This window comes from Misgurnus anguillicaudatus, chromosome 24, assembly GCF_027580225.2.
Source record: "Misgurnus anguillicaudatus chromosome 24, ASM2758022v2, whole genome shotgun sequence".
NCBI classification, from domain to species: Eukaryota; Metazoa; Chordata; class Actinopteri; order Cypriniformes; family Cobitidae; genus Misgurnus; species Misgurnus anguillicaudatus.
This window is the reverse complement of record NC_073360.2, coordinates 15,794,930-15,918,879: the sequence shown is the minus strand read 5'-3', so window position 1 is coordinate 15,918,879 and position 123,950 is coordinate 15,794,930. Positions and strand designations below refer to the sequence as shown.

Genomic DNA, 123,950 nt, shown 5'->3' with positions numbered 1-123,950 from the left:
ATAACAACAGAAGTGTGTGCGGGGCGGTGGTAGGGAAATAAGGAGACGTAAAAACGTATGCGTGGGATGGAGATGCTAGTGTTGATTTGGCAAAGGAAATGCAAAAATAGTGCTGACTGATGTCAGACTGATGCATCAAAAAAGTTTTGTGCCCTATGATGTTATCTGCTTGTAGCTTGGTGTCTACAGAGATTTTTGAACAGCACAATGATTTTTTGATGTCGTGTTGGGTTATATGTAAGGAATAATATATAGGCAGACGGTTGTTATTGCAGAAATAAGACAGTGCGATCAGGAGAGCGAAGCGGTGGACAAGACACTCAAATGTCACAAACATGCTATTTGGTTTAATCATTTGTAAATATAATGTCATATATGTTATTAGAAGACATATTCACATTTAATTATTGTGTAATATAAAATTGTACCTGTGAAAAGGATTTGCAGCATCCAGGTTACTGTGTTTCATGTGTTATGTTATGCTTTAGTCTTATGACATATAATGCTCCCATTGATGCTCAATATTAAGATTATGTATGTATTTATTTAATTAATAAAAAAAGAAATAACAATAAAAAACACCTGTAAACAAATAAACAAACAACCCTTCATCATTTTTAGGTTGAATACAAAGTTGTATTTGTTACCATTAGTAAATGCATTAGCTATTAACAGTAAGTAATAGTTTCTCAGTATTTATTCATCTTTGTATGCTAATGTTAGTGAATAGTTGTTCATGTTCACTGAAAAAAAAGATTGATTAAATTTGCTCAATGTTTTTATGGTAAGTGCATATCATGTGTTTTAAATCAACCTGGGAACATGATTTACTTAAATTGGGACTATATGAATAATTTGTGTTGTATTAAAGCAATATTTCCAGTTCCCAGCATGCTTTACATGAGACTGAATAATGCGAGTAAATCTTAAAATAATGAAGGGTTAATTTAATGCATTTTTAATTAAGATAAGAAAAGAACACACTGTATTGAACACAGACATATGAGATCTGCTATATCAAGAGCTGCAAGGTTATTTAAATATTTTGCAGGGCTGTTGTTCAAACAATGAGGGGACATTTAGGATTATTGTTAAACAGGCTGCCACTGGTGGGATAGGGAGTCTTCTACACATACTGTCAGGCAGATTAAACATTGAGAGGATTAGACAAAATGCAGAATTTTTCCGTTTGCAGGATATTAATGAGCATAGACAGCGAGTATTCAAAGGTTGTTGAAATAAAAGTTTTTTCTCATATTTATGACAAAAACTGCACTATTTTAGTATATTATATGTAACCCTGTTTGTGAAATAGTCTAGTTATAATTTAATTAGGAGCATCAAAGTTTGATTTCAATCATTGATTTCACGTTGATTTTTATCTTTAACATGACCTTACTCAGTCAATATTAAATATATTAAAGAGATAGGTGTAGGGTCACATAAGGATACGCAAGCCTGATATCTATAATGATATCTACATCGGATTCTCCAGAAATGTCTATTTGGGCCACACTAGCTCATTTCTGCTAAGGCTTACACAATTCAAACATGAGAGGATATACATTTTTAATAATGATATGGACAATGACAAAAGATTTTTATCCTTTTTTTTTTGTATTTTATTTTTGTATTTGCATATAGGTATGATTATAAAATGTAACATGCTGAAGAAACTTGTATTAGCTTTTTTATTTTTCAACCGTTTACAGCATTAATAAACTTAAAGACGATTTTAACCCAACTTGCTTGGTAAAAAATTGACAATTAAACCACACCTATATGTGACATGAGCACATGTTAGATGTGCTGTTTGTCCTGGTCAAATTGAAATCTAAAAATTGTGCAAGACTTGGAAAATCCTGCTGTATGTTTTAAGGAAAGCTCATGATAGCAACTCTTAGGGGCATTTTCCCAGACAGGGTTTAGATCAGTGTTTCCCAACCAGGGGGTTCGGGGCCCACAGGGGGGCCTCAAGATGACTTAAAATGATAAAAATTAGACAAAACAAGCATTAAAATAAGCTAAAACCAGCCAAAATCAAGATGTTTGGCCATTTTAGTAGCAAATATATAGTCATAAGTGAGTGGGGGGCCTTCAAATCTTCTTGTGGGCAACTAGGGGGCCTTGAAGAGAAAAGGGTTGGGAACCATGGTTTAGATGGATCCATAGGCCTTAGTTATAGGACAATTAAGCAGTTTTACAAACATCCCTCACAAAAAACAATACTGGTATGCATCTTGAGACAAAACAATGGTATGGATATTTTAGATTCAATGCAAGCTGTTTTCAATTAAGTGAGCTTTTAAGGGACTAGACTTAAGCCTGATCCAGAGGCCTCATTTATAAAGCGTGCGTATGCACAGATTTGATCGTAAAGTGTGCGTACGCAAAAATCTACGACAAAGTCCAAATTTATAAAAACTGTCTTTGGCGTAGAAAAGTGCTTAGCGGCACGTCAGGGTCTGAGCAGACGTACGCACTTTTGCTCGTCCAATTGCTGCAGGTTTTTGGAAAATAAGCCATTCTTGCTGCTCAAAAAGTGTTTAAACATTGTCAAGCGCTCTTTTTTATGTCTATGACATTAATTAGACATTGTTTAAAGGTGGAGGTTTGAAACTGCTCGGCTGCGCACAAGTTCAAGATCATTTGACATTTATAAATTTCACATCTGAAAGAGAGGGGTACGCGCGTTTTCGCGCCTAAGTTCGGTTATGAATCACACGTATGCATTTTTGATAAATGATCGTAAGATCAAATGTAGGATGGTTTCTACGCAGCATTTTATAAATGAGGCCCCTGGAAACACCCTTTATAGAGTAACTCTGCAGTGCATATTGTAACCACAAGGTGACAGTATAACATAATACAAAGATCTCACTTGTCCTGTGAGGTTAGTCACATTATAGTTTAACATGATGAGCATTTCATTAAAATGAAAGAATGTGGACAGAACCATGTTCACATTACATTTATTGTTTTTGGAGGTACATGCACCATAAACATGCTGACATTTGTGTAAATCATGTATAAAACTTCTCCCCGCATTGTCAATGGCATTTGGATTAGTGTGTTTATTAAATAACCCACAAAAGCTTTGCTTTGTCCTCTTAATCAGTTTAAAGATTCCTATGTTTATCCAATACACAGCAATACAGTACATTTATAGCAATGCTATACAAAGCACAATAACTGAACAGTCTCTGGTGCTCTAATGCTAAATGGTTAAATGTGACATGGCTTTAACAGGTCTGAATAAGTCGAACATAAAACTGGGTTAAAAAAACGGAGGTTTTATACCTTAAGTCAGAAAAGTCAGAACTTGTTTGATTTAAACGGTTTCATCAGGAAAATAAGGGGCTTATTCTTCACCTTAAAATTAAAATAAATAAACAAACAATAAAACATACAAATTAAAAAAATAAAAAAGACAACAACCTCCTAGCTTTGTCAATTGGTGTGTATGTTAGTGTATGAAAAATTAACGGAAGGAAAAGTAACTGCCCCATAACAACACAAAACACATACAATACACCGTAAAAGTACAAACATATTGCAAATTGTCACTCACTCTCGAAAAGTAGAAGAAAAGAGGTAATGTTAACTTTCACAGTGTACACAAACTAGATAAACTATGACAGAAAAGGACGGTATCATCCATGAAAGGTCAATTCAATTTCTCTGATGATGACAGATATTAACATTTACAGTATCAAGTGTAATTTGTGTTAATATCTTTAAAAGGTTTCACTATGCATATCGACTGTCATCGGAGATTTAAAAAATGGCTCAAAAGCATCGAACTGATCAGATATCCAGACAGTCTGTTAACAATAAATTATTATTGTTCATAACTCAATTTAACGTCAACCTAACAAATTTTGTCCAGATGATTAACAAAAATAAAACACATATATAGACTGTAAAAATTTATAGGCAAAGTAGTGCCAAAGAGTGATGAGCTCAGAAAACCTATGTAAAAATGTTGTCGCTGAATCAGTTTCTAAAGGGCACGTGAAACATTTTAAAGTAAAAAACTACTACTTAGCTATTCTAAGTTGACACCGATATTTACCCGTAAGGCAGTGCTACTGCCAGACAGCTCTACTGTAAAATGCTACTCTATAGCTTACATCTTCCTGAATGTTTGTTATAAATCATGGCAAGATTTGTAAAACAAACTGTTTTTTGTTAAATATATGTCCTACAACAAATTAAAATAGTGAAAGACTTTTAACCGACAAACTATTTGATTGTAATCTAAAGCTAAATCACCGTAGGAAGTGCTGACGTGTCACTCTAGTCTAGTGTATAAAAAGTATGACAGGTTAGATTTTATTCAATAAATGTGATGATACTACAAAGAAAATATAAAACATACTACAAAACAAAAAAACAATATTGCATGGTCTCTGACTTCCTGTCTCCTGCAGATGCACGCAAAGGCAAATGAGTTAAAAATAACAATGAATTGTGGAATATGGGAGCAGCAGTGCATGCAGATATTCTGGTCCTATAAAACATTAAGGCACCAGAGGTATCAAAAATCTGTTTTTGTTTCGTTTTCATTTGATGTTTTTCCAGTAAAAACAAAAGATCTTCCAAGTATTCTAAAGGCAGTTTCAGTGAGTGCATACAACAGATCACGGAGGAGATGGGACGAATTGCCTTCATGCTTGAGCACCTGTTAACTTCTGCAACAGAGGAACCTGTGAAGGCAGAAGATCTCATTTTAAAGGGTTTGTGGAGATAAACTGCATAGACAGCAGGAGACAATGAAAAGATGAAGTCTGATAATAGTACAGACACGTAAGTATGAAGAGCTGAGAGCTGTTTAGCTGGCGTATGTGTAAAAAATGCACTATTTTTTGGCATTAACCCAATTTTTTAATTGAAAGTTACCTCCTACAAAGCAGCATCTCATTAAACAGACTCTTACCTTTGACAGGTCCACACCCGTGAGAGCATTAACGGACACGGGAAGTTCGGCGAGCAGACGGTTCACCTCGCTGGTCACACGTCCGCCCTCCCCACTCAGAATAACAATCTCATTGGTCCTGGCCAGAGGAGCCGCCACCTTGCTAGCGATCTTGGGTGGACAAAGGGTAGAAATTGTATATGCGCTGACCCTGCAGTGAAAATATCTATCAGGATAAGCAAATGTTTAATCTCTACTAACAGTAACTAATCTAAGCGGTCTGTGTAACAAGTGTAACAAATCACCTTGGGCAGTGCTTCTAGGACAAGGGCCGTTTTGGCAGCTTCACCGTACTGCTGGTAGGCCTCGGCCTTCAGCCTCATTCTCTCTGCCTCTGCCTTTCCTATAGCTGAGATGGAAAAGGCCTCTGCCTCACCGATCTTCTTGATCTTCTCGGCCTCTGCCTGGGCAATCAGCACTTTCTTCAACCTGTTTAGTGTAACAAATATATTGCAGTTCAATTCACAAATCAGATGCATGGATAACTATTTAATCAGATACCATTTTTGTGATTAAACCAAAAACTGTACTGTATTGGGTGAAGTATCCTGAGACTAGTTTATATCGCATATATATTTTTATATAGATTAAAGGAATATTCCATTTTCTTAAAAGAAAAATCCAGATAATTTACTCACCACCATGTCATCCAAAAGGTTGATGTCTTTCTTTGTTCAGTCGAGAAAAAATTATGTTTTTGGAGGAAAACATTGCAGGATTTTTCTCATTTTAATGGACCTCAATAGAGCCCAACACATAATACCCAACTCAACACGCAACAGTTTCCTTCAACGGAGCCTCAAAGGACCAAAAACAATCCCAAACGAGGCACAAGGGTCCCACCCAGCAAAACGACCGTCACTCTTGACAAGAAAAACAAAAAATATGCTCTTTTAAAGCACAACTTTTTATCTAGATCCGGTCCAGCGGGACCTAACGCAAATGCGTAGTGACGTAGAGAGGTCACGTGTTACATATATAAAACGCACATTTGCGGACCATTGTAAACAATAAACTGACACAAAGACATTAATTAGTATCAGTTGACATACAACAATGTAACGGTCCTCTTTCAACACACTTGTAAACACTGGGGCGGAGTTTCGCGTTCGTCTTCTGTGACCTCTTGACGTCATGACGTATTGCGTGGGGTCACGCTGGCGCATCACGACCAGATCTAGACGATAAGTTGTGTTTTAAAAGTGTATATTTGTTATTTTTATTGTCAAAAATGTCAATCGTTTCGCTAGATAAGACCCTTATGCCTCGTTTGGGATCGTTTATAGTCCTTTGAAAAAAACTGTTACGTGATGAGTTAAGTGTTAATTGTTGGTGTCTATTAAAGTCCATTAAAATGAGAAAAATCCTGCAATGTTTTCCTCAAAAAACATAATTTCTTCTCGACTGAACAAAGAAAGACATCAACATTTTGGATGACATGGTGGTGAGTAAATTATCTGGATTTTTCTTTTAAGAAAATGGAATATTCCTTTAAGCGCACATGAATCCTTTCAATTCGCTTTACACTAATAGGTCTGGACATTTTTCTTCTGAGTAATAATAACAAAGACAACTAAGATGACCAAATATAATTCTTGCAAATGCAATCTTATCAGAGATCAATGCATGCACACTCACTTCTCTCCTTCAGCCAGCTGCTGCATCTTGTAAGCTTCTGCCTCAGCAGGACGCTTGACCGTAGCGGCCAACTCCATCTCGGTTCTCTCGATCTCTTTCTCCTCGATCGTAATCTGCTTTTTCCTTTGCACCACCTCGATTTCGATCTCTTCCAACCGAATCTTCTGCTGTTCTTTAGCTGCCTGCAGTTCATAGGCCAGCTGAGACTCTGCTTTCTGTGCGTGAGAGACACGTGCCACATGGCCACATTCATGAATCAGATTAGCAGGGTATGTGGTTTGTCAATGTTTCCGGACAATCAATAACATACATCATATACTTCTTTGTTTAAGGTCACGTTCAACCGGCTAAAAAAACTGCAGTGAAAAGATGATCATTTTTTACTGAATCAGACCTTCGTGTTCACTTCTTGATTGAAAGAGGCTTTTTGCAGTTCCAGCTCTCGCTTAGAGTCGGCCATTTTAGTGTCTGCCAAGAACTTCACATCCATCATTTCTTTCTTGCACTCTGATTCCTACCAAGGGAAATGGGAGAACATGCAAGTTAATGAATGACTAAGTGCATTAGCTTTATAAAAAAGCAAAGCTAAAAGTCTCTTACTCTAATCCCAGCATCTCTCTCCGCCTCGGCCACGCCGATGTCTGCGTCCCTTTGGACGGCTGCGGTTTGCGTCTTTCCAAGTGAGCTCAGGTAGTCCAGTTTATCATAGACGTCCTTTGAAGAAACACAAGGTTTTAAAAAAATGTTTTATTTTGTTTTTTGATTATTACAGATGGGACTGCAGATGGAAAGTAGCTTTTGCTAACTATGGTACAAAACATCTTTTTGTAAGATTAATGTATTTTGTACATCGTCCGTGACAATAAACTAAATAAATAAAACAAATGTCAGTGATTAAGTAATCATATTTAACAATATTAATATGTTTTCCTGTTGCTTCACAAAACTGTTTGTGTTCTTATCAAAAATCAATAAATCTACATTTACATTTATGCTTTTATCCAAAGTCACTTACAGTGAATTACAAGCCAAAAGTTTTATCAGTATGTGCCTTCCCTGGGGATCAAACCAACAATATTTTTGCTGCTAATGCAAAGCTCTGCCACTTTAGCAACATGAATACTAATATGAATGCATGACTACTTGATGGCTTTAATTACATTATAAAAAAACATTGCAATTGTCATTGAAAATATAAATAGCCTGTATATTTCCCAATGTAGCACTGTAGCAAGAAGGTCCCCGGTTCGACCTTTGGATTGGTCAAGAGGTCTTTCTGTGTGGACTTTGAATTTTCTCCTTGTGTCAGCGTGGTTTTACTCCAACAGTCAAGCAGGTTAAGTAAATTAGAGATGCCTCTCCTTCCCCCAACTTGTGTATAGATTAACTGGTTCTCGCCATGAATGTACCCTTAGATGCTGAAATGGCATTCAAAGATAAATAAGCAAACAAACATTACTCACTTTTATGGTGAAGCTGAGAATCTCGATGCCCATCCGACCCACATCAGGAGCTGCCACCTCCCGTACAAGCTGGGCAAACTGGTCTCTGTCCTGGTAAATCTGCTCCACGGTTAAGGTGCCTGTTATTGTGAAAACAACACAACATTAGCATTATACAGTCACGTGTGATCAAATGACATTTAAGGAGGTAATTATAATACTCAGTAATCTATTAACCTAAGATTGACCGTAAATGTCCCTCCAAGGTTTGGAGAACAACACCCTTGATTTCCATGACAGACTTTCCAAGAAATTGTTCACAGGCAACAGCCAGCAAGTCTTGGTCAGTCATAACCTTGATCTGACAAAACAAAGGAATCATGAATAATCAAAATTTCTTATATTTTAACATATTATTATTAGATATTAAAGGGCACCAATTATAAATCCCCCTATTATAAATCCGCTTTTACAAGGTGTTTGGAAATAATGTGTGTTGGCAGTGTGTGAACCACCCTACCATTAAAAAAATCCACCCGCTCCATTAAACCTAAGCAATCTCATTAGACATGCCGTTTTGATTCTTTTATCAAAGTGAGGTCATATTGATCAAGCCCCGCCCACTTACAGTTTTGCATTACTATAGTTTCCACCCTAAGCGAGATGTACTCTGTTCACTAGATACTATTGTCTCAGACTGTATTAATCAAATCTATTTTAACCAAGCGTGCCGCACAAGCCGTGAAAAGTAGGGGTGTGACGAGACACTTAATCCACGAGACGAGACGAAACACGAGATTGGGTTCACGAGAACGAGATGATATTTTTACACTTTTTTAAGAAACCCTCAATGATAAAATAAATTAATAAGAAACTGAAATCACATTATTTTTAAATGTTTTAACTAATCAAGGACTGGCCCTAACAATTATTTTGCTAACCGATAATGAAGTAATTTGTTATTTTGGGGTAATAAAAATAGACCCAAGTGAGCAGTAGCATTTAAAATTACATAATAACAAAGATGCAATAATAATTGGTTCAAATAAAGTATTAAAACCAAGTTTTTTAAGACAGCTTTGACACCAAATGGATATACGTGAAAATCAGATGACATGATTTCACAACTTTTCATTGGCCATTTAGGTATGTGACGCATACTGTATACGGAAATTAACCTGGACATTCAATCCGTCGAAAAATCTCAAAATCGGCAAAATGGACATACGTGGTTTTCATCGGACAGCGACGAAATGATCTGTGGGGTTTTTTAAGCTAAAACTTCACAGACACATTCTGGGCACACCAGAGACTTATTTTACATCTTGTAAAAAAGCCATAATAGGTGAACTTCAAAATATACTTTATAAACTCTAAACTTTCTACTGAGATCAAGCAGATTTAGCATGGATTGTTTTTCGACAATGTAATATCACGTGGTAATTTAAACAAGCTGTTATTGAAGGATGAGTGCAAACTATATTGTACTTAACGGGTAACCTGAAACCATAAGCAAGCATTATTACTTATTTCAGTCACAAAGAAATCAGCCAATCATTACAGAGCATTTATGTTGAGGTCTTAAATGTACAGATATAAATGACTTGCTTTATAGCTATGTCAGACAGAATATGAGGATATAAGAAATATGTTATGGAAAACTTTATGGTGTGTTTTTGGTGCAAAGAAATCTTAAAAAGTGAGTTAAAAATGTATATTTCCATGAGCGAAACCGGTCACCCTGACATATAAATGTGCATTTTTTATTTAAATCAAATGACAGAAATGCACATTTGATAACACAAAAATAATTGAGCTGAGGGTGGGCTGTGAATAACCGTCTACCTGAGCACATCCTGTGACTGTGATGGCGACTCCCTCCGCTGTCTCCACTTCTTCACACTTGGGCTGTAATGTCATAATTTCTAGTGTAATTCTGGACAGAAATACCAGAGGACAAACGTGACCTTCAAGCAAAAATAAACTATTGCTAAAGACTTTCAGGCATTGTACAGATCATACAATGTGGAAAACTGCCAAAAGCAACAGTTAAGATTACAGGAACTACTATGCAATGAGAAAGTTGTATAAAAGAAAATCTTAAAGCAAATGTTGAATAGAAAAACATGACCTTGACAGATCAGCTCACAGATTGGCCAAATCAAGTTATCTCTGAAGCTATGCACAACCAAACCGGTTCGACAAACACACCCGACAAGCTTGAAAACACGCATTGTTGTACTGAACTTTTGACAACTTTTACTGTAACACACAGTGAAATCTAACTCTGTGATCCACGGTTTCATTGGCTGACATTACCTTTGAGTGTCTGTTATACACCACCATGCCCACGCCCAGCCTCCCACCACATATTTCTTCTCATCTGATCCACAACAGGCACCTGGAAGACAAAGGTTTTGAAAACAATGTTTTAAAACTCCACAAAATTGTTAAGCTTGCAAGATTATGATCTGTGTAAATTCAGTTTGTTGGTGACTTCTTTCTTTCTTTTTAAATGAAGTCTTATTATATAAAGTAAGACTAGAAAAGATGTTAAAATAGTAGAACTATGTTTTTTTAATTAACTTGATTAAAACTTTTTCAAAGGTATCCAATGGTGACTTAAACACAGATGATGCTATATGCTTTGATGCTAGGTGTTCCTGTAACTCAAATGGTACTGTAACTTATAAACGGTTTCATCGGACGCACGTGCGCTAACGCGATACACGTCTGGATCCGAACTTCAGTTCCGGTTTCGTTTTTTTATGGTCTGACTAGTTGCTAAACCGATCTCTTGAACAAATGCCTTGTCAAAAATAACAAATGTTTTGGTTTCCTAAGTAATCTATGTGTTGTTTTTTGCTTGTTATATAAATAAACTTAGTTTAAAGAACTTTGTTGTTATTTATTCTTAGCGAAGTTTACTGGAAGTTACGTGCGGACCATAACAGCCGCTTGTTTATGTTGTTACTGCTGAAGCCGTCTATACCACAGGCCTGTTGAATGCTTTAATCTGATTGGCTAAGAAATATTGCACGGGTGTTGATTATTTTTCTGTAAACTGCACACTTAACTGTTAAATGTCTTCAAAATAGGCACCAGAGCAATGTTTGTGGTAATCGTGGTATAAGAGGAATAATTGACTCTGGTCCTTTGAATTATTTGAAAATAATGCACACATGCAGTGCATTACCACCTTGGGTGTGCATTATTTTCCAATAACTCAACGGCCCGTTGTCAATTACTCCTTACTTAATAGTCTTAATACTTAAAATGTCATGGGTTTGATCCTCAAGCAACACAATTACTGCAGACACAAATGTTTAGTTTGAATGCACTGTAACTCGTTTTGGATAAAAGTGTCTGCCAAAATGCATAAATACGTAAATAAATGTACTGTAAATTTTTCTTAAAAGTTGTGGTTTATTTTGATACTTTAATCATGGTAGACTGTAGTTCCAGGTACCTTAAAATGATCAAAGTAAGTGTCATTTTTCAAAAAGTGATTTTGAAAAATTCTGTAAAAAATTATCATAATTAGCATAAAAGAAAGTGTTTATTGAATGTATATGAGATTTGATAATAATTAGTAATCATAAATCTATTTCTGATTAATATTTAATAAATGCCATTAAATATTAAACCACAATACAGTGTAACGGGATGTACCCAGAGATTTATACAGGAAAAATCATAGATCTCATAATTTCATATTTTAACATGATAGAAGTAAATAAAAATATTAAAATATGCTTTAAAAAACCTACACAAATATTCCGAAATGTGAAAAATGGGTATGTTTGCGTCTCATGCGAAAGCGGAAGAGATGTGCTAACGTGACTAGCTAAAACACGACTGTTTGACATTTAACTTATACCACTTATTCTCAACACATTAAACGCAAACACTGATACACAAACTTTAATGTGAAATGAATGCAAAAACAAATGTTTTAAAATATAAAGGCCCTACTCATTTCTAGCTATAAGCAAACCCACAAGCATTTATCACGTTACCTGATACAACGAGCGCTTCATTCGGTCCAACAGTCAGGCAGCAACCCATATTTGCATTTAATACTGAATTTTAATCCTTTCTGATGTATTCCTATATCTTTAAGCACGCTGTAACAATGTATTTTTCGTTCTTTTTGCCTCGTAAATATAAAATGTCCCGCGCCCTAGTAAGAGAACGAATGTTAGTCAACACAAGCGACCCTGCCCACCACAGGAAGGGAGGGAGGGAGGAACGTGACACTATATGGGCGGTGTCTTAAAACCTACTGAACAGCTGCTTATTAGACAGCATTTGTGATGCGCTTATGCCCCCAACATGTTGTCTACGTAGGAAACGTACTATTTTTTTAGACACAGACAGTGTGTTGTCATGATTACGGTAAATACTGACTATAAATCCCATATTTATGTCTCACGTTATTTGCGAAATTCTGTATATTGCATAAATCACATCGTGTTTTATTAGCTCCCGAAATGTTTATTCATCGTGTTTTCGTTTCAAACGACAAGGCATTAATAGGAATGCCTGATTCTACGTTAATTTATATACTTTGAGTATTTCTATAATTTAAAAACATATATACATACATGCTTTTTCTAAAAACACTGTAGTATGTAGATTTTAATAACAGTATTGGTGAAATACTGGACAAGTGCCCCAAGTGGTGCTCGTGCTCTCGTCTCTGCCCTATGAAAATAGTCACGTGATACAGTAGGCTAATTTGCCAGCTAGTTATTTGCCTTTAAACGGGTAAATGACAGCTGGTTTTTCATCGAGGCATGTAAGGCAACTGCAACCAACAACAAAATTTTATTATTCTCAAAATGTGCATAATAAATGGATAATCAAATCTGTTTAGATAATATAAAGAGTCCATGCCATTTTAATTAATTCCAGAATAAATAGCATTATCATTAAAGTTTTAAGTCTTTTGAAACAAGAAGTTAGGGTGGGGCATATTGAATGGCCTCTCCTCTTTTCAAAAAGCCAATAGGGTTTAGTTTACCTCACAGCCTGGAATATTTATTCATGCTTAAAGAAGACATATCATTAAAATAAGACTTTTTCCATGTTTAAGTGTTATAACTGGGTCCCCAGTGCTTCTATCAAGCTAGAAAATGTAAAAAAAAAGAACAACCCAGTAACTTAATTTTGGTAAACCATTCTCTGCAAGCATGTGAAAAAATAGGTAATTGAAATTTGGCTCCCTTTGTGATGTCAGAAGGGGATAATATCGCCCCTTAATCTACGCTATCCAACCACGGCACTACCATTTAGTGCAGAGATCAGCTCATTTGCATTTAAAAGGACTTTAAGATATTTTTGCTCACACATAAGTAGCACTTTTAACACGCTATAATAAATTATCTATATGGTATTTTGAGCTAGAACATTACATATGTACTCTGTGGACAGCAAAGATTTATTTGACATCTTAAAAAATGTGAAATGTCCCCTTTAAACAAAACAATTCAACATACATAATGCCAGAAAAATGCATATATTCACATAGACATATATTTACACAAACACATTTAAGGCACATGACAGTTGAATTATTAGTCAATTATCTACAAAAAATCTCTCTCTTAACAGGTACTGTCTCAGAATAGTGAAAACTTGTAACTGGGTATAAGCACTTCTGGTGGTATTATTGCTTCTGTATGACAAATCGCTTTATTGTTTCCTAATCTTAGTTGCTTTGATAAAAAGCGTCTGCTAAATGCCTAAATGTAAATTATTCAAAACATTTGTTTATCGAGCATATGTACAGTTTTTATAGTATTTTCTATTAGTACTACTTCTATTTTCTCACATTCTTTAAAAACTACTAATCAAACTAGTATATTAACAAAAAGACATCTTTTTTTTTTTGAAAACTTACATTTATCAGTGTAAATATAAATTAAATATGCTTACTTTTTAAAATCCCATTAAAAGTAAAAAAAATAATGGAATCTGATCATTTTGTCAGTGTTTTGAAGAACAAGTAATTATATAAATATACTTACGACATAACGTAGCCATTTACATGAAAGCAAAAAATTAATTTGGATTTCTTTTAGAATTCAAAGAGGGACTAAATAATACTATGGTGCTCAGATTATAGTAGAGAAATTCTCGACGCAATGCATTTCCATTCCAGCAGGTAGCGCGTTCAACCCTAGTTCCCTTCGCGTATCCCCGACCTCAGCGAGGAAGACACGTGGGAAAACCTCAGTGCGCATGCGCGGTCAGGCTGCAGCAGTGGGCACTGGGCAGCAGCGGTGACTAGACAAGCGCTTTATCGACACAACAAGAGCACAGGTGCCGAATAACCCAGCAAAATGCTATTTTAAACAATCGCACGTCTCATCCCGAAGCCAGAGAGTAAGTTTCGCTTTTGACACCTCCAATCTGATCATTTTTACGTGATTTTAGGAAACTGGGAGCTTAACGCCGGGCAGTGGCTCGCACAAAGAAGACAGAGGCTATATGCTAGTGGCAGTAGCAAGTGTAGAGCAGTGATCTGAAGACAGGCTGAAATCTCACACCATTTACCCTTTACTTTAGCTTTAGCCTGTTGGCTAGTTAGCTATCAATCGGATAAACACAAGAATCTTCGATCAAGTAACCAACATCCTGTCTAACAGAGTAGATGTGTGTCCAGTGACCCATGTAATCTGTGTGTGTTAATCTGTTTAGAGATCATTTATATGCACGTAGCTTGTGGCTAAGCAAAGTTTGGTGGCTAACAGATTTATTTAGGGTGGCTGATACAGCAAAATAAATATCTTACAGTGTACTTTAAACTTAAAGTGGTTTAGTTTCATACTTGGATTGTTGTGTTGATGAAATTGTGTGTTTTTCACTGTGTAGTAGTTAAGTATGTTTTTAAGAAAGAAAGTAGATTTTAATGTGTATCATCTTAAATGTAAACCAAATATATTTCTCAGAGTTGCTAGCCATACAGCAATATTATGACTGTAAGAGCTGTAAACCTGTTTTTGTTTGATATTAGGCCCAGTTCAAAGGTTTGCTAAGAATCAGCACCTAAATAAATACCCCCTTCATTTATTGACACTTTTTGATGGTAATGTGATATAAGGAGATACTTGGCCCATCCCTCTGATTCTTTACAGATCCAAAGTGTCACAGTTTTAAAGGTATTGTGGGTCTTAGCTTCAGCTGATAACACCATCATCACTGAGATGAAAATGTAAACCAGCTCCTGGATGAAAATAGCTGGGGGTTGGATCATGGCAGGCTCTGTCACGACTGCACTTTTTGACACCTGCACATTTCAGCTGGGAGCGTGTGGCCTGTGGTCGCGTTGCCGCATCCCCTGCCGTGCCCCTGGGCACCTGCCAGGCAGACGAGAGCATGCGTTCGCATTGCACTCCTGACACTTAAACTGCAGGGTGTGCACCATGGGCCCTGACACCAGCTGTTTCAGAGAGCTATTTAAAAAGGTCATGGATGAATGCATGATATTTAAATAAATAGCTACAATAAGGCAATTACACAGATCTATTGCTCTGGCGTTTGATGGATGTTCAGGTAAATTAGCAAGGGTAGGGCCTTTGTATACTACGGTGAATGTCGTTTTTCTCGCTCCCGGCAATAAATCATGTCATTTGTGAGTAGTGCTTGCCTTGTTTGGATATTCATGGTGTGGTGATTTCCATTCTGCAGATGTGCTGGTGATTGCCTGATTTACAGTAGGAGCAGAAACGGCTTTAACCAGCCTAAGCAGCTTTCCTGGTCTTAGATGGTTCAAGGCAGTTTAGTAGGTTCCTAGCTAAACCCAGCTATGACCAGCTTCAGCTGGTTTTTGTTTTAGCTGGGGTTACTGCTAGAAATTTCCCGGTTATAATTTATTACCCTCATTAACTCCCATTGTAGCGTGTGTTCCATTACACCTACAGGTAAAATTAGATCTCTTTAATGTCCCTGCCAATGCTCTCTGAAGAGAAAATGGCTTATGTTTCTTTTCACACCATGTATTTTAAGAGATGGATGAGACCATTTTTGTTCCTGACGCGACTGTTTCTTTCGCAGTGTGATGAGGAGTACGAGTCCAATGTTACATTAGTCTCAGCGTGACATGCTGGCCTGTTTGCCGGTATCAGACCCCTCCCACCAGCTTCTCTCTCACACGCAGATGAACACTGGACTTCAGAAATGTAAGCACCCATTTACATTCAAGCGACCAAAATCAAGCTAACATGAGCCAACGTTGAACAATACTTCGACAGCATATTATGATACAAAAGTTAATACTGGTAGCATTACTTAATGCAAATTTACCTAGAATGAACAAATGCAGTGGTTCTCAAACGTTATCAGCGTGCGGCCCACCTTGTGTACGGCGCATCCCTTTACGCCCCCCCCAAAGAAAATTTATGACATATAACATTTCAAAACTTCAATTTTGAATTAAACATATACAATTTTAGAAATGTAGAATTTTGGATAAATGAATATATTGAATAACATGTCATTGTCATTAAACTTGGGGCCCTCCTGGCACCATCTTAGGGCCCTCAGTTTGAGAATCACTGAACAAATGTATTGACGTTAACTAACATGAACTAAAGTTCATAAATGTTGATAAACAATATTGCTTATTGTTGGTTCACAACATGTTTACTGTTGTATATGTAGGAGATTCAGTCCTAGATGTGTTATTACTAAGATATACATGATGTTGTTTCATAATCTAGTAAATTGAATATTTTACAAAAGACCGGTAGTATATTTCAGCTTTGATTTTATGTGATGGTGAAACACAGCTTCTTCATAATATAGTAGAATTACTACTTTTACCAACATTATTGGTTGAGCTATGTTCACTTAGAGGCTGTTTGCAATGTAAATGTACATGTAATTGCAATAAAAGTGACAGTTTTTATTGTATTACTAGCAGGGGCTCCAAAATCTTTTCATTCACTTAGATAGGTATAATCTATCTTTTATCTCTTCTCTTTTAGTAGATGCCCACAGTTATTCTGTTGTGTGTTAGATGGTGACCCTCTTTTGCCTCATGAACTATAACATAATCTCACCAGTTTTTGTAATACTCTTTTGATTCTCTTTCTCTTCCTCGCAGGGGACACTACACAGAGGATGAGATCAGCACACTATCCTACCCCAGCGGAATTGGATGCCTATGCTAAAAAAGTTGCCAACAACCCACTGACTATAAAAATCTTCCCGAATAGCGTTAAAGTACCTCAGAGGAAGCATATCCGCCGCACCGTGAACGGTCTCGACACCTCCAGCCAGCGCTACAGCCCCTACCCGCCTCAGGTCAACACACGGACGGGCCTCTTGGCCATCGTCAAAGTCCCCGTAAAAGGGATCCTCAAGGACATTGAAGGCGGCCGAGCCCGTTTTCTCCCCAAGCTCATCATGAACCCGCACGGTGGGCTTTACGCTAATCCCAGCACTTTAAACGTTCCTCACACTGTACCACACCTTCAGACTCTGCCTCAGTCGCAGGCGGCTTTAGGACAGAAGAACCTCGGTCACCCTCAGGCCTTGCAGGTCCACTCGCAGTCCCTGCAGCAGAAGACCAGTTTACAAACGCAGCAGAGCCTGGCTCATCAGGAGGTTCTGCATCAGAGCCAAGCTCACCACGCCCTCAACCACCAACAGACTCTTATGCAGCAGCAACAGCAGCTGCCAGGCCCACAGGGACTTAGACATCTGCCTGATATGGCCCAGTCCATAACCCTGCAGCACTCCCAGGGTTTCCCTCAATCCCAAACGATGCCGCAGGCCACTTGCGCAGGCCCCCCAGCACCTGGCGTTTTGCAGCCACCCCTGGCAGGCCTACAGATCCCACGCAAGCTGCCCGATGGAGACGCCCCTCCCAATGTGACTGTGTCTACCTCAACCATTCCGCTGTCCATGGCTGCAAGCCTGCACCAGAACCGCCCCAGTGACCTGAGCAGCATCGTCAATCAGATCAACCAGTTCTGCCAGGCTCGGGCCGGCATGGGCTCTACCTCCGTGTGCGAAGGACAAATCGCCAACCCAAGTCCCATTAGCCGCAACCAGCTCATCAACGCAAGCTCCCGGGTGTGCACCCATAACCCCGTAGTGGGCCCTTTGCCTTCGTGCATTCTCGGTAACTCCGACAATGCTGGTCCTACCCCTGCTTTACCACTGCCTGACATTGGTGCGTTAAATAGGATGCAGGTCTACCATACTGACATAAAGCAGCAGCCACAGTTACCACAGCAGCAACGCCAACAGGGCCCTTGGGGTCAGCATCAGCTGGCGCACCTTCAGAACCTTACAGAGGGAGGGCACCAGGCCAAGAACCTGACCAGAGAGGGCCTTGTAGGACCCGGGTTTATCACCAAGAGCATGAGTTACCCGCAGGACATTTGCATAGGTCAACCTTACAACTTGAAGCCTCCTACGGACAAGCCAACGCCATCTCCTCCGGTCAATGGAATGCCGGGGGCCTTGAGTTACAGCAACGGTCATTACATGCAGCCTCCTTGGAACAGCATCTTGCCCACGCCAAACAGTGACAGCTCAGGGTCTCAAGACCTGGCAGGGCCTTTTCACGGGGGCCTCTCAGGGGCCTCAATAGACTGCACCCCCGGAGCACAGTACAGGACCGGGGCGTCCACCTCCGGTCAGACGAACCTGATGCAGGGCATGGAGTACATGGGAGGAGATTTCCAGCCACCCTGTTTCCGACCGCAGAATCCAGGCACAATGGCAAAGATGCACAGAGCCTCAGTAAGCAGGGCCACAGATTCAGGTGATGGTAGAAACGTGCACATTCACCACCCAGGGTACAGATGAGCTGCGGCCAGTTCATGTTAGTCCTGAGTCAGTGTTAGTCAGATATGACACAGCCCCCTCCCATCTTTCCATCTCGTTTTATTCTCAGTCCTACAAGTGATCTACTGAATGTTTCCTGTACGATGATTACCACAAAGCTGAATCCGTATATCCATGTGCCACTTCGCATCCTTTTCTGTTTTCCTTTTTTTTAGTCTACTAGTTTAGATTTGTTAAATAACTAGCTGTTGGAAAATGTAGGCTTGTATTTATTTGATTTTTTCTTTTCAGAAAACAGCCATAATAGCATCGGCTTGTGAGATCGACACTGTTTATATCCAGTCCTGTCTGCTCTGTATAATATGAACGGAAAGATGTATCACGCGGCACGCGTTTTATTTAGCTCGCTTTTGGTTACGCATCTACAAAATATCTATCAAGCAGAGAAACCATTCTCGGCAAATGTCATCTGTGTGTAGTTTAGGCCTACTTGAGATTTGAAGTACTAACTCTTAACACGTTGACTTTATTTACTGAAGATGTTAAAGGGGTGCCATGATACTGAAATATTTCGTCTTTCTAACAGCTTACATGTACAATGTATAGAGGTTGATTTGATTATTTCCTTTCCTCTCAATGTTTACATAATGTGCATTTGTAACTAGTTCCGAGTCGATATGAAAGTGCAAACTGATACTGGGATATGCACATATGACAAGACTGTTTCTTTTTCAGACTGTTGAACACGAATCAGGTTAAAGTCTTATAGATTGAATCGTCACACTGTGGCGTCTCATGCCACATACTGTATAATGTCGATCCTCCCTCAGAGTGTCATCTAACGCTCCATCCTTCATTTTCGCTTATTTGTTTTTCAATATCCTATTAGGGTTCGGTTTAAACCGAAAAGGCTGTAGACTGAAATTGCTTCGGGACTTGCACTGCGCCCTAACTGCGTAGCTTAGAGTTTTATGTCCTCTCAATTTAATTGTTACTACTTGAATTTCATCGGAAGGTTTTTGTAAAGATGGTGCTGGCAGGTTTCTACTCACTACTCGTCTTACGGCGGACCAACGTTTAACGGATGACCCAAATCTTCATTTGTTTGTCATTAAAGGATGTCCTTGACCATAATTAGATGATGGAGGTGTTGGCGTAAGCGCAATATAAGCGAGCACCACGAGGGAGCCTGTGGCTTCACTGCTGTGCTACTGTAACTGAGAGGTGCGATTAGCCCGTGTGATTGGCTCCCTGCTTTTGCTCCATCATTAACACCATACTGCTCTTCCCTGGCGGGATCACTTCCATCTCTGTCACACGCTGTTGTCTGTCAACTGAACCCTGCCGATGCATTTTCCACCCACCGCAGGCTCTCCGTGTGTCATGTTCGTCCTTATATAAAATAGCTGAAATACACCGCCGATGACAGTGTAGGTCTCTTTAACAATGGGGAACTATACTAAACCAAGTGTTTTTTAAAGCAATAGTTCATTTAAATGGTCCTCATGTCGTTCCAAACCTATATGCTGCGTCGTTTGTGACTTTTTTTGAAGATGAATTCATGGTAAATGTTGTGCTTATAAGCTCGCGCCTAGACCAATTTTTGCATCCTAACTTTAAAAGTATCGTGTCACGATTAGTTACTGCATACGTAAAATAAAAACAGTGCTTATTTAGTGACTATGTTGTGCATAACTTAAACTGGAAGTGAAGATTAACACTAATGTTTCCTGCAAAAAAACTAATATGGATTTAGATGCTTTAGTTTTCCGCTCAAAAAATGACAGCATATGGATTCGGTACAACATGAGGGCAAGTAAATAATAACAGGATTTGTTTTTGTTTTCGTTTTACCCATCTTTAAGTTCGCATAAACATTTTGTAGTGTTTTCTTTGTTGTTTTACTCAAATTGATTTGTGCGTGCTCCATTGTTTACCTTCCATGAAGAGTATCTCTCTTTCTCAGGTCTACCTGTGCCTCTTTTACTCGAACCTTCACATACGTCTCTCTACCTTTATCAGGCAAAGCATGTGTACTGTCAGATTTGGTGTAGTGGGTGGAGCAACTGCAGAAGAGCAAAAGGGCGGAGCTGTGACGCCCGGTATCGTAACCTTCCTCTTTGCCCCTCAAAAGCCTTAAATATCTGTTCCTTGAACTGTCCTTGGCAGTAGGCATGGTTTAGAATATAAATTAATGATATTTAGCTACATTTGTTTTGTGAAACTGTAAATTGGGAGATCAAACTCTCGAAAGGAGGTTTTTTGTATTTAGCAATTTATTGTATGTGTAGTACTGGGCTGTAACAATAGTCGCATTCAGACCGCATCGCATTATATTCTCCAAATTTGCATCTCAGTTTACCTTTGCAGCAAAACATATTCCTAGTCCTAGATCTGTTTTGTTTCATGGGCTTTACGATAAGCAAAAATGCGAAATGTTTTGCGACTAGGCCGAACGGCACAGACTTACGTTTTTATGATACGAGTAGGCCGTCACTATAGTCGTGTCACTCTATTTTGCCCACGAAGCTGCTATTTTTATTCCAACTACAAAAAGTTATTTCTTATAAATGTTTGTGCGGATAGAGTTAAGATCTAATTTATATTATGCCTTTTTTGCAATGCAATATTGTTAATAGTTTGAGCATCTGCAGACGTAATAAGTTATTCCATTTGCCTGTCAACTGTGTCGTTGTAAAGCTTGAACTGTATTTCTTTCGTTCCTCATTTCATGCCTTGTTACAGCTCGAGAGTACAAAGTCAGGTTACTCATTTAATAGTTACTATCTCTATGTGAAGTGCCTCCTCTGGGCTGACGTGTATGTGACCATCACGATGGACAATGGACCTGCGCTAGTGCACGTTAGGTAGACGTAGTGCACTGCTCATGAACGAGGAACCGAGCTACTTTAAAACTACTGATAAAAAAAAACGAACACCGTTTGCTGCTCCAGGTGCGAGAAGTGTTGCTGCTGAATCACTAGTTTAGGTGGCGAGAGCTACGCTGCTTAACTCCTTAGTGTCCTTGAAACATTCGAAGGAATGCTCTCGAAAGTTCTTTTGTCTTTTGGAGCACATGCACTCCTACCCCCATCACCCCCGGCCCTCCCCTTTATGAAAACAACACAGGAGTGTGTGTTAGGAGGAGTTGAGTGCGTTTCATCTTGTTCCACCAAAGAACAAAATGTCACTTGAATGGTAGCAGTGTGCACCTGTTTTGTGTAACCGAAAACTGTCATTCCAGATACACATTTTTTCAGGAACGTGTTGCACAAACATTCCCCTCTAACCAAAATAAAGTTTGACTTGCATTTGCAAAGTGTGTTCGTGTCATCTGTTTCCTTGCACTGCTGGCATTTGATTTCGGATCTGGGAATAAATCAAAGCCTGTGACTCCATTTGCTTAATGAAAGTTCTTGGTTTTATTATTGGTTAACATTATTCATTAAACATAACACAATTTATTTATGTTAACAGTCAGATAGGTGCAAACACCTTCACATCTGTTTCTATTCTGGCATAGGAAATGCAAACACTTGACAAATCCTAATTGAGTTCTGCCCTAAATTGTTATTTGTTGAAAATTTCACTAAGAAATTACTAAAGTTGACTCTGTAGCTACACCAGCGTGATGCTTCCTGTTCCTGTAGGTTCAATAATAATCTTGTCACTGGATTTTAAAGGTGTCTACCGTCTGCAGGAAAACACTATTTTTACATGGATTACCACCCACAGATGTTTTTGACAGATCTGACACTTGAGTCTTAGCTGAGTTAACCCCAGGGCATTTATTTGACACAGCTCTAATTGGCTTTGTACAAGATGTGCCATCTTCAAAGGATAAAGAAGGAAATCGGGGACACTGATGAGATGTATAAAAGCCCTATTTTGGTGCATTCTGCTTTTGTTTGCTGTTAATGGTTAGACATAAAATCTTTGTTTTATTACTAGTGTTTTGCATATTGTTAAACTAATTTGGCCATCACAAAGCAAAAAGTTGGTTTGAAATCTATCTCAATTCAATTATGGCTGGTAAAATATGAGCTCTCTGGGTTTTCATGAATGATAAGAGTTGGCTAATTTCTATGAATTTGTACAAAGTGAAGTGATTATTACACTTTAATGTCTATTTTCTAGTCAATTGAACCTATTATTTAAAGTTTTTAATTAGTTGAATATGGAAGCCCATTTCCGCCACATGAGAAAAAGTCACGCTCTGATAAATCAAAATTATGAGAGAAGTCGTCAAAATTATGACTTTTAGGGGTGGTTTCCCGGACAGGGATTAGATTAAGACAGGACTAAACCTGAGTTTAATTGGGAAATCTAACTAGTTTTAACAAACATACCTTACTAAAAACATTACTTATGTGCATTTTGAGGCAAAACAAAGGGCACTGATGTATTTTAAAATATGTCAGTGCGAGTTATTTTCAGTTTGGACAGCACTTAATTTTTTTTGTCTAGGACTAGTCTAATCCCTGTGCGGAATACCGCCCCTTAAAGTTTAACTTTTTATCATATAATTTTGACAGTCAATTTTCAATTATGATTTACCAGATCAGGATTTTTTTCTTATGTGGCAGAAATGGGTTTCCATAGGAGTTGATATTATTTAACTTCATTTGTTAAGTTAAAGTAAAATACTTAATTTACTTTTTAATTACTTAAAAACTAAAATTTTTACAGTGTAGGAAAAACTAATGATGTTTAAATTATGTTTTTTTTTACAAAAACTTACGAATGTGGTCAAGTAAATATAAATTAGCCACCTCGTAAAATATGTAAAAATGTAAAATAAGAATTGCCATGCGATTGTGTTGGTATATTATGGGGCTGTTTCCCGTTCTCTGTCTCAAAATCCAATTATGAGATGAGGAGCATCAAAGTTTGTTTTCACTCTGATTTCAGAATAATTTCAATTTTGTCATGACCTTACTCAGTCAATTTTTAAAGATATTACGTTTTTTTTACAGAATGTTCTTTACATTATGTAGGATGATTTTATGTACAAAATAGTTAATCACAAACATGGGTATCGAAAGCAAAATACTAAATGTGAGAAAAAGTGAGTGGGACCAATATCATTGGTCATAAAAAGTGGGTGGGTCTTGACCTATCCACATATAATGGTTCCGACGCCCATATGACTTTATTTTACATTCAGGGTCACGACATCTAAATGAACAGTCCTGTGTTAAATATTAGCCCAATAATAACCAAAGAAATTAGGTGTACAGATTCTCTCATTTTTTGTTAGTCATTTATTGTTTCACAATTTGTAAACGAAAAGAAAATGCTTATTATAAAGTCTTACAGCACTTACTGGAATACTACTAATAAAAAAGAAAGAATTACATCAGTGTTGTGTTTGTGGAGTTTCTCTATTTCGTCACTACTAATCAGTTGTTATTGGAGACATAAGCATGTCCTGCTGTGATGGCTTTTCCAGTTTCTGTTTCTCTAATCTGATGTCTTTCCTAAGGAGATACAGGTAAGATGAAGGTAAGTACTCTTGCATTTTCATGTACTGACCATGTGACTTTTGTAAATAACCAGATTTACTCTTTATAATCTAATGCAGGGCTTCTCAAGCTTTTTTGAGGCTCACACGTAACACATGTTGTACTGTTGAACTATTTGTGCTGTACATATTTCAAACATAAAATACTTTCGACATGTTTCATAATGATACACAAGAACACATTTCAATTTGAATCATGTTAATACCACTTTATTTGTACTTTCAAACAGATGTCGATTTTGTTCAAATCGTATATAGACACAACAACGTGTATACTTCTCAAACGCTTTTAAAAATCAACAGTAGCAAGGCATAATTTTATTAAACCAAGTTTAAGTGCTCCAACCTCCGTCAATGTTCTCAATACAATATCTAAATATATGTATATAATATTATATGTGAGGAATAATTGACGATGGGCCATTGAATTATAAGAAAATAATGCACACCAAAGTGGTAATGCGGCACGACGCGAAGCGGAGTGCGGTTACACCGCAGGTGTGCATTATTTTCAAATAATTCAAAGGACCGGGTCAATTATTCCGCTTATACCACGGTTACCACAAACATTGCTCTGGTGCCTATTTTTAAGACATTTGAAAAGATAGGTGTGCGGTTTACAGAAAAATAATCAACACCCATAGAACATTTCTCAGCCAATCAGAATGCAGCATTCAACAGACCCGTGGTATAAATATAAATATGCTTTTAATAAAACATAGTTTTTATAATATTTATATATTATTTCATGGATCCCCTGGCTATGCATTGCAGACCACCAGGGGTCCCTAAACGTCAGTTTAAGAAGCCCTGATCTAATAAAAGTTTTTGTATACAGTTTAACAAAGTACCTGCTTACTGTCTCAAATTTCTTCTCCCTGTACAGTGTGCTCTGTTTTATTAAGTACAGTAGTATAATGTCGCAGATGGTCATGCCCTGGGGACAAATAATAAAAAATATCTATGCATATAAAAGCAATGGCAGTTAAGACGCAAGTGATAGTCAGTCATACTTACAGCACCCATTAAAGCAAGACCTGAGCCTATGTTGATAACAGTGGGAATGATATTGAACATTCCTGCCTGAAAAAGACAAGATTTAGAGGCAATGTGGTTCAAAAGTCTGAATCATGCTTGTAATTTAAATTTGAACTGGTTTCCATTAAAGGTGCAGTGTGTAATTTTTAGAAGGATCTCTTGACAGAAATGCAAAATAATATACAAAACTATATTATCAGGGGTGTATAAAGACCTTTCATAATGAACCGTTATGTGTTTATTACCTTAGAACGAGACCTTTTTATCTACATACAAAGATGGTCCCCTTACATGGAAGTTGCCATTTTGTGCCGCCATGTTTCTACAGAAGCCCTTAACGGACAATTTTTTTTACTAAGTTGTCTCCAACGATGACATGTTTGTCCGGTGGCAGCTACCGTAGCTTCTCTATGTTTCAAAAGCAAGGGGTGAGCAGTGGACTAAGTCGTTGATTGCAATTCGCAACCTCACCACTAGATGCTGCTAAAATTTACATACTGCACCTTTAACAATTTCTGGAATAACAACTTTTATTCCAGAACTACACTGTACATTTGACATAATATATACATATAGACAGACACTGCTTCATACCGTTCCATAAACAATGATGTCGATATGAATTCCATACACTTTATATAAAGTCCTGTGGACCTCTCCATCAGCATTTTTAAAATAGCGAGCATATCTGAATAAAGAAGTTATAGAGTTACAGTTTGTTTCATAGGAAAGAGTTGATTACAGAGCACTAAAATAATTATATTGTTTGGTTACCTGAAGTTATATCCGGCCGCGACTGAGCTGGTTGTTGTGCAGGTTTCCATACTTGTAAAGCTGTATTGTGGATGACATTTTGAATATCCTTTATCAAGATCACAGCGCCATTCAATAAGAATCCCAATTGAACCACCCTGGCATTATACGATGATACAGAGCAGTAATGTACAGTGAGATCATTTTTAAATAATACACCATGAATATTAAAAGATGACCAGTATCCTTACCAGCACAGCCATATCCTGAAAATTGTGTCCAGCTTTTTGTACAACATCACCCAACCGAAATATAGGACAGTATGGATGATGAATCTTGTCATACAAGCAGGTCTTTAGGTAGGTTTCATTATGTGTCTCTAAAACATTTGACCTTAGAGGAAAAATATTCAGACAATACTGTTAGAATGACATTTTAGTGATTACTCAAGAACTTGCATACATCAGTGCAGGTCTTACTTTGAGAAGTTAAACTTGGAAAATCTGATGAAGTTCTTTATGTACAAGGTGAAATTTTCAGCTTTAGTCAGCAATGGAACCCTAAAAAAGACATTTCAGATGTGAATCTGCTATATGTTTAAGCAGTATATGATACCCTGAACTATAATGTTATATATTGTATACACTGTAAAAAAAAATAGTAATTTTAATAGAAGAAAAAATGGTATGACCCATATAGACATACACAGTTAAAATCTGCAATAGGGTTAACAAAACATTAAATTTAATTTTAAGGTAAAATAAAGTTAACTGTGTTGTTTTTGAAAGTAAAAGGTATGAATTATATATTTTATGTAAAAAATCTCTATTTCTATTTATTTAAATGGATTATACATGCACTTTTACTGTAAAATATTGTTGAAATTATAAATACAAGATTATAAACATGAAGTAACAGTAATATGAGTAAAAACAGTAAAAGTATGTTCCCACAATTCCCTACACCACATTTGATATTTTATTTAAATAATTAAGTTTCCTCATATATTTTTACCAGTTACATACACTCACCTAAAGGATTATTAGGAACACCATACTAATACTGTGTTTAACCCCCTTTCGCCTTCAGAACTGCCTTAATTCTACGTGGTATTGATTCAACAATGTTGGCCCATATTGATAGGATAGCATCTTGCAGTTGATGGAGATTTGTGGGATGCACATCCAGGGCACGAAGCTCCCGTTTCACCACATCCCAAAGATGCACTATTGGGTTGAGATCTGGTGACTGTGGGGGCCATTTTAGTACAGTGAACTCATTGTCATGTTCAAGAAACCAATTTGAAATGATTCAAGCTTTGTGACATGGTGCATTATCCTGCTGGAAGTAGCTATCAGAGGATGGGTACATGGTGGTCATAAAGGAATGGACATGGTCAGAAACAATGCTCAGGTAGGCCGTGGCATTTAAACAATGCTCATTGGCACTAAGGGGCCTAAAGTGTGCCAAGAAAACATCCCCACACCATTACACCACCACCACCAGCCTGCACAGTGGTAACAAGGCATGATGGATCCATGTTCTCATTCTGTTTAAGCCAAATTCTGACTCTACCATCTGAATGTAAAAATAAAATTGCTTAAAACACCTTTTTTTCCCATTCTGACATTCAGTTTGGAGTTCAGGGGATTGTCTTGACCAGGACCACACCCCTAAATGCATTGCAGCAACTTCCTTGTGATTGGTTGATTAGATAATTGCATAAATGAGAAATTGAACAGGTGTTCCTAATAATCCTTAAGGTTAGTGTACAGTAGGGTGTTTTATGTTACTCTTATAGGTCAGTTTCCCGGACAGGGTTTAGATAAATCCAGGACATTTTTTACAAACATACCTTACAAAAAACAACACTGATATTTTAAGATTTGTGAGTGCAGGCTGTTTTTAGTTAAGACAGCTCAAACATGCATTTTAGGCTATGTCCACACGAAGCCGGTGCATTCCCTATCCGATAATTTTTTTCCCTTGCTCTAAAAAAATAATCCGTAAACCTGAAACCGACTGAAAGCGGTGTAGTATATATGCCGGACCAGTATGGGGCGCTGTAATTCTGCCACAGATATACACTATACACGGAGAAGAAGACTTTGAGCATGCGCATAACCAACGTATGGTGTTGTCCATTATCGCTTGTTGGTCACCACAATTGCGTAGAAGCAATAGATTTTTCTGTAATAAAGCTAGTAGGCTTTAGTAGCTTCTAGCACGAACACAATCACCTAGTTCGCCGTTATTGTTGTTGCTGTTACGTGTGACGCTTCCGACACGTGATGTGATGACGTTTTCGCTTCACAAAATATACGGATTGGCTGTACAGACGAAACCGCAAGGGTGTCGGTTTCAGATTTATCCACTTTAGTACCCGGTTTCAAAAAATAGCGGATTCAGTCTCCCAAAACGCCGGATCCGTGTGGATGAAACGCCAATACGATAACAAATTTACAGTATACAGTGATACGCGTCTCCGTGTGGACAGCCCCTTAGTCTGGGACTAGACTTAAGCCCTGTCTGGGCCTGCCCTTTAGGCGCCTTGTGATAAATTGTGATTCAGGATGTGTCCGTCCGCTTTACCACCTGTGTTATGGTGGTACGCTGTATGTTATTAAGTACAAAGCAGATTTATATTAACAGACACACATATCAGTTAATGAAATAAGAATTGTAAAGTTTACGAAACCTTACCATGAAAAATACACTTTGCTGTAATGAAACAAATGGCACCATATTTGTACAGTTGTTAAAGTTTTCTGGCAACCACAGCTGTCAGTTTTTTTACCGTAAAAACGATTTTTTTACAGTGTAGTTGACTCTCATTCATGGCTATTATTTAAATATTTTTCTTTCTAATATTCTTTACTGCCACCTAGGGGTGTGTTTTCAAACAAAACTTGTGGGAGTGATAGAAAAAGCTCTTTACTCAGGCCGTTGGCTGTTTTCAATGGGACACCAGCCATATATTTCACAAGTGCCAGTAGGATTTCTGCTGTTTTTCAAACATACGCCAGTCTGTATCCCTGAGGAGGATAATAAAAACTAATTAGGGGGTTTTAACCCAACAGCCAACATTCGTTTACACAGTCTGGTCAGTGAACTTTGTTCTCCTCTCATAAGATAAGGTGGCTATAATATTTGCTTTGCGTTTATGCAAGGCAGTGTTTATCCAAAGTGAAAACTACCTACAGACAACACAAACAGAGCTATCTAATAGAAGTTATCTGTGACATGCAAGGGGGGGCATAGAATTTGCATTTTTTTTTTATTTCAGATTATAAATTAACAAATTAAATTTTTTACATCTCACTAAAAATGTTTGAACAATGTAAAAAGTTTCAAGTTAAATTTATCCCATTGCCGATCTGAAAAGCCTCTCCCTCTGTGCAGTCTTCATTCTTAGTGCAAATAGCATCCAATACTTTGGAGCTCTAAAGAAAAACACAAACATAGAGTAAACGTTTCGAGCACACATTTTTGGCTTATATATTTGGGAAAAAAATAAGTAAGACTGACAAGTTTTATAAAAGTGACGTAAATATAAATCAACAGTTGTTGTACCTCAGAACAGGTGCCTAATTTTTGGTTTGGAGTCTCTATAAAATTGGTTGTTATGAAAAGGACACGCTCACCCTGAAAGCGAAATAAACCAATATACATCCAATATAACAAAGCTAATGATTATTAGAATGCTTAATATTATTATTAATTATCCAAAATATCCCAAAATGTAACAGAGACTTACCTGTTGTGGTATAACATAGTCCTCTGGTCCCCACAGGTGTACACCTGTACCTGTTGTGTTTGTGAGTGCAACCCCTTTAACTTTCGTAACTACAGAGCTATCAATCGTTTCATCTATAGCCTGATATCCTTTCTTTATCACAAACACCCACCTGTTTATAAAACGCATGATTAAAACATGAAAACAGAAGAGTCTGAAACTATATCCTTTCTGTAACAGCCTTGAAACTTTGTGTAAAAACATATCATGCCATTCAATTTGAAAATCATGTAAACATTAAACTTAACCTACTTCTAGATAAGATATTTTATATGGGTAAGATATCTTACTTACCCGATTAGATATCCAATGACAGTAAGCTGAAATATTCGATATAAAACTCCAACTTTCTTATTTTTGGCGACCATATATTTGACGGTGCTATAATTAAAGAGGGACTGTAGTGCCATTGCTGCTCGTATGCACATCTATAAAGCTATAAAGTGCTTTCACCTGCTATAAAGTGTGACAGGACTTGCAAATGTAACTACAGGTGAGAACTGTAAAAGCTTCACACTGAACCGAGAGGATCATGATAAGCATGTCAACTTGAAATCCAGACTAAAGTCTTATAATCTAAATATGAGATAAGTAGCATCAAAGTTTGATTTTAAATATTGATTTTATATTGATTTCAATCTTAAACATGACCTTAGTCAGTATTAAAGGTGCAGTGTGTAACTTTAAAAAGAATCTTAAGACAGAAATGCAATATAATATACATATCTATATTATCAGTGGTGTATAAAGACTGAACTGTTATGTGTTTATTACCTTAGAAAGAGACGTTTTTATCTTCATACATCGTGGGTCTCCTGACATGGAAGTCAGCATTTTGTGCCGCCGTGTTTCTACAGTAGCCCCAAATTGAACAAACAGCTCTACAGAGTGCGCTTTGTTACTACTGTATTTTGTCTAAGATGGCAACATGTTTGGCGGCTACTGTAGCTTCTCTTTGCTCGCTGAATTGTGGACTCATAGATATGTATAATAAAGGCTATAGATGTCTTACTGCGGAGTCTCTAACGTCATCACCTGGCGGCCATCTTACCTCAGACAGCTCGCTCATTCGTAGCAATTTTTACCGATTTTCAAATGGTTTGTTTTCATACAAACGTTATCAACGGGGCTATAATTCGACGGGATGCTTTAACATGTTTCATGAAAATTATTCAAAAATATGCAGTGTCATAGGTACATCTCTGATGTTTATAACAAACCAAATCGTTTGAAAATCAGTAGAAAACTGAGCAAGTTATGGTCCTTTAAAAGTACATGCAGCATTAAAGCACAATGCTACGAGTGAGCTAGCTGTCTGAGGTAAGATGGCCGCCAGGTGCGGACGTCGACCTCCAGCAATGCAGTGAGACATCTAGCCTTTATTATATCTCAGGATCCTGCCAGACACTTGATTGTATTTAGATCTAGTCAGCATGGCAGGGTTCTGACAGTACAACGTTTTATGTGGGAGATGCGTGGTTTTAGTATTGGTTTATTCTGACCACACATTCCCCGGGTCTCGTCACTTTTTCCCCGATCCCTTACACATGATTCTTTCAGATGTGTGTCATTAAGTTTTCACTTTTTACAGTCCTTGTGTTTGGTGTCTTGTACGGGTTCGTTTTGTGCTGTTTCCCTGTGAGTACTGAATCAAGTATATGTCAAGTAAAAGCCTAGTCTAGTGTTCTTTGTTTTGTGAAGTTAGTCTAGTTTTGTACAAGTGTTTACCTGTCATTACTTTATATCTTGTTTTGTCTTGTTTACCCCATCGTGGGTTTTTGTTTTTCTGTTATTTAATAAAGTCTTTAGTGTTATTGTATCCGTGTCTGCGCTGCGTTCATTCTCCTACCAAATCCTGACATTACATATCTATGGGTGGACTGAGTCGCTGGTTGCAATTCACAATCTCACTGCTAGATGCCACTAAAACCTACACACTGCACCTTTAAAGAGATCAAGGTGATATTTTTTACAGAATGTTCTTTACATTACATAGGATGATTTTACGTAGAAAACAGTAAAAAATGACTTCAGCTGGGTTTTCACAAACTCTTTATTTACGTACTTTATATAAAGTAGTCATACTCTTAAACATTATTTTTTTAGATTGACGTAAATACAATACAATACAGAACAATACATTCAAATATATGATTGTGAACTGCTGTGTCAAGTCTGATTTGATATGAAAAAAAATCCATTTTGAATTGTTTCATTGAATTTATCATGGAAAAACAGCTGATGGATATGTATGACATTATCTAGTATAAATGAAATGACATTATCTAATATATGACACATGTTTTTCTAGATTTTGATTTAATATAGGCATGTTCATTAGTTCTAAGTATAGTAAAATTGGCAATGTAAATATTTATAATCGAAATGATGTGGTGGTTTTATTTTTACTGGTTTTCATGTAAAGTACACAAAAGTAGTTTTTTGGACTAATGTTTATTGTTCTGACTATTTCAAAAGTACTTTACTAGGTACACATTGTAATTCCTTATACTTAGCATGCATACAGTCAACAGTTACATGCAGTTTTTTAAATAAATATTTAACCACTGTAATTATCATTAATAAATATGAACACGTTCAATGCTATCTCATGACAATTCATATGTATTTTGAGGTTGCAATTTGTACTAATTCTTACGACCAGACATTTTGTATGATTTGGCTTTACTCCTTTGACGTTGGGTCTAGGGGTGGAGTTTCACTATAATTTTTTTTCATGATAAAATTATATGTTTTTGCATGATTAACTTACAAATTCATATAAATTAGCCAACTTGTAAAATAGGTACAAATTCTCATGAGATCAGGCTGACACATGTTATACACTTTTCACTATGCTCTTGTCATTCCTATGAAGATAAACAATAATAAAGGGTTATTAATGCATTTTAAATACCGAAATTTGATAAAAAAATAATCCTTCACAAAAACAACAATTCAAGTACATGGGTAGCATGCATACTTCCGTACTTTTTCACGGTCTCAAATTTCAACACTCTATAAAGAGTGCGTTTCTTTATCATGTGCAGTAGTATTATGTCACAGATATAAGCACCCTGGAAAATAATATTTTTATCAGTTATTAACTTGTGATTATAAGATTTTGTTTTAGCATTTTTGATTTTAGAATTAGGAATTTAGGTAGACATTAATTTTGAAGTTTTATTTATTACAATGGCTTCGTTTGAAAACATTGTGTAGCTGCAGTCAGCTCTTAAGGTACTATTAATAGCATTATACAAACAAACAGAGATCAATAATACACTTGCACAGGGACACTTTTAATAATTCTCTAAATATAAACTATTCATACTCACAGCACCCATAAAAGCGAGACCTGAGCCTAAGTTGACAATGGTAGGAATAATACCAAACATTCCTGCCTGGAAAGAAAAATAATAAAAAAATTGAAATATTTTTTATTTTTCTTGTTACATCATTAGTATTTAGATAGCATACCATTCCGAAAACCATGACGTGAAAATGAATTCCAGACACACTATAATGTGTTCTGTATTTCCTTCCATGAGCATCTGTGAAATAGTGAACATATCTGAAAAGACAAATGTCTAAGAAAGTTAATAGCATAATAATAATAATAACTAGATAGTATAGTTTTAGGACAAACTTTATGGTGGCTTGAGTCCACAAGTTTAAAATTGTTTAAAAAGTTGTAACTCTGAAGAAAGCTAGCAAGATTAAACATGAAACAAGCCTAAAACTAGCATGATATAGAATAAAACTAACATGATTTAACATAAAGCTGGGCTGGCTAGTATGATTTAGCATGAAGTTTGCTTAATTTTACATAAAGCTAACAGGATTTAGCATGAAGCTAACATGATTTACCAAGAAGCTAGCATGATTAATCACAAATTAGCATGTTGCTATTCACTGCTAACATGCATAGCGTGTTGATATAGTGCTGTTTCTTGACATGAATTAAAAGAGCCCATGTCTCTTTGATGTTCTGATGCAGACATATAGGTCTTGTAAAACGGTTGCTAGGGTACTGTCTTTGGTTGCTAAGCAGTGGCTTGGTTGCTGCCAATGTACTCCAAACCCTGCTGAAAACACGAGCATGGACCAGCATGGGAATTATGCTGTTCTATGCTGGTTTAGCTGGTGGTCACAGCATACCAGCATCAAAACATAACATATGCTGGTATGACCAGCATGGGATGCTGGTGCTAATGCTGGTTTAGCTGGTGCTAATGCTGGTTTGTTGCTGGTTTAGCTGGTGCTAATGCTGGTCCTGATGCTGGTTTAATGCTGGTTTAGCTGGTGTTCACTTGCAAACCAGCACCAAAACACAACATATGCTGGTCTTGCTGGTATGCTGGTTTTTTTCAGCAGGGAAGGCAGCTTGCCAGATATAGACCAAACTCAATGTCTCTATGACATTCAGATTTGAATATATAACTGTTGGAGTTGTGGTTGCTTGGATGCTCAGCAGTGTTGAGGGTTGGAAGGTTGGGTAGGAAGTGGTGAAGGTGATTTGTGATTGTCTGTTTGGTGGCCGGAGACAAACAAGCCAACATTCTTGTCTCTGTACAATTCTATCCAAAGATTTCCCTTTAAAATAAAAGTCTATGAAACTTGTTTCTAGGGTGCTCTAAATGGTGGCTAGGGCGTGACTTGATAGATCCATGATGATCCTGAGAGACTGAAATGAGCCCACCCCCTTGTTTCAATGACATTGTGATGTTGTAATGTTCCATACAAAATCCCTAAGCATTTTACCATAGTGGGATAAACACATTGATTTATGGCGATGTTGGCTTTTTCAAGATAACAAATAATAATTTTAAGCTCTTTACACACATCAAAATTAATCTTAAAGTAACAGGTAAAAATAAATAAATAAAATAAAATTGTGAATTACTACGACAGAAAAGAAAATGAAAACGGGACATAAGTGCAGTTTAAATGTTGATTATTTACCTGAATTTAAATTCGTGTGTGGGCGAATTGCCCAGACGGGTAAAGCTGTACTGAGGATTGCAATCCCATTCTTTATCAAGATCACACTGCCATTCAACCATAATTGCAATTGAGCCACCCTGGCAACATTAAATTGAGATAAGCTTAACATCGGCTAGGACAAAACTGAGAAGCATGCGTAATTTATAAACACATAAGCAAAGTATATATCCCACTTACACTTACAACAGGTTCTTCACCGTGATGCCACAGAAGAATATTTTTGATCCCCCAAATAACCATGCAGTCAAGGATTTTTAAACAAATCATTTCTTTCTTTACCTTTTTATAGTCTAAAGAACGTTTTGTTAAAATAGAAAGGCTCTGCAGATGTTAAAGGTTCTTTATGGAACCACACAGATAAAAATGGTTCTTCTATGGCATCATGTAGCACCTATATTTGAGAGTTTATAGTGTATCCTTACATATACAGCCATCTCCTGAAAGCTGTACCCAGCTTTGTGTACAATATCTCCCAGACGAAATACAGGACATTGTGGTTCTTTGATTTCATCATAGAAGCATTTCTTTAACTGATCTTTGTCTTTAAAATTTGAACTGAGAAGAAAAACACTATTGTTATTTGAGACATACAGAATGGAAGGGTCATCTTAGAGTTTAGTAAAAGTGATATATTACTTTCATAAAGTTTACTCCGTAGTGGCCAAAACACTAATGGTGTAAAGGCTCCTGCAGACAATGTTAAAACTATGTACTACCCCACCTGTCACTGTGGGGCAGTACCCTTTAAAAAGTACAGCTTTGCACCTAAAGAGTTCATATTAGACTGAGGTACATATTGGTACCTAATGGTACATATTAGGACATTTTTAAAGGGTACTGCCCCAGTAACTGCCCGGAGCGAACCTGAATACGGTGTCATTTTTGGAGTCTTAATATAATAATAATAATAATAATAATAATAATAATAATAATAATAATAATAATAACAATTTTGTGCAACACAAGTCCTTCAACAGCTTTCATCAATGGTCAATAAATATAGGTCCAAATATTTTCAAGTAAGACAAAAGTTCCTAAAACCTGTGTTTTTAGCCATGTTATTTTAGCCACGTTTCTTTTCTTCTTGTTCAAAAGTTTTTAATTGAGATAAAAACTAATTCAAACCAGTCATAAGTGACACATTTGTAATTCAATTGAAGTCAAACAGGAACTGAATCTGTATGGGTCTGTTTTTGATTCAAGGCCCTGATATTTTTTTATATTAATTTGATGACCACCGAATGGCAAAAATTTGTGCCGGGCAAATGATTAATTGCACTTAACCGCATAGAAAATAAAACTATGTTTTTGCATAACATATGTGTTTGTACTGTGTGTAAGCATTATGCACACACACACACAAACACACACAAACACACACACGTGTATTTAAGAAATATTTACATGTGTATTATGTTTATTTATATTTTTATATAGTATATAAATAATATATATAAATATAAACAATATATATAATTTTTCTGAAAGGTGTGTGTTTAAATATATTTATATCTACACACAGTACACATATATTATGCAAAAACTAACTTATTTTGTATGTAATTAATCGCTTTCAATTGCCGTTTGGAAACTATATTTACTACTAGCTTTGCATACAAAGAGAATGTCTTACCTTGAGAAGTTAAACTTGGGAAATCTAATGACGTTCCTTATTTGCAAGATGAAGTTTTCAGCTTCACTCAGCATTGGCTTCCTGAAAAAGGATATATAGCTAATATAACAATATAGAAACAATAGCACACAGAGTAGAAAGAGGGCATGCCAAATGAAATAAGCTGGATAACTACTTATGAGATATTTGATTGTGCCTTTGAAATCCAGGCTAAAGTCGAATCTTATTTTGAGAATCTTATTAGAAGGTTTGCGTTTTACATTATGTAAACAGTAAATCATGATAAAATGACTTTAAATGTGTTTTCACCAGTGGCGGCTGGTGTCTTCCGAGGGGCGCAAATTCAAAATATGTTTTCGGAGTGTCAACGTTTGTTGCTGGTGTTTTCAAAATATGTGTTTGTTGCGTAATGTTAACCATGTGCATCACGTGTTTTGTCAAAATAAGTGCCTGCTGCACACGTGTCAAAAGTCACAAAATACTTGCAAGACACTCTCTTAACAGTAAACTCTGATTACGAATTAGATTATGTGAGTATCTGGCAAATGCAAGCGTCTCTTTTATCATAAACCCTTCAGACGCGTCTGCAGCAGGCACTTATTTTAACAAGACACGTGACGCGCCGAACACATATTTTGAAACTACATACATGTTGTGATGAGCTTCACATCATGCGCCCTCAAAAAAGAAGTCACCAGCCGCCACTGGTTTTCACAGATTTTGTCACCTGTGTGCATTTCAATAAAATGTAAAAAGTTAAAGAAAATATCCTTACTCTGACCGCTCTTTTGTTTTAGGTGGACACCAGCCATATATTTCACAAATGCCAATAGAATTATTGTATGTGATGTTCAAACATATGCCAGTTTTTATCCCTAAGGAGAAAAAAAAGAGTCAGATTTCAGGATAGCAATATTGATCAGAGAGATCAGATTGAGAGCCTGATCAAAACTTACATACACTGTGTTTTTAGTATTGAGTGAATGCGTCAGTGTTTAAGTTGGGTAAGATCGCCACCCAGTGGATAGCGGAAATATGAATTTGAGGTAGAAATTCCTCAGGGAGCGTTTTCTCTTTATTGACGAGATGACTCGACAATATATATTGACAGTTATCTGGATATCGGCATTAATTGTGCAATTGTAGACAAATTAAAAATAGGATCAAAGACTGTGGTGTTAATTTTCATAAATCTTGTTTAGAACGCGTTTCAACCAATCAGATGAATGAAGAACCAGAAATGCCCGTTTTATAATAACTCTATTATCACAGTAAAGTGACTTTTACTTGTAATACTTAAAGGCGCTCTAAGCGAATCTGTGTGACGTTACTTTTTGTTGATGTTTGAACTGTTTTCAAACAAACTGAGCGTAGCTAACTCCTCCCCCTCCCTTCCGTGCTGTCATGAACGTGCCTAACCCCCACCCCCAAATCCTTCGTGGCGTTTATTGGCTGGAACACGTTGTTATTGTTTCTGGTAGTAGGTTTGGCCACTTTGTTTTTATTGCAGTTTGTGGAGTCTGGGCTGTCTACAGAGATCACGTTTTTTACAATTTGATCAGCTGACAGGCAGAAAGCAGATAGTGAGGAGATGTTTGCTGTATGTAACAAAAAAATGTTTTATGATCTAAAACACGTGAATTCGCTTAGAGTGCCTTTAATAGTTGTGCTTATATTTTCATTGCCTCTCTTTGAACCAGTTTTTCCTCAAAATTCTGTTCCTGAAAATCACAGCCATCAGCCTTTAGATAACCATAATTTATTTTAACTTTTGTTTTCATATAGTAATATCATATTTAAACCTAAATTTTGCACAAAAAAATAACCATGTGTTTTCCTAGATCACATCACAAATATGTGATAATGATTGGTGAAACATTAATGCATTTAAGGGTTAAAGTAAAATGGGTTTATATTTTTCTTTTTATGTCAGAGCTCACTACAGAAAGGATTGTCACCATGCTCATTTTTGTGGTTCCATTAGCCAATCCGGGCCAATCACTGCCGTTTATTATGATTGTCATCATTTCCTGTGGCTATAGAGTGATTAATGACTTAAGTGATTGGCTAAAATCTTGAGTGCCTATTTATAGATTTACATCCCTTCCCCTCTCACAATAACCATTAAACGTCAAACTTACTGTATGTTACATCTCAGTTCAACAATTTTGTACAATGTGAGAAGTTCATATCATACCGTTTCCAGAATACTTGCTCTGTTTGCAGTCTGCATCTTCTGTGCAATTAAAACCACTTGCCAATGGACTCTAATAAAGACATACTGTTAGTAACAAGTGAACCTGTTTAACCTGTAAAAACTTACATTTTGTGTTGGGCACAACTCATTTTTCCAAAGGAGGTTATGTGTTTTGTTTTATAACCAAATGTCTGATATGAATAATTCTAAACATTTGTAATGAAATTGCATGTTTTCCACATTCAAACTGTTTTCCAATCACAAAGCCTATGAATGTCATTCAGTGTACATTATAAAAGGAAAGTAAAAGGCCTTTAATGTTTTATCATAAATGTATTGTACATTAGATGAAGCCAAGAAACCGCAATTGCTCCCACCCCCTAATGGTCTGCATTAAAGGCAAAAAATAGGTGCAGAATAATTGCTTGGTAATATGCATAGAAAAGGTAATAAACATTATTTATTCATAATAAGCAGTAATATGGCACGATTTAATCAAAGTAAATGTATTTGGGATAAAGTGTTGTTGAAAGTGCAGATGCTGATGTCACAAAAAGAGATCTTTCTTACCTCTGGACAGTAGCCTAGCGTTTGGTTCGGGGTATCTACAACATTGGTTGTTACAAAGAAAACATTGTCCCCCTGCAAATAGATTTAATCAAAAAGTCATCATTACACACTGTAAAAAAAAATTGCATCCTTAAATTTTAAGTTTTATTAAGTCATTTCAACTTATTATTTTAAAATTTGTCGATGACTTGCATTAACTTAACAAAAAGGTAAAATTGCTTAACTTATTCTGATGGGTTAACGTAACATAACAACATACTGTATATTAATTTGACTTTTTGATGACATCCTTTTTACACTGCAATAAAGAATTTAATTAAATATTTCGAACCCAAACTTTAAAATTTTGTTGCATTCTATTGAGACTCACCTGTTGTGGGATGACATAGTCCTCCGGCCCCCAGACCTCTTCCTTACCATCTGATGTTGTGATGGTCGCATATCCTTTAACTTTTGTTTTCACTGAGCTCTGAATGATTTCATCTGTTATTTGGTATTTTTTGTTTTTCAGGAACACCCACCTGTTTAAATATTGGATTTGCATAAGCAATACATCATGATGAGTCACACACTGTACTGCTGGTTGCCAGTAACTTACTGTAGAAGATAAAGACTGTTTCATGTTCATTTAACTTTGAACAAACTGTTGCCAGTAAATAACATAAATGTAAAATCTACAGTAATTTACTGGCAGCTAGTTGCCAGTAATACCCAGTAATATGGTAATTTATACAGAATTTTTTTACAGTGCATGATGTATTGTTCTTCTTAAATTTATTTAAACTAAATTAAGTAAATATTTTTCTTACCCAATTAGATATCCAAGGACAATGAGTTGAAACAGTCTGTATAAAATACCGATTTTTTTATTCTTTGCCACCACATATTTGGCTGTTTTATATGCAAATAAAGATCCCACTTTGTCCATTGCTGCTGATGTTGCTGATGTCGCTCCAACACCATGCACTCATATACGCCCTATACACAGCACACTCCTGAGGGTTACAGGCATCACATCATCTCTGTGTACACGTCACACAATCTACATCACTATTTTAATTCTGCTGCTTCTTTCTTAATGTTTACATATAGATGGTTTCAACAGTGCCTATATTGTAGATTATTTCTGATAAGAAGCTAATTAAATAATCAGTAAATTACCTTCAAATCATAGCTAAAGCATATTAACCATTACACTAAGCTAACGTTACTGTGTAAAATTAATGTACAATGTTAGCTGTAACTTACAGATCGAAAAATTCTTGCCTGGCAGCCAAATCCACACAGCAGTGATCCATGCTCACTGACTCCCTTGTCTTTCGGAAAACAAAACATTTTTATTTCCATTAGGTATTTGATTCAGAGGTCAGTTTAGTCGCTAGCCAGGCTGATAAACAAGCACAGACCGGAAGTTAACTTTGGGTCAGACGTGTAACCACGGCAATGCGTGTGAGCCGATGAAACCGCCTATATATAAAGCCATGTTTTCAATTTGAAAAATAATAATAATGGAATAAATAACCTACCAGGCTACCCCTTGAACTTTTATATATACTGTAAATGAAACTAAAAGTTTAAAGGGGCCATAAAATAAAAATCTGTATTTAGCTAGGCATAGATGAATAATAAGAGTTCTGTACGTGGTCATGACATATCGTTGGCCTCAAACGCATTTGTTTCCTCGTTTTTATGTAAACCTTGTACTAGAGGTCTTCATCGGGTCCACTTAGATCCGAAAACCCGAGGTCCGACTAAAAGTTTCACATGTGCCTCGGACACAGGTCGGATACAATAATAGCAGCATCGGCTCTCGGGTAATTTAAAATGAATGTGTTTTTGCAGAACGGACCTGATAAGACCCGAACTCTCTCGCGTGTGTGCGTCAGTGTTCTTTTCAAACCTCTCATCTGAGTTATTTATTTAAGCAGCTGTGAGACTTTTAGTTTGAAATTTCCTACTCTTGTTTTAGCGGAAGCACGGGCACTCTTGGTTCACACTTCGGCTTTGCTCTGCTGTCATTTGCACACATTTCACTCCCTACAGAACAGCAACAATTTCCTGTAGTGTGCATAAATTTCTCCCCTGATTTCCAGTAAATGCCAAATAAATAATGGCGAAATACGAGGAGGTTGCTGTCCATGGTTACGAGGAGTTTTCTAAAGCTGTGTCTGAACGGAAGGGTAAAGACATATTCGTTTACTTTTCAGGAAATAAAGATGAGCAGGGCAAGAGCTGGTGTCCAGACTGTGTAAAAGGTACAGGTTTTCTTTCAAATACTTAAACACTTTAGAATAATAGGGAATAAAGTATATGTTTATAAGCTGATTTGTTTGTTCCTCTTTATGATTTGCAGCAGAGCCTGTGGTCAGAGGAGAGATGTCTCATCTCCCAGAGGGATCTGTCTTTATTTACTGCCAAGTAGGAGAAAGACCCTAGTAAGTGCACAATTTTAGCTGGTTGTCAATCCATTGAACCAAATAATTTTCTCTAGGTGCTCACAGATTCATTATAATTACATTTAAGTGACTTACAGTCCATTCTAAAGACTAATTTGATCAGTATGTGTAAGGGATACTAAATCCCACAAGGTCTGTCTGTCCAGTAATATCATCAGAATATAAAATTACAGATTCACTACACATTTGCATTCACTATCATTTTGTTCTTGGCAGCTGGAAGGATCCTAACAATGACTTTAAGAAGAATCTAAAGCTGATTGGTGTACCCACACTACTGCGCTACGGCACGGTAAATATAAATACATTGATAAAGATCAATGGATAAATTATTACAGTATGCACGCTACTCATAATATTACTATACAGCAAAATCCAGAGTTATGTTTAGAGCAAAAAAAAAACATTTATCTTGATGTGTTGTTTTGTTTTTTAGCCCCAGAAGCTGGTTGAAGAAGAGTGTTTTAAAGCGGACCTGGTTCGAATGATGTTTACAGAGGATTAATCTCCTGAGATTGTGCTGTACACATGCAATACTAGCCAACACATTTCATGGGGCCTAACTTTCCTTTCCAATGATCAAAGTGATTTTTGGACTGTTTCAATTGCAATCTATGATCTTGAATGTTAAGCAAAACAAATTGAAGTCTGTTTTATGTTAACTGTACATGTTTAAAAGCATTTACATTTGCACATCATACTGCGTGAATAGAAGAAAGCTTTAAACATACTTTGAAGACATTTAAATAAATAAAGGAAATTTTGACACTAAGACTAATAAACCATGGAATGTAAAATCTCAGCACACATGCATAATAAAAACTGCTTTAATCCTAATCTGGGAGGCATTTATGACCGAAAACATGATTGTTCTTTAACGGTTTTCATTTTCTTTTGCCATTTTGCTTATTTTTGTGTAATCAGAACAAAATAATAAAGTGCATTTTAAAAAGTGTCTCTGCTTTGTTTTTTTAGTATGTACTGGTTTTTCTCACCTTTATCAAAAAGTTGTAGGCAATTGTGGCATCTATGTGTCTAAAGTAAAAAATGTTTATACGTGTGTTGATGTACTGTAATATGATACCATATTGTTTACTTTACAAGATCTGGTTTCAGTTTTGGACAATATAAAGTGATCTTTCACAGGACTGATCTGTTCAATTTCTTCTGCTTTTACTAGTAATTCAGGTGAACATGGTATGCATGAGATAATGCTGATGACATCATTGATCTACTAAGCTCACATGCAAGTTGACCAAAAGTGCATAAAGAATGCATGTATTGACATTAAAGTACTGCAATAAATTACATGATCAAATGTCTGATAAATATATTTTCCTAGATTTCAAAAGAAAAAAAATGTTTTATTAATATTCAATCAATTTTTATTTGGAAGATACACTACTGTTCAAAAGGTTAATCACTTGACTGAAATTTTTTTCAATCGTTTAATATGAAGAGATATATTGAAGACATCTAATGTTTAAAATTACATTATGTAGGAAAAAAATCAATGTCAACACAGCAATTTCTTTCATTACAAAAATTAAAATTAAAATTGCATTTAAAATAACGTTGATCAAAAAAATGAAAAAACTCTTTCCATGCAGGTTGATAAAATGGCAAATGTACATTTTTGCTCATTCAAGGCACTAAGATGCTAAACACAGATTAGTTTTTCACATTTAGTCACAACATAATCTTAAAGTTAAATTTGTGTTATAACAAAAATACGTTTGCTATTATTCTCAATTGTAATAAAAACATAAGAATCTAGTGGTACAAGCGCAATATATTTTTTGAAACCGTAATTATGGAAGTGTGTTGATATGCGATTGCAGCATTCTTCCGGTAGATGTCAGTAAAGTGTCGCGGCGCTGTTGCTAAGCGCCCGTTTATAACAGTAGCGCATTCCTCCACACCGCTCACAGTGGACACAAGCGACGGCCGCTGTCCTCATAACCCACGCGTGTACTTCAGGGCGGCCGAAACTAAGAGTCAGGGCCCGTGGATCTTCACAAAGCACCTCGGATTTCATTTCAAACAGTCAGAATAAGCGAACGAAATCAGAATCGCTCGGCTTCCAGAGCTCAGCAGCGATGTCGGAGTTTTTGGTGGATCTGCTCGGGGAGCGTCTCGTCAACGGCGAGAAAGCCGAGCTGGATGTTCACGCGCTGGGCAGCAGGCTGTCGCTGCTCGGGCTCTACTTCGGCTGCAGTTTGAACGGTCCGTGCAAGCAGTTCAACGCGAGTCTCAGCGAGTTTTACAGCAAGTTTAAGAAATCGTCCGAGCACAAGGACAAATTGGAAATCGTCTTCATCTCATCGGATCAGGACCAGAAACAGTGGCAGGACTTCTTGCAGGAAATGACATGGCCGGCGTTGCCGTTTAAAGATAGACATAAAAAGATGAGAGCTTATAGATGATACCGTATATAAACAAATGACAGTGGGCTGGAGATGTGATAAATTGTGTGTTTTTTCTTTATAATAAACGAATAGACAGTGTGTGCAGGTGTAAGGTACCAAATGAATGAAATTAGTGAAATCAGATTTACTGTTGTACATACACTACCTATATTAAATCATATGATAACTATATTAATAATAACTGCACTCTTAACAAAAGCAAGTGTAAGATTTTATATAATAGAGAGATGTTTGGGTATTATTATAGTTTTCTTATTGAGTATAAAAGTAAAAAGCTCAGAATCCAAACCAAAGCCACACTTTGACTGATTTGTATACAGACCTCCATCTAACAGTATTATGATACAGTTGTAATCCCCCAAATATTAAAGTGGGTGTCGTCTTATTTTTAGCCGGAGGCTGTATAAATCTAAGCTACTGAACCATGAGCAAGTTAAAACACATCCCTTAAAACCACTGTGAACCCCTGTTAACCATTACCACATCAGCTGTCTCAAAATCAGCTGGCTGTACATCAACAGCACTTTTTTCAACGGTGATCCCCCTCTAAATATTATCTAGTAGACAGCTCACTAGGTTTTGAGATGAGAACTAGTCACAATTATTTATAGAAGTACATGTCATCTAGAAATAATACATTTCCCTTTGTATGTTTTAACAATTTAATACTGACAGATCCAGGATTTACAATAACACAATTGTAATACTACATGATTTAAATAAAAAGAAATAATGCTTAAAAAAAATTAACAATGATTTTTAGCTGCACCTCGTTTAAGGTTTCATTATTGAAAGCACATTTGCGTTCAGATTTTTAGCAGGTCTGTTTTGTGTCATTTATTAAAACAAACCTGGAAATTATTACTGCATCTCAGGGCACTTTTAATTGAGCTATTCCTCTGTTTATAGAAATGAGATCTTGTGGTTGTAAATATTTCAGGTTTACAGCTCTGGCATGCCAGAAAGTTAAAGATAACCTTTGTTTAATATGCAATACCATCAATAATTCATCTTAGCATTGCATAAATTGCATTGTAATTACTGCTGCGAGTCGATTGTTTTGTTTCCACCGAATAAAATGTAATGTTGTCTCATTCGCGCAGTGTGTAATATCATTCGATTGATATTTCAATGCAGTATTGTTCTCGAGGTGTGCGTGTCTGTGTTTAAGTAGATAATATCATTTGGATCATATTCAGATTTGCCCTTTTATGCTGGTATCCATTTTGGTCCATTGCATCAGCCCCACCTCCTACCGCATGCTTTGGCACGTCTCGCTGAAGAGCAGGTGATGGACGTTTAATGGCTCGTACTGTTTTACAATGGAAGCAATATAAATGTTTAAGATAAAATCTACATCTGTCACCCTGCAAAGAGCCGCATGGATCACATCCAGTGTTGCTGGCAATACAGACAATGATTGAAAAATGATGTTTGTGTGTAATAGGAGCAGACTATTGGCAAGTGTTAACAGGCAGATTCAAGTGTATTTTATTTGGAATACTTTTTTTACCAGACATAATTCATGCTACTTAAAAAATAATAATTTTGGAGACAAGAACCTTTCTCAATCCCATTCAACGTTATAGGCCAAACCTACTTTTGTGTTTGTTGTTTCATGCGCCTATTTTGGGTCATGTAAGTAAAATTTGTATATTTTGGCATGTTAGGTATCGTATACTGTGTTTGTACTAACAGTTTCTCATGTTTAAGATTACAAATGTGCCCCTGAAAATGTTTATATATCCAGATAATCACCAACAGCATTCCAGCTGTTCATTAAACCAGTATTGTTTTTCCATTTATCCTCCTTAAAGGCATAGTCCCACGAAAATAAAATTCTGTCATCATCTACTCACCCTTGTGTTGATCCAAACCTGTATACATTTCTTAGTTTTGCTCCAAACAAATTAAGATATTTTGAAAAGTGTTTGCAACCAATCTGATCTAGGGCACCATTGACTTCCATAGTGTTATTTTTTCCTACCATAGAAGTCAATGGTGCCCCAGATCATTTTTCAAAATATCTTCACTTGTGTTTAGCAGAACAATGAAAATTAAACTGGTTTGGAACAACTTGAAGGTGTGTAAATGATGACAGAATTTTTATTTTTGGGCAAAGTATCCCTTTAACATTTTATAGGAATATATGAAGAGCTCAGATGCTAAAGCTGCTAAACACCACCTCTGTCAATAATAATTTAAGAGTTATATTAACCAAATGCTCTCGGCACGTATTATAGATTCATCGAATACTTAAAATCCAACTTTATAACAGCATTGGGCCATTCAGAAATACCATTTTGTTGGCACAATTCATTAAAAGTCTGATAAAAAATGCTCATTTACAAGAAAATGTCAAATGCACTTAGAGGGTTTTGCATCTGGGCTCCTCATATATTCTTTATTCATTAAAATAAATCACTAATATTTTTGTATCAAGTGATACATTTCAATTTTATGCAAAAATTAATATCACATATTATATCATATTTAATATTATAATAATATTTTAATTTTAATATTTGTTATATTTATACTTATTTTATAAAATATTTTATATATAATATTTGTGCTTCTGTATAGCTCAGTGGTGGAGCATTGCGTAAGCAGCGCAAAAGGTCTGTACCTTGTATACCTTGTAAAGCACTGTAGGTCGCTTTGGATAAAAGTGTCTGCCAAATTCATAAATATAAATAAATAAATAAATATATTTGTGCAAAAGTGTGTATGTTTGCACATATATCCATTTATTATACACTTTTGTCTCTTACAGCTAAAATTGTATTGCTGTCTCCACGGTTTTAGCAACACTTTTACATTGCAAAATGCTGTTGCCATTGGCAGGACAACATAAGCTGTAATGTAATATTACGCCATAAATAATCCTAGCCATTGTACGATTCTAGTATAAGGATGTCTTGGATATCTACTCGAGGCTTATTTAGTCTGATCTTCATGGGAGATTTAAATGACCCGAGCAGGCCCAGATAAGAGTGTTTGTCTTGAAATAATAACATCTTGGGTCCCACAGAGAGTTGATCTTTAAAGATTTGAGCCAGCCGATGTCATGTTTCTGTTTGCAATCACAGCGTGAGGATGAACCATCTTTCCTTTCTTCATGGGAGACCGAATGCAGTGAGACTTTTGTGTTTGCGTTCTTTGTAAGGCGTCAGTTGATGTGTGATGTTGGCCTGCTGCAAAGCCGAGCCAAGGCTGCGGTACTGCGGGGTATTAAGTGGCTCATTTCCCTCTCTTGTTGTGCATTGCTCTTTTCATGAGCTGAGAAGCATCCCAGTTTGAAAACAAAATTGACACAATTTACTTTATTAATACATTTACCCAACCTTGAGATTTTCGGCTGATGTAACCAATGCGGCATGGGCAGAAATATTTGTTTAACCCAGTAATATCATAGTCTGCTTAATACAATCCAATGAAATCATTTACTACATCTCCATGCTCCAGTTTGATCCTTTGACTCACAATGCCCTGGTTTTGGCTTCAATAGTGTTTGCACACCCATCATCATTATTTGTTAAGTCTGTATGCAGTGAAGCATATCATTTTTGTTTACCAAATTTATTTCTAGCTCTGCGGTCCAATAAACAGATAGGAGGACTAGTGATTTATATATTTGATCTATTCTAGTCATTTTCTCTCTCTTTCTTTCTCTCATGGTTGGTCTGCAGTGTATCAAGGGACAGTCTGTGCGTTGGCACTGCCTTACAAGGACACTTGCATCAGCCAGAGCGGAGCAAACCGCTCATAAATCAGTTACAGGCTCTGCCCGGTTACTGCCAAAGCAGTGTCGTAAAGTAAATATCTGCAAAGGCTGTCCAAGAGATAGATTTTTTTGGGTTGGCTCGAGGAGATCTGCTATGCCACCCATCTTCACAGATTCGGGCGGCAGCTGCTCTGAGCTTTTGAGATTGCTAAGGGGGTGTTGTCATCAGGGTGTCAGGGATCTGACGAAAACCTGGCGATCTTCGTTCATCATGCGGTCCAGAGCCGTGCCGCTCCGCACAGCTTTGATTTCAGTGCTGGAGGCTAGACAGAGATGGCCTTATCTGCAGGATATTATACAGGCGTCCCTATCATCGAACAGTACATTTGTCTCTGTGTGACGAACACAGATTTTCTGTCTGCTTTGTGCTGATAGTAAAGCAAACAGCTCGGTGGGAATCATTGAGTTCAGGGTAATTCGGAATTATCTCGGAATGACCAACCAAAATGTCCTTTTTTGGCATGGTTTAACAGACAATACAGTTAATCATATGTAAATGTGTGTAGTCTTTTTTAATGTGCTCATTGTGATGTCACAATCTTAACAATCTTTCTCGCAGTTTTCTATAAACTGGTCCGGGTGGTCCGTGTACATCAGTGTATCTTACTTCAAAAGACCAACGGAAATCCTGTTTTCCATGTCAGCCTAATCTATAGCTGCGGTTGCAAGCGAGGAGTCGACTGTGCCTCTGTTGTGGCTACATATGCTTGCAATTGTATGCAATGTGTGACAAGGCAGATTATGCGAGGAATGTGGGCATACATTTGCTAAAGAGATCCTATAGCCCCGTGTGCCTGCACTTGCACCTTTTTTAAGATCTATTGTGTGTCTTTCGATAGACATACTGTAATGTGAATAGTGACAATAGGAGTGCGGACGTGGTAAGTCCTAGCGGAGGACTGACTTGTAAGGTTTTAAGTTACGTGTTGAGATAAAAATGAGCCAGAAAAGACTTAATCTCGCTTTTTAGAGCAACTTGAGAGCACTCTGTTCCCAGAAGTCTGTAAAGGGAAAATAGCGCACAATAGCTGTCGGGCTGTGACCCTGAACAAATCCGTCGTCCAAGTACAAGTTTTATGTGATAGTGTACTGTAGCTTGACTGCGAAAGGTCTTTCCTTTTGTTTATTCAGGACTTTATCCCATTGTTAGGGCGATTTTGGACAGGAATAGGGAAGAACTTTGGAAAAAAGAGATTTTGATGTCATACTTTGACGTTTAGAAATCAGATTACCGTTTGTAATGATTTAATAGGCCATATTTATTACTATGTCTGCAGTCTTTTAATAACATTATCTCTACTTTAGTATGTTTATTGGTCTGACATTACTATGACAGCTACAATAAACGCTACAGTCAGATTATTTTAGGCAAGCGTGAAAGCCAAAGGCTAGGAAGATACTTTAAGGATGTATGCACAGATGTGAGTGCTCGGCCAATGGATTTTAAGTGTCTGCATATTTACTTACTGTGCCACTATTGTGGCAGAAACAAATTTCGGTGCTTAAGGAGATGATAGAGTTATCTTCAATGTCTGGGCCATTAAACCAGATGTGGTTTTGCGGTAGCTTGCTGTAAACATGTTGACAGTTTAACCCAGTTTAACTTCAAACTGTTGACGTGGAAGAGAAACCGACCACTGCAGAAAATAAAAAACAAATGTAAAAATAGATGTATTATTATGAAATGAGCATGTGTTCAATTTTAAAAAACAAAACAGAACAAAAAAACATTGGGGGTACTGTAGTTCAATTTGGTAGGTGCTATGTGTGGACTTGTTGGCTCATCTTTATTTTTTATTTAATAATGGCACTTTCCTTCCATATATTTGGCTTCTTTGAGGTTTTTTCAGCCTCTGAAAACTATAGGGTTGAACAGATTATATCAAAATATTGCAGTATGTATAGTCGTGGTTTGCTTTAACTTGATATGTTATTACTTGAGAATTACGTAAAGTCAAAATCTTCAGTTGATGCAGATAGTAGACAGTCTGGTACACAATGTGACCCTGGACCACAAAACCGGTATTTTTTTGAAATTTAAATGTATACATAATCTAAAAGATGAATAAATAAGCTTTCCTTTGATTTATGGTTTATGATATGACAATATTTGTCCAGAGATACGACTATTAAAAAAACTGGAACACTGAAAAAATTATTCATTCAATTTACTACATTTTTAAAGGTAAGTGGTTGCAATCAATTTATTTAAACTACATTTTAACAAAGTTTTTGTTTTGTTTTTCAAATTTTTTTTGTTTATATGTAGCTTAAATAAATTGATTGTGACCTCTTACCTTAAAAAATGTAGTAAATTGAATGAATAATTTTTTTCAGTAATGGTGCATTTACACCAACCGCGTTTCAGGCGTCAAAATCGGATCTACCGCGCCTAGTTTGCCGGTTGAACAGTTTGAATGCATTCGCGCGTGTAGAGCGGAGTAGACGCATGGAAAAAGCAAGCATTTGACGCGCGTCAGAGGCAAAATTCGCTTCTTGTGGGAGGGGCAAGTGCTATGCGGTTGTCTGTTTGCAAGAGGACTGATGTTGATTGTGCATTTATCGAGAGAGTTACCGGTTTGTATTTGGTAAGCTTTCTAAAGGGGGGAATTAAACGGCGCGGGTCGATAAACGTCACGTGACTCAAAAGTGAAATGTGTATTACAACTTACCAGGTTGCCCAATGTCCTCACTGACACTCTTCCAAGCGACGTCCCTTTTATTCCTGTCTCTATAGAAATAAGAACTTGTGTCGTAAAGCTCCGGGTGACAGCTTACGGACAATATCAAGCGTTCCTTCATGCTGAATGAGTGACTCCGGGCGGGGTTGCCTCCACAGCAGCAAGCAGGCTCCTGATTGGTTAACGCGGCGCCGAATTCCGCCAAAGTTCAAATTTTTCAACTCTGGCGTCAGCCGGCAATTCGCGTCAAACACAAAATGCACAAAAAACACCATTCGCGCGTACCGCACACAACGCTCAATTCGCGCCTTTTGTGCGAGCTATAGTTTAGATGGATTATACAAACCTAAAGCATTATTGTATCACATATTAAATATCACATTATTTAGAAAGTTATCGCGTATTGCATTTTCTTCAATTTTATGCTGAAAACCTTTCTTTATATGTATGTCAGTGGAGAAGATACTGTGGTTTTGCAGACAATTTCCTTTTTTATATGGAAGGAAATTATATTAAGTTAATCTGATACAAATGAACCAGAAACGTTGTCTAAATTAAAGGGCACATATGCAAAATCTACTTTTACAAGGTGTCTGGTCATAAATGTGGGTTGCCATTGGGTGAACACTAGTGTTGTAGTTCTTGAGACCGGTCTCAAGACCACTTTTTAAAGGTCTTGGTCTCGTCTTGGAATCGACCGCATTTTTACTCGGTCTCGTCTCGGTCTCAGGCAAAGAGGACTCGGAATTTTATTTCAAGACCGGTCAAGACCACAACTGATGGCACATCACAAATTTATTTTTTATCATTCATTTTATGCAGTTTATTCAGGTTTGACATATGATGTTGGCATTGTTTAAGCATTGTTTAAGTTTCTCCCAATGACAATTTTTCTAATTTTATTACTAAAAACACCTGCATTGTTGTTAAGTGGATGGCAAGCCACGGAAAGACGCACGCACACACACAGACAAGAAGTGCCTAATCATATGCATATTCCACATTTTATCATAAGTGTTTTAATGCAGTGACTTGCACTGGTCTTGGTCTTGACTTGGTCTCGACCCTTTGAAGTCTTGGTCTTGTCTCGGTCTGTCTTGGTCATGACTTGGTCTCGGTTTAGGTGGTCTTGACTACAACACTAGTGAACACAACCACCTACTTTTTAACTCTCATTAGACGTGCTATTTTGATTCTCTTGTAAATGTGACATTACACTGATAAAGCCCCGCCCATATTCACTGACTAACTGGTTAATTTTACCCAAAAGCTTTTCTAAATGGGTTTGTTAGTACGTTGTAACGTTAATGCGGCTAAACATACTATCGTCTCAGACTGTATTTACAGGAATCAGATCTATTTTTAACTGAAAGTGCTCACTGTCAATAGAGGGTATGCACATGACATCACCTTCGCGAAAGTGACTGCGGTTACGCCCACTGAGTGGCAAAAGACAGAGCGGCAGCATTTGTGTACGGTGTTAAAGGAATAGTCTACTCATTTTCAATATTAAAATATGTTATTACCTTAACTAAGAATTGTTGACACATCCCTCCACCATCTGTGTGCGTGCACGCAAGCGCTGGAGCGCGCTGCGACACTTCGGTGGCATTTGGCTTGGCCCCATTCGTTCAATGGTGCCATTCGGAGATGGAGTTGGAGGTGACCAAACGCATCGGCGTTTTTCCTATTTGGGACGAGTGGTTGTGCGAGCAAGTTTGGTGGTACAAAATAAAACGTAGTGCTTTTCTAAGCAGATTTAAAAGAGGAACTATATTTTATGGCGTAACAGCACTTTTGGGAGTACTTCGACTCGCCTGAAAAGTCCGCTCCCCTTCTCACTCTCATAATGGGAGAGGGAGGGTGTTACTGCGGTGAGTCAAATTACTCCCATAAGTGCTATTACACCATAAAATATAGTTCCTCTTTTAAATCCGCTTAGAAAAGCGCTACGTTTTATTTTGTACCACCAAACTTGCTCGTATAACTACTCGTCTTAAATAGGATAAACGTTGATGTGTTTGGTCACTTCTAACTTTATCTCTGATTGGTACCATTGAATGAATGGGGATAAGCTAAATGCTATCGAAGCGTCGCAGCGCGCTCCAGCGCTTACGTGCACGCACACAGATGATAGAGGGATGTATCAACAGTTCTTAGTTAAGGTAATAACATATTTTAATATTGAAAATGAGTAGAATATTCCTTTAAATCAGCAAAAACATGGGGAAAACGCGTCTAAATTGGAAAAAGCTGTTGTGCGATAGACTACTAATAGATTAACAAGAATTCAGAACTATCCTTTTACAGACTGCCAAAAAATATAGAAAGGAGAAGTAAATAGATCGTCCATACCAACGTCCACTGACGATAGAGGCATTTTGGACATGTTATAATACATGATCTGAAGGGTATTTTGGGCTGAAACGTCACATTCTAGGCACACCTGAGATATTGCATCTTGTAAAAATTGGCACAATATGTGCCCTTTAAAGTGTCTCTTCATGCATGTCTCCTGTCACACTTTACCTTTTGACCTTTATTTACCTCAGCTTGTTTGCATACAGGTTGAAAGTGTGTCTGGGTTAGTTTGTTCTGCTGGGGGCTCTTCCGTCAACATCTTTAAGAATAAAACCCACAGCGTTCTGTCAGCCGTGTTTAGTCACTGTGGCTGGTTGCCCGGTTGTTTATTATTGAAGCGCAGCACCGACATGTCGACTGTCTCTTTTGGCAGCCTTGCACCTACACACGCTGATGCAGGCCCTGCTGTGAATCTGCTTTCGACTTGTTTGCTACATAAAAAAATATTTTATTGGGGTTAGTTTCTGTATGAATCATACCATTGTCAGTCCAAAATAGTGTTTCTGTCAATTTAACATTAGTTTCAACTTGTAATATGTACTTTCAACAAACTGTTTCTTAGTATTTTTATAATCCTAAGGGTTAAATAAATACTTGCATGAATGTAAATGTAAAAAACTGTCTCATAATTTACTCACCCTCATGCCATCCCAGATATAAATGACTTCCTTTTATTTAGTTGAACACAAATGAATGATTTAATATTATAAGGCGGCCATCACATTATCTTTTTCTAAGGGGGTCAACATGGCAAAGCTCAAAAATCAATCATTAAAGGTCCCGTTCTTCCTGATCCCATTTTCAAACCCTAGTTAGTGTGTAATGTTGCTGTTAGAGCATAAATAATACCTGTAAAATGATAAAGCTCAAAGTTCACTGCCAGGCGATATATTTCCTTTAACAGAATTCGCATTTCAAGGCCTACTACGAATGGCCGGTTTGGACTACAGTCCTCTACTTCCTGCTTTAATGACGTCACTAGAACGAATCACAACACACGAAACATACGACACAATCAGAACTCGTTACGTATTTCTGAAAGAAGGACTTCATAGATCAAGGAAGACATCAGCCCGTTTTGAGGACACTGAAAACAGCTCTATACTAGGGATGCATATCAATTAATCGCGATTAATCTATAGCAGAATAAAAGTTTTTGTTTACATCATATATGTGTGTGTACTGTGTATAATAACTTTGTATAGTTAAATGCACACACATGCATGTATATATTTAAGCAATGTTTACATGTGTATATACATTTGTATATTTATGTATAATTTATATTATATATAAATATAAATACTTAATATATAAATATATTTTTTCTTAAAATTATACGTGCATGCATGTGTGCATATTTCTATATACACTGTTATTATTATTGTACACAGTTCACACACATATATGATGTAAACAAAAACGCGATTAATTGATATGCATCCCTACTCTATACAGATAAGTCAATTGTGTGAAAAAATACCGCGTTTTTTTAACACGCTAAACATGAACACATGTTTAGGGCTGCAACAACGAATCGATTAAATCGATAAAAAACGATTACTAAAAGAGTTGGCAACGAATTTCATAATCGATTCGTTGTGTCGCGTGACGCATAGACGTTTAATTAAAAAAAGACAAAAAGAAAAACTTCAGTTAAGCGCGGAGCGGAGTGAACACACTCGCGCTGCGTCCCAAACCGCCTATTTCCATACTATATAGTAGGCAAAGAGTATGAGAAGTAGTGCTTTTCGCCTACTATATAGTATGGAAGTATGCGGTTTGGGACGCAGCGTCGGTCTTTATCGCGCCCTGTTGCTTGCAGAGTTCGGCGCCTCATAGACAGGGCGGAGAAAAGATTAAAAAAAACTGCGAAGGTAGAGGAAAACCACATGTCAGTGTTTTACTCATCCCAAACGTAAGTGCGTCACCTGCAAGTTAGCCGGCAAAGAGGTACCTAAACAAAAAAAGACGACACGCTTATGCTTTATGGAGCGACGACAGTGGTTAAAAAAAGTTTCTAGAACGAATAAAAAACTCAAATGACAAATTCCAATGATATTAAATAAAGAAATAAAACTTTGAGAGAGAGTTGTATGAACGCTTTCCCCCGTCATAGACCTGTACGTAAAATCATCACGTCGTACTCTCCTGCTGCTCTGCGCGCTCCAGCTCACGCCGAGCAAGGAGACCCACGTGCCCGGCCCAACATACAGTACAACATACAGTAAGTGCCGCCTTGTGTTGCATAAACATCGTCTTACATTTTAAGGCGAAGTAATGAATGGTGTATTTGCATTTATAAGACGCATTTTCCATTTTCACAAGACACATTTATGTGACCATGTAAATTAAACAGTTTTAACAAATGAGATAGCTATCTGATCAGAGAAAACACATGAAGTCAAATATAAAGATACAAAACTGTCAGTACCCTTTATTAAAGGTCCTAATATGTACCATTTAGGAACAAATATGTATCTTTGAACTGCCAATATGTACTTTTGAAATACTAATATGCACTTTTTGGGTACAAAGGTGTACCTTTTTTGAAAGGGACCTGTCCAGTGACAACTTTTGTACCTTTATTTCTGAGAGTATACTCATATACTTCTTTAGAAGCCTCTCTTGATGGGAAATGCATCATAAAAAGTCTATATATTTGGCAGATGTAAAGCATACATGTATATTTTTTGTGTTAGTCCATTTTTATTTTATTTTATTATTATTTTAAAAGCTCAGGTATGTTCAAGGAGCAACATGTTTGTGCAATTTCTAAAGATTTTAGTTATGTTTTGAATAATGCGTTGGAAATGAATGCTTTTCTTGTTTTTTTTTTAACCCGATTAATCGATTAATCGAAAAAATAATCGACAGATTAATCGATTATTAAAATAATCGTTAGTTGCAGCCCTACACATGTCATAATGCGCACTGTAAACGCAATCAAAGCTTAAAAAACACAGAAAGAACGGGACCTTTAAACCATTAATCCAAATATTTTGGGAAATGATGATTCATCTCATCACAAAAGCACCATAAATGCCATGCAATGTTTAATTCAGTAGCTTACTCCATAAATCATTGTGCAGATGTTGTGGGTTCATTCTCGGGGATCACACATACTAATAAATATGTAAGTCACTATGGATTACAGCATTTGTCAAATGCATTAAATGTAAAACATAAAGTAATGACTTGCTGTACCAAGTTAACCCACGGTAGCTCTCAGATCTGTTCCCATGGATCATAAGGTACAAGAGACAAAATACTTATGAACTCCAAAACCACTGACATCTTAATTAAGGGTCCTGACGCCTTGGATGGGGATCTTCGTTTTTAGTTTTTGAGATCAAAAGACCCTGAAGTGGAAATATGTAATTAAGGGTTTATTATAGTTTACCCACTGCTAAACTCCTCCTGAAAGCATTAATCTGGATAGGGTTTTTTTTCCCCATCAGAATCGCCCAGAGCCATAAAACTGGAGTGCATTTGTGATTAACAAGAACCGAAGTGAATGAATCACAGGGTGATGAAATGTTATACAACACTGATGCTCAAACTCTGCCATAGCCTGCGGAGTGAACCGGGGGAGCATATTTTTCCTGCGGTAAGTGGTAGGAATTGGGACCGGGCCAAGTGGATTATACTGTAGGTGATTTGTTCCTTTTAAGTCATCTGTGCGACCCCTTGCTTCGAATGCTCTTGTCTGTTTGCTAAGCTCCAAAAAGGACCCATCATGACCTGAAATGACTCCTTGAGTCGGTCCGACTCCAGACTTAGCTCTTGGTGCCCTAAAAGACAGATGTTAGTTTTGGAAGGAAACTGCTTAGCTTGTGTAGCGAAGCGACTGTGTCTAATGGATCCCCACAAAATGATCTGCTGTGGCACTTCAGCGTATTATCCAAATGTTCCTTCAAGGCACACGCTGAACCTCGGCCAATAAACGGGAGATTCGAGAGCTGTTTTCTCGAGGCAACGCTTCTGTCTGCTTGCGTATTATTCGCCTAGTCCCGCTGTTTTTTCTTTTATTTCAGCCAAACAGTTGGAAAGGTTTTAAATGCTGTTGATGGACTGACGGTACAGGTGTGTTTAATAACAGGATGAAGATACAGACCCTGAAATTATTTCTGTTTTATAACATCGCCCTGAAAGTGCGAGTACAAACATATCCAATAAAGTAAAACATTAAAGGCTGTTTTCAACGCCTGCCATCACTCTTGCTTGGTTTTTATGAGTGTGTCATCCATAGATGTGTTTTTAACGTTTGCGCAAAAAGTGCTTGAAGATCTTGGAAGTGTTTAAAACCCCATCTGCTTTTTATTGACCTCTGTTATATCCGTGGTGCTTTGTCAAATGTTGTCCTGCACTCATTGTGGCTAGTGCACACACTAGACGCTCTTGAGCTGTGTCTTGGACAGTCTTTTATTTTTGAAGTTTGCAAAAACAAAGCCAGTCCTCTTGTGTAATGTGTGTATTTTCTTTCATATTTGTGTAATTGTTAACAGATTCCAGAAAATGTCCTTTGAAATGTGTTGGCAAAGTTTCTGTGAAAGTGGAGCAACAAGGATGTAATTGAGTTGTTGTGCAGCGTGGGCTTTGGGAAACCGACAACTGTGATCTTCAGTACTTTACAATTAGTGTCTTGTGATTTAGGAAGTGACTTAGAATTACCAGAATGCTTAAAAAGTGTTGTAAGTTAAAAACAGTTTTAACAGGAGGTTATTTAAGGAGATTGCAGGTTGGCTAAGACATTTTACTATGAAACTTTCACAGTTTGTTACGTTGAGACCAGAGATGATGGGTTACAGGAGATGAATTGCACCCCTCCAGCTGTTTTTTTGTGATGAGGTGTTACTTGATCAGGATTTCTGGAAACGTAAGGAAATGTTGAAAAAGATCCAGAGATTATTTAATATCACAGCCAGTATGAACATCCCAAATACTGTATAATGCAAGTCATTTGTGTAATGTTATTATATACACTCTAAGTTTAAACAACCTGCATTAACAAGTAATTTAAATTTTCTTGACTAGTAAGGAGTTGGGATGAATGATTAAATAAGTAGTTGAATGGGCTGAAAGAAAAAACACCCCCGTTTTTCAATATTTTACTATGTTCTTGCCTCAACTTAGACGAATTAATAGATATCGATCTTTTATCGATGCATGCACTAAATCTTTGTACAGCGCGTCATGAATGTGTTAGCATTTAGCCTAGCCCCAATCATTCCTTAGGATCCAAACAGGGATGAATTTAGAAGCCATCAAACACTTCCATGTTTTCCCTATTTAAAGACTGGTACATGAGTAGTTACAAGAGTAAGTATGGTGGCACAAAATAAAACGTGGACATTTTTTAAGTGGATAAAAAATGAGAACTATATTGTATGGCGGAAGAGCACTTAGTTTGCAGCACTTTGACCTCGGCGCACACTTACATCTTCACTCCTGACCATAGACTGTAAAAAAGATGGATGCAGTGTCTTTGACGTAACCCATAGGTTTCTGAAGATCGTTTTTGAAGCTTAAAGGGATAGTTCGGCCAAAAACGATATTAAACTCATGATTTACTCACCCCCAAGCTGTCCGAGTTGCATATGTCCATCGTTTTTCAGACAAACACATTTTCGGATATTTTAGAAAATATTTTAGATCTTTCTGTTGATTAAATGTAATGTTACGGGGTCCAGCAATAGTCCACGACCTTCAAGTCCAAAAAAAGTGCGTCCATCCTTCACAAATTAAATCCAAACGGCTCCAGGATGATAAACAAAGGTCTTCTGGGGGTGGTCCGTGCGGTGTTGTTGTGGAGATATCCATATTTGGAATGTTATTGGCGTGGTTGGCTACCTTCCGGTAGCGCCGCCATTTTAGAGCCATCCACATTCAGGATGAGCGCTTACGCAGCATACAGCGGTTTCTCTGTTGCTGCTCTGTCCCCCGCCCTCCGAATTTGTCATACATCACTAAGAAAAGTGCGTACACTACGCTAATACTCTCTCCTGAGTCTAAGATGGCGGCGCTACCGGAAGGTAGTTAATAACGTTAATAACATTTTAAATATGGATATTTCTACAACAACACCGCACGGATTACCCTCAGAAGACCTTTTTTTATCATCCTGGAGCCGTTTGGATTTAATTTGTGAAGGATGGACGCACTTTTTTTGGACTTGAAGGTCGTGGACTATTGCTGGACCCCGTAACATTACATTTAATCAACAGAAAGATCTAAAATATTTTCTAAAATATCCGAAAATATCGTTTTTGGCCGAACTATCCCTTTAAAGTAGGCGGTGCTTGCCGTCACCATCTTGGTCGTGCATCACTCGCGAATATCCGAAAATGGGTAAAGAGGCGGGACGTGGGTGAAGCTAAGGTGACTGGTTTCTGAAACCACACCCGCCTAGCTCGACTCTAGTGACGGCAGTGGCTGTTCAACCGTCACTTAAGTGGCCACGCCCTTAATTATTCAGAACTTTAAGGCTTAATATATTTTAAACGGATGAGTTACAAACCCCCCCCCCCCTCACAGTTGTCATGAAGGGCAAAATTAGCTATACAGACCAAAAACACTTTTTGTACCAGGCTGTAAACGTATTATTTTCTGCTGTAAAGTTGTCCATTTTAACACGGAGGTATATGGGAATTGACTCCATTTTGGAGCTAGCCTCTAGCAGCCAGTCGATGAATTGCAGTTTAAATCACTTCCGTATTGCTTCATTCGAGAGATCGGAAGGTTGCCCCTCGCTCCTAAATACTCCCCCTCTCACTCAAACTTTAGTCAATATTACTGCGCCCGAGGTCGCGATTCACGAGAGTCACTGTGCAACGTACCCAGGGCAACGAATGCTCACTATGCTAAAAGTCTCTTGTGAATTGCATCCAAGATGGTGTCGTTACCAGAACCTAATTATTACACTTTATAAAGTTTGAAATATGGATATGTTTCCTTAGAATATCACGTCGTTTACTCGCAGAAGACCCACCCATTTGAGCCGTTTGGATTACTTGGATGCACTTTTTTTGGGTTTAAAGTCAGCAGTTGTTCCCTGATCCCTGTTTTCTACCATTAGAAAGCTTGGAAGAGCAAGAATATTTACTAAAAAAACTTCAAATGTGCTTGTCTGAATGATGATGGATATATGTATATTAGATCTAAAGTTCGTACAACTTTATTTTTATAATTTATAGCAATTTGTACTAGTCAAAAAAGTTTAAATTACTTATAAATTCAAGTTGTTTTAACTTAAACATTTAAGTGCAACAAGGAACTTTTACAGTGTACTGTAAAATATAATGCAAGTGTTTGGAAAATGTTTTTTTAAAGTGCACCTATTTCATTGCTAAAAAACTTTTTTTTGTTTGTATTTGGTATAATACAATGTGTTTGCGTGATTTATGGTTAAAAAACACACTAATTGGAACATATCGTACATTTTTTTAATCTCCAGATTTCCCTCTCTTCCTGAAACGCACTGGGTCATGTAAAAAACTGATCAATTTGAAAAGCTCTGTGTCCCTGATTGGCCAGCTAATCTGTAAGTTGTGATTGACCTGAATACCTCAGACGTCAGCCCAAAATGTGACGCTTCTTAGTACCATATTTGAAAGATTCACTCACAATACAATGCTAACAGGAGTTAACTTACAGGCTGTGAGTTTGAAGCGGGTATGATAGTTTCGTTCTTGTCTACATCACCAATCCCAGGAAGTAAACTGTTTCCTACAATCCGTGTGTTTGTTGTAGTCCAAGAAAAGAGATTTATGTTGGAGACGATAACTCGCGTCTTTGCCGTCCTCCTCCAGTACATAAACGCCAGTCCTCCTTCTCTGCAAAATGCAATAAATCCGCTCAACAAATCACAGCGCACCATTCCACGCATTATAAAAAATAATCCTCATCTACTTTGTACTTTGTGATCAACAAACAAACAAATATAAAATAATACTTTTGATGGCATTGATAAACCTGTGGTGGTTTTCTGTGGCGGAAAAGAAACGTAAGCCATCAAAATCGAATGATTTACGTGAGAGGCACTGATAAACTTTTATTACATCATCAATATTCTGCTTTCGTGCTTTATAGCAAAATCAGTAAATGAAGTGGGTAAATACGCTCCGATCATAATTTTTGTTCTTGTAGCCTTGAATTATTTAAATAAGAAAAATAAAAAAAATCGAAAAATACAAAAAGTCGGTTGAATTTCATGCTAACAATAACACAATGTAATTTTCTCTGACATGTGATTGTGTATATAATTGCAGTTTGTCGTCTGGTTTGTTTTACAGTGGAGACGTTCTCAACAGCATTCTCAAATTGCGTGTAATAACATCTACTGTTAGTGAAGCATAAAAATCGCAGGCTTTTTCCATGAGAGCTGCGGCGATGGTTAGCAGTCGTCCCCCGCTGTGAAGTAACAGTGGGGAGTCTCTGTGACTTTGTGGATTGCTGTAATCGCTGTTTTGATTCATCATTTTCTTAGCAGGTTTTTGAAACTGAGGAAGGCTTTTTGAAATGAAAGGGTTTATCAGCTTAAGGGTTGTAAGAGCACGAGGGGTCGCATCTTTTGAAAACGTTTTGGATAGATGTGTCCGGGCAATTAGAGACGCTCCATACGGCTGTGAGATTACTTCCATAGAAAAGCGTAGCGAGTCCCATTTCAACATTTAGCTTTGGTTTGTGTTAAGCTTTAATCCAGACATCAATGCCCAGTGTTCACTGTGTGGATCTGACGGGCAGATAAGATAAGGGCAGAAGATATACGAGTTTGTGGCTAAACATTGCAGACTGTTGCGTGGACTATTTGAAAGCTCGCCTTGACTTGGAAACAGCTGCTAAAAAATTGATTTGCGCAGTCTATGTTTGATTATGTATGTATGTGAATATCAGTTTGTCTTTTTGTATGTCTAGATTTGTCTAGAAATGATTAGGTCTGTGTAACAGTGTAGATCAGATCTGTCTCTTGTTTGTATATTTAAATCTGTTTATATATCTAAATTTGTCCTTGTAACTGTCCCGTCTTTGTCAATTATAGCTCAGTCTATCCAAGTAAATATCATTCTAGATGTTATCTAGCTAATTCTGTTTATCTGTGAAATTGTTTAGTTCCATCTATCAATCAGCATAAATTATAAATATACATGAAACTTAAAACAGAAACTGTCATTCGTCACTTGTAAAAGTCAGTCAAGAGAGACTGTTGTTAAGCTTTACTAGCAACAGGTCACTCATTAACCTGATGGCTCCTCCACCCATCGCAGGTGAGTGTGTCCTTCACCACCTGTTCATTTATTCAGGAGCTTAAAAAAGGCCCATGAGCTTTGTCCCTGTATGGTGATTTAGCTTTTTTGGCCCATGTGCCCTTTGTTCCCCACACGGTTTCTGGATGCATCACTAGCTGCTGATGGAGCAGAGCCTCTGCTTCGGATGGGATGAACGCACGGCTTGTTTGTTTATAGAATGAAAGGCTGTTTGACTGCCAAGTGCCGCTTCTCCCGAATGGGTTGGCCTGATGCTGGAGCATTGTGGTTTAATATAAGCGTCGGCTGGTTGCGAGGTTGAAAGCAAGTTAAGTATGTGAAGAAAAAATGATGCTCATGAGGGGCGGTACTCATTTTACAGAAAAGTTCAAATGAATCGTTCACCCGCATGAAACTTTTCGCAACGAAATCATATTGACGACAAACTTCATTTTTCAAGTAGGATATTACGGATGTGTATGTGAATAATCTATAAAATATAAAAAATATAACAAAAAAACAAGAATTAAGATCCACCTCTAAAAATCTTTTATATCGCTGGGGCAAAGCAGATCATACTAAAACACACAAAATTATGAATGCAGTCATACAAATTCATACAAAATAGTCACCTTGTAAAATGAGTAAATCATACTGAAGACATTCTCTAGTTCTGTGTAGAATATACTTGATCTCATGGGAACACCAAACTTTTTTACGAGGTGTTGATTTTGTATGAAACTGTATGATATAAATTTGTACGAAATACTTTTACAGAAACATACGATTATTAAAAAAAAGAAAAAATTCCACCCCTAAATCCAACATCACTGAGGCAAATCAGATCATAAAAACATACAAAGTTATGAATGAGGTCGTACGAATTTATACAAAATACGAAAGTACGAATTTATGTAAAATATGTTTGTCCCAACCTGATCTGATGGAAAGAATTAACTATTTTATGAGGTGGTGATTTCGTATGAAATCGTACAATATGAATTTTTTGTATAAAGTAAATTGTACAGAAACATACTATTACTATAAAAAAGCAAAAAATTAAGCTCCACCCCTAAATACAACATCACTGGGGTGAAGCAGATCATAATAAACATACAAAGTTACGAATGAGTTTGTACAAATTCATACAAAATAGCTACCTCGTAAAATAGCTACGGTTTTCCATTAATGTTCATGACAAAATCCTACTGAAGACAAACTCCAGTTCTTTGTAAAATATTCTTGTCCCAACCGGATCTGATGGGAAAACCTAATTATTTTACAAGGTGGTGATTTCCTTTGAAATCATACAATATGAATTTGTCCAAAGTAAGTAAGAAAAAAATAATTATTATAAAAAAGCAAAAATGAAGCTCCAATTCTAAATCCATTGTCACTGGGGTGAAGCAGATCATAATAAAACATCCGAAGTTACAAATTAGATTGTACGAATTAATACAAAATAGATACCTCGTAAAATAGTTTCAAACTGGCATGAGACGTTCACGACAAAATCATACTAAAGACAAACTCTAGTTCTGTGTAGAATATGTTTGTCCCAACCTGATCTGATGGAAAAACCTAAATATGTTAGTATAAGGTGTTGATGAAAATGTATCATATGAATTTGTAAGAAATAAACTGTACAGAACAGGGCATGTGAGCGCGGAGCGAGTAAGGAGCGGAGCGTGCGAAATCTAGTCGGAGCGCAGAGACGTGAGAATAAGGCGGAATCGTGTCTACCGATGAAAACGCACAAGTTGAAAAATGTGAACTTTGGTGAAAAAACACGTCACGTTAACCAATCAGGAGCTTGCTCTAGAAGTGACGTGATTACAGAAAGCGAGTGGAGTCAAAGAAGCCCCTCCCATGGTGCGAATTTCTGTGTGAATGTCTCAATGACTAGAATTTCATGCGCGAATGAAGTGAGTAAACTTAAACTGCGAAGCTGCGAACTAGGCACGGTAGACGCGATATTGACGGCTCAAACGCGGCTGGTTTGAACCCACGGTAAGGCATTCGCAAATCTACCCAGAATTCACCTGTGCCTTCAACAATTCCCAGATAGCACAGGTACGTCTGTAAGATGTCTGGTAAAGATCTGGAGATCTGGAATACATCTGTGTGTTAATTGAGGGAAGCACTCTGGTGTGGCTTCGCTCACATGCTCTTGTATAGTAATATACGATTATTATAAAAAGCAAAAATGAAGCTCCGCCCCTAAATCTAACGTCACTAGGGCGAAGCAAATCATTATAAACACACAAAGTTATGAATTAAATTGTACGAATTCATATAAAATAGCTACTTCGTAAAATAGTTACAAACTGGCATGTGATGACATGACAAAATCCTACTAAAGACAAACTTCAGTTTTGTGTAGAATATTTAAATATTACATTTGAATATTTTACAAGCTGGTAATTTCGTATGAAATCATACAATCGATGAAATCATTACTGTCTATATGTAGGTTTGCACACCCAACAGCATTTTAACTTTTTAATGTTAAGGGATGTCAAGTGGAGAAATGCTGGCTTCATAGTGAGTGCTCTTAAACCCACATCCTTTTAGACGTTTATAAGATAATCACTGTGCTTAGAAGGTTGTATCAAACAGACACCACATTTTACAAGCACTGCTTGACAGAGGCAGGTTTAACCGCATGGGTGTCTTTTTGTGGAGGAGGACGGAAATGTATTTGTAACATGCCTTAAATCCTCACTTTAATAGCCTTTAAGCCCAAAACACTAATTACAACATGACATTGCATTCCTCCTCTGACAACTGTTATAAATACATGCATAAATTGTCTTTATTAAATCCCAGTATTATTTAAAAAAATAACGAGGAGTCAGGCTTCTACATGCCCGCATTGCAGCCTACAGTGTGTTGAAATCTACACCCAGATTTGCAATGGGCAAGGCTGTGTACTTACAACACAGTATATGCCAATAAACAATAGTGATCTGAGTTTTATATTTAAATATTAAATGCTGTTCTGAAGTTTACAAAATTTAACAATATGTACTAAGGTAGCTAACATTGTAGAAAAAGCTCAAATTGTTACATCTGAGTCATAAATATGTCACAAAAAAGTATGTAATTTCTTGACCACTAGCCTCGCATGTTGTTGTTTCGGTTCATAACCGCTATAAACTTTTGTTTTGCTCCGTGTTATACTGTCCGCAGTTTTTCAGTTTCATGCACATGATTAAGTGGTGTCTTTGTGTTGATGTGAGGACTACTAGAATGAGTGATAGTCTATAGAGGGGTGTAGAAGCCATTGTGTGGGTGAAAACAAAGCCCCCTTCAGTGAATGAGCGGCTATTCTTTATCCTGCTTCATTCATTTTATTCGGTCTCCTTATCCCCAGCTGCGAGCTGAGCCAAACTAAATATCTGCCTTGGCCTTAATGCATGGAATATTACTGAAGGGAAAAAGCAAAGCAGTTTATGTAAGTGCAGGGATGGTCATATACAGTCAACGGCCATTTGTGGCATATTTTGCGGATATTAAACTGCAAGATGTTGCTTGACGTTTTCGAGAAAGTCTTAAATACTTTTCCTGTGCGGTGGTTTGACTCTGTGTAGCATAGACCTGCTGCCACTTATTACATAATCGCCTGGTCACATTCTTTTAAGCATCTTATAATTTATTGTTTAATGTGAATAAACGATGATGTAGATCAACTCTGCATTATGTTTGCAGCCCAAAAGTTTATGGGTTCGAACCCAGGGAGCACAAATACAATACTGATGAAGAAAATGTAAACCTTTGTAATTTGCATTGCAAGTTGCTTTTGGTAAAAGTGTCCGGAAATCCATTAAAGGTCTCCTTACAAGATTCACCTATCCAATGAGAAGCTACGGTAGCTGCCACAGGACAAACATGTCTTCGTCTGATATAATGTAGGTATGAAACGTGCTATAGATCAGTTTGTCCCTTTAGGGCTACTTTAGAAACATGACGCAGACTTCTATGCAAGGAGTCACGCGGTGCATGTAGATAAAAACGCCTCATTCTAGGGTTCCCACGGGTCCTTGAAAGTTTGTGAATCTGGGGAAAAAATTCAAGGCCTTGGGAAGTTTTTGAAAATATACATACATAGATACATGTAGTGTAGGATAAAATCATAAATATTCTAGACTTTTAAAGCACACGTGCTAAACTGTTGGCTTTAAATGCTTATATCTTCTGTATGCGAATGTTGATTCATACCAAAATGCTTTTTTGCATAGTCGTGTTTAAAAACGTCTCGGGTTATGTATGTAACTGTTGTTCCCTGAGAAGGGAATGAGACGCTGCGTCTCCCTTGCCATACTTCCTGCGTCCCTATAACGCCGTCTTTGGCAATATTTCAGATAGCGATATACTTCCTAGCTCCCACGTCATCCTGTCTTGTCGTTAAGCCTCACCATTGGTTGAATTTGAGACACATTCAGACGCACTTACCCTTGGAGGCGTCCCCAAAGTGTCACCGCATTGACGCAGCGCGAGTTCCCGAAAGGGAACTATAACAATGTATCTTTAAAGGTAACACAATGTAACCTTGCTCCACTTGAAATGTGTCCCCACATTTAGTCCGTGAATTTGAGGTATTGGACCTGGAAAGTCCTTGAAATGTCCTTGAATTTGAAGTTAACGAAGATGTGGGGACCCTGATTCTAAGCTATTAAAAACAATACAGGTCATTATGTAAGCTCTTATATATCTTATACACCTAATATTGCACTTTTAAAACATGACAACCCTAGTGTATCTTGATATTTGTAATACATTCTCATGGTAATTCGTAACTATTTTTAAGTTTTAGTATCAGCTTTTGTCGCAGTGACGTTATTTTCAGGGGTGGGGCTTTATTGTTGCTTTCTTCTAAAATTGTCAATTTTTGTACGATTCGCACATATTTGCAGTTGCTACATCGTAAAATAGTTACGCCTTTATCTGTGAAATTGAGTTGGATAATTGTCAAATATATGTGTTTATGCATACATTAATGTCTAAATGTATGTGTAAATTATCACATTTGACAAAAGGCATAATGAGTTCTGGTAGCATATCTTGCGCACACACACACACACAAACACACACACACTAGCACACAAGTGTGTTAATTTTGATCTTTTGAGATCTCACCACAGGCTGCAGGTGTTGCCGCGTTCTCTTTCCTTCGGCAATGAACTCAACAATAAAGGTTTCAGCGGTATTGTTTTGGCTTCCAGGCGCCTGCTGTGCAGTTTCATTCTCTTCCCATTTCCAGTTCGCCCTCCCCTCATTTTTTGAAGAGAGACTCGTGAGTGGATTTGGTCTTGAAAAGCGAGGCGGCTGTCCTAGAATAGTCTTTTAATTGGACTACTGCAGCCTCACAACTCCAGTTTGCGAAGGCGTCTATGGGAAAATTAAAATCAGAGGCTGCTAAAATCAAAGTCACGTGTCAACCCAGCTTGAAGGGTGGCCGGAGGGGGGCGAGATAATGAAGCTTACCGAAGACATCTCAAACTTTAATCTTTAAATTGCAGTGACTTCGTGTCATAATACACCATGTTAATTCTGTCAATTGACATTCTGCTGTTAGCAATAGCTGTAATTAGCAGATGAAATATGTCTTCGTGGCGGTTTGCGCGGATGCCTCATCTATTGAATAAGCAGCTGTGTTATTTCGAGAGTTACTTTCTGCTGAACCGCACAAGCCGCTTGTGTGACGGAGTTAGGAAGCGATCGCAGGCTGAGCTTTGTGTGAGTGTCTTTTCAAAGAGTAGATTGGGATTTTGGTTTGCGGTTTACACTCACTGGTGGAATTTGGGTTTGTGGGTTCAGTTTTTTCCGTTAACTTTGTGGAAACTACAGAAAGAATGGTAACCTAAACACAACAATGAAGTGAGGTTCACATTTAGTCAGGTAATTGATCTGTGTTGAGATGGTTTATGTGGCATGGAAATGGATTTTAGACTTGGAGAGAGAGAGACATCTAAAAAGCAAAACTCATTGTTCTAAACATTGTTAAAAACATTAATAAATTTCCTCATCCATGAACATGATTAGCAAATTGAAGCAGTCTCTGAATGGTAAATACAACATCCACCATGGTCTCCTCTCCTTCATAACGTCATTGAACTTCGCCTTTGTTTTTGTGAAATAGAGGTGGTGAAAGTTTTACATATTGTTGCTTTAAATAGAATTTAATTCGTATGGGTTCAGATTGGTTTAAAGTTGAGTAAATTATTAAATTTTTTCATTTTTTTTCACTGTCAATCTTGTCTTAATGTTGCATATGGAGCCCACAAAAGAAATCTGATCATTGTTAGCAAGTATTTCCAATTTTGTCTTCTGTGCGCACTTTGTTTTACAAAACCGCCTACTGGCATACCCATGGTGGTTCCAGAGGGCCTGTGCCATTTGAAACATAAATGCTGTTAAAGTTTAATCGTCTGTAGGGGTGAGACTTTGAGAGTAAGAACAGACACTCCAGTGTTGAGAGGGCCGCTTTAAGATTTACTATGCAAGAGTGAGGTGAAAGGGCCAAAGGGGGAGACCTGAACATAAGCTTTGTCTTCCCTCGATCACCCACTGTTCAGAGTGTCTACTTTAACATGGACATAAAGACGCAAAAGGCCAGATCTCAGTCCAATTACCTGTGTTTCTTCTTTTCCTAATTGTTTCTATGAAGTCTATTTTTGTGTAACAATACACAGATATGGATCGATACATCAATCAGATGATGATTAACACTATTATCTATCAATTAGGGCTGTCACAAGATTAATCTCAATTAATCAAAATAAAAGTTTGTGTTTGCATAATATATTTGTGTGTGTATTGTGTATAATTAGTATGTATATATAAATACACACATACACTCACCTAAAGGATTATTAGGAACACCATACTAATACTGTGTTTGATCCCCTTTCACCTTCAGAACTGCCTTAATTCTACGTGGCATTGATTCAACAAGGCGTTGAAAGCATTCTTTAGAAATGTTGGCCCATATTGATAGGATAGCATCTTGCAGTTGATGGAGATTTGTGGGATGCACATCCAGGGCACGAAGCTCCCTTTCCACCACTTTCCAAAGATGCTCTATTGGGTTGAGATCTGATGACTGTGGGGGCCATTTTAGTACAGTGAACTCGTTGTCATTTTCAAGAAACCAATTTGAAATGATTCAAGCTTTGTGACATGGTGCATTATCCTGCTGGAAGTAGCCATCAGAGGATGAGTACATGGTGGTCATAAAGGGATGGACATGGTCAGAAACAATGCTCAGGTAGGACGTGGCATTTAAACGATGCCCAGTTGGCACTAAGGGGCCTAAAGTGTGCCAAGAAAACATTCCCCACACCATTACACCATTGCATTAATGAGAAATTGAACAGGTGTTCCTAATAATATACATTTAAGAAAAATTGTGTTTATGTATAATTTTTTTTTACATTTATATATACTATCAAAATATCAAAATCTAAATAAATATATATACATGTAAATGTTTCTTAAATACATACATGCATGTTTGTGTGTATTTATATATACAAAATAATTACACACAGTGCACACACATATATTATGCAAAAAAACAACCCTTTTATTTTTAATTAGATTAATTGCGATTAATCTTTTGATAGCCTAGCCCTACTATCAATGCAATAGGGTAAAAATGTTAACATTTATATTTTTAAGAGGCACTTTTATTTTGACACACTCCACATCTTCACGCTATGTCCATGTATGCATATGCACCAAATCATACTTGCATTTTAAAAGTCGCTTGCACCGTGTGCATCTGCGGCAGATTGCAGTGTAACAACAAAGAAGTATTAGTAGCATCTAAATAAACGAACATTAAATTTAGTCAGAAATCTGGTCTGACGCAGTTTTGTAAGGTATCGATAAATATTGTATCGCTGGCTAAGAGAATCAGTTTGATCATATTTTGATGAATTGCAGTACACCCTAGTAATCAGTGTTAGTTGTTAGTTACAGCTCACAGTTAAGTGCCCACCATCCCATTTGTTCCTTCTGTAAAATCTGCGTTTTTGTAAACATGACACATATTTTCTAATGTTGCAAAGAGCTCAAGGTCTGTAAAATAATTGCTTTTGCAGACTTAAGGGATTCGCTTCTCGGCAGGAACCCTTAGCCATTTCTTCCGTGAAAAGCAGTTCACAGTTGCTGTTGTCCGGTCCAGCATTCAAAAAAACCCAAAACAGTAGCAGACCTTTCCAACGCGAAGGCACCTTTTCACAACAATGGCCTTATTCCTGTGAAAGGGAGGTCTTCTGGACCTTTAATAGACCATCGAGAGAGCTCCACGGGACTCTTCTAACCAACTCTTTATTGCCAGAAAGTTCCCTGTGGCTCTAAGGAGTTGATGCTCTCTTAGTCTATGAATGCAACTGTGCCACCATTACACACTTTCTCAGGCTCCAACAAAAGACCCTCATGGCCGGCCCCCCTAAATCCCCACTTCTTCTGTCCCATTCATCTACCACTAAACCCCCTCCAAAGGCCAGGCACCCTGCAGTCCTGTCAACATCAGCGGATACCTGCGTTTGTTACCAGCCAGAGTGACCTTGATTTCACATTTTTGTTGTTCCATTCACTGCATTTGGCTGTAAGTCAAGTCAAGTTCAAAGCCGGGGGCAGCACAATTGACTGGAAGTGGAAATCTTGTGTGTGGAAACAATTAACTCTACATGCCAGTTTATTGATCCAAGCAGCTGTCTGGTTGGTTGGTTGGTTGGTTTGCAGATTTGGGGGATGGGCAGTGAAGAATGTTTCAGGGCTGAACATGCCAGCTGTTTTAGCGCCAGCTTTTGGTTGGGGAGTAAGGGAGTTCAGACCAAGGCCTTCTGCATCCCGCTGGTGTATGTGGGTGTAAATTAACATCCTGTTCAATTCCCCCATCTCATACGTTTCTTACTAACTTGAATTCTGCCATTCCAAATATGATTTATTGTCATTCCAAGATTAATTTAGGATTTTAAATCAAATCGAGAAGCTTGTAAAGGAGATGTTGATGTGACTTTATACTGTGTGATTATATTGTGTGACTCTATATAATCATTATACTGCACAGTTTGGTGGATGTTTGATAGACTTGCTTTGCAAGAGACCCAAGGCATAACTAGAGACCAGAATATCATAAACCTTTTCATAAGCATCCGGGATCATTTGATTTTTGGGTATGTTACGGTCATGTTCTGTGTAACCTCCCATCTAGTACTCTTTTATTTTGAAATCATGTCTTTGTCATCCATGTCTGTAGTTCTTTGTAGTTCTTTTGTTCATTGGTCCATGTGCTGATTGTTTCCTAGTTGTGTCGTGTTATCTTGTTCACCCATGTGTATATAACCCCAGTGTTTGAGTTGTCTTGTGGTTCATCTGGTTTGGTTTATGTTTATTTCTGGTATCTGTTACTATTTTGTATTACTTCGTTTATGTTATTAAAGTCACTTGTGTTTGGATCCGCCGCCTCTGCCTGCCTATGTCCACTGCTACAGGGTAATTTACACTGCCAATGATTTTCCGGAAACTGTGCCTGCATTCACATACCGTAAAGATCACGTAAAGACACGTGACGTATTTAAAGTTCTGCACTTGGTAGGTTTTTTCCACAGCGTCTGAAATTTGCTAATTATCCGTGATTTCTTGTTTGATCTTGTTGATCTCAGGATCAGCGTGGATAGTGACGACGAGCTTCCTGTTCCATGTTGATCTGCATTTAAATCCCAGTGTCAAAGAGCTGAACCATATCTTTTTGTTGTGATGACACACGTTTCCTCACCACAGAATGCCTCTTACGGCATTGTTTTTGCCTCTTGTTCACACAGGATGTTTCCGTAAATGTTACGCCAATGTTAATAGGTCCTCTTTACGGGAGCAATCCCAGAACATTTACAGGACGTGTTTGTGTTCACAAAAAAGCCGCTCTGCCAATTTTACAAAATAAATTTAGAACCAAAGTGCTGTATGAATGATGTTAGAGACTTTACTAGGGATATTTTTGACTTGGGCCACTAGAAACTACCTAAGAACCACCTAAAATACCATGGCAATGTATTGCCATCCACTTAGAAAACCATAGCAACCACATAGATAACCACTTTGAACATGCAGTGACTTTTGGCAAGCACCAATCAGTTGTGTCAAGTGTCAAGCAGCAGTCAGTTGTGGCAAGCACCACACATTAATCAGTAGTGGATTGCACCAGTCAGTTTTGGCAAGCGTCACTCACCAGTCAACAGTGACAAGACCAAGTCAGTTGTGGCAAGCGTCACTCACCAATTAACAATGACAAGTGCCAATCAGTTGTGGCAAGCAGCAATGTAGTTCACACAATTGCTTGTTGTTGGTTAAGGCTACCTTCAGTCTTACCTTCTGTATCCACTCTCTGCTGTTTGCAAATTCGAAATATCCATTTTAAATCCATTTGTACAGTTAGTGTGTCCTGCATTAAAATGTATTTACTTGATCCTTTGGTTACCATTTGACTGAGCGCTCTGCAGAGACCATGAAAAACATTAGTACATGCAAGGAGTGTGTTATCTATGAGTGCCGGCCAAGCAGATGTGTCATAAGGAGTGCATCTTTGGTTGTGTGCATGTGTCTTGTTGTGTACAGTATGTGGATCACCTCCCTCTGGGCTGAGTGGTCCGTCTGAAAGCAGAGGCTCATGGGTTAAGCCTTTCTGTGCAACTGCAGGCTTTAATGAACCAGGGGGTATATACGCCATCTGAGCGCAATGACAGGTGTCGAGGATTAAACTCGCCTTCTGGACACGGGCAGATTGCTCTCTCACTTTTTCCATTCTCCACGTTTTCCCCAGTTGGGTTGTTTTCAGACTTCATTAAAAATGTAATTATTCAATCATTAACCCTTCTAAGCATTAAATTGCCTTTTTTTCTGTTAAAACAGGAGCGTTAGCACTGATAATTGTAGATCAAGGCCAGGGGCAGGGGGTTGTGGGAATTGGGGGGATTAAGAGTGCTGACTCCTGATTGGCTGTTGGAATATTTGGGGATTTTGTGACTGAAGGCAGGGATAATGCTAAGTTGACCCTGCTGGAAGTCGTCTGCCGCAATGATTCGTGCCCGATGTGGAGGTCACAGTGTTGGGACAGCATCCGTGCTGGTAAAAACACAAGTCACTCATTGAGAGCATGTCTTACTCCTTTATTACCGTTATAGGCAGTGCTGGTGCCAGAGAGTTATGATGCATTTATTAAAGGAATAGTCTACTCATTTTCAATATTAAACTATGTTATTACCTTAACTAAGAATTGTTGATACATCCCTCTATCATCCCTCTATCATCGGATTTAAAAGAGGAACTATATTGTATGGCGTAATAGCACTTTTGGGAGTACTTCGACTCGGCGCAGTAACACCCTCCCTCTCTTATTATGAGAGTGAGAAGGGGAGCGGACTTTTCAGCCGAGTCGAAGTACTCCCAAAAGTGCTATTACGCCATAAAATATAGTTCCTCTTTTAAATCCGCTTAGAAAAGCGCTACGTTTTATTTTGTACCACCAAACTTGCTCGTATAACTACTCGTCTTAAATAGGAAAAACGTTGATGTGTTTGGTCACTTCTAACTTTATCTCTAATTGGTACCATTGAATGAATGGGGCTAAGCTAAATGCTATCGAATCGTCGCAGCGCGCTCCAGCACTTACGTGCACGCACACAGATGATAGAGGGATGTATCAACAATTCTTAGTTAAGGTAATAACATATTTTAATATTGAAAATGAGTAGACTATTCCTTTAAATGTTTGTATGTTGGCACCTTAGGCAGTCGGTAAAGACATATTTGTTGACTTTAATGGAAGTAAAGTAGTTGTTCAAAATGAAGTCCTCACATAATTTATTGTCAGCATTCACCAGTGACAGCTATTGTCAGCATTCAATCAATTCAGAATGCAGAGTTGGATTCATGCATTAATAATTGCTTTTGTTCATGGTATAATTTATTATGCATGCTATTTATATGCAACCACTGTCTCCCCAGAATGTAAAATTAAATGAAAAATGACATTTTATTTTTACGAGGAATACATGTAATTTGTTTTGGATTTCCTTTTAGATTTTCAAATACCATGGACACTAGTGCAGCCCAATAAGGGTAGGGCAGTGGTTCTTAAATCTGGTCCCGGTCTCTTATCTGACAGGCTCAGATTATTTCATGGAGATCTCTATGAGGTGATCATTTGAATCAGGTGTGTTAAATAAATGAGACATTAAAATGTGCAGAGCAGTGGGTCCCCATGACTTGATTTGAGAACCATTAGGTTAGGGTACCAAGCAATAGGACGGCTACTAATGACCATCCGTTCAGTGACCTCTCAACCTCTAACAGTTAAAGTGCTGTATGTGTAAACGTGTTATAAGTCATTGTTTTCAAACCTTTACATAGTGAGGACATTGCAACCGGCAGCCCCAGAGGTGAGGATATGTGTATGATTGCATGCCGGTGGAGCGGTTTGAATGTTCATGCATTAAACAAAGTCATTTCAACAAGTTGATCTAGAGCTTTAGAGCTTAGAAAGCAAGTCTGTGACCATAATTACTTGCTATTGATTGCTTGCTGAGCTTACGTCTAAGGAAAGTCTCCTTCTCTTAGATACTTGCGGTGTAGATTTCCTTTTGGCTGAGGTGAGATGGGATGTTAGGCTATGGGCATTTATTGAAATTGTGACCTGGCAGGACAGTTTGGGCAGAGATCAATTCAGATCTAGAGTTTTATAAAGCCCTCACCCTTGACTGAAAGCAGTGTATTGTTTCTTTTCTTCAGCATCCAGCTAAAGAGACCACAACCCCACAATCTTCAGACCAGGAATGCGGGTTATTAAAGAGCAGAATAATTGCTTACAACTTCTCTTTCTTTCTGTTTGGCACGTCTCTCTGTTGCAAAGCCGCAGGGATACTATAGGGCCCAGGAAAGGACTAGATTTCTCTTGTATGGTTAAGGGAAAGCTCTTTGTGAATAGCCACGGTTTTAATTTGGAACCGATTGTGTCTTGGCTTGGTGTCTGTTTGTAAAGGGTGGGGGCAGGAGTGTCGGGTTATCTGAGTACAGAGGTAATCTCCCCTACGACGAGCGCAAACTCCCTGAAACGTGAATTTGATACTCATACGGCTGTAATTTGTACAGGGAAAACTGGTTTATTGGAAAGGGTTGCACTGCACTTTTGTCGGTGCATTATTGGCGCGGTTAGCAGGGTATCCTTGCCTATATTTTTACCCTGCGTAAAACTTGCTTTGTCTCGATCGCGTCTGTGTGTGCTGTTAGCTAATAGAGCACAGCGGTAATTAAACAGCTGTTTAAATGAATCAGATAAAGCTCTTAATAGCTCATACGAACTGGCGGTGTGCCTACAGGGTATTAAATAACATGTACGGATAGGCTGTTCATGAACTCGAAGAAGATTTACAGGAGATAAAGCCAGTTAGCAAACATCCTGTCAGTGACCCAGGGACTAAAAAAATGACTTGAGTCAGTTGCACCTCTTATGCACTGTTAAAAAGATGGACGCACATCTCCATAGACTTTCATTGTAATAAAAAATGAAGCCAAAATAACAAAAAAAAAATGGCCGATGACGTCATTTAGAGCCAGAGCGCTGTAGTGATCGTTAGGTGGAGCTGCGGTATCAAGGCCCCGCCCATTTTCCCATTTGACCATATTTAATAGCATCTACTGACCAACTTAAATAAACACATGATAAGAAATAACTAAATAACAGAAACCATCGTTGGGAAATTTTTATTGAATTGTAATTAGATTTTTTTTGTTTAGCTAACGTCCCAATTGTTTACATAGAGAGGGCGTGGTTTATAACCTATACTAGACCTGTGTGCCACAGTTTTGTCCTTGTTATGAACAATTAAAGGAATAGTTCACCCAAAAATAAAATTTTTACAGTTTATTCACCCTCATGTATTTGTAATTCTTACATAACTTAATTTATTTTGTGGAACATAAAAGGAAATGAAAAGCAAAGTGCAAAGAGCTTATAGCCTCAGTCACCATTCAGTTTGTATGTTAATGGTGACTGAAGTTTTTTTCATCAGGCTATACAAGGCACATGTAAATTTATGCACCAAAAAGTGGAGGTACAGAAATCTTGATGTCCATATTATTATAAAATGCAAATGAGGCGCAGCTGTTTTCTGATGCTTGGTGGATTGAGTTTGTGCTCGCTAAGCGCAATAAATTATTTTATTTGGATGGCCTGCATTCAGCAATTATGCAAGATGTTTCATTACAGGATTTTACTGTGAAATTGCTTTAATATCAAGGTTTATTTGCATGGGTACACAATTTTGTCTTTATGTAGAATGCACAAGTCATAATCAAACTTGGTCACGGAGACTGAAATTAGATTAGACAAAAAACTAGTCAAACAAAGACCAGCACAAATTGAGTGATAATGGACCAGAGCCTTCATGATCTTGTAAGGAAGCTCTTCCATCTTTTGAAAAGACCGTCCTTTGTCTGATTTTCGCAAATGACACAAAACTGTCTTTGGCTTTATAGCGCGTATGCAGTTGGCTGACGTATTTTCTCAATTAAACAGACGGGCCATTTGTTTTGTCTGTGAGCTCATTATAGGCATAATGGTGACATTGAGCATTTGGTTTAGGTTCTTTTCACTGAAACTTGGCAAATGGACATAAAACCTCTAAAGAGTCCCTTGTGAAGTCCAGCTTTAGCTGAACCGGTGGCCCATTAGCTGCCCCCTAGAATGAGTGAGACCACCCCAATATTACACATTTTGTACGGATGGGAAATGATCAAAAAACCTAATGACATGGTTTTCAGTCATCCCATTGGCTGAGATCAAACGAAACAGTTCCTACAGTTGCAGGGTTGGTTGATCGGTTAAGTGGCAAGAAATGTGGTTCAAACCAAAATTTACTTTTGATATTAAATTTATCCTTTAGCTAATTTGATGTATAAAGTAAAAATTGCAAACTAAAATGCAGACTGCATCTGTAGAACTATGAAAATATTTATTTATAAATAAAAATGAACTCTTAAAATGTATCTAAGAGCGAAATCTAGCATGCACTTTTAAAATGCACAGCTAAAATGGAGTAAATAAAGAGATTAATTCTTTGATTCGATTGACAACTATCATGTTTATGATTCTTTGCATCCAGCCTTTGTGGTATTTTCTTGACATTTGCACTATCAAACATAAATGGCTCCGTCCTAATCTTAGTGATGTTTGAAGTACTGCTCACCAGGAAGTGTGCATGGGATGTGATATGCTTTCTGACAGATAATATTATTTGATGTTCTCGCTCAAGCTAGAATTCCTCCTAGACTTCTGTAGCATAAACAGAAGCAGATGTACCAGTCAGGACGGTACCCTTTCGAAACGGTTCTATTTAGGTATGTACTTATTTGGTTACCAGTATGCACTTTTTAGGTACAAGTATGCACTTTTTATATACAAAGGTGTACTTTTTAGTTAGTTTATGTAGTTTTCATAATTTTGGTTTACCTAGAATGCTCATAAAATGGAATGAATAAGATGATGATATAAAAAATGCTATCTCAAGAGTGTAGAAATGTAAAAGTGACATCATGTAACATCCGTCCCTTCCCCCAGTACTCCGGCATGTCCCACGATCCACTGGGAACAATATAGTGGCAGAGGCAGCGTAGATGTCTAGCAGTAGATGTGTATTAAAGGAAACATTTGATTACGTGGCTGCTCGTGTGCATTAACAGCAAGTGCCGTTGAAAAGCTCGTTGGGGGAAACGCACAGAAAGCGATAAGTTAATCCTGTTAATGTGGAACAGCATTTAATTAGATCCGCTTTAAAGCAAATAAGACTGACACTTCGATTTAAACGGCTTGGATGTGATGTACAAGATTTCAACACATCAGATCTCTGTGTGGTCTGGTAGTTTTAATTAAAGAACATTTTCTAGGGAAAATTTAAGGGGCATTTGCCTGTCCAAAATTCGCTGTTATGATGCATGTTACAGGAAACGATTAAATGTTGCCAAAGGACTGTTCTCATTGGTTATTCGGAAAGGTTTCCGTGTAAGAATCATGTTTTACTAATATAGGGTTATTAAGCTTAGATGACACTTGGGGCCCTATTTTAACGATCTAAGCGCATTGTCTAAAGCGCACGGTCTAAATGGGCGTGTCCGATGCCACTTTTGCTAATTTAACGACGGGAAAAATGGTTTGTGCGCCGAGTGCACAGTCGAAAAGGGTTGTTCATATTTTTCCTAATGAGAAATTGCTGTGTTTTGGGCGTAACGTGCAATAAACCAATGAGAGTCTTATCTATCATCCCCTTTAAAAGCCAGTTGCGCTGGCGCTATGTCTAATGCCTATTTAGATGACGGACCTTGTAAACTGAAAAACTAAGCGGAGGAAGAACACCAACAGTTTAAGAATAATGTTAAAAAATGTATTGTTTTCATTTTTATTAAAATGTAAATTTTTGGGATTAAAACCTTTAAAAGACGTTTTCTTTCAGTCATGGAGGTACAAATAGCAGGCTTTTAATTGCTGTAAATGTATTAATATCCTACATAATCATTGTAATCTCATAAAATCATTTGCAAGAAAAGGTTTGTACTCTAAAAATACAAACAAGAGATAAAGAATTTACAAACGCGCGGAGAGCCAAAGCGTTTCAGCGCTAGAACAGCGCCATGGGATTTTTACAAAGCATTACTTAAAAACAGTTCTCATCTCACCATATCCACAGGTACAGAGTCATCATATACAATAAATCTGTGAGGTAGCATTTAAAAACATTTAAAAATAGATGCATTTGTTTAATGCAAAGCATTTATTTACTTACCAGGCACGGGTGAAGCAGCTCTTTGCGCCTTCTAACGTCTCATTATCGGTCCTCATTTATGTCCAAGAGACTCAATAATAATCTTTTACATTCAATCCTTTAATCTTTCATATTTAAAAGCGTTTTGTGTGCTGCGCATTCATGTATGTGATAAGCAAACCCGCGATGTTGTTCCGTTTATAGGCGCATATTACTGCGCTCTTTAAATAACAAAAAAAAACATATTGCGCCATTGACTTTGGACTTTAGAGCAGGTTTTAGTTGGTCAATGGTGTAGTCTATTTTAGTTGCCTCAAAATAGCAACGCGCCAACAATGCGCCTGAACACACCTCGTTTTCAGACCAGAACAGCCATGGGCGCAAAAGTGGGCGCAAATGCATTTGCTATTTAAACAACGTGGCGCTAAACGTGAAAATTATAATTGCGCCGGGTCGAAACTAGCAAAATACACTTGCGTCGCGCTTTGCGCTGGGTGTATGATAGAGCCCTATGTGTCATATAATAGCGTTTCTGTTTCTCTATTTCTCATTTTTTGTGGCTTGTCTCGGCAGGTGAGGGTCACAAAGATTCTCAGCTCATCTCTGGCTGGTTTATGAAGGTAGCAGTTGTGGCAAATTATATTATTTCTTGCATATCCAGCACCACATACAGCGAAACATAAATTGTATCTGAACTGTCTTTCCAAAATAGTTTCCTTGTGTGGTCACAAAAGTTTAGCAAATTAAAGTTTGTAGTGTTAGCCAATAGGGAGGCAGCAGTGATTTGTATCTGAGATGGGAGTCGTAGCTGTGTGGAAAGATTTGACTATGGCTCGATTTACATTTATGTATAAAGCAGACGTTTTTATTTAAAGTGACTTGCAGTGCTGGACTAAGCTTGACGCTCCAATTGTCGATTGTTGTTTGTTTTTGAGTATGCATGCTTCCACTTCCCCCACCAAAAAAAGACAGGAACACACATATGCTTGACACCCCTTGCCCCCTCATTATGGGTATTTTTCATCACTATGATAGAAAACTGAATCACTGGTGTTGCTAATTTCATGGATTGTATGCTTAAATCGTCTCTTTCTTTCTGTCTCTCTCTCCCTGTTTTTCAAACACACACAGCTTTTTGCTGACAGTCCGGTTGCGTTGGCTTCTGATTTGTTGGCTAACTGTAGCGGTCAGATTTGCCAAGTTAAAGCTTGTATGGCTAGAGCGACGCTGCGGTAGACAGGACTCAACAGCACAGGCCTTTGTGTCTGTCTCTTTCTGCAGGTTATTTATAAATTGTCACACTGAAATTCATTCCTACCCTCTGCCAACAGAGCTCTGCCACTTTCTGATGTGTGCGGCTTTTGTGCCACGGTTTCTCTGGGGACTGACAAACACATTTTTAGGTGTGAAAGTGGGTTATTTAAGACCTGCCACAGTGACATAAAGGTTAAATGTGGGCCGACTACGCATCACATTGACTTGTGTTTTGTTATTATCTTGTGAAGTGAATGGTGCCCGCTGTAAATTTCCTCATGAGCTCTGATGTAATGTGTTGGGAATGTTTATGAGGGGCGTGTCCACAGATGGGTGACCCTAGTCACCCATAAAATTTGATGGCAACCAAAAATCCTATGATTTGGTTGGCTATTATCCAAAATTAGAAGTGGGACTTTGGGATAAATTTGAGATTTTTATACGCAAAGTATTAAAAGTATCATGAATACGTTTAAGCGATTTTTAAAGCTTTTAAAGGTGCAGTGTGTAAATTTTAGAAGGATCTCTTTACAGAAATGCTAAATAATATACAAAACTATATGATCCCGGGTGAATAAAGACCTTTCATTTTGAACCGTTATGTTTTTATTACCTTTTTATTATTTTGTGCCGCCATGTTTCTACAGAAGCCCTTAACGGACAAACTTTTTTACTATGTTGTCTCCGACAATGACATGTTCGTTCGGTGGCGGCTAACGTAGCTTCTCTATGCATTTCAAAAGCGAGGAGTGAGCAGTGGACTAAGCCGTTGGTTGCAATTCGCAACCTCACCACTAGATGCCACAAAAATTTACACACTGCACCTTTAAGTTGACTTAAAGGGATAGTTCCCCAAAAATGAAAATTCGATCATCATTTACTCACTCTCATGTTGTTACAAACCTGTTTAAATTAATTTGTTTCTGATAAACACAAATGAAGATACTTTAAGGAATGTGTGATACCAAACCAATCAAAGGCCCCATTGACTTCCATAGAATTCTATTTCGTACTATGGAAGTAAATGGGGCCTGTGATCGGTTTGGATACAAACATTCATTAAAATATCTTCCTTGGTGTTTATCAGAACAAATACATTTATACAGGTTTGTAACAGCATAAGAGTGAGAAAATGATGACAGAATTTTCCTTTTTGATTGAACTAGGCCTTTAATTTGTCTACAACACCAGACATTTATAAGATAAAAAAAGAGTGAGATCCAATTTAATCCATAAAGGCATCTATCAAAGACAGTTATATCAAAAACGGCCACACTCCTGGTCACTGCCATAGTGTTTATAATTGTGACTTTTCCTATACAGCTAAAGACATTGTACTGACATTTTTATGTCTCGTTGAAGTTTTACAAGCACCACTTGTGGTCATTTCGAATTGAGACCTTTAAACACATTTACGGCCGAAGGTTTTAGCGCGACAGCCAGTATTTCATATGGACTTTTTATGTGTAACACACATTTTGTAGGCCAAAAGCCACAATATCCTTCTTTCTCTTTTTTACATCCTCCCCTGTTTTCTTTTTCTTTCCATTCGTGTCTCCAGAGAGCTCTTTATCTCCAGCGGTGGAAAACATTAATCACCTTTCAGATGAGAGTTTAGGCCCAGTGGCACTCCGAGCCGCTCTACAAACGTCCTCCAGCAATGCAGATTACGTAGAAAAAACCTTATGTAAACAATTGGCGAGTAAAATCGTGGCTTATGGTTTAATGACTCTTTACACAGTGCATAAGACATCATAAAACAGTATATTAACGTTTCTGAAAGGCCTCGACATTGTTAAAGCTTGGGCAGAGTTAGCACGTTCAGGTACTGTAGAAGCTGGAAAACTTTTTGCAAGTAACGGAAGGAATTCTGGACCGAGTTGGACTGCAGCACTCGGCGCTCCCCTTCCTTCCTGTGTTAATAGTCCAGCGCTCTACAAGGTTCACAGAGCAAGTACACAGCGCACATGAAGGCCAAACAATTGAGTGTTTATCTGTGCCTATTTGCTCCCATTTAAGGGTCCAGGACTCACCCATACCACTTTAAGAAAATTGCTTTCAATCCACTCCAGAAGACTATTAAACACAGTACAGTTCTTTAAACACTGACCTCTCTCCAGTGTGTTTGGTCACGGGGTCACTTCTTGGTTTTTCTCACTTTCAGCTTGGTTATAAGCAGCTTTTCTCCTTTGTGAGTTTATGATTTTTTTGTAAATGAGCATTTTTATCAGGTTTTTATGTTTAGGATCGGTAATTTTACTTTAAAGAGACCCTATTACGTTGCTAAAAAGAACGTTGGTGTATTTGGTGTAATGCAATGTGTTCGTGGTTTATTGTACAAATTAGGGATGCATAATGATTAATCACGATTAATCTTCACCAGAATAAAAGTTGTTGTTTGCATCATATATGTGTGTGTGAACTGTATATAATAACTTTGTATAAATAAATGCGCACACATGCATGTATATATTTAAGAAATGTTTATGTGTATATACATTTGTATATTTATGTATAATTTATATTACATATAAATACTTAATATATAAATTTATATTTTTCTTAAAATTATACATGCATGTGTGCATATTTATATATACATAATTATTATACACAGTTCACACAAATATATGATGTTTTTCATTGTTCTGAAAAACGTGGTGTGCTTCGATTGGTTAGCTATTCAGTGCGTTATGATTGGCCGAATACCTAAAGCGTGACGGAAATGTGACGCTCTTTACCATATTTAGATGATTAGATCCCAATAAGAGATAAAATCGTAATCAGAAAATGCAGATGACCAAGCTGATCGATTAACTTTGCTTGCAGGGCTTGAGCAAAAAGTAACAGAACGGTAAGGTAAGGCTACTAAAACATAAAACTATATCTGCATTTATGATATTATGAAATTATGATAATGACCGTTGTGTTCACGTCAACTCGCTGTGGAAGTAAACTATTTCCTACAATCCTTGCATTCATTGTAGTCCAAGAAAAAAAAAATTTGTTGGAGACTATAACTCGCGTCATCGTAGACTTTGGGATTTGTAACTTGTTAACATGTACCAACACACACTTACGCACAAAAAGAAATGTAAAATCATGAAAAGGAAAATAGGGGCTCTTAAATGGCAATAGAATGTTATTAGTCAGTATTTTAAATGCCTTATTTTTACAAATTTCCATTTGGTCATTTTATTAATATTTAACAAATTTTGTCTTTTGCAGCAAAACTCTCTAAGTGCATGGAAAAAATCTCCAGTCACTCGTCACTGTTCTTTCTTTATAAAGGTAAAAGCCTCAAAAATAAAAAAAATCCTAATATATTTTGTAAATGTCCTTAAACCGGGTAAATAATCTCTTGCACCTTGATATACATGCGCCATCGTTCATCCATCTCTTTCTCCATGCATTTAGAGGACTTTGCTGAAAAATCTCTTTGCCGTTTAACAGCTATTTCTGAATGGCCTGACAACTTGTGGAGCGCGTTTAGTCTGTTTTTTTTTTCAATTCAATTCAATTTTATTTATATAGCGCTTTTCACAATTGGTAATTGTTTCAAAGCAGCAAGGAAAAACACAGAAAAATCGACAGATAGCATAACATAATACAGATAGCATAAGCAGCAGAATTTGCTGCGGCTATGAATCAATATTATAAGCGAGCGTATTAGTAATGTAACGTATAGAAGAGGGTGCTAAGTTAAGCCAGTAAAGGCTGACTCCCCGGGTTGAAAAACCCCCTAGGAGGAAAAAACCCTGACTTTTTTTAGCCGGGAGCAAAAAAAGTCCTAGGAGGAAAAAACCCTTGAGGAGAGAAACAAAATTAATTTAATTTAATTTAAGCTGATAATAGTCAGTTTTACTGGCATTTTCGCAGCAGCCCCTATGAAAGCCAGCCATTTTGTTGCACGTTTTGCCACTCAACCGCACACAACCGGGCGAGCTCTCGTGGAAAAGTAACGTCAATGCATTCCCTCTATAGTGTTAGTAATGCTACTTCTTCTGTGGCACAAATGGTGTTTCTAAGCGAGAGCGCCCCCTGGCTTTTGGATGTGGCTGCATTTCACCGTAATTCATTTAAATTCATTCATTGAGAAAACGCGCATTTGTCGATTAATTGTCACAACCCTAATTAGAAATGTCATAGTTTTAGCAAACCTTTGTTGTAAACCATTTTAGTTTGAATTATAAACCATTTCCTTTACATTTCTTCAACCTTCACTTGTCATACCTCAGGTTTGGCCATTTGACAACTCGAAGGCAAAGGTTACGTCAGCTGTCAAGATATAAGGAGTATCACGCAAACGCAGCTCCATCAATCTCTACACTACTTTTTACACTATTCTGCCTAAGTGGGCTGAGACCAAAAGATGATTTATAGGAATAGGGAAGACCAGTGAGTCAACTAAGGACTCAGGAGAGAACTTAAACGGGAACTTTTGCTCTCCCAGCCATGAAACCGACAAAACTTGCCTCTCCTGAGTATATTTTTTATTTTTTGCCTAGCCATTGCATATGAAAACTATAAAACATAGTTGATTAAAAGGACTTTCTTACATTTTTTTATTTTTATATTTGGCAGAAGCGTTCATCAAACGTGTCATAATAAAAGCAGCATAGCAACAAGAACACTTTTTCACAAAATCGAATACTGTAACAGAATAGAGTTTTGTGTTTTTGCGGTTGATGAATCACCAATCAGTGTTTTACTGGACGTCTGTTGATTTCTGCTCCATTTGTGTTTTTCATGCTTGTCAATCTCAATCACTGAGGATAATTTGTAAGACTTAAGGGTTCGAGTGAATTGCAGACCGACATTACAAAGAAGGAGTTTACAAGAAAACAAAACGATTTACATCCATGACATTTCTTCAGTAGCAATAGTTCAAATTAAAACATATCCAAGCTATTTTTGTAGGGCAAATGTCAGGTTTTTTGTGAGCACCAAATTATATTCAAAGCAAAAATACTGTATAGGGCTTGGTAATAGTGCATGGGCCAGATGGACTACTTTTGCGCTATTATTTTTAAGCTCCAGTCCCTATTCATTATAATTGCATGGAAAAAACTACAATTTTAGAAATGTTCATTCCATATTCCCCAGAAGAAAGTTTTATAATTTAGGCCTGAATTATCCCTTTAATAATATTAGTCCATCTCGACTGCCAGGTCACTGAGCCTTAAACTGAAGATGTTACAGCAGAGACACAGGTTATCCTGAGGTCGTTGACATATGACCCCGACTTTAGGTGTTGAGAGGTCGTCCATGCTGAGCTGCAAGCTCATCTTCACCATGCCACACTGCTTTTGAAGTTCTTACTTTTAAGCAGACTTTAGTGGTGCTCATGTTACCCTTACGACGACTACATGTTTCACCATCATATCTCTTTACAGCTGTGTGAGACATTTGAGCGCTTAGCTATACAGAGGGTTGTAGATCTTTAAAAGCTGATGTTTGCCTTGTGTTTATTTAAGGACGGCTCCGCGTCTCACTTATATGGGGCTTGTGGGTTGTGTAGAGTTGAATATGTATGTTTGAAGGCCAGATTGTCCCTGCTTTTTCATGCATGATCTTTGACCCCCTCCACCAATGTGGCCCACAATGGACCAGAGCCGACCGGTTAACAGCTGCCTCAAGTGACCCTGAAAGTTTGACTCTCAGCTGTCTTCATCCTTCTCATTATAACACACACTCATATAAATGCACAGCTTCCCCTCCCCTTGAAACTGACACTTGTAAATTTCTAATGCCCGTTTTGCATGGTTAGGAAGCATCCAATGAGCCGCATTGGTTGGCTTGACTTCTGTTTTAATTAAGATTTTATTTATTATTTAATTTATTTGAATAGACTATTTGAAGCACAAGCTCCGAGATATAACCAGCAGCACCATTTTGGTGGATAAATGGAAGCAAAAAGGGCTTAGCATTGCCCCCCCCCTGAGAAATCCAGAAGTAGGTTAAGAGGTTGGAGAGTTTTAATGATTCGGAAATTTGTAGGGATGTTTTTCCAGTGACCCTATGAAAGATGTCTGTATAATCGGCTCCGTTATAGTGTCCAATCCTGACTTATCTGATGTAACGGCGTTTTACTCTGGTAAACCTGCTCTGGGATCAGCGGTTTGGAGGACATAAGATAAGATCTGTCCAGATGTACATTTCAGCAGTGCTTTCCTGCAACATATGTGCTGTTTAATGAGCGAACGAAAATAGGAGGAAATAGTTTAATGGACAGATATAAAATGTCACAGAGAAATGTAATGTTCCTGTTTGGCACTAATGCCTCACAGTCGCACGGTGCCTAATCGCAACAATCCCTGCTCATGAAACAATCATAAAGGGATCATCATCCAAGTTCATGAAGATATAGTTTTATACTGTGTGAAATATAAAGTGCTTAACACTTTAGAGGTCTCTTATCCAAACTCTTATCCAAATTCTTATCCAAACTTGATGTATAATGTGCTTGTAGTTTCCACTTATGTAACACTCTGAGCCAAAGGCCCTACTGTTTTCAGGGTTCTCCGGTTGCTTTATGAAGCACCGAACAACTCTCGAGATTTACAACGCCTCGGGGATTTTGAAATGGCCCATATGCTGAAGATGGTGAGATGGCCCATATGCTGAAGCAGCTTTGGTGGGTTTAGAGAGAAACCTAAAAATAAAGCTGTCTCTTTTAGATTGATGGGTATTTTATGTGTGCTACTACAGTATGCAGAGATACAACATTGCGTTTTCTGCTGTCATCCTTAACTAGTTTTTTATGATTTGTGAAAATAATATGTCATTCTGCAAGTCTTCTTAATGTTTTCTCATTTGTGATGTAATGCCGGCTTGTCATCTACGCCACAGTGATTAACTCTCAGATCAGCTGAAATACTTTAATGTATCTTGCGGTCGTGATGTCATTACCGAGTGGGATGTTCTCCGTCGCTGTTTCTTTTTTGGAGCCAGAAACTAGATGTTAGAGATTTTCTGTGAATGAGTGCTAGGGCTGCACGATATTGAAAGAAGCTGTTATAACTTGCGCTATGTAATACAATAATGCTCATTTTGTAAAATCTAGTTGAATTCTAATAAACTATATTCAAAAACTAAAAATTATATACAACGTACATGTTACACATTCTTTATGCCACTAATGATGAGCCTTTGTGAGGTAGAGCAATCCTTTAGTACAAAATCATTCCCATTCCTTTACATTTTTTTTTCTTTCTCCCAAAGTAAATGACTGTGTTTTACAGGAAAAATCACTGTTTTTCAATATTTTACTATGTTCTTACCTCAGCTTAGACAAATTAATACATACCTATCTTTTTTCAAAGCGTGCACTTCATCTTTGCACAGCATGTCCTGAATGTGTTAGCATTTAGCCTAGCCCCATTCATTCCTTATGCTACGTACACACCAAACGCGGGGCATTGCGTTACTTGCTCTAAATTACTCGTGGGATTTAACTTTGTCATGCGCATTTTTCGCTCGAGTAAAATATTTTCTTGCGTGTTTTCGCTCCATATCACGTCATTCACATCGTCCCACGCGAGGACGCGTCTGATCGCGTCTTTATATTGACTTTGTATGTAATCGACTCACGCAAATCGTTGAACTCGCATTTTGTGTGTATGCCCCATTAGGATCCAAACAGGGATGAATTTAAAAGCCACCACCGCTGTTACATGTGTAGTTACACGAGTAAGTATGGTGGCACAAAATGAAACTGTCATGTGAGGGAAGGACAGAACCCAAATGCAGACAGCTCTTGAACAAAAGACTTTTAATTTGTAACAAAAACACCCTTGTGGGGGCAAACAATGACAATAATCAAACATAACAAGGTAAAACATGACAAGACTCACACGACGACGTCATAAGACACACAAAAATCCGGCACAAGACATCAGACACAATGGCATTAAATAGAGGAGAACTAAACTAGGGAACGAGGACGCACAGGTGAAGGGCGTTGACTAATAATGAATAATTAACAAGGAAACGAGGGGGCGGGGTCAAGACTTAAGACAGGAGAGCACGAGGTAAACAAAACATAAACAGGCCACGTGACTCTCCACACAAAACAAGACAATAGTGAGGGCTGCCATGACCCTGTCACATGAAACACATAAGACATACAGGGCTGACAGGATCATGACAAAAACGTGGCGAGTTTTAAGCATATAAAAATGACTATATTGTATGGTGGAAGTGCACTTAGTTTCCAGCACTTCGACCTTGGGCACAGTAACTTCATTACTCCTGACTTTGGAAGTTTGAGCAAGAGGGGGGAGTTCACAGGAGTGATGAAGTTATGGGGCCCAAGGTCGAAGTGCCTCAAACTAAGTGCTCTTCCACCATACAATATAGTTCTCATTTTAATACGCTTAAAAAATCGCCACATTTTATTTTGTGCCACCATAGTTACTCGTGTTACTACTCATGTAACAGTCTTTAAATAGTCTTTAAAACATGGAAGTGTTTGGTGGCTTCTAAATTCATCCCTGTTTGGATCCTAAGGAATGAATGGGGCTACGCTAAATGCTAACACATTCACGATGAAGTGCACCCCTTGCAAAAATATAGGTATGTATTAATTTGTCTAAGTTGAGGTAACTAAGAACATAGTAAAATATTGAAAAATGGTGGTGTTTTCCTTTAAAAAATAAGGTCAGGTTGAGGTGACAAGAAAACAAAAAGGGAACAAATATTCCTGCCCCCTCATGAACCCCTCCCCAACCCATTTCCAGCATCCAGCTCAAAATTCACCTTGGATTGTCTGCTTTTGCAGAATCATTTTATCTGTGCTTGGCATCTGTGTGTAAGCTTTTACATGAGCTCCGGTATTCGAAAGGGGATGAATGTGTGGAAGGCTTAAGCTCTCGTTTCTGCCGGGTCTTTGCCACCCACAACTGCAAACCGTATTGCATTACCTTTTCTGCAGGGTGTGATGTGAATTAGTGTTGGCAGGAACGAGAAGCTATGAAAAGCATGCACTCAGTCAGCCTCTTCTGCCATGAGAGGGCCCATTGTGAAAGCATAGTGCCAATGGGAAATGGACTGCGTGCCCAGTAGCTAGGCCTGGTCTGGTTGGTGCTGTGCCAACTTATGCAGCCAAAAATTGTTTGGGTTTCAAGGCGATGAGAGGCGAGTATAAGGATTTCTACTAAGTCAAATAACACCTGAGCGATCCAGCTGGCTGATGGAATATTGTTTGGCTCTTTGGTACCAAAGTAGAGACCCATTTTTTCAATAGCTATATCTTGCAGTATTAACAGAAGTGGACTACAAAATTCTAAAAAGAGTTCCTAAAGCAAACTTTTTAGTTTGAGGCTGCGTCTCAAATCAGCTCCCTTGTTTAGTAGTCAGGGCACTGATCAGGGAATCGGCCATTTTAAAGGGCAGTCTCAATCGCAAAATCCTTCTAGTGCACTGGAACGAAACAAAAAATTTCCGCAACGCAAAAAACAGTGAGCATCGATGGTCCCTATGTTCCCTTAAAGGCGGGGTGCACGATTTTTGAAAAACACTTCACGGAGTCGGGCCGAGTACCAAAACACACTTGTAGCAAATCAGCGGTAAGGGGCGTGTCTACTAACCAACATCATTGCCTGGGTTGCTTATGTGTGAGGCGGTCTATCAAAAGAAGGTCCAGATTCTGTTGGCGTAGGGGCGTGTTTTCTTTAGGTACTTTCAAATATCAACATTGGCTTTCAGAGATCATGCACCCCACCTTTAATGGAAATCACGTACATTTTCTGAAGCTCTCCAACCGCAATTGTGCGAACCAACTCAATAAACTTCATGAAACGTGACAGAACTTTTAAAAAGATATATGTATGTTTTAATATAAACACAGCTTGCTAGGCAGGAAGGAAACACAATACACTTAATATTTAAATATTAATTAATAGTAATTTTCCTCCAAATGTATGCCTGGATATGTACGAAAATAATGAAAGTGTTTTTCATAATAACAAATATTAAACAAATTAAGAGATATTGGTTTTGCCAGTTGTTGATGAATAACAGCTGTAAATTATTCAGCCCACTCTCACGAAATTATGTACCTATGGTCACGTAAGTTTTTGATTTTTTTTTGTGATACTGTCACGAATTTTATTACTAAAAATTATATTACTATAGGTACATAATTTCGTGAGACTGGGTAGAAATGATCACAACGCGCTTAAGCAGTCACGTCACAGGAAAATAAGTGAACAGTGTACCAATGTGAAGTGAGCTAGGGTCCTTACCATTGCCCAAACCTGTGTACACAATATAGCCTACTGATTCACGACCTCAGGAGCTAGGTAGCGGATTGAGACACTCCCCAAATCTTTAGTTTTCTCTATAATGCCGTATCTGTTTGAATCAAAAAATTGCAGGTTACTTATTTTATGTTGGTTAGTTACAGTCATATGATGTCAAACTGACATTTCCCATGAAATCAGACCTGACAGCTCAAATTATAAATCTTTATTACACGCTTACTGTTGCGAATCGGGTTAAAATAAGGAGATGGTTTCAACACTGATTTTTTTTTCTTTTTATTGACTTTCTCAATAACTGATTTTTGTATATTTTTGACCATAAAAATACGCATTGCAGCTTTATAAAGGCACTCAGTCCTAAAGTGCAGAAATGCGAAAATTGATACACTCTGAAAATGCATGAACGAACAAAATCCAATACGTTGTAATATAACATATGCTGGGTTGTTTTAAGCCTTTGTTGGGTCAAATATAAAATATTTCAGGATCAATTTAACCCAACGGCTGGGTTTGTCCCTTTTCGACCCAACGCTGGGTTGAACACAACCTAGCAATTTTACAGTGTACAGTATATTGATACTAGTGTTATGTAAATGTTTTGGTACTAACAGAACAAAAACATGACATAAACGTTGAACAAGACAACGTTCAGGGTTCCCACGGGTCCTTAAAATCCTTGAAAGTTTGTGAATCTGGGGGAAAAAATTCAAGGGCCTGGGAAGTTTTTGAAAATATACATGGATACTGGTCATTGAAAGTGCTTGAATCTATTTTATGCAAGAAGTTTTCTGGAAAAAAATCCATATTATTCCCTGTGTAGTGTAGGATAATATCATAAAAATTCTAGACTTTTTAAACACACGTTCTAAACTGTTTGCTTTAAATGCTTATATCTTCTGTATGTGAATGTTGATTCATACCAAAATGCTTTTTTGCATAGTTGTGTTTGACACATGAAAACGTCTCTGGTTACACATGTAAGGGAACGAGACGCTGCGTCTCCCTTGCCATACTTCCTGCGTCCCTGTAATGCTGTCTTTTGCAATATTTCAGATAGTGATATACTTCCTGGCTCCCACGTCACCCTGTCTTTGTCGTTAAGTCTCACCATTGGTTGAATTTGAGATACACATTGAGACACACTTGCCCCTGGAGACGTCCCCAAAGTGTCACCGCAGTGACGCAGCGAGAGTTCCCTAGAAAGGGAACTGTAACAATGTATCTTAAAAGGTAACACGATGTAACCTTGCTCTCACTTGAAATGTGTCCCCACATTTAGTCCTTGAATTTGAGGGTATTGGACCTGGAAAGTCCTTGAAAGGTCCTTGAATTTGATGTTAGCAAAGGTGTGGGAACCCTGAACGTTCTATTGCTACTAACACAACGTAAATGTATCATATGTGTGAGCCAATAATATAAAGAGGGCACACTAAAAAATGCAAAGAGTTTATAGGCATGGTTAAGTAAAATTTGGACAAACCCAACTGATGGGTTTAAATTTACTTAAGCTGGGTTTTAACCTAAAATGCTTGGTTTTTAACCCCTAGTTAAGTAAAACATGGACATTTTCCTGGATAATGTAACCCAGCGGTTGGGTTTGTCCGTATTGTACCCAACCACAGGTTGAATCAACCCAGCATTTTTTGAGATGCAGGATAAGTGTGTGAAATCGAACTATTGTATGTTAGTAAAATTTCAACGCGGTTTTATATATTATGATCCTGGCAAAGCTACCCCGAGTGCAGAGGCTGTGGGTTCAGATAGCAGGCCTGCAGCAACATTGAACCATGGGCCATGCAATGTGACCCTGTCTGTGAAATGCAAGCTAAAGTCTCACAATCTAATGATGAGATTTGGAGCATCAAGATATCAAGGTTATATTTTCACAAAAAGTTCTTTACGTTTTGTAGGATGGTCACAAAAAATGACTTTAGCTGGGTTTTCACAGACTGGGTCTGTTGTGTGAACCTAAGTCTTGCTGTGACTTCTAACCCTGCTGCTCGGAGGCCCAGCAAACGGGATTTGTAGGAGACAATGCCCCATATCGATTTAAATCAGGGTTTTTACACTTCTAAAATGCGTTTAGCCAGCATTCTTTAGTAAAATCATAATCTAAAGACCCCTGCTATTGAGAACGCGAGTCAGGATTAAGCTTGCTTTTCAGAAAATGGCTTTTGTATGGCTGCGGTTAATGCTGGAGGAACAGCCCGCTCTCTTTTCTCCGTCTCCATCTGTGTCACTTCATTTCACTTTTTCCGTCATGTCTGAGCGAGCGTGTCTGTCTCCTTTTTATATTTGGTTCCCCTTTTGTAAACTCCCTCGCGACACTCCGGCACCTGTTTTCCGCGCTGAGGCATTAATTTATCACTGAATTATTACTCTAAATCCCACAATGTGTCTGCCACTCTGACATGTCCTGACTGGGCAGTTTCTATGGCAACCAAACCCTTCTATCCAAAAGCAATTTAGCCTGCGCTTCGGCGCATATGACGCCTCCTCCCGTTAACGGTCGGCCCAATGAATATTTTAGCCTGTAAATATTATGCGGCAATATCACGCTGCGTTTAAGAGGCGGGGGTGAGATAACTGACCATGCGCAAAAAACCTTTTTTTGTTGAATGCTGATCGTCCCTCGTGATGGAGGTCAGAAAGGCCTTGCGGCTTTGTGATGAAGTAAATGCGGGCGAAACAGGCCTGCTATGCTCATCAGAGAGTAAGCAGGGCAGAGATGTGAAACGTACACGGTGTTCCTCTCTCTCTCTCTTTGTATGAATGGGAACTATTTCCAGACTTGTATTTTAGTCATATTTTGCCATGAGACCGAAAGCCTTTTTGCTAAATGAAATGCAGCATGGTATTTCACTTTGCGCATGCAGAAACTTGAGGCAAGAGGAAATCTGTATCTCGGTACATTCTCAATGAAACCAAGGGGTTGAGAAGATCTTGCACGTCCTGGTCTCAGTACACCACTACAGAGATCCATGTGCCTGCAGGTCTAATCTAAAATAAAAACCACTGAAATCTTGCTGCTTTTACCAGATGAGGCAATGAAATCCTATCTGGTAGGCATGCACACATTTGCTCTTCTAAAGCATTGTGAGCAGAAAGCCCATTCATTACTCCCATAGACATTTGGATTATAGCAAAATATGTTTAACAAAGGTTTATGACACTTACATGTTCATGTTTTTTTTGTTTTGTCGTGTTTGCTGCATTTATCAGTCACTCCAGAAAAACGCGATTGTGCTATCGCACGATATATTGCATAATCAGCCAAAGTCCGCATATTTATGCGTGGCTGCATTTTTTCCAAATACGACGCACTTTCGCCGCATTAATTACATATTTCTGCGCAGAAAATATGCAGGGCTTGCATGATTTCATAATCTCTGCATTTTCGTAGCAAAAAGTCACATATATATTAGCAGAAAGTTGAAAAATGTTGCATTTACTTCCCAAAAGCGCAGCCGTGTCCTCTATTGCCATGGGAACGTTATGAAGTGACGTGATTATGTGATGTGAACATCATTGCAGCTTTTGCAAGTTTCCATAGTTTTTGCAAGTTCCGCAATTTTCGCAAATTCCCGCAATTCCATCACATTAATTGCATAATTATCCCGCATATTCCATCGCATTTTTAAAAAAAAAACGTGCCGCAAAATTGAGGATTTTGGCCCGCAACAATCACAAAAAAACTCCAAGTTTTTCTGGAAAGACTGATTTATAAAGTGTGCTTGCTTTTCACTTTATGCTGCTTGCTATTTGATCGTGTCATCAAGCATCATTGTTTTATAAAGAAAAATATTTTTTACTGTTGCCAAAAATGTTTTTATGCAATTTTTTGCAAGCTATTTTAAAAATGTTTTTTTGCTTTTTTCTGCCAAATTGTTCTGGTTGCCGATCATTCGAATGGAAATCTACTGCAAGTGTCACAACCGAGCTGTTGAAATCCAGTCCTTAACAAAAGTAAAAGATAACTTGTTTAATCTGTTTGAAAAAAGCCCAGTGGCGGCTGGTGACTGCTCTAGCGAGGGGCGCAAATTCAAAATATGTGTTCAGAGTGTCATGTGTGTTGCTTGTGTTTTCAAAATATCTGCGTCATGTAAACTATGTGCATCAAGTGTTTTGTCAAAATAAGTGCCTGCTGCACACGCATCAAAACCGTTTATGATAAAAGACACATTCACAAAATACACACAAGACACTCTCTTAACACTAAACTCTGATTATGCATGAGATAATGCGAGTATCTGGCAAATACCAGCATCTCTTTTTATCATAAACCCTTTAGACGCGTCTGCAGCAGGCACTTATTTTGACAAGACACGTGATGCACATGGTTCACTCGACTCGCCGAACACATATTGAAATGATGAACCACACACATGACGGGCTACATATATGTTGTGACGAACTTCGCATCGAGCGCCCTCAAAAAAAAAAAGAAGTCATTGGCCGCCACTGATAAAGTAATCTGTACTACTCTTTAAAATAAGCTGTGGGTTGGGTGTTGGGTATAAAAGGGACAAGCGCTGCCGCTGGGTTTAAAATAATATTCAAATTTGACCCAACAATGGGTTAAATCAACCCAACCTTTTCGGTAGATACAACCAATCATAAGCAAAATTACAACCTGTTGCGTTTGTCCCTTTTTGACCCATAGACTGTAAAAAAAGATAGACGACGCCCGTTCGCTCTCTTCCATTGGTGAAAAGTGAAGCCCCCAGTGTCCCGATACGGCGCAGTGGTGGGCCTTGAGTCTGCGCAGTTACGATTTCGGGACCAGTCCTACGCAGTAGTGAGCAGGAAGTAAAGCCGCGAAATCCCGTCCTCGCTCTGGCAGAATGCGCATATCACACGATATCACAGCTGTCAATCATGACGTGACACCATTGTTTTTATATCATTAAATAACTAACTAAAAACACAAACTTATTTTAAAAACAAACATTTGAATTTACATCAGCCTGATAAAAAATAAAGTAAATGACAGAAACCAGCTTCGGAAGTGTAATTACATTTTTTAGTTGGCCTCAAGTCCCATTGAGTAACATGGGAAGGCAGGGTTTATGACCTATACTGGGACCAGTCACTGGGGGGCGATCGAGACGTTTTGGCTTCACTTTTCAGGGCTTGTGCGGCACGCTTGTTTTTATCCAACGTTGGGTTGAAAATAACCCAGTATTTGAGTGAATGGACTTAACATGCCTCACATTTTACTTATTATGAACTTGAATGAACTTAAGTTATTACTGTAGGTGATAATGATATTTGCCGTAGACATAATAAAGTTAGACCCTTTAGGGTAATGAGATTAAACTTTTGGGTTTCGCTCCAGCTGAGGCTCATGTCTCCATTTAAAAGGTGAAAATCAAATCAAAAGGAAGAATGACTGCGTTTTCCTGTCCATATGCACCTTTGCTTTTATTACAGACTTTAATGTACTTTATCAGCCTTTCTGAGTGCATGACGGCAATAAATCGTTGCCAATTGTGCATTCATTGATGGCTGAATCTTTGCTAGATAAAGACTGCCATGTCTCCAGGGACTTAAGAATTTATATCTTGGTTTTAATGCTGATTATTTATAGAAAGATTAAATAAAGAGGAGTCATTTGTCAAGAGGATTTACAAAATTGGCAACCCTCTGGCTTAACTCTACAACCTCCCAGAAAGTTATACCGTGTCGGCTGAGTCACCGTATCCATGCGCTTACGTGAAAGCACTCGGGGATGAATTGTGTTGCCAGCTTTATTGTCTGACGCTGTGGTGCTCCAGCATTACCTTTTAAGTGTTTGCCAAAAACGTTCATGCTAACGTTTTCATTTTCTTTTGAAGTGGAAGAGCACTGCCTTTCTCTCAAGGGATGGATGAGCACTGTACATGCGCTCCTTTGTTGTCCGTATTGTAATCGGGCGTTTCAGAAGCTGGTGCGTGACGCTGATTCTTGGCACGTGCCCCTTGTTCTTTCTCCTGGTGAAAGTGGATCTTCACAGAGTCAAAGATGAAACAATGGAAGGTCAATAGCATGATGACGGGAATGACTTAACATGAGTGGTCTCGGCAGGCAGACTCCATTATTTAAAGTGAATTTACCCTCTTATTTTATTATTTAATAGGCTTTTTCTGATCATGATGAATTGTTGAATAGAGAGTAGTTGGCATTATTATTTTACTCCTTAGGCTTGCCACACATGTGAAGATTTTAAGCCCGATTTGAACAGTAGGCGCCGCCACCGACTTTTAATCCATAAAACATCCGGTGTGTGTGGTGTCATTGCGATTATTTTGCTGATCCCGATCGCGTTGAAGCCTCCCTGATACCAAATCATAAACCGGTTGAAATTTTTAACCGGTAGAGATTTGGACTATCGTCTCTATCTTGGTTACGCGCCCATGTTGCTGTGCGCGTGGTCACGAAAACGTAACGTTTCTACCCGTATTTAAGCACCGCAGTTTTAAAGCCATTGAAAATCAAACAACAGTGCTGTATGCACTGTTTCTGTGTGAGAGGAGCACGCAAGTCGCGGATCAACTGCTCATTAAGCTTGTGAGCATTTTTGCCGCTTTATTTGTCTTAAATACATATATGCGTCAAAATTCTTCCTTGGTCTTAAAGGGGAAGTTACCTAATTTTGCTCCTGTCTGTCACTCGTGTGCACGAATGGTCGAATATTCGAATTCGGGTTGTTTGTTTTTGTGCAACGGCTCAGGTTCTATTTAGACGTGCTCTGCCACATCACCGCCTCATGAGAGATTTGTTAGCTTCTATTTCCTAATTATAAGCCTTCTGTGAAATTGTATGTTATAATAAGGAATTAATTAGGACGGTTAATTGACTAATAAATTGTGAAGATTATGATGATTAATTGTCTGTTTTATTGGTTTGACATTAAATTCTCATACATTTCTTTCTTTGTTTATGAAATAATTTTCACATATTGTTGTGATTTATTTAAAGGTATTGCGGAGGATTTTCTTTTTCCGGCTGGATCATCAAGACAATTGGTCCTCCTAGTTGTCAATCAGGAGTGTTGCACAACTGCATGTTTTAAAAAAGTGGAGAAGGCGGTTCTTTTCTAAAATTCAAGAAAATCCTCCGCTACACCTTTAAATTAAATCTTTTGCGAGGTTTACCTGAAAGTAAATATTAATACACATATTTAAAGGAGCGGTGAATCAAAAACTCAATTTTAACTTGATAATTTGTTATATAAGAGGTCATCATACTTAAATGAAAATCCTGCAAGTTTCAGAGCTGAAAACGTCCGTGCTACTGAAATATAACCGTCTTTGGCACCAAGCCAGCTAAACACTCCAGTGAAAAATTCGGAAATCTATGACGTCAAAGTAGAATTGAAACACCTCCCCATAACCAAAAGGACAAGTCTACTTTTGTAGCCCCGCCCACAGCTTCGCGTGACACGTGTGTCTCAGTAAGTAAACATGTCTTTAAAGATTGACAAATTTAACCAAAATGACTTTTTAAATACATTTTTTCTGAGAGACTTTTATTTTGACGCGGTGATCTGTTATGATACCATGGAAACGCATTTTCACAACCGCGTGGGAACAACCATGGGAACAACACAGAAGCTAAATACTTCAATTCGGAGGCTTGGAACTTAACATTAGCAATATGCTTGGATAAAGTTTGCTTTTGAAGAAGTTCCAGCTCGTGTGGGGAGCGTTTGTTAACGTTGTGGACATGGATTCATTTGTAAAGAAGTCGATGCTGGATTTGCAGAGAGACTCAGTCAGAAGCACCACTTATATTGGATCTGACAACAATGACACAGCAGTATAATTCACAGTAAGACATTTTACTTTATTTAAGTTACTGCGTTTCACTATTGCTTTGTTAAAAGAGATTGCTTAATGTGTCCTGTTGTAACATCCGTGTCTAAATACGTTTGTTGACTGTTTTAATTTACTAAAAACATTAAACGATTAATAAAGGTACAACACTTAACAATACGACTGTAATTTAAAGGTAGAAATATACAAAGTTAGTTATAAGGAAGGATTTATCAACCGCAGTTTAGATTCTGATGCCCGTTTACTGTGTTGTATACGGTAATTTAGGCAAGTTCCGTTTGAAAGGTCAAACACTCAACAAAGCTTATTTTTTATCATATAACTGTGGTATTTAACATTACGTCAATGTAAAAGCGACCTCACAAGCACAATAGAAATATACAAAGTTATTGATAAGGATTTATTAGCCGCAGTTTAGATTCGGATGCACGCTTACTGTGTTTTATACGGTAATTTAGTCACGTCGAGTTTTGTTTCTACTTTAATATACGTATTGTCATTTATGTGTATCATGTTTAGCACCCAGAATCTTTTGTGTCTCAAACATATCTGTGTTCGGCTGCTATTTTTATCACATTAATGTTTTTAAAACATTTCCCTACATGTAATGACGGGGAATGAAGCTGTCCAATCATAGCAGTGGGTGTTTACGTTCAGGTCTTCAATGCGGCCCGCCCCTTCAAACGAACCATTTCTCAAGACAGCCACTAATCCATGTTACAAAATAGCGTATTACTTATTGCTTTTGATGTTTTTGAATGTAAAAACAACGCGAAATGCATAAGTAGACATCAATCAACGTCATAAAGCAATAAAATCGACCAATTCACGGCCCCTTTAAATGTAATCTGGTTCTGTCTCGTTTATACAGACGCTGCAGCTCCCCCTTGTGTTTTTTAGAGAGATGTGCAATCATTGCGGTGATCTGAAATCCTTGCGATAAGGTCAAAAAATCACGCTAAGATGATTACTTATTCATTGTGACAGCCCTAGTCATAATTAACGTAATTTAAATAAACGCATATATAACAAGTTTGATATTTACGACTCTTGATCAGGCTGCCTCCGACAGGATGTGGCCTGCTTTTATTGGTGAAACAAGACACTTACAAACGGCATAAAGAAGGGTATTGAGAAAGAATATCGACTACTACAACTATGGCAACAATACAAGTGCTTTACCATGCAAAAACTACCACAACATTGTTTTTCTCAAATCGCGCTTGGTCTCGCATTTCTGTGAGATCACGTGTCACTTTGAAATAGTTTCTACAGTCATCACGTGTGTGGTCTCGCTGTCTGGTCGAATGATCCAGTGTGTGCGTTCTGAGGATTATGTTGTTAAAAATCGTTTGACACGGTCCTTATGTCTCTGGTCTGTCTCACATGGATTTAAAATCGTTTAAGATGTAAAAAATAGTCCAGTGTGTCCCAGGCCTAAGGCAGAATATTATGTTTTGCTTGTATTTTAAGATTTTATTTATTGTGGCATTATTTTTGTGACTCGAAAATATGTTCCTAAAACTTAATATGGTAATGTGTAACATATTAATAGAAATAATTATGTGCATATTAAATATTTTTGTTTTTGGAGTCTACCAAGAGTTGAAAGAAATTATTTTTGAATTTTTTAAAAACATTTTTGTCTTTTGATTTTTTTACTACACATTTGACTTCATCAAGCAGTTCATCAAGTTTGTATTGTGAAGAAAGATTAGTCATGTTGTGTATGTACTTCACACTGCGATCTGCAAACAATATTTTCTTCATCTGTCTGTTATTATTCTCGCATGAACTTCCAAAGTCTTTGCTTTGTTGCTTTTCATTTGTTCTCTCCTCTCTCTTCCTCTCTTTTGTAGCTATTTTCTTGTTGTTCTGTCATTAATGTTCCCACAACCATGTTTGATCCATTTGTGGTAGAAGAAAACTACGCTCGGGTTTGTGTGTGCGAGTGAAAGTAACGTATGGTTACTGTGCACTGTGGTTGTTAAAAGGGTCACATCGGGGAATACTGGCACATTGAGGCCTAGCTCTTAGTAAAGTAGACAAACAAAAATGTGAACAGCCATAGATGAAGGTTATTAATAATGGCTATGACTTGTGTTTGTTGTTTTTGCCAATATCAAATCTCCAGGGCCAATAGGGAAAAAAACTGTATTTCGTTGTTCATACAGCAGATTCTTCAGAAACAGCTCAGCTTTTTAAATGAGAGTCTGCAAATGTTGCCATTACATAAAAAATGAAAAAGTTAATAAGGCACTTCAAAGTAAACTTTGAACGTTTATATGCACCCTTAGCTGGCTTTTTGAATAAAGCAGTTGTGTTTTCCAGCACCCCATCACCGCAGTGTTATGAAAGCAGTCAAATAGTTTTCTTTCCGCATCACTTGCCATGGAAAAAGTTAAATTGCAAGGAAATTGAAAGTGATTTACTGTAAATCTCTGTTATTTTGGTAAGCTGCCATTGATGTGGGTTATAGTGACTGATGAAAGCAGGTAATATAGCCGCTGTGATTACCAGCCATCATCTCCTGCAGGATTATGCTAATCGGGTGAATTATGATCCTCTCTAGCATGATGATGTCAGCTTGCACCTCTGTGAATAAGTTGAATGCAATCTACAGATGTAACAATTTAAATCATCAGGGTGGAAGTGAGCTAAATTAATGAGCTTGCTTTTTATTCATTTCATCTTTAGTTTTGTGCTCTTTGGTGCATATGCAGGTGCACACAGAAAGAAAGATTTATGTTTACCAAATAGAGTTTTTTTTTTTTAAGTTGCCAGCCAGTTTAATGTCTTTCAGAAAATGTTCTTTTTTAAATATATAAACATACAATATATAAAATGAAAGACCCTCTGCTTTCAAAAAAAAAAAAAATTTTGGGTTTTCTTTTTATCACCTCTCAAATATTGGTAGGTTTCTTCAAAACACCAAATTTTGAGCAAAAACTGAGATAATTGCATTTTTGCGAAGGTCTTTTCATTGAGATCAGATTCAGAGCGATCCTCAAAACATACACGTACATACAGCTGTTTGTCCTAGGGCCATACTTCCGGGTTTCATAAGTTGCAGAAGAATCCACCTGGTGGATAATAGTGGCATTACGGATTGCCGGAAATACTCATCATTGGCAGGAAAGCAATTTTCTTAATGCGTTAAGGGGGCATATACACCAATGCATTTAAATGCAGCTGAAAATGGCAGGCTGTGTTACTTCAGCTAAGTGCTTTGGTTGATTTTATGCTGCTGTTTTGTTTATTATTCGTTGTACGATGCGCCGGTTGGTTGTTGTGGTATTTGTCCCGCCCCTTCTCCACTGTGATTGGACGTCTGAGTGTTTCACCCTTATCGTGGGTTTACAGCAGCCGCGTTTGAGGCGTCTACCGTGTCTAGTTTGCCACTTGAATGCATTCGCACGTCTAGAGCGAAGTAGACGCACGGAAAAGCAAGCATTTGACGCGTGTCATAGGCGAAATGCGCTTCTTTTGGGAGGGGCAAGTGCTATGCGGTTGTCTGTTTGCAAGATGGCTGATGTTGATTGTGCATTTATCGAGAGAGTTACCGGTTTGTATTTGGTTACCTTACTATAGTGGGAAAATAATTTAAAATACGGCGGGAATGCAGCGAGTCGATAAACGTCACGTGACTCACAAGTGAAATGTGTATTTACAACTTATCATGTTGCCCAATGTCCTCACTGATACTCTTCCAAGCGAGGTCCTTTTTATTCCTGTCTCTATAGAAATAATAAGAACTTGTGTCGTATAGTTCAGGGTGACTGCTCACGGACAATATCAAGCGTTCCTTCATATTGAATGAGTGACTCCGGGCGGGGCTGCCACCACACTAGCAAGCAGGCTCCTGATTGGTAAACGCGGCACGAAATTCCTCCAAAGTTCAAATTTTTCAACTCATGCGTCAGGCGCATATTCACGTAAAATGCACAAGAAGCACCATTCGCGCATACCACGGCAGACGCTCAATTTGCGGCATTCGCGCGAACTACACGTGCGAATGAGGCAGAATCGCGTCTACCGCGCCGCGCTAAACGACTCATTTGCGCCGCGAGACCTCCAGACGCGCGTCAACGTGTTTTCACATAGACTTAACATTGAAATCACTCGAGCTTGACGCCTCAATCGCGGCTGGTGTAAACGCAGCATAAGTTAAACATTTTTTAACTCTGGGCGCGGACAAAACTCGCCAGCTGCTGGCATTTTTGAAAAGCGAAGTTCTTCTAATGACAACAATTGAAAACATACGCCGGCCACAGGTATAAACGCTTTGGTGTACACCCCCCCTTATTTGTGTGACTACCAGGGGCGGCTGGTGACTGCTCTTCTGAGGGGCGCAAATTCAAAATATGTGTTCGGGGTGTCATGTATGTTGCTCGTGTTTTCAAAATATGTGAACCATGTGCATCACGTGTTTTGTCAAAATAAGTGCCTGCTGCACATGCGTCAAAACCGTTTATGATAAAAGAGACGCTCACATTCACAAAATACACGCAAGACACTCACTTAACAGTAAACTCTGATTACCCATGAGATTATGCGAGTATCTGGCAAACGCGAGCGTTTTTTTATCATAAACTCTTTAGACGCGTCTGCAGCAGGCACTTATTATGACCAGACACGTGATGCACACAGGTTCACTCGACGCGCCGAACACATATTTTGAAAAACGAACCACACACATGAAGGGCTACATACATTCGCCTCGAGCACCCTAAAAAAGAAGTCACTGGCCGCCTCTGGTGACTACATACATTTTCCCCTTTAATACTAACAAGAAAAGCTCATGCGTGGGTTTCTTTAGGGAACTCTGTGACCTCTTAAACATGTCAACATTCATTACTGTACATGTCCTTCCGTAATTGCAGTTTTCATCAGTTTAAGACAGCGTGTGTTTTTAGTCTCACTAAAACTGATGGAAAGCCGTTGACACGGCTGATCATGGACCCGTCTTTCATTTCATATTACCTGTCACCCTCATCCCCTCACTCACACAGCCCGCGGCTCGCCTTTGTTTCCACCTGGTTTTTCTTACAACTCAATATCGACAGTCCGAGCCCAAACGCACAGCTGCACACAGGTGCAGGAGGAGTGTTGTTACTTGAGACCGCCTCGGCTCGTGGTCTTTAATCTGACTGATTTGCAGCAGGGACCAGTAACGTTTTAGATGTTATACAGAGCGAGATATTTGGGCGTTTGAGTGAGTAACTAACAGGATTGTTGACACTGGCAGCGCTGCAGGTTTGTTTTGGAGCTGTTTTCTGGACACGACCTTTCAACCCACAGAAACAGACGAACACTTTTCGACTGCACATTAACTTTCAAGTATTCTTCAGGGGGGAATAATTTCATCACCTATGCGTTATTGACTGTGCTGGAAATGGGGGAACTTTAGACCTTTCAACTGCTCTCTTATGCTTCATTTTTCACTGTTAATTTAACTTGTAAATTTAATTTAAACGAGAAATGTATAAATAATAATCATGTGCCTACACTAGGTAATATATGTGATCCTGGCTGGGAATTTTCATTTTATCATGCGCAGTTTCAGTAAAGGGGTTCGTGACACAAAGCTTTGACTGCATGTTAACATTTTTCCACTTATTAGGAAATATAGAGAGATTTATCTCATATCAACATGCATCATTACCGAGATATGAATTTTGGTAATTATTGCCCAGCCTTGCTAAACTGCTAAATTATATTACACATTTTCCCAGTTGATTTTAAGGTGTGATTTATTGTAATATTGTGTTAGGCCAGTGGTTCTCAAACTGGGGTCCGGGGCCCCCAGGGGGGCCACGAGATGGTGCCAGGGGGCCCCAGTTTTATGTCATTTTATAAAATACATTAATTTATCACGAATTCTGTGAAATTAAACCTAAAAAAATAAATAAGGCAGCACTACTTTGTATAATTTAACGTTTTGTTTAATTAAAATGTGAAGTTTTAGAACTTTTTTATTTTGGTCATAAATTTTCTTTGAGGGGGTCGCGAAGGAATGCACCATACACAAAGGGGGCCGCATGCTGAAAAAGTTTGAGAACCACTGTGTTAGGCAATGTAAATCTTAAATAAATCGATTATCAGTCGCTAGTTTCTGTCAAAATCCACAATTCATGTCTATAAAACCTCTTTCAGATACCTGAAGAAAAGTAGAGTTTTGATGAATCATTCATGTCCGTAGTAGTACCTGTGTTTCATGCGGTACATGTTTCACATCAGTCAGCCGCAGTTACTGTAGTTTACTTTCACAGTCGCCTTTTATCCCTTACACCTTCACAAGTCCACATCCTGAATAATTTACCAGGTTCCTTCTCGCCGGCAGAGGATGAATGCGGCAGCCGCGAGACTACACACAAGCGAACGTCTTTGTCGAGCGAGCGTTTAATCGTTGGCTTTTTAGCCCGTGCGCTGCGGTTTGAGAGGCAGCACAAAGAAACGCCGCTTCCCTCGAATTTCGTCAGATGCTCAGATGTTTCTTTAAAGTCGAATCGGGCCTGTAGCTGTTTGATTCTGGCCCTTGCTTCATTTCCAACCGTCTCAGCTGCAGCTAGCACTTAATTCAATTCGCCACATTTGCAAGTCTCTTTATACTTCAGAGGTAGGGGAAGCCGTTTAAACTAGCCCGCTTGTTTTGTAGTCTATTTTTAAGCCTCACATGTTAGTTTTTGTAAGTATGAGAAGTTAGTGACTGCATCGCTGATAGTTAAGAAGACAATCGATTTTAAAAAAGATTATTGGAGCTTAATTGACTTTTACATTATGCATTACATAATCCCTCTGTTTCAAATCCACAACCAGAATTTACACCCAGTCTTAGTCAATATCTTTGCTTTTTCTGTTTGTAGATGAAACTATGGAACAAGTACAAAGTGACCAGTATTCCCTCTTTGGTGTTCATCGACGCAGCCACGGGGAAGGTGGTATGTCGAAATGGTCTGCTGGTGGTGCGAGATGACCCGAAAGGTACCAGTTTTCCGTTTTTTTCTCAGTTCTGTTTATCTGTATAACACATTTCACAGTACACATTGTTCCGATGCAGATTTACAAGCCCAATGCATAACTCATTGAAAGATTGATGGGTATTAAGACTTAGCTGGGAAAGCTCACTTCTGTTGACTCAGGGTGTGGATGGAAAAAACTGTAATTGACTGGATTTCTAAAATGATCGTGATAAAGGGAACCAGTATTAACAAAAGCTTTCAGCATTTACAGATCCAGTCCAGTATGATTAAAAGCAGGCTATGGGGGTTTAGTTATAGTATGCCTGGCAAAAGAGTCATCAGTTGATATTTAAGAATGTGTCTTTGCATCTTGAACGTTGCCAGGAATGTTATTCAAAAGCTTCGAGACATGCATTAATAGATATTGCAAGTTAAAAAAATGTGGAGCCTCGACAGGCATGAAGGGTTTTACCAAGCCCACTCATTCATTCTCAATGTGGTTTCCTTGGAAGTAATTGCCATCATTCCACCTAGGTTTGTCAAGGTCAGAGGTTTTCAAACTTTATGATGCAAAGGACCCCTAAATATGATGAACCACTTGCGAAGGAGCCCTTTCCTAAAATATACTGTATATCCAGTCTGATCTCACTAGAAGTCATACATAGTTTATGATCTGGCTAATTTGTATGAATTTACACGAAGTGACTCGTACAAAACTTTACGTTTTTTATAAAAAAACTATAATCAAACCCCACCTCTAACCCCCCCCCAACATCACAGAAGTGAAAGCAAGTTGTACAAAAACAAATGAGTGTGGTGTTTGGTTTCATTTATTTATTTATTTATTTTATTTATTTTTGCGCTATGGTTAGTAGGGCTGTATATCAGCAAGAATCTGCTACAAGGGTCGTGGTACGATTCAATGCGATACATTGCGGTACTGTAATGCTGCGTTCAGACCATCCACGGTAGAGGGGTCAAGTGCAAGTGATTTCAATGTTTACTCAATGTAAAGACGCGTTGACGCGTGTCTGGAGGTCTCGCGGCGCGAGTGAGGCATGTAGCGAGGCGCAGTAGGCGCGAGTGAGGCGTGTAGCGCGGCAGATGCGATTCCGCCTTATTTACTTTTCTAGTTCGCCAGAATGGCCTGAATTGAGTGTTACCATGGCAAACACTCGAGTTGAAAAATTTGAACTTTAGCGGAAAAACGCGCCGCATTAACCAATCAGGAGCTTGCTCTGGTAGTGACATGATTACAGGAAGCGAGCAGAGTCACAGAAGCACCTCCCATGATGCGAATTTCCGTGTGAATGTCTCCATGACTAGAATTTCACGTGCGGCTTTCACTCACGAATGAAGCGAGTAAACTCAAACTGTTCAATCGGCAAACTAGGCACGGTAGATGCGATTTTGACGCCTCAAACGCGGCTGGTGTGAACTCACGGTAAGGGGTTAATCACACCAAACGCGCTTTAGGCGCTTGAAAACGCAAGGCTTTTTATATTGCAAGGCAACCACCGAGTCGGTTGTCTTGTCAGTCAAATATTGAAGTGTGAGCGCTCTTTTGCTGTTAACTGTCATATTAGCAGAAACTTTAAAAAGAGGACGCTTGCTCTGACCTTGTTTGGGAGGTGCACAAACACGCAGGAGAGAGTGAGCGAGTGGAGTCCGGTTGTTCAAAGCAACTATAAACTTCCCTCAGCACAACATAAGACCGACCTCTCCCCTCATTCGATTGGACAACTAAAAGACACGAATGACGTAGGCTGCTTTTCCACTGTTAGCGCTCCTTCAAAAACCAGACCGGTGGCAAAAACCGCAGGGCGTTTGGCGCGCATAAACAGCACGCATACGCTCCCTGCCCATAGAATTGCCTAGCTTCTCTGTGAAATACGGCTTTGTGTAGTAAATGTCTGAAAGCATCTGATCTGAGTTGATGGCGATTTACTACTAATCACCGAACCGGCTTTACTGATGAAACACGCATGAGAATTGTAGGCGATTTTTTTGCACAGCCCTACTATCTAGCAGTGGGGATGTAAACTGAAAACGAAACAACTGCCATGAATCTTGTATTACTTTTTTTTTTTTTTGAGAATCGATACAGTATCGCTAAACAAACCGATCCTAAAACACACATGTATGGATATTTTCTTACACCCCTTATGATTAGACGTCTATTAAATTTTCACTGATAGCCCAGATTTGGCTTTTAAATGGAAAATTGCTTGTTGGGTTACTTGCGTAACTTGTGTTTTATGGTTTAACTTGGTATCCCATTGCATGACTGTCCTTCAGTCCTTCCTCCTGTCATTGCATGACAGTCCCCTTCACCTATCTAAACAGTAATCGTATTTGAATATCTCTTTGCATTCGACAACACTCGGCTCCTTGATTTTTGACAGTTCATGATGCAATGTGCCATGTGATCAGCATGACAGTTGTCCCTCCCCCTTCCCAGCTTAATGGCTCCCTGGTGGTAACTGTGAACGAATTAACTCTGTGTTATTCATGAAGCACAACTACCAGTGGAAAACACTGGCACGCAGATTGATGACTTGACGTGATGACACGGAGGCTTAACTGGGAGTTTTTGTTTAAAAGCATGTGAGAACAGAATATGCGGCATGCGTGTGGGATTGCGTTTGCATGTGAACATGTAAACATTTGTCAGTACAGGAGACGGTTCAGAAGCCGCAGTGTAAATGGGCCCCTGGCTGAATGTGTGGGAGTTTAAAACCACAGCAGCACCAGCAGCAACAACTCTTTGTGCTTTGTGCCCAATTCAGCTAATGAACCCTTTAACAAAGAACCATCCTCACATAAAGACCTCTCTTGATCCTCTTTTGAGCCTTCAGCGTTGGACCTGAAACACGGGGTGTGTCTCAATCCCATTGTTAAGTGCACTGAGACATGCGCTCTGTAGAAATTCCCAAAACGCACCATTAAAAAGATGGACTCACTGCAAAAAATGACTGTGTTACTTAATATTTTTGTCTTGTTTTCAGTAAAAATATCTAAAAATTCTTAAATTAAGATGTAGTGCTGCCTCACAATTAATCGCGACTAATCGTTTGCAGAATAAAAGTTTTTGTTTACATAATATATGTGGGTGTACTGTGTATAATATTATGTATAAATACACACATACAGGTCATGTATATAATTAAGAAACATTTGCATGTGTATGTACACATTTATATTTATATATAATCTATATTACATATAAATATAAATATTAATTATATAAATATTTTTTTTTCTTAAAATTATACATGTATGTGTGTGTATTAATATAAACATAATTATTATACGCAGTACACACACATATATTATGTAAACAAAAACTTTTATTCTGCAAATGATTAGTCACGACTACTCGTGAGTCAGCACTATTAAGATGTATTTTCTTGATGAGCAAAATGACCTTGGAAAATAAGTATAGTTTTTAGACAAAAAAATATGAATAAAGAATTTTTTCATAAACACTTAATTCAAGAAAATGTTTCTTATTCAATTGGCAGATTTTTTTATGCTTGTTTTAAGCACAAATTTGCTTACATTTTAAAAACTAGAATTATTTTCCTATTTGATCATCAAGAAAATACATTTTAATTTAAGAATTTTTTGATATTTTTACTGAAAACAAGACAAAAATACTAAGTAAGAAAGTCTTTTTTTGCAGTGCTTAAACTCTTAAGTTTTCAGAAATGCAGGAGGGGCACAATATTTTATATAAAATATTGTGCAAAATTTTGAATGACCATCTATATTTAATTTTCTTTCTCTTATTAAAATACAAACAGAAAATACAGGAAAATGTACACATCAGTTATCCGCAATTGATTCGCGGTGCCGCGTGGCCAAGATGGTGACGACAGGCTCCGCCCACTAATAGTTTCAAAAAAGCTCTTCACAAACCTATGGGTGACTTCATGGACACTACGTCCATATTTCTTAAGGGGGTCGCACACTGGACCCGCCACGCCGTTCTAAAAAAATTGAACACATTGTTTTCTATGAGTATATGCACACTGGCGCCGACAGATGGCGCCTGTCCGCGCCGCCCAGCTACAACTCAGGAAGTTGCTCAAATCCCTGTCGCGCCACTCACATAGTTTAACATTAAATAACATCATATTTGTCCCTAATCATTAACGATTAACAGTGGCTGCTAATGTATATTTTGCATTTTGAAGTAGACGCTATCTGACGAAGCTCACGCTATTTAATGTGCACTTCCGGTTTACAATACCTTCAAGCTGTCCTAGACGCGACTCGACGCGGCGCTGAGCTGCGCGTCCGGTGTGCGACCCCTTTTACAGTCTCTGACGTTGCATTTGAATTACGTTGCATTCTCAGTGTTTCCACAAGGGGTGCTGTGGCATGCGTTCATTTTTCTTCTATAGTCTGTGTTTCTCATTCAGGTTTGAAACTAATTTTGCTTCATTTTTTAAACATGATTCTTCATCCATTTCGTTCGAAACAAACAGTAAAACAAACAATGCCCAGTGTTACATCTGGTGCATTATGGGAAATGGATTATAACCAGAATTTACATCTGCTCCCATTGGCGACAGTCGTTTGTTTTCGTTTGTTATGCCATGTGCTTTTGGCATACAGAGGCACAAGTGGATTATAAATATATGAATGACACATGCATGTGTTTAATAGCTCAGGCCGTGCCGGCAGTGAATGGAGGATTGTGTGACAGTAATGATAGTCATGCCTCTGTTCTCTTTACGTCCCGCAGGTCTGGAGTTCCCCTGGGGGCCGAAGCCCTTTGCGGAGGTGGTGGCTGGACCCTTGCTCAGGAACAATCGACAGACCGCAGACAGCAGTGCCCTGGAGGGATCCTACGTGGGGGTTTACTTCTCTGCACATTGGGTGAGTTCAACGTGTGTGTGTGTGTGTTTCCAACCTAGCCATCATTTGTATACAAAAACGTCTGCCAAACATTGGGTTTGGTATTGTGCTTTTGGATTGTGGTATGCCCCTGTTTAGATTTGGTTTGTTAAATCTGTATATGTGTGTGTGTGTTTTGAGACATACCAATTGTCATGGCTCTCCTCCAAAATGGCAACGGTAGATCAGGCCGATAGCAATCCAGTGATGGGCAAGGGTGTTACTGTGGGCACCATTGTTTCTTTTGGGCTTCCCACCGTATGAAACCTTTTCCACAGACACCCTGTTATTTCCCACTATAAAAGTCATTTCCTTACCCTGTAAACTCAGGCCAACACATGACGCACGCATTCACATTGACAGTGAAACCGTTTCTTGACTAGCAACGTTTAGATTTAGTCGTCTCAGGGTACCGCCTGTGCCAACCCACAGCGGCACGATCTTGTTTTTCCAGTCTCCTCCGTTTCCAAACCAGACAAATTGTAAAGATGAGCCACAAAACCAGGCTATATATTTCAGTTTATTGTTTCAGCACCAAATTCCTCACTCCTAACCAGCGTAAAGCGAAGCTCTATTAAAGTTACATTAGAATGCAAATGGGTGCCAGTAGGGTGGTATTGTTATGCCGTTGATTTAGTTAAGCTTTGTTTTCTCCATTTTAAACACATCCTCGGATAACCTCAGGGAAAAAGAGGAATGCCTTGTAGCTTTGTACAGAGAGCCATTGTCCTTTTTTAGAGACATACACAAACATACAGAGCTAAAGAAAAGATAACAGCTGAATTTTAGTCAGGGTCCTGTTAGGAGGACTGCCTACAGACTGAAATTGCCAAATCTGATTGGATGCCAGATACGTGAGATACGTCAATGGCCCTACCATGCTAATTTTTTGCATATGATTGCCGCTATATGTGCCACCCTGCCTGTGAAACTCACTTAAGAAGTTTTCTTGTGATTACCTTCATAATGTAAAGATTAAAATCAATGTCACATATGAATGAGCTGTTAATTTGACCAGACTTTATGGCAATAGTCAGCAATGGTTATGCAAGATAAGAGTCTCTTAAAGAGCTCAGAGCGAAGCATCTCGACTATGTGTAACACTGGAAAGCCATTAAAGAAAGGATGAGTATGTTTAAAAGCTTTTCTAGCCCCTAGTTACATTTGTTGTATTTATTTTTGCAGGGAGAGCAATATGAAGTGCTCCGGGGCCCGCTAAGTGCTGCTGTTTATTATCAGAAATCCTTTAGGAGATCACGTCATTCCTTATGTATGCATTTGTGTATGTGTGTGCGTTCTCCCGCAGTGTCCCCCGTGCCGAAGTCTAACCCGAGTGTTGGTGGAATCTTACAGAAAAGTGAAAGAATCGGGACACAAGTTCGAGATTGTGTTCGTCAGTGCTGATAGGTCAGACGCACACATAAGTGATATACAAGTTCATGCTTGTACACACGTTATTTTATATGTAGATGATACTTGTAGGTGTCAAACCACCCAAAATCCAGTTTAGCCAGGCACTAAATATGCTAAAGTTGGGTTCATTGCAGAAACATGTCTTCCTTATATGTAAATTATCATAATTATAGATTGTGCCTTACGCAATGTGCAATTAAAGGTATTTTTTTTTTCATTGTATAGTATGGTATGACTTACTTTTAAAGGGTTTCCACTGTTTACAGTACCTGGTACTATTTTTAGTACCACCACAGTTGAGGTTCCAGGAGAACATAGCGATACTAAAACATGATGTGTAACACTGCCGATCACTGATTGGTCGGAGAGAATCGTTACTATTAAGGGCTCGTTATAGTTGTGTGTAGGTCCTACGGCATAGCCGCAACAACGTAGGTTCTGTGTCGGTTTTCATTTATACTTTTGCGTTGTACTTTTCCGCTGGTAGGCAGTATCCACGCGTGTAACCACAGTAGCAGCATGACCATCAATGAAGAAGAAGCTTGGCAAGTTAAACCCACAAACAAAGAAGAAATAGCAACTTGTTGTGTATGATTTGAGAACACCAGCAATGATGGAAGTAAATAAACAGCGACTTTTGTTGCAGTTTGAGTTAAATCACTCCCCAACTTGGCTCATCTTTGTTTTCACCGTCGCAAACGGAAATACCTATGACACAGTTTTTTTTACCTGATGAGAGGGGTTCTGGTGGACCAATCACAGCGCTTGCGGTCCACGTAGGACTGACGCGCTGTTAAAAATTTAGCGATGTGCACATCAGGCTACGGATAACCTACGGCGTAGAGCTTACGCACGACTATAAATCGGGCTTTAGCATCATTGCTAAACTCAAGAATAGCTAACCCTCGTGTGCCGTCAAGCAAACCAAGTGATGTCGTCATCTGTGCTTTGTTGATATGAATTCCCAAACTCCCTTTTCAGCGGTGAAAAACATCCACATGCCGAAAATCAAGAACACCATTCCATCCATATGCTCCATTGCTCCTGTATTGTGTGTTTGTTTGTCTCACGTTTACGATGATGTCTCGGCAGTACAGGCTGTGCATCTACAGCCTACTATACAAGTCTATAATCCAAGCTCCTTTGAAACGTTACTAAAAAGCAAACCGAGCCAAAGTAAAGCGAGTCAAGCCACGTCAAACCATGCAATTGAAAAAGCGCCACTAAATAGGAAATATTTCTCGTAACTTTCGCACCATCATTTTATAAGGAAAATGCCGTCATGTAATATTTGAATACAGGTCTCAACATGGCGAAGCTATAAAAGCACATACATTCTCCATTAAAGTAATCCAAATGACTCTAGTGCGATCAATATTAACAAGTAATAAAAAACATATATATGTATATATATTTTAACCTTATTTAGATAAGCATATCGATACGTTGCATTCCCATGGAAATCAGATACAGTGTAGCTTTGAGCACTTTAAATGTTTTTAATATGGGGTTTTTAGTGGCATCTAGCTGTGAGATTGCGAATTGCAACCAACCTCAATTTCGAAAACGCAATTAAAAGCTACATTAGCTGCCACATGACAAACATGTCATCGTCTGCGACAACATAGGAACAAAACGCGTTTTTGTGAACAGTAAAAACAAGGTGGCGACTTCATGTAAGAAAACTTGTGGTGTATATAGACGAAAAAAGGCTCATTCTAAGGTAATTAAAAAAATACAGTACAGTTTTTATACACCACTGATAATATAGTTATACATATTATATCACATTTTTGTCAAGAGATCCTTCAAAAAGTTACATGTTGCAACTTTAAAGAAAAACACCACCGTTTTTCAATATTTTACAATGTTCTTACCTCAACGAATTAATACATACCTATCTTTTTTCAATGTGTGCACTTAATCTTTGTAGCGCGTCATGAATATGTTTATTATTATTTAGCTTAGCCCCATTCATTCCTTAGGATCCAAACCGGGATGAATTTTAGAAGCCACCAAACACTTCCTTAAAAAAATTGTCACGTTTTATTTTGTGCCACCATACTTAGTAACTACTCATGTAACAGTCTTTAAATCGGGAAAACATGGAAGTGTTTGGTGGCTTCTAAATTAATTGCAGTTTGGATTCTAAGAAATGAATGGGGCTAAATGCTAACATATTCACAATGTGCTGTACAAAGATTACGTGCACACATTGAAAAAAGATAGCTATGTATTAATTTGTCTAATTTGAGGTAAGAAAATAGTAAAATATTGAAAAACGGTGGTTGAGGTCACAATTTAGCTGCCGTTACCTGGTCTGCATTATGTCTTTAGACAGCACGTGCAAATAAATTATATCACCAGACACGGTTCGTTCTTGGTGAATTCCCCCTACACAGGTTTTTCCACACAAACCCACCCTGTGCTGAGATCTGTTGTGTCGTCTTATGTAGGTCAGAAGAGTCGTTCACACAGTATTTCAGCGAGATGCCGTGGTTGGCGGTTCCATACACAGATGAAGCCAGAAGGTCACGGCTCAACAGACTCTATGGAATCCAAGGTACGTCCGTCAACTTGTTTTGGCTCAGGTGGAAGTGTCTCCAGGAGGAATGTTGTTTGATATAACTATATGTGGTTGGATGTCACTTTGGCCATCGCTGAGTGCTGCAGAAACTGCAAACTGAGCTGTCAGACCTCAGGAATGTGGGCGACTTGTCAAGTTTACTTTACTCTTAAGGTTCCCTTACCTCTCTGGCCAAGAAGTAAACAGAAGTAACAATTCTGTTTGTAAATGCTGCAAATGAAGAGCGTATCTAACTACCTAAGCATCCGTCTGGCAAAAACAAAAGGGGTGATGTCCGTTTCTCGCTCTCCTATCATGCTTTCTTCTTCATGGTACTGAGTGGGAAAGACCTGGCTTTTGGCCGATCCTGCCTGGAATGTGTGGAATTTTTCTTGGATGGGATGATACTACACTTCCTCGGCCTTAAGTCTATGTGTTTGTCTGATAAAGCCACTAATACAGCAAGCTGATTTTTATCTCAAAAGAGGAGTTATGTTTGTAGGACCATATGGAGGGATTAGTGACCAGAGGGTTTGTCTTTGTGGTTAAAGAGGTTCAAGTACGGATGTGATGCTTTAAGAGTATGGGACCTTTATATAGATGAACGCCACTGATTAGCCCTACTTTTTGGCCACATACTTACTATCCAACCCTATATGAAATCAGTGTTGGGGGTAACGCATTACAAGTAACGTGCATTACGTGATAATATAACTTTCTGAAGTAACGAGTAAAGTAACACATTACTTTATAAATGTACACATTAAAGGAATAGTCTACTCATTTTCAATGTTGAGCTATGTTGTTGCCTTGACTGGGAGCTGTTGGTGCATCCCTCTGTCGTCTGTGTGCGTGCACGTGGGCGCTGGAGCGCGCAGCGACGCTTCGATAGCATTTAGCTTAGCCCCATTCATTCAATGGTACCATAAAAGTTAGAAGTTAGAAGTGACCAAACACATCAACGTTTTTCCTATTTAAGACGAGTAGTTATATGAGCAAGTTTGGTGGTACAAAATAAAACGTAGCGCTTTTCTAAGCGGATTTAAAAGAGGAACTATATTTTATGGCGTAATAGCACTTTTGGGAGTACTTCGACTCGCCTGAAAAGTCCGCTCCCCTTCTCACTCTCATAATGGGAGAGGGAGGGTGTTACTGAGCCGAGTCGAAGTACTCCCAAAACGTGCTATTACGCCATAAAATATAGGTCCTCTTTTAAATCCGCTTGGAGGGGCGCTGCGTGTTGTTTTGTGCCACCAAACTTGCTCGTATAACTACTCGTCTTAAATAGGAAAAACGTTGATGTGTTTGGTCACTTCTAACTTCTAACTTTTATGGTACCATTGAGTGAATGGGGCTGGGCTGGGTGCTGTCGAGGCGTCGCGGCGCGCTCCGGCGCTTGCGTGCGCGCGCACAGATGGTGGAGGGATGTATCAACAATTCTTGGTTGGGGTAATGACATATTTTAATATTGAACATGAGTAGACTATTCCTTTAATATTCAAGTTACTTTTTTAAAAAAGTAGTGCAAGTTACTTTTCAGTTTAATTAATTATATATAATTAATATAATATAATATATTTAATATATATAATGTACTGAATTAACCTGAATATAGTCACATAGAATTATGCACACTATGCGTGCGCCCGAGCGGGAATAGTTTGAGTCAGAAACAGAGATGGCAAGCCATAGCTTGACATTTTTGCAATGGAAATATGCAATTTCTGAACGCTAAACTTTTCAGTCATAAAACACCTGCAATGCCTGAAAGAGATAAAGCCTCAGCCAAGAAAGAAAAAGTAAAGCAAAAGTAACTTGAGCATTACTTTCCATGAAAAGTAACTAAGTAATGCAATTAGTTACTTTTTTGGGTAGTAACTTAATATTGTAATGCATTACTTTTAAAAGTAACTTTCCCCAACACTGTATGAAATGTTATGTAAATGAACACTAATTGTGCTTATATTTTACGAATTTAATACGTAGACTGTAGATACAAGGCGACTTACAGTGCATTCAATCTATACATTTTTTATTAGTATCTGTGTTCCCTGGGATCAAACCCAAAGCAATGCTCTACCAATTAAGCTACAATAGTAAAATGGTAAATTTACTAGACTTCATGTCCTAATCAGTTTATCGTAATGTTACTCAAGAAAGCGAAGCTAAATGCGTTTGACAAAACGGCAGCCAATCAGAATATATTTAATGTTTAATTATCAGCTATGTGGGGGGATTTGGATCCAATGAGAATGCAGAGTGGTCGGGACTACCCAGCATTAAACGATTACTTACACGTTTAAGTTTCTGTCCAGCTCAAACATTTTAATCTTTCATTGTGTCATGTTGAGATGTGAAGATTGTGTATATCTTTGTACACTTCAGGTATTCCCACACTGATCCTGCTGGACACAGAGGGTCACATGATCACGCGACAGGGCCGGGTGGAGATTCTCAACGACCCCGAGTGTCAGCTTTTCCCGTGGCACCCGAGACCCGTACAGGAACTTAGCGAATCAAATGCTGTGCAGCTTCACGAAGGGCCCTGTCTGGTGCTGTTTGTGGGTAAGCTTTGTTTATTCTTGCGGTGTCGTCTTAAAGGGATACTCCAGCGAATAATGAAAATGACCTCATGATTTACTCACCCTCAAGCCATCCTCGATGACGTACATGATTATCTTTTTTCAGACGAACACAATTGATACAATTGATTTTTAACAGTAGTAAACAGGGACCAGGGAACAACTTCTGAAAAAAAGTGCATCCATCCTTCACAGAAGTATTCCACAAGGCTCCAGGGGGTTAATAAAGGTCTTCTGAGGGTAATAATGTGATTTTGTAAGAAACTATAATAAACTATAATAACTAGCTTCCGGCAACTTTGGTGGTCAAACGTACTCGGGTAAGGTACAGTACGTATAGTGTAAGTACGCTAGTCGTCTGTCCCTAAATCTCAATCAGAAATAACTTTTTATGATTCCCATGTTGATCTTAAAGGATTAGTCCATTTTCTTGAGGGAAAGGTCCAGATGGTTTGCTCACCACCATGTCATCCGGGGTGTTGATGTCTTTCTTTGTTCAGTCGAGAAGAAGTTGTGTTTTTTGGGGAAGACATTGCAGGATTTTTCTCGTTTTAATGGACTTTAATAGACACCAACGTTTAATACTTAACTCAACACTTAACGGTTTTTTTCGGCGGAGTTTCAAAGGACTATAAACGATCCCAAACGAAGCATAAGGGTCTTATCTAGCGAAACGATTGTCATTTTTGACAAGAAAAATAACAAATATACACTTTTAAACCACAACTTCTCGTCATGTAGATCCGGTCGTGATGCACCAGCTGACCCCACGCAATACATCATGAGGTCAAGAGGTCACAGGGGACGAACGCGAAACTCCTCCCCAGTGTTTACAAGTGTGTTGAAAGAGGACCGTTCCTACGTTGTTGTATGTAAACTGATACTAATTAATGTACTTGTGTCAGTTTATTGTTTACAATGGTCTGCAAATGTGCGTTTTATATATGTAACACGTGACCTCCCTACGTCACTACTCAATTACGTTAGGTCGCGCTGGACCGGACCTAGACGAAAAGTTGTGGTTTAAAGAACATATTTTTTATTTTTCCTGTCAAAAATCACAATTGTTTCACTAGATAAGACCCATATGCCTCGTTTGGGATTGTTTATAGTTCTTTGAAACTCCGTTGAAAAAAACTGTTACGTGTTAAGTGTTGGTGTCCATTAAAGTCCATTAAAATGAGAAAAATCCTGCAATGTTTTCCTCAAAAAACATAATTTCTTCTCGACTGAAAAAAGAAAGACATCAACATTTTGGATGACATGGTGGTGAGTAAATTATCTGGATTTTTCTTTAAAAAAAATGGACTAATCCTTTAATGTTCTTGTGTTTTCCTTTAGACGCAGAGGAAGAGGGCGAGCTTGATCCGGCCAAAGAGCTCATCCAGCCAATTGCTGAGAAGATCATGGCCAAATACAAGGCCAAGGAAGAGGAGACGCCACTGCTGTTCTTTGTGGCTGGGGAGGTACGTCTGTCCATTTATTTGTGTAACAAAACTTGCAAGTTGGATCTGATTTTGAGTTTGAAACTCTTTCATTCTTGCCTCAATCCCGTGTTTGCTTGCTTTTACACACAAGTGTGATGTGTCATCTGTTTTTGTATATTTGTGTAAAACAATCCTGTGGGGAAACGGCTTGCACTCATCAGCATGTACATGCGGTAAACAAGAGGAGCTCCGGATGAATGGCAAGCACATGTAGCACAAATCTTTAACCCAGAGGGGGCCAAAACAGCTGTGCCCTTTACCATCTCTGTCATCTCCCCGATCGTCTCCATCTTTCAACTCTGCATGTCACGAGGGAGAAACACAATAACGTTTTCTCAATTAAACTTTAGGGGAAGATGCCACATTTAATATATGACTAGCTGCCTAATTTTTCTCGATTTAACGTTGCCACTGTTCATTGTTCGTGCTTGGGGCACGCCCAAATATGGCAGATTCTCAAAATGGCATATTGCTATGACATGGTTTGAGTTTCAGGCATTCCCCACACATGTCCACGACTGACTGAACCCACTGCACTACACAAACCTACAATGCACTGTTGACTTTAAGACAACTTGCTAGGAAAAAGCATGTACACTGAATATATGCATTATTAAAATAATAGTGAAATTGTTGGGTTGAGTTATATTTGTGCATTTGGCAGCCCCTGTTATCCAAAGCGACATATAGCACATTTAAGGTATACATGACCTTTGTGTTGCAAGCGTATTGCGTATAAGCGTGTGTCTATATAATAGGCAGCATGCCTCAGATGGTGTCACACACCTTAAAATTTCATTTCACCTGGAATGATCTTTTAATAATGACCCATTAAGCCCTGCAATAAGATGCACGTTACTGCACTGATGCCTTTTATTTGTCTTCTGTGTGTGATTAGTCGAACCTAATGTCCAGGAGTCTAGTACAGCGCTTTATAAAACCAACATCCAATCAGCACGGTCCCTTCGTAGCAATCTAACCAATCAGAGAGTCTCATCTTTGCTTGCATGAGCAGATGGCTAATGCTTATGGAATGCTACAGACCCACAATAGGCAAAATAAACTTCACATCGCAGAGCTTGGTGCAATTCGGTAAACACACTGGACCTTATCACGCTAGCAGCTGGAGGCAGACACAGTCTGACCTATTGTCTGCATACAGAGCTCAGTGCTGCAGGCGGCATATATATGTGTGTGTGTGTGTGTGTGTGTGTGTGAAGGCCCTAGGTTGAGAAAGAGTTTACATAAGGTTAGCTGTAACACAATAGATGATGCATGGCTTACCATGAAGAGGCAGACAGCCTAAGAGATGTAATCTTTTCATATCTTAAAGCCTGGAAGGGTTATACTGACAGACTCCATTTCTCACCATTTGTTTCTTCTGAAGGATGGCTTTTGCTGATTTTATCAGTTCACGATTTTTACAAGAGAGGATTTTGCACAAATCCCAGCAGCAAGTATTATAGCAGTATGTCAGATTTTGTCAGGGATTGTCTATCCTGAAGCAGTGCAGTTACCCTATGTGATATACTTTATAATATAAGAAAAACACCTTTTGGTAATAAAAACATTTGTCCCACTCTTAAAGGAATAGTTCACCCATAAAATAATATTTTACTCTTTATTATAATAATACCCTCTGGCAATATTTAAAAAAGCATCCAAAAAAGTCATATTGTCACAAATGGCACATTTTACACATTGACTGTTTTAAGTATTTTAAAGCAATATTATAACTTTTTGTGATGAACATACATTAAATGTTACCTATCATTTAAAATGTCATTTAAAACATTGCTTGACGCCAGTGGTCGTAACTTTTTGTGTTTTATGAATAGTAGCTGGGTTCAAAAGAATTGTATTACAAAAAAATTATTTACCTTTTAGATAAACTATTGTTTATATTGAATACATTTATGCATTTGGCAGACACTTTTATCCAAAGTGACTAAGGTATATTTTTAGCTTGTGTGTTCCCTGGGATTAAACCCCCAACCCTTGGCACTGCTAATGCAATTCTCTACCGCTGAGCTACAGGAACAGTGATTGCATCTTTTGGTAGTTAAAGTTAACGATGGTTCCCCTATTCAATTTGTATTCATCCACTGGTGAAATGCTCTGTTATTACCCGTAATGTAACAATAAACCTCCATTCTTAAAGTTGAGGTCACAGACTTTTTGTTGGCATTCTTGTCCTTTTTAGGTAGCAAAAAGAGCATAGCCTTTCTTTTACAGGCCTGAGATCTGATTGTGCGGTTTAATCCATTTACTGCTGTGCTCATAGTTTAAAAGGCAGTCAGGATAAAATGAACAAACAGAGATTTAAAACTCAAACTGTTGTCATACTGTCCTCTGGTGGTCATAAGTATAAGTGCCAAAATGGGTCGTAATCATATAATTTACCATATAAATTCGCTATTTAGAAGGATTACATAAGAAATGTATGATCATTTTGTAACATAAAAACTTGAGTAAAGTTAGAAGAAATTAAGTCTGTGTAAAGTCTTAAAAGAATTGTTTGTAAACACATTGTTAGAAATGTATTGCTGAAACACGTTACAAAGACTGTGAACTGTGTAGTTAAGAATTGTGGAGTTACACCAATAAACAGTTTTAACATATTTCTGTGTTCAGAATTATTTAGGAAAAAATTAAAAAAAAAAAAACGTACTTTCAATGCTAGCGATTGTATTAGGGGTGGGGCCATGCTCTGTGGCTTCAATAATAATAATAATTATACATTTTATTTAAAGCACCTTTCAAGTCACCCAAGGACATTGTACAGGTAGATAAAATAATAATTTGACATAAAAACACTTTATATTGGGATTATGTTGGGCTTTGAAAACAAGAAGGATGATTTGGAATTAAATACGGTATTGTACAGGGAGCCAGTGTAAATGATGGAGGATGGGAGTGATATGTTGCCAGGGCCTGGTATGGGTAAGAACTCTTGCAGCGGAATTTTATATGTATTGTAACCGGTCTAATCTCTTAGCTGAGACACCAAAGAGCAGGGCATTACAGTAGTCGAGTCTGGAGGTTATGAAAGCATGTATAAGAGTTTCAGCAGTGGAGTGATTTAGGGATGGGCGAAGTTTTTGATGACTAAGAAAGATTAATCTAAGAAAGTTCTGTATCATCCAGCTTAGTATGAATATAGATTTGTGTGTCGTCAGCATAGCCGTGGAAATTTAAACCATACTGACGTAGAATATGACCAAGGGGTAGGATGTAGATGACAAAGAGCAGGGGACCTAGGACAGAACCCTGGGGAACACCATGTGATAGGGGTGAACTGGGGGACCTAAAATTACCTATGGAGACAAACTGTTCCCTGGCTGTGAGATATGATCTAAACCAAGAGAGTGGAATGCCAGTGATACCCAAAAGTGTTTTCAACCGGGTGAGCAGTGTGTTGTGACAGACTTTGTCGAAAGCAGCTGTGAGGTCCAGTAGTAATAAAATGCTGATATGGCCTGTATCAGCCGCAATGAATAGGTCATTTACGACCTTGACTAGGGGGGTCTCTGTGCTGTGTTGAGCCCTAAAACCAGACTGAAAGACTTCCCATAGGCCATAAGCAGTCAAGTGCCCTTGAAGTTGAGTGGCTACAGTGCGCTCAAGGAGTTTAGAAATAAATGGCAGATTTGAGATGGGACGATAGTTTTTAAGATCATCAGTAGCTGTTCCAGATTTTTTGAGTACAGGAGTGATAGCTGCAGTTTTGGGAAAGTGAGGGACAGAACCAGTGAGAAGGGAAGAATTTATAATGTGAGCAATGAGGGGACACAGCACCGGTAGGCAGGCCTTGGCCAGTGGGGTAGGCATAGGGTCCAGGAGGCATGTAAAGGACTTAGCCTTAGTGGCAAGGTCAAGGACAAAGTGCTCCTCCACAGGTGTAAAGGCAGAGAAGGACTGGACTGGTAATGCAGGGGTCATGGGGGTATCACTGAGTAAATCAGTAGTGGGGTGCAATTGAAGTTGCCTATACAGTAGATGGTGTTAATTTTGTCTTGAAAAAAATTAACGGTGAAAAATAGCCCCGCCCCTAATACAATCGCTAGCATTGAAAGTTAGGGTTTTTTCCCCAAGTTATCAACTTTTTGTTGTTAAAATTAAATATTCAAAAATATTTGTCTTCTCACAGGACGATATGACCGATTCACTACGGGACTACACCAACCTACCTGAGGCCGCACCACTTCTCACCATCCTGGACATGTCGGCTCGGGCTAAATATGTTAAAGACGTGGAGGAGATCACACCGAGTGTGGTAGAACAGTTTGTTAGTGACTTTCTGGAAGAGAAGCTCAAACCAGAGCCCATATGAAGTGGGGTGAAGTCCTGGACAGCAGCACTAAACTTCCCTCACCCTGCTACCTGAACCTCCGTCTGACCCTCGACCTCCAGGCGTGCTCTCTTTCTCTTCCTGTCAGACAGTTCAATAAGAAGCCACTTTGTATTGACATTTTACTCATTTTAATATGTGCCCCCCCATCACGAAGCGGCCGCCTCCTCCTGTGGTGCCTTGCATTTATTACAGCGCCGACAGTGTAATGCAGATTTTTATTATGTTGATTGTCTTTTCATTGAGAGATTAGATGCAACCCTACAGCTGCAAATGAACAAAACTTTGTCTTGCTGTTATAAGTGTTTCCTTATATCCCTGAATATCATTTGAGGAATCGGAAGCTTTGAAAGTTAATAGCTTAGTTATTATTATTTTTCCACAGATAATGCACATTTTATGTGGCCATATGTTTTGTACGGCTGTGATTCTCTTCTGTGGGCGCTGATGATTACAAGATGATAAGTAAAATCCATGTACAAAAGGCACTGTCTATCTTTGTGTAGCTAACGCTGTTTTTTATGCGGTTTAATGACTTAATGCCCATTTCTTGTTGATATTTGATGTTGTTGAATGACTGATCTGTTCCCATCTCAGACGTGTTACATGTAAGTGGATTTTCTGTGAAGGTCCCCTGTATAAAAGTGGTCTGATCTTTTTGAAGGCACAAAAACAGCATTTAATTGAAAGCTTTGTTGATAAATGTAGCCAATTAAAGCACAGTGTCTATCTCTCCTTGGTTGCGTTTTAAATGACTTCACGGCTATTAAAGTCACTGTTAAACATGTGTTTTTACGTGTACCTGTGGCTTTGTCATGAATAATATACCTACTGTATAGCAGTGGTTCTCAAACTGGTGGAAGACAGATGGTATGTTGTCAAATTCTGTGTTATCAAACTTAACCCTCAAACGCTCCTCGTTTTCTGTTTACACTTCTGGCCCTTGGGGTCTATATGACCCCAAAATTGAAAGCATAATTGTAAGAAAAATATACATTTTCAGTAATACAAATAATATATCATTTTTTTTTGTTTACTTCTCATCTATACAATAAAGCTGTGTTTTGAGAGATTTGAAGTAGTTTTGTACCTGTTTACCACTAAAATCCTCAACTACACAATTGGCTTTCCTGAAAAATATCAAATTTTTATGAAAATTCACATAAATTATTATCTAAATTTGA

The 123,950-nt window shown here is 38.2% G+C and overlaps 6 protein-coding genes across 9 annotated transcripts; 3 read left to right on the top strand and 3 right to left on the bottom strand.

The window, feature by feature from the left end:
- Positions 1–2,956: 2,956 nt before the first annotated feature.
- On the bottom strand, positions 2,957–12,307 carry flot2b (flotillin 2b). Its single transcript, XM_055196159.2, has 11 exons — positions 12,078–12,307; positions 10,378–10,459; positions 9,904–9,994; positions 8,296–8,419; positions 8,080–8,198; positions 7,217–7,330; positions 7,011–7,130; positions 6,617–6,831; positions 5,224–5,407; positions 4,940–5,089; positions 2,957–4,709 (listed from the first exon to the last, which is right to left on the bottom strand). The coding sequence occupies exons 1-11, from the start codon at positions 12,124–12,126 to the stop codon at positions 4,671–4,673; spliced, it is 1,287 nt and encodes a 428-aa protein (XP_055052134.1). The 5' UTR covers positions 12,127–12,307; the 3' UTR covers positions 2,957–4,670.
- A 1,931-nt stretch (positions 12,308–14,238) lies between these two features.
- Positions 14,239–22,183, top strand: fam222bb (family with sequence similarity 222 member Bb). Of its 2 annotated transcripts, XR_012367840.1 has the most exons (4): positions 14,239–14,448; positions 16,120–16,244; positions 17,171–19,322; positions 19,360–22,183. XR_012367840.1 is itself a non-coding variant. In XM_055196158.2 (3 exons), exons 2-3 carry the CDS (start codon positions 16,166–16,168, stop codon positions 18,883–18,885), a joined length of 1,794 nt encoding a protein of 597 aa, XP_055052133.1. In that variant the 5' UTR covers positions 14,239–14,448; positions 16,120–16,165; the 3' UTR covers positions 18,886–22,183. The 2 variants fall into 2 exon arrangements, 1 of the variants encoding a protein (XP_055052133.1); XM_055196158.2 differs by having other exon boundaries at positions 17,171–22,183.
- Positions 22,184–24,099: 1,916 nt separating this feature from the next.
- LOC129437814 (P2X purinoceptor 5) lies at positions 24,100–30,544 on the bottom strand. Its single transcript, XM_073863262.1, has 12 exons — positions 30,270–30,544; positions 29,937–30,087; positions 29,753–29,824; positions 29,548–29,622; positions 29,118–29,215; positions 26,659–26,739; positions 26,431–26,572; positions 26,201–26,337; positions 26,021–26,114; positions 25,406–25,471; positions 25,240–25,325; positions 24,100–24,344 (listed from the first exon to the last, which is right to left on the bottom strand). Exons 1-12 carry the CDS (start codon positions 30,401–30,403, stop codon positions 24,263–24,265), a joined length of 1,218 nt encoding a protein of 405 aa, XP_073719363.1. The 5' UTR covers positions 30,404–30,544; the 3' UTR covers positions 24,100–24,262.
- Positions 30,545–32,305: 1,761 nt separating this feature from the next.
- Positions 32,306–41,028, bottom strand: LOC129437816 (P2X purinoceptor 5). 2 transcript variants are annotated; one of them, XM_055196137.2, is made up of 13 exons: positions 40,631–41,028; positions 40,192–40,377; positions 39,753–39,903; positions 39,383–39,454; positions 38,813–38,882; positions 37,391–37,490; positions 36,616–36,696; positions 35,405–35,537; positions 34,941–35,059; positions 33,456–33,549; positions 33,314–33,379; positions 32,959–33,052; positions 32,306–32,845 (listed from the first exon to the last, which is right to left on the bottom strand). In XM_055196137.2, exons 2-13 carry the CDS (start codon positions 40,308–40,310, stop codon positions 32,829–32,831), a joined length of 1,116 nt encoding a protein of 371 aa, XP_055052112.1. In that variant the 5' UTR covers positions 40,311–40,377; positions 40,631–41,028; the 3' UTR covers positions 32,306–32,828. The 2 variants fall into 2 exon arrangements, with proteins under 2 accessions (XP_055052112.1, XP_055052111.2); XM_055196136.2 differs by having other exon boundaries at positions 32,967–33,052; positions 40,631–41,024.
- A 339-nt stretch (positions 41,029–41,367) lies between these two features.
- txndc17 (thioredoxin domain containing 17) lies at positions 41,368–42,793 on the top strand. The gene is made up of 4 exons (XM_055196156.2): positions 41,368–41,637; positions 41,736–41,817; positions 42,055–42,130; positions 42,275–42,793. The coding sequence occupies exons 1-4, from the start codon at positions 41,493–41,495 to the stop codon at positions 42,341–42,343; spliced, it is 372 nt and encodes a 123-aa protein (XP_055052131.2). The 5' UTR covers positions 41,368–41,492; the 3' UTR covers positions 42,344–42,793.
- A 949-nt stretch (positions 42,794–43,742) lies between these two features.
- Positions 43,743–123,501, top strand: nxn (nucleoredoxin). Of its 2 annotated transcripts, none has more exons than XM_073862589.1 (8): positions 43,743–44,253; positions 105,374–105,484; positions 110,216–110,349; positions 111,674–111,774; positions 114,237–114,343; positions 116,732–116,911; positions 118,270–118,394; positions 122,566–123,501. In XM_073862589.1, the coding sequence occupies exons 1-8, from the start codon at positions 43,938–43,940 to the stop codon at positions 122,746–122,748; spliced, it is 1,257 nt and encodes a 418-aa protein (XP_073718690.1). In that variant the 5' UTR covers positions 43,743–43,937; the 3' UTR covers positions 122,749–123,501. The 2 variants fall into 2 exon arrangements, with proteins under 2 accessions (XP_073718690.1, XP_073718689.1); XM_073862588.1 differs by having other exon boundaries at positions 43,744–44,250; positions 105,371–105,484.
- The last annotated feature ends 449 nt before the right edge of the window (positions 123,502–123,950 follow it).

Bases quoted from the DNA above. Each gene is read 5' to 3' on its own strand.
- LOC129437814 (XM_073863262.1), bottom strand. From the start codon at position 30,403: ATGTGCATACGAGCAGCAATGGCACTACAGTCCCTCTTTAATTATAGC. The intron at 29,216-29,547 runs GGGATAAATTTA...TTATCCTCCTCA, and splicing joins AGGCTTTTCAGATCGGCAAT to GGGATACAGACTGGCGTATG. The intron at 25,472-26,020 runs GTATGAAGCAGT...TGTCTTTTTCAG, and splicing joins ACATCATTGTTTATGGAACG to GCAGGAATGTTCAATATCAT.
- nxn (XM_073862589.1), top strand. From the start codon at position 43,938: ATGTCGGAGTTTTTGGTGGATCTGCTCGGGGAGCGTCTCGTCAACGGC. The intron at 105,485-110,215 runs GTACCAGTTTTC...TACGTCCCGCAG, and splicing joins GGTGCGAGATGACCCGAAAG to GTCTGGAGTTCCCCTGGGGG. The intron at 110,350-111,673 runs GTGAGTTCAACG...GTTCTCCCGCAG, and splicing joins TTTACTTCTCTGCACATTGG to TGTCCCCCGTGCCGAAGTCT.
- LOC129437816 (XM_055196136.2), bottom strand. From the start codon at position 40,310: ATGGACAAAGTGGGATCTTTATTTGCATATAAAACAGCCAAATATGTG. The intron at 39,455-39,752 runs GTGAGTCTCAAT...ATCTATTTGCAG, and splicing joins ACTATGTCATCCCACAACAG to GGGGACAATGTTTTCTTTGT. The intron at 33,380-33,455 runs GTATGCTATCTA...TTTTCTTTCCAG, and splicing joins ACGTCATGGTTTTCGGAATG to GCAGGAATGTTTGGTATTAT.
- txndc17 (XM_055196156.2), top strand. From the start codon at position 41,493: ATGGCGAAATACGAGGAGGTTGCTGTCCATGGTTACGAGGAGTTTTCT. The intron at 41,818-42,054 runs GTAAGTGCACAA...TGTTCTTGGCAG, and splicing joins CAAGTAGGAGAAAGACCCTA to CTGGAAGGATCCTAACAATG. The intron at 42,131-42,274 runs GTAAATATAAAT...TTTGTTTTTTAG, and splicing joins CACTACTGCGCTACGGCACG to CCCCAGAAGCTGGTTGAAGA.
- flot2b (XM_055196159.2), bottom strand. From the start codon at position 12,126: ATGGGTTGCTGCCTGACTGTTGGACCGAATGAAGCGCTCGTTGTATCA. The intron at 10,460-12,077 runs GTAACGTGATAA...TTTGTCTTCCAG, and splicing joins TGAAGCGCTCGTTGTATCAG to GTGCCTGTTGTGGATCAGAT. The intron at 9,995-10,377 runs GTAATGTCAGCC...ATTTCTGTCCAG, and splicing joins TGTATAACAGACACTCAAAG to AATTACACTAGAAATTATGA.
- fam222bb (XM_055196158.2), top strand. From the start codon at position 16,166: ATGCTGGCCTGTTTGCCGGTATCAGACCCCTCCCACCAGCTTCTCTCT. The intron at 16,245-17,170 runs GTAAGCACCCAT...TCTTCCTCGCAG, and splicing joins GAACACTGGACTTCAGAAAT to GGGACACTACACAGAGGATG.